The sequence below is a fragment of the Chenopodium album genome, chromosome 24, assembly GCF_948465745.1.
Source record: "Chenopodium album chromosome 24, dcCheAlbu1.1, whole genome shotgun sequence".
NCBI classification, from domain to species: Eukaryota; Viridiplantae; Streptophyta; class Magnoliopsida; order Caryophyllales; family Amaranthaceae; genus Chenopodium; species Chenopodium album.
This window is the reverse complement of record NC_137857.1, coordinates 34240512-34352921: the sequence shown is the minus strand read 5'-3', so window position 1 is coordinate 34352921 and position 112410 is coordinate 34240512. Positions and strand designations below refer to the sequence as shown.

The window sequence follows — 112410 nt, the reverse complement described above, 5'->3', positions numbered from 1 at the left end:
GAAAAGGAAAATAATAAAAGAATCAATTACACTCAATAAGGAAACGAGGAAGCATACATGGTCAAAGATATCAAAGAATAATAATCAAGGATTTAATTAGTCCAATTAAGAAGTCAATAATTAATCAAAGATCTTATGAAGACTATGGAATCAATCAAATAAAGCTAAATCGGGAAATGAATAACTTGATTGATGGAATATTATCCCCGCAGTGGTCCCTACTGAATACGGACAGTACGGACAGCACGGACTCAATGCACCTTACTGAGTAAATCGACCGCCTTACTGAACCTTTCTGAGAAAGCCAACTTCCCTGCAAAGCTTGGACCATTTGAAGACACGTAATGAATGCTTGGGCAACAAGCACAATCAAGTCCCATGATTGAAGGAGCGAATCAAGGAAATATCAATTACCAAGTCAACATTTCCTAAGATAAGAAGATTACAATCAATATTGTCAACATTACCATAATAGCAAGGATTCTTCAATATTTACCTTTATTAGACTTGTAAATCATTATAAATAGGATGCTCATTGTAATTCACACATTCATACATTGTCTAATATAATTTGGAGGTTGTGTTTATTTCTTTTGGAAGATTTGATTACTAAAACCCCATAAAACCTTTAACAAATTCCTAGAAACCCCTTTTCTAAGATTTGTCCCAAACAGACATGGCTTATCACCTAGGTTCAAGTGATGGACCCGGGAATATTGAATTACCTAGTGCACAATCTAAGGCTGCTCAAAGGGTTAAAATTGGAATTTACTTTGCAACATGGTGGGCTTTAAATGTGGTTTTCAATATCTACAATAAGAAAGTGTTGAATGCTTTTCCTTACCCTTGGTTAACTTCTACACTTTCTCTTGCTGCTGGCTCTTTCATGATGTTGATTTCATGGGCTACCCGGGTTGCTGACCCGCCCAAGACTGATATGGAGTTTTGGAAGACTTTGCTTCCTGTAAGTTTCATTTTTTTCTTGTATTTATATTTTATTTTTGATGTTTTTGGATACTGAATTTCAATGGGTTTTGGTTGTGGTGTTGAATTCAGTGGTTTTTATGTGGTTATTGACTGTTAATATTGATGGGCTGATGAAGGTTACAATAAAAATTTGTCTTTTTTTCTTTTGTTTTATATTTTGATTGTTTTTTTTAGTGTTGTTGAATTAAGGATTTTGATGAGTTTTTGGTTAAGTTTTGATGGCTCCACGAGATTTAGTTGAACAATTTGATGTTTTGGGTTTCAGTGCTTAATTGTATGGTATATTAATAAATGAGCTTTATGTCCGTAAAGTGTCGCTTTTTAATGGAGTACGGAGTACTTTCAATGCTAATTTAGGCGAGTTTTTTGGTTGTTTTTTTTAATGGGTCAAATAAATACCGTATAGTGTTTGGGTCTTGTGGGGTCATGTTTACTCGAGTCATGAGTCTCCTTATGGATCATCTTGGAATCTTGGATAGGGTCAGTTTTTAATGCTCTAGGTTGATGGATGATTTCTTTGTTATTTAGAGTATGATGGATTTTTGGTTGATTTATGTGCCTTTATGAAGGTTTTATTGAATGAATTTGCATGTGTTATTAATTGATGAATTTGCATGTGTTATAAATTGATGGAGTTGCATGTGTTACTAATTGATGGACTCTATCCTAAATTTTGATGTGTTCTTGGTTGGTGATGTGTATTATTGAAGAGTTATGTTAACAATTTGTATAGTGTAAATTGTCAATTTGAGTGTGCAGTTTGATTTCAGTTTGGGTTTAGATTGGGTATAGTTGGGCTTGGGTCGGATCATTTTGGATCTAGGTCATACTAAATTTTTGTGTCCATGTGAGTCAAATTAGCTTCGGATCAATTAATCAGGTCCTTTCGGGTCTGGTCAGTTTTTGACCGTTTTGATTTTGGGTTATGCAGGTTGCAGTGGCTCATACAATTGGCCATGTAGCAGCAACTGTTAGTATGTCTAAAGTTGCAGTTTCCTTCACCCACATCATCAAAAGTGGTGAACCAGCTTTCAGTGTGTTGGTTTCAAGGTTCTTGTTAGGAGAAACATTTCCTTTGCCAGTTTACTTGTCACTTCTTCCCATCATCGGTGGCTGCGCCCTTTCAGCTGTCACTGAGCTCAATTTCAACATGACTGGTGAGTTTAAAATTTCTTATTTCTGATTTTGGTTATATATTGTGTATTACTGTGAACTAGTTTGTTAATGTCTCATTGTTCATTTACTAAGTCAAATTCTGAGGTTTCTTGTTATATTGGTGATAGGGTTTATGGGTGCTATGATCTCGAATCTGGCATTCGTTTTTCGGAACATTTTCTCAAAGAAAGGGATGACTGGCAAGTCTGTTAGTGGGATGAATTACTATGCATGCCTTTCAATGTTGTCTCTTTTGCTCCTTACACCCTTAGCACTTGCTGTTGAGGGACCTCAAGTATGGGCTGTTGGTTGGCAGAATGCAGTTGCACAGATTGGACCTAACTTCGTATGGTATGTACAAAAATTCCAGCTTTCATGAATTGATTTGTACTGCATCATATGCATTTGTTCTCATTTGATGGTAAAATTCCAGATTGGACCATTGGTCATATATTCGTGTTGCTTACCGAAGTCTCCATTTGTTTTCTGAATAGGTGGGTAGCAGCTCAAAGCATATTCTACCATTTGTACAATCAAGTGTCATACATGTCTTTGGACCAAATCTCTCCCCTTACTTTCAGTGTCGGGAATACGTTAAAGAGGATATCGGTTATAGTCTCTTCCATAATCATTTTCCACACTCCTATTCAACCTGTTAATGCTCTAGGAGCTGCCATTGCAATTCTTGGAACTTTTATCTACTCACAGGTAATAAAAAACTCTCTTCTAAAAATTTGAGATTATTGTTGCAAGCTTGAATGTTTTCCTATAATCTCAATCAGAGATTAAAATTCTCACTCAGCATAATTTGACATAAAATCGTATCAATATTATTTCGTGGCAGGCAAAACTGTAAGGCAATGAAGGCACTTTACTGAGAGTAGAATGTAAAGTGGTGAAAGTTGGATGAAGAGTTGGGAAAGGGTGAAGAACACATGCAGTAACAGAACGGCCTGGTAATCAAACTCTGATGAGTCTTTCATGTGGTGTGATGCGATGCAGAAACTGTTTTTTAACCATGTCTAATTAAAGTAGAAGCAATCCTTGAAGGGCGGTACGCGCACAAAGGGTAATCTTTTGCATAGAAATACATCTGATCAATAAATGTTCATCTCTTTGCTTCATAACTAAGTTTCCAGAAATGCTTTGTGTACATGTAGCACTTGAAGCTGAGCATCTTTGTAACTTGTGGAAATGCAAATCACCTATAAAATGGCTCTAATCAATTTTGTTAAATTATGAATAAAGTAGAGCTTTACATGATGAGTTATATACTAATTCCTATCTTCCGTTCAAGAACACAAATTCTAGAATTTCTCCTAGTCATATATATATATATATTTATATATATTGTTTTTCTGTATCTCTAAGTACCATTTTGTAGGGTTTTATAGGTACTATGCAGCGGAAATAAACATGAATCATATTCATACAGTACCTAATCCAAGGATCTAATGCATAACACATAAAGAACAAATAATTGTACCTTTGAAGCGTGATTCCATGTGCGATCGAGATAAAGAACCCCAAGCGTGATTCCTCTACTTAGTCCACGGGCACAAGTTAAACCTCCACTAATGCTAGTTAGTCGTGATTGAACGCTTCAATCAACCTTCAACGGAGAAGAGAGACACGAGCTAACCACAAACCACCACGACGAACACCACGAGCCACCATGAGGGGCGCCGCACGTACGGACGTGAAGGGGAGAGAAGAGGGCCGTGAGTGAGGAGAGTGTTTTATGGTTTTGGGATTGGTTGCCTTGATGTCAAAATTCACAGTGTGTGAATTATGACTTCTTTTTATCAAACCCTAGGCATGGATCTTATTTATAGATCACATCTCTAAATAAGAGCCCATGTCAAAAGCCCAAAACCCTTATCCTAAACACACTACTCTAGCCCAACACTCTACATGGTATGTCATAATCTCATGAGGCCCATTAATGGGCCTTTTACTTGTTTAACCCAATACCCTTGTTGTGTGACCTCATAGGATCCATTCTATAAGGCTTTGGGCTATTTAACTAACCCAAAGATCAATTATCATATCTAGCACCAGATATTGACGACCCTATAGAATGAACTTATTATCTCCATAATAGTGATCCTTGATATATCTAGTAATTGCACTTATCGAAGACATAATTCCTTCAATCTCCCACTTGTCTGAGACAAGTGCGCAATATTCAAATTCCTTAAGTCATTTTGTGTCGATTTGATAATATGATTGCATCTTATGCAATCTATATTAATCTACAAATCGTTTCTTGAAATCCGAGTTAGAATTACAAAACAAATGGTTACTATGTAACACATTTGAGCACGGCCATGCATTTTTTGAATTCTCCCTCTTCAAGAGGCCAAAACATGACACATTCCTAATAGGTAGACTCTATCCAATCTTGTGGCAACCAAAGCTCCCACTCAACTTCTGAAATAACCGGGAAACACCCTTTATAATCTCCAATTACGGGAAGACGTTTGAATGTACCACAGTTATAACATCCATTGAATGAGATCAATGTTCCACTCATGTCAAAGGAATCCACTAATATATCCGGAAGCTCTATGCTTGAACTTCAAAGTAGGTCAATAGTTCGATCATGCATCATTCATGCATATCCATGTGATTGACCGAGCATCACTACGCTCCTATAGCCCATGAAACTGCGCTATCCAATCAATCTTAACATGCTAGTCCATTATTGGAAATCATTTATGTCCAGTTTAATGATTCCGAACTAGGAACTTAAATAATATATGAATTTAGTTCACCTGTGGGGTTTCATTCAAAAGGTCATTAACCTAGTGAGCCCATCAATTCATAATTATTTTGGACATTTTATTTAATATTGAAACCACGATTAAATAAGATTGAAACTTTGTTTCAATTGATAAACATAATTCTGCAAGCTAATGTATTTACTTTTGTAATATGCTTTCTCAAAACATACACAACCAAAATTACATAACTTGCTTCAATCCAAAAACCTTAGTATGACTCTTATACCTTGGTCATGGAAGGGGTTTAGAAAGTAGAGTTCATGAGACATTCTCATAAACATGAATTTTGCAATTTCTAAGTCTTATAATCATTTTTATCTCCATACACTAAGAATTTTCCTTCGCCCTTTCGCAGGGAACTTTGTAATTTCTAATTTGTATTCCAACGTTACATTGGATTCCGATTGAAATCTATCATCACTTGTTCTAAAACACATGAATCAAATAGACGAGTATAGTCCATGACATGCATGATGCATCCTTTGCAAATTGCATAAGGATCATCACTCAAAATCTTAATTTCATCAACCTTTCTCAAGGTATTGAATCATTAAGCAACGTGCCATGTCACATGGGATTGAAACTCCTTTCAATATAATGTTGAACCTTATAAGAATCTTATCAATATAAGCTTCTTAACCAAAACTCAAACATCCTTCGAGACCTATCCATATAGATCTTGAATCCCAAATGTACTCATCTTCTTCTTCAAGGTTTTCATATAAAATACATTACCCACCACTTGACTCTTCAAGCAATGAATAATTGCTCTTTATACTAGACCAAGAAGACTTCATAGCTCCCACTAAACATCTTGTACACATAAGACTTTTTCTTCATTTTACGAGAACATCAAACGATTTGATTAGCTCACAAAATTAAGAACATTGACTCCCTGATGCTAACTTCAATCCATTATTGATCTTATATGCATCCCTAGGATTATTGGATCTCCAAACTTTTGATTGTATCATATACAAATCTTCTTTCATGAACAATTTCAAGAAAGGTTTTTGAAATCCATCTACCAAATCTCATAAGGTAGAAATCACTAAATATCTTTAATAGATCTTTGCAACATGTAAAGGTTTCATCATAATCATAGTCATACTATGAATTAGTTGAATCCTTTAACAAGTCTTTGCTTTAGTTAGAAAACATTTTTCTTTCTTGTCTGCTCTGCTTATATGGGTTTCACCCAACTTAGGCAAATTATTCAAGTGTCATACACTTGCTTACAGATTTAGAATCTATTTCAGATTTCCTGGTTTTAAACCACTTGGAGTTATAACTTGTCAAATCATCTTTATTACTTGCATAATCATAATGTCCCAAAATAAATATTTTAGAACTCTTAGTCAATATGAAATCATATTTCTTTGGCTAAGTTTTACATATGCCAGTCATCATTGTGGGTTTGAATGCAACAATTGAAACTCATACAACAACTTTGTTTAGCTTTCAATGAGAAACGACAATTAAGGATGTGCACTTGGAATGTACTACCTTCGACACATGGTTATTAATCCCATTACACTTAATGAGACCACGTGTTGTCATTTGTAACATGAGGTGAATCATGCTCATATTGTTGCTGTTATTCGATAACTTCTCAAATTTCTTCGAGATTTTCGAAATCACTTTTCTTGAACTCTTTCAAGGCTCTCGAACTTTTCAAGATTCTTATACTCCCACTTGCCTTTTGAGGAGGCATATTTAGCATAGGGTGAACCAATCATGGTTTGAACCACGTTTGTTTGTTGCTTTTCTCAAACTCTTTTGAGATTTATACTACTCCCACTTGACCTTTTGAAACAATTTCCATAAGGGCACCTACTTGAGCAACAAACATTTTGTGCTAAGTATGGTTGTGTAGTAGTACCCTGTGCTCTATATAGGAATCGAACGTGCATCAAACGGTTTAATACATGTTTTTCCTTGCTTTATAGAAAGACTTAATAAGAACTTTTCTTATCCATATCACATATGAAGCCTTTGCTACATTCTGATTTGACCTATGTATCTTTGTTTAGTTTTGTAGCTTATCTTAAAAGTATATCCCTTGAACAATGGTTGGAATATAGGTAATTTACATCCATTATCAAAGTATATCTCATATAGGTTGATAGCTCCCTTCATAAACACTTCACAAGGTTTTCTTTTGGATTTTGTTGTAAAACGATTTCACAACTCTTGGATGTTTATCAATGTGTTGGCTTAAATTCTCATTGTTACGATCATATCACAATATTTCGAATGTGTTTCCAAGTACATGTCTTGACTTAAATTTTCACAATTACAATCATATTGTAATGTAATCATTTTCTTGTCAAGTTGATACTGAACTTCATACTGAACATTTTGAACTTTTCAAAATTTTCACTTCCATGCTTCAACTAAGCATAAGTAGTGATCGTATCACAAATGAAGTTTTGTTGTCGTCTCTAACCTTTGAACCTTTGGTTTTCTTACATCGATATGTATTCAACCTTAAGTTCTCATCATCATTTCTCTAAATGGTGACTTAGTCATAATTTCAAATTAGAATGATAATTACATATATCAATGGATTCATAATCCAATGATATTGAAAGTCCATCCATTTGGATCTTCCGCATGCAATTTTCATTTTCATTCGAATTAATTGACATGTTAGAGACAACTTATATATATAGAAATGGTTTAACTATTTCTATCATATAGAACTTTAAACCTATTTAGCAATTCAAAACACATTATGACTCAATGAAGCATAGAATAACATTTATTCCATGTTTTTGAATCTTCGATGCTTAGTCATTACTAACATTGAATGGTGTTTTGATAATGGCAAGAATAAATAACATTTATTTAACTCTAGCCAATCATTAGTGGTGAAATACTGGTTCTACTTGTAAAGTTGCAACTTTTGCTTCCAAACTTGTAGATTCTACTTGTAAAGTAGCAACATTTGCTTCTAAACTTGTAGATATATTTCTCCTTTAGCAATAACTCCTTCCTTTAGTTCAATCACATTGTGCAATGAGTGATCTAAACAAGACATCATATGTCCAAGAAGTAGCAATATGCTAAATCAATTTCTATAATATAATTCTTAAATTGGAACATTTCCATTCTTTTACCTTCCAACTATATGAGGTAGTATCTAATCAATTGGAATAGATCCATTTAATTAGAAACATTTGTTGTTCATAACAACTTTTAGCATGTAAGTAGTTCTAGGTTTGAGAAGTAGCAACTTGTTTGCAATTCTTGGCCTATAACTTCTTAATGCAATCCTCATATATTCCTAAACCCTTCCATTTGAGCCACTTAGAACATTTCTCTTAGGTTCAAAATGATACCTTGCTCAACTACTTTAAGCATTTTTCATGATTTTGCTAAGTCTATTCTATCATTATTTATATTTGAGTTTAATCAAGTATTAAACTCTATATAAAATAGATGAAGAATATTGTCATTTGATCAACTTTTGATCATAGATATTTCCAATCACTTTCTCATATTCAATCATATTGAAGATAAGAGATTTTATTGGATTTCTATACTTGTCTTTTGGAGGATTTGTACCTCCCATCTCATTATATCCCTTGAAACATTTTTCAAAATGAAGATGTGTTGGTATTTTACTCAAACATTTTGAATAAAACCAACCTTAGACTTGTGACATGAATTTCTAAAACTTGCCTTTTAGAACAATCTTAGCAAAATTGGACTATAGGTTTATGGATTATCTTTTAAACTTTTGAGAACGTTTCTCAACTTTATTTTCAATCGAGGAAATTATATATAATAATAAAATTAGAACGACATGTTACTAATAAGTAAACGCAAAATTCAATTAAGTTTATTAAAATTTAAAGTACCATAAGCGAATTAAATTGGTAACTTTAAAACATTTATTCAATATTAATTGATCCCTATTGAATAAAATGATTCCAAGATCCTTTATTTGTGCAATAATTAACCAGAGTGATTCCCTGCAATCAACCATTACATTTTCAAGGTGAGTAAACTCTTTACAGATTACAACTCTTGTAATTCTTGGTTGAATAATTAACCATCACATGTTTAATTATTACTCTTAGCTTCAAGGTTCTAAACGATTTAGGTAACCTTGTTGAATATAACCAATTAAAAGTGTAGATATGCGGTTCTACCCCCACTTCCCCAAGATATATTATGATGCTCTGCTGAGTGCTGACCCATCACAAACGATCAAGGTTTTCGTCGGGTTTTTAATTGGAAAAGCTGCATCAATATTACTGGGATCTAGATTTATTATGTTGTGATTAAATAGTGAACTCTAGCGCATCATCACAAAACATCAATAAAATCTAACATGCATAAAATACTGAATGCATAAATAAGACATAGCATGGCCCTTAATCCTAAGAAAACTAATAAAGTAAATGCTCCCACTTGAATCATCATGGATCTCATCCATCTTGCTCCATTGGGCCTTCACTTCATTGGTTTTTGGATCAACTGCAACCTGTAATTTTATTCTATTCTATCTACTACTTAAATAAAATAAAATAAATTACAAAAATACTCAACGGTACGCAGACCGTATTTAGATTACAAAAATACATCACGATGCGCAGATCGTATTTTAGAATCTATGGGCCATACTAGTCTATATATATAGCAATAAACAATATCATATATTATAAAGTGCCATATAATAAATCACTCATCATGCTTTCCTAAACTATAACATCTGATGATCATAATGAAGGAAACATGGCTATAAATATCTCATATTTTAATTAATTACTGTAATTAGATAATATCATATATTAATCATAACCAATTATAAAACATCATATATTTTAATTTAGGTATGAGATAGAATCAAATCTTATTTGAAATTATGGAATATAAATCATATTTATATTCCATGATTATCCTAAATAATTTAGGAATTCTATCCTAATTACTTGCCAATCACATATTTTAAATCAATTATATCCAAAAATAATTATGGGATAATCACATTATTTAAATCAATCTTTATCTTTTTTGGAACATGCTCAGAATATTCTAACAAATCCTATCCAAAATTAACAACCTTAATTAAGGATAATTATCAAAAACCAACTTTTGAAATTTGATTTTATCCCAAAATAAAATCAGATTTTATTTTGAAATTATCTTTAAAATAAAATAATTTTAATAAAAAAAACCTTTTTTTTTAAATTAATCTGCTGCCACGTCAGCTAGGAAGATCCCAGCCAACGCAGCAACAAAGAAGTAGCGTGCGTCAGTCAAGGAGATCCCCAACCAACGCACGAACACAGCCAGGGGCAAAGCCCAGCCATGGCGCCACCAGCACTCTAGCTGGAACTGTTCCAGTCGAGAGCTAGTGCTGCTGACTGGTGCTGTCGCGCGTCGCCGCAGCTAGGCCGGAGCACAGCCACTTGCGCCTGTTGGCTGCAGCAAGTCGCTGGCAGCAGCTAGCGGCAGTGCAACTGTTGCACTTGCTGCTGCCCCTCGTTGATGTGACTCGCCGCCGCCACTTGTCCTCCAGCCTGCGCCCTCCTTCCCCTTCTCTTCGACCTCCTGGGCAGCCGCCGTGGCCACCTTACGGTGGTTCAACCACCCAGCCACGGCTGCCCTTCCCAAATTTCAATCTTTCCTTTTTTTTTTTTTTTTTGAGAGTTTTAATTAAATTATACAACATTTGTACAATTAAATTAGATTGGGTCTATTGAATTAAAACACAACATTTATGCCCAATTCAATTTTGAAATTAAATTCACAATCTAATTTCAATTCTAGGGTTCTTCACAAAATTAATTAAAATTTAATTTAACTTTTAAATTAAAATATTGATTATACAACAATCATATTTTATGTATAAAATCAATTCAATTAAATTTATGAAGCATGAAATTTTCAAAATTCATCAAAACTAAGCACAAAAATCAAAATTTTAGGGCTTTATTCCAATTAAAATTTTCGAAAATACTAGGGCTTATTTCATATTCCAAAAATTAAATCTCCATTTAATATAAAGATTGAACCATAATTAATTATTCTCCCTCCTAATTGAATTAAAATTGTGGATTATCAAAGAATTATTGGCAATATGCGTAAATGCAATAGGCTAACTGATACCACTGTAGGGTTTTATAGGTACTATGCAGCGGAAATAAACATGAATCATATTCATACAGTACCTAATCCAAGAATCTAATGCATAACACATAAAGAACAAATAATTGTACCTTTGAAGCGTGATTCCACGTGCGATCGAGCAAGAACAAAAGGAGATAAAGAACCCCAAGCGTGATTCCTCTACTTAGTCCACGGGCACAAGTTAAACCTCCACTAATGCTAGTTAGTCGTGATTGAACGCTTCAATCAACCTTCAACGGAGAAGAGAGACACGAGCTAACCACAAACCACCACGACGAACACCACGAGCCACCATGAGGGGCGCCGCACGTACGGACGTGAAGGGGAGAGAAGAGGGCCGTGAGTGAGGAGAGTGTTTTAGGGTTTTGGGATTGGTTGCCTTGATGTCAAAATTCACAGTGTGTGAATTATGACTTCTTTTTATCAAACCCTAGGCATGGATCTTATTTATAGATCACATCTCTAAATAAGAGCCCATGTCAAAAGCCCAAAACCCTTATCCTAAACACACTACTCTAGCCCAACACTCTACATGGTATGTCATAATCTCATGAGGCCCATTAATGGGCCTTTTACTTGTTTAACCCAATACCCTTGTTGTGTGACCTCATAGGATCCATTCTATAAGGCTTTGGGCTATTTAACTAACCCAAAGATCAATTATCATATCTAGCACTAGATATTGACGACCCTATAGAATGAACTTATTATCTCCATAATAGTGATCCTTGATATATCTAGTAATTGCACTTATCGAAGACATAATTCCTTCACATTTCGATGTAGGATATACCAATCTCGCGTCGTCCTTTATTAGAAACCTGATTTGGTAACAGACTAATGGAATAACTGATAAAAAGAGCAAAACTCCTGAATTCCTGATTGATAGCCAGAAAAGTGGTTTAATAGCAAAGGATGAGTTTGTATTTGTGCTTGTGCAATCTCAAAACCTTTACTATGTAAAATATACCATATAATATTCCATATGACATGCTCTTATTCCAAATCTTAGGAAATCAAACCGAAATGCAAGTTGGAAAGTCACTACTCAAAGGCTGTCATTTTCACAAGTTCACCCAATTTATTCTCATAAATATAAATGATGCAGATACTGGGAGTAAAAGTCCTTTTCCAATAGATTTATTTCATCGTTTGCCTCCAATGATCCAATCTAGCAATTCTTTTGTTGGTGTGATTGTTACAGAACTATATCTCTGAAGGCCTCCTAGATGAAAAATAGACTGTATGTAATGCTGTAAGTCTAATACTTCAACTAAACAGGGTACGAGTCAAGTTTGTTAAATTCATATACGATAATAAATGTTTCCTCGTCAAGCACAATCTTTATTGAACAAATCCAACATTATATAGATAAGTAAGGACCAAAAGAGTAAAACACAATCAACTAGAGATTTATAAAAGCACACAGTGACTGATGCAGACGATTGGCTGATAAAAGCAGCCCTGTGAAACGATACCTAGAGACTTGACCAGCACAGCTTTAGTCCATAGTTGATGAAATGCCTCTGTTGTGATTGTTACTGAACCTGCACCTTTCTTGGTTGCTGCCATAAGTTTTTAGTCGTGACTGATTAATTTATAAACAGCACCCCGATGCGTCTCTGTGCCATCCTGACCAAACTAGCATAATTATCCAAGCGGCGTACTATGTAGCCAGGGCTCTGAGGAGGGAATAAAGCTTCTTCATTCTCTGATATAATAGCCGCAACTCCTGCACATATTTTTCGTGTGTTTTCCATTGGGGTGATGGCATTAGTCTATAGATATCTTTGTTAACAAACTAAAATAGTGAAGATTATCCTAATTTTAGTTCAAATCTGTCAGTGATACTTACTATTTCTCTCTGTTGCCTTCCTTCTGTAATAATTTGATTGATCATTGTTGGGAAGAAATTGTGAACCCGATTCTTGTTTCTTTGTGCTGCATGAGAAAGTATGTCAGCTATTTATTATTAAGATTCTTAGCACAAGTTCTGAAGATAAAAATGGTTCTGGCAGTACCTGACAAAAGAAACTATGTCTTCAGGTACATCAGCTTCTTCAATTTCAAGATTACTAGTGTCATCCAAATTGGAGTTTCCTTTAAGCTTTATTATTCTAGGATTTTCCCCAGCTCTATATACGACCGATGGCAAACTCTTGAGCTTGTCACAGTTCCAAACAGAGAATCTGCGGAAGGCAGGCCACTCGAGTGCCTGTCTGTCAGCATATATGCTCTGCAATTGTGGCAAGTCGATCAGGACTAGTTCTTGTATCTCTGGAAGACAGCAGGAAACAATTGTGTGTGAATCGGTACTTGAGTTTGCAGTAGGCTTTATGATCCCCAGAAGTGACCAACATTGCCTTACAAATATCTTTTCAAGGCTTCGGAGACACTGCATCATCTCTATAGAGAAAAGATAGTTCAAGCCACTACAATCAAACAGATTCAGGACCTTCAAGTTCTGAAAGTCGATGCCTGTTTTCTCGAGTGTGTTGCTGGGAGTTAAGCTGCCAGACCTGCATGCACTCAGGTATAGCTCCAAGGTTCCTTCTGGAAGTTGCTGACCAACAGGGTAGCCGTCAATGAATGCTATACTGTTTTCACTTAAGTTTCCATTAATGTTGAATCCACCAACACAGAACTTAAAACGAGGTGCACGTAGGCATGGCCTTGTTCCAGGAATAGCTTTCATGTATTCACTGAACACCTCTTTGTTAAAGAAATTGAGTTGTAGAATCCTCAAGTCATTTATATAAGCAAGCTCCTCAACATAAGCTTCCCTTGAGTTTGACCTTGTTTGTTTCGATTTCCAACTATAAGCCTCAGCATCATTCATCATGAGAAGCAATTCTTGCAAACTTTCTAATGCACTCACTAATCCAGCTTGGAGTTTGGTCAGTTTGGAGTGGGAAAGATCTAGACGCCTAAGCTTTTTCAAATTTTCCATTCCTAATGGTAATTCTTCTAGAGGTGTTCCGAAAAGGTCTAGTACAATCAGTTCTTCAAGGTTGGACAAGCAAGGTAGGGATCTCAAGTTGAGGCAGTGGCGTAAATGAAGCACTTGAAGGAATCTCAGGCTACAAAATGATGATGGGAGGTTATAAATATTGGTGCAAGATAAATCTAGTATTTTGAGATTTGGGGTTCCAATGAAAAAGTAATCTGAAAATAGATCAAGTGGGTTATTCTGGAGTAGCAATGTGGACAATTTTGGACAATTGGGTTGATTTTTAAGTACTCCTAGTTTATTGTACATGAAAGAAGCTCTTAGTATCTCACCATTCGGATCATCGATTAATGGAAAGTCTGTGAGATCGTTCCCTGAATCGATTAGCACCCCTGATCCTTGTATCAAATTCACTGCCATATCGTGTAATGAGCTAAGCATCTTGACTGTCTCTCTGGTGCCATTGGAGTCTGCTTTCTCTAGAAGACGCGCAGTTTTGAGTAATGTCAGTATATTCCTCCCTTTCTTTCTCTTCTCTTGCAGTGATACAATATACACATCTAGCAAACCTTCCCATATCCAATTGTCTATCAACTGTTCTATGTCGATAGGACAACCTTTTGGATACAAGGCACAATACAGAAAGCAATTTTTATAGGTAGTATTTTCTAGCTTCCTGTAGCTGTATTCCAATCTCTTAAACTGTGTATCAGCTGAAGATGCAGGCTTAGTTCGGCTACTCAACATTTCCTTGAGCGCGAGTATAGAAGAAATCTCACTCAAGCTCTGACAATGTATTCCTCTCATATGATATGCCAACATGATGATTTCTGATGGCAATCCCTGACAGTTTTCTACTGCTTTCTTCATCAGATCCACTGCCTCGCCTTTTAAATTAGGAAGGGGACGGCCAAGACTACTCTCGAAAAATTCCCATCCATCAGAGAGAGGTTTTATTTCAAAATATTCGTCTTTAGCAATCTTATTACATGTAAGTTGTGACCTGGAAATCAATACAACCTTGCAAACAACTCCGTCTTCCTCTGGAATTCCAATATCGCGAAGGGTGAAATTCTCCCATAAGAAATCAATAAATACTAAACACTTCTGCCTTCGAACAAACTCATCACGAATCTTTGTAGCCCTGTCTCTATTATCATCAGTAGCAATGATGTCAATGTTAAGACTCTTCATAATCTTCTCTTGGAAAGCCTTGAGTTCAATTCCGTAGTCAGCTTCCACCCATATAACATAAGCAAACGTTTCGTGGTCATCGGTCATAGCCTTGTTACAAACAGCTTGTGCAACAGCAGTCTTGCCAACACCGGCGATTCCATGTATGCAGACGACTTTGACATCATTCCTCTGGCTGATGCACTCCCATACCTTTTGTACATCATCGCCTCTCGTCTTCAACACAATATCGCTATGAGACCACTTATATCCTTTCACCACAGGCTTATGTCTTTCTATCAACTTATCAACCTTCTCAATTTCTTGTTGAATTGATTTTCTTGCAGCACGCCTGCGACAGCAGTTAGGCAAGCAGCCACTCGTACATGTGGCTTCTATGTTGTTTTCTAGCTGTTTAATCTTTTCTTCTACGACTTTGAGGGTGTCATTTGCTTCTTTCTTCCATTTTATCGCGTCATCATTGGGGATTGCAATCCCATTTACTTGTCGTTCGAATGTATCTAGCTTATCTTTGCCTGTTTCTAGCTTCTCCTTCAACTGATTCAATTTCGCTTCTAGTACTTCAAAAGTGTACGGAGCATATGCCTCTCGAATGCAAGGAGATATTAACCCACTAACTAGACCAGCAAGTGTTTTTGTTGCAGCTACTGTATAGCATAATGTTTACATACCATGGAAAATTTGAAGCAAAGTTAGTAATCACATACTTCAGAGTTCAAACTGATATCAATACACAAATTTTACAACCCAAATGAATAACTTGTAACAATTAAAATCCAAATAACAAATAACAGACTTAATAAGCTAATCATACATGCAAAAGTGTAGGGATTTTGGCCTGGGTTGCCTACCCTCCCTCCCCTCTGATTAATCACAAATTCACCATGTAAGACTTTTGGAAATTATGTTTGTACCCCTGGCTTCTCCTCTTCTATTAATTATTTTCTTGGTGTCGTTACACCCGGTTCACCCTTTGGGCTAATCCGGATTTAGGATCAATTTTAGGTGATTAGGTTCCAGTTCTCTCCCAATTGTTGTTGCGGGGGATCGAAAACGGATCCTCCCTACCAAATATAGTCCTAATCACCACTACACCAACATTCAATTAAATACTATATTTAATAACAACACAAAAGTTTGAATTTTATACATGTTTGTCAATGCACAACTTTGATAATTAATATATTAATCACCTTGTAGTTAAAAAAATCAAAAGAATACTACTCTATATATTAATATTAAAAAACAACGTTGCCCATTAGAGCTCTTTCTATTAGGCCAAAATGCAGATACTACGGAGTAGTATGCAGCAGCAACAACATCGTTTTGACTATTTGAGAAGAGCTTAGCTTCCTAATAATTTTTTGATTTTTTTTTTTTTAAAAAAAAAAAAAAAAAACCGTTACAAAAATTACAAGAAATGAATTAATTTGACCTATTTAGATTGTGCACCTGTGCTCCAGTAGTCCAGTGCTCCACCCTTTAGGGCCTGTTCATATTTACTTAATTTCAGTTCACTTCAGCTTCAATCAGTTCAGTTCAGTTCAGTTCCAATCAGTTCAGTTCAGTTCAGTTCAGCTCTTAATTTCCCTCTCACATAAAATATTCATTTCAGCTCAATTCAGTTTAGTTCAGTTCAGTTCAGTTCCAATCAGTTCAATTCAGTTCAGTTTAGCTCCAATCAGTTCAGTTCAGCTCAGTTCAGTAAATATGAACAGGCCCTTAGTCGTGACAAATAGTTGTCACAACGATCTAAAAGTCAACACTAAGCTTTTTTTATTTTTATTTTATTTTATTTTATTTGGACAAGCTCTAAATAAGCTTTTTAATACTTCGTATGTAATTTTTCATACTCTGTATATACGTAGTAGTTGTTTTATGTGCGATCAGAAAATAATTTTGTAAAGAAAAAATTACGGAGTATGGAAAATACATACTTGTATTAAAAAAACTATTCATTAAATGCAATTCTAATATGATCCAATTTAAAATGTTTTTTCCACCTAGATAGTGTATATATTAAGTAAAAGTTTGGTCTAATCAGACAATCAGATTAGATGTGATTAAATTTGCTAAAGCCTATTGTAGTTCCAAAAGAGGGTGATATATAGTTATTCCATTTTATAAGGTAGACAATTAAGTATCACCAATTGCTTTTAGTATGAAACTTTCTCGAATCTTGTAATTAGACTGAATCACTGAATTCTCTTCCTCCCTATTTGGTCAAATTCATTTCATATTATTTAAAAATTAAATTTAACATTGGTGTAAAAAAAGAAAAAAAATAAACAAATGAAATTATTTGGGTGCTACAACATGCACTTATCGACCAGCTACACGTTATTCAGTAATCACCAATCAAGTTCCTTACATGTGAGTTTATTGTGTTGGGATTATTGCCCCATATTGATTTAAATGGGTGTATAACTAACTTATAAGTAGGTAATAATCCTGAATAATTCTTAATATGCTATTATGCTACTTCACTTGTGTGTAATTTAGGCTTGTGTAGTATGTGCAAAAACAAATATTTCGTAGGACTTAAAAGAAAAGAAAAGAAAATGTACCTGGTTCTGGCATTTTTTGGTGCAACGGATCAGAAATTATAAAATTTTAACTCGCCACTGTTGTTCTTGATCATAGTTGTATTCCGTGAAAAAGCCAAGTTGACTTGGATAAAATCTTAGTTTTTACGCACCTATATAGTTATATACAAATAATACTCATCAGTTTCTCATCAAAAATATACGAAATATACGTATTCATGGGGTCGAATTTTAAATAACTATCATATGAGACGAGTTCAGTACAGAGAAGTTTAATTTAAAGTAATTGATGATGAAAAGATTGAAAAGATTAATTTGTCTAACTCTTATGTAGTTATTATATTTACTTTAAACAAACAAATCAATGCAAGTGACTACATTTATAGGGTCTTGACTCTTGACAAAGTGTGTAATGATAAATGTGTACAATAATTTTTTTTTTTTTTTTTTTTTTGATGCGAAGGAGGGATAAAACCCGTACAATGTGTACAATAAATTTGATATGAACAAGAAAAGCATACCTTAAGAAGATGCAGCAATAACCTCCATAAAGCTATACAGATTATAATAGACCGGTGAGAGCTTAATTATATTGCTATTTATAGAACCATCATTAAGGCTTAAGAGTTAACTTTATTTTAATAGATTAGAGATGTGTTTTTTTTTATATTTAAGCAACCCAACTTGTTTTCTTCTCTTCAAAATCATCTTTGTAGAAATTTGATATGATAACAGTGGTATTCCACCTTGTATGTTATTTTTTTTTTTTAAAAAAAAAAAAGTTATTTAATCATCCAGCAATTATGGAGAGCTCATCCAGCAATTATGGAGTACAGTTATATTTTGATTTTTTTTTTTTTTTTTTAAATTTTTTTAATGGAAGGTACATCCTAATGGCCTAACCTATTAAGAGTAATAAAAGATTTATCATTCTCTAGTTGTGTCAACAAACTTAACATTATTTTAGATAACCGTAGAATGTATAATACTTTATTACATAAATTTAGGTTTTGTTTGGTTTGGATGTAGGAAGTAGAAATTCCCATGAAATCTCAATTCTTATGAAATTTTAATTCCTAGGCATTCTCAAATAATATTTAATTAGACAAGGATTATCCAAGTTAAATTTATAAATATAGTACTTGTATGTTTTAATAAGTGAAAATTTCCGACAATTTATTGTTTACATGCAATAATATGCAAGGGTATAAATCATGTGAAAAAAATACCAAAATTGAATTACATTATTATCACTATAAATACTCTGTAACAGTTCACTTATATGGACTACAACTCGAGTAGCATAGACGTATAGTTTTGCAACGTTGTTAACCAAATTGTCAAACTATAAACTCCGTTTTTGTGATTTGGTTTTGATAATGTCAACTCTCATTTGTTAACTCGTTCGTCGCTATCAAACCTTGTAAATGTCAATACCTAATTTCAAATAATTACTCCGTAATTTATAAATATGCAAATGATAATGCCAATGATATATAATGTATTTTTTTTTCCCTCTATCATGCATGTTCTGCCATGGTTGACTTGGGAGAAAAAAAATAAATAAATAAAAATAATGAGATGAGAAAGATAACTTAATTTTTTTTTTTTTTTTTTTTTTTTTTTGAAAGATATCAAAATATTTTCTCTGTTTTAATTAGTTAAAAACACTACTCGGGAATAAATTTCAATAATGCTTAGTGTACAACTTGTGGTTGAATCATTGTAGCACTAATTTTAAGAAATTATGAATATAGATGAGCTTGATAGTTAATATGATGGGTTCAGTCCCACTTTCTTTTTCTTAGAGTCAAGAATTAGCGACAAAGCATTTTCTGATTAGTAACAAAGCAAGCTCAATTTCAAGTTAGTACTAAACATGCTAGGCTACTACGGAGTAACCGAGTAAGTACTAAGTAGATAATTAGTCACAAAACTAATAACTAAACAATAACATTCCCATGTCTAATTACCATCTTACTAAGCATAATTCGTTTACGAGTCAAACTAATAACCACTCCACAAGCCGAAGCAACCACTTCACAAGCCTCATCAGGAAAAAAAGGTCCAACGCGCAATATCACACCATCATGCAAGCTGCATATAGCATGGAATTGAAACAAAATAGGCAAATCAAACATTAGCATAACAGAGGAATTAACACTACATAAACAACACACAATGATCATTCAAAGACTTTATGCTGTAAAATCCATCTCACATAACAGATTTCCACAGGAATCTCACATAACAGATTTTCATAAGCTGAATAATGTTCATTCATGATTAAGCATACATGTGTTATAATATGCAAATATTATACACAATCGACACACACAATGATCATTCACAGACTTTATGCTGTAAAATCCATCTCACATAACCGATTTCCACAGGAATATCAAATAACAGATTTCCACAGGAATCTCACATAACATATTTTCCAGCATACATGTGTTATAAAATGCAAAAATTAATTACACAATCGACAAAGTTGGCTTTGTGACTCTTTGTGGTAGTAGTGGTCAATCGATATATGGTCAAAAGAAAAAAAATCTATATTTCTTCCTATACCTATGAATTCCATTGGACCCAGAAATGATACATTGGAAAAATCCTTTGGGTCTTCCAATATTAATAGGTTGATTGCTTCGCTCCCCTATCTTCCAAAAGGAAAAAAGATTTCTGAGAGTTATTTCCTGGATCTGAAAGAGAGTACAGAGTACTTGGTTTCTAATGTAGAGATAAAGGATTAATGTTCCATGGAAAAAAAGATGTCACGTTGTCAACCATGAGCTACTATATTCACTTGGATTAGACACATGAACATGAAGTTATCTAGGCACGCACAAAGCTTAATTCACATAGTTTAGTTGTCACTTAGCTGTCTACTATCCGACAAATGCAATGTTAGAAGAATCTTCATTATGATAAAAAATAATAATAGAAAAAGATATCATTAAGATGTTTCAGCTTTCAATTCTGAATCAATACACTTGGTAGAAATAGTAATTTAGCATCACAAACCTGAAAGCATATCTAGAATTCACGACGAAACTTTATCATTTGATTGCACATTACAAAAGCCTTTCCCATGCGTCTACAAAGAACCACAACAAAATTAGTATCAGTCAAAGAGCATCAGGTGACAAACGCATTAAAATCAACAGATGATTTGAAAAGTATGCTTACAGCACTTCTAGGGTACGGTAGACCAAAGGTATATATAGGTTAAGATTTTGTGTCTTGGGGTGCCTTATATACAATTTAGGGGTTACTCGGGTTAGAGTGACTTTCTGATTGTCATTGAGTTTACAATATAATCCAGATTCTCAGTTGTAAGGCCAGAGGTAACCTTGAACATGTCTTATACTATACACTTGTCTTATCCTACAATGTGTGTGCAACCAAGGAATAGGTACATGCTCGGACTGAAGCAAATTAGTAAGGTGAATTTAAGGTTTTAATCATATATGTTATACATTATGACACTTAACATGCACGCTAGTCAGGTTGGTGAACATAATAAGCTGTGTTTTTCTTCCAAATTCACAGAAATAAAAAGTCAGACACCAATATGAATGTAATGCATTGACTAATGTAGAACAAGACTGTCAAACATCCCAAGTACTACCTTTCTACAAGAAAAGGAAACAATTTAGGACAATCCTTAAGGAAATTTGTGTAGATAGAGGTATCTTACACTCTGATAGTATCTAGAGATGAAATATTCTCATCTTCATTGCACACAGTATCATCTTCCTCCAAACGCACAGTCCTGTAACCACAATTAACATTCCTCATAACGCAACATAAAATCGTACAAGAGACTAAATCATATTTTCATCCATTGCTTCACAAATGACACAGTGAAACAGGTTAATAGCTCTTATATCAGCTGAACATTTCTTTTCGACATGAAAAGTTCCAATCATAGAAAACTATCATCAGTCAAATACTTCAGACTCAATATCTTTAACTTATGATTAGTTTCTGCATTAGGAATCAAGTAATTAAGAAACAACCAACTCAATTGAGACCAACCAATGAAGCAAGGCTACGTGAAGAGCCATGAAAGACATGAAGTTAATGATAATAGAGATATCTTTAGCATAAGCATTAGGAATATAGAGTAAAGCATAATACAAGGGTCTGAACTTTGGCCAAATGTAAGTATAGGGGACTCACCTTTCAAATGTTTGAAAGAGGGGACTAAGGCTACTTTTCCGGCCAAGCTTACCTACAGCAACCGGTTTCCTTCTTAAAAGGTAAATTTGGAGTTTTTTTTTTTCTTTTTTTTTTTTCCACTGACAGTATTGCAGAGCATTGGGAAACTTCATAGTAGTTGAGTAATAAAAAATAGCCGTTACAAGCAGTTTGTGAGCTATTGAAATGCTTGTCTTTGGAACAAAAAAAACCAGTTGAATTAATCCAACAAAATTCTTTTAAGTTTTTCCAAAATCCAACAAAAACAAAGGTAATCCATTCATTGCTGCCAGAATTCCATATTTAAGCTACCCTGCAAGATAGTTTTGTATAAGTATGTCAATATAATGCTTTAATTTATAATTGTATAGCTTAGTAGTAACTAGTTTTTGGCCCCGTGCAATGCACAGATTTATAAAGTAAGATTTATTAATAATTATAGTCGATTGAAATTATAGAGTTAATTGAAATTAAATGACTTATGTAACATTTTTTATTTTATGTTTTTCAAAAATGTCTATTTTTTAAATTCTTAATTATGTATCACATAAATAAAATTTGATAAAAGAAATTGAATTTATTAATAGAATTTTTTTTTAAAAAAAAAAAAAAATAAATAGCATTTTGGAGGGAAAAATTTTCACAAAATTATGCCAAGGGTCCCTTTTGGTGATTACTTTAGTATATAAGTATAGATTTAATTTGTGGTGGTTTTTTTAATTTTGTTTTGCAGAAAAATGTCGAGGATGAGTGCAACTCCAAGAAGGTGTCACTGTGGGATGATGGAGCTTTCTGAAAATGGAGGTATGAGTAATAAAGAAGGGAGAAGATGCTTCTCTTTTAGAAAAAGTAAGAGTAACAAAGCTTGTAAGAGAAGCTAAGAGTAGAAGCTTCAGGATGCCCCTTAGATTCCCGCTCAAATTATCCAACGGCTGAGATTTCACACGGAACACGAAGTGCTCTGCAAATTCAGACGCAATTAATTTTTTTTTGGGAAATTCTCAATGGTAGCCATACACAATTGTGGATTCTCAATGGTAGCCAAATTTTTTCAATAATCTCCTTAATAGCATTAGTATTAATATTTTTCTCTATTATAGCTATATTTACGTAAATCAGACCAAATTAACCTAAAATCAATAACCATAGATAGCTAAATTTCCCTCCTAAACTGTAAACACAATTTCCCTCCTAATATACTGGGCTATGTGAAGTTTATTGAAAATTCTGTCCAAGATCTATAATTTCCCACATAACTTCACAAGAAAATCTTTTGAAAAATCATTAAAAAAAATGGGTAGCTAAGCAATGAATGATTACAAAGTTTCCGGAGCTCCATATACACCTATTATTTAAAGTGAAATTATAAATCTCCGTTGATAGCTATAATTAAGGATACACTGACACTCAATTCATAAGTTAAAAATTGAAGAACAGGACATATCATATAAGCCAATGTTGAAATTAAGATTACATCCTATTTCATTTTGATTTACATTCTAAAGAGAAGATTTTGCACAATAAATCATGATATTAATTGAATAAAAAACAGGGAAAACAAGCTTTTAATCCATTAAATTTGGGGGAAAAAAACTGAAAAAATCAGGGTAAAGTTGGGATGAATTACTTTGCCAGTGTTACAATTTAGCATGCACCTTTGGCAGATTTTAATTAATGGTTTTAATTTTCAATCAGTTGAGCGTCCCTTGCAATTCAATGTAGAAGAGTTTCGAACATCTTCACTGAATGATTAGTGAGGGTAATTGGGTTTGCATTTACTCGATTAAAAGGGGGTAACTTAGTATATTACAACTTTATTTAATTATGGTTAATGATTTTAGTTTAATTTGGACAGATTTACTTACATATAGCTATATTAGAGACTAATTAGAATACTAATGCTATTTAGGAGATTATTGAAAATAGTTGGCTACCATTGAGAATCCGCAATTGTATATAGTTACCATTGAGAATTTCCCTTTTTTTTTTTCTTTTAAACTTGGGCAACTTGTAATAACGGGTAATCTCACCGGCAAAAACTGGTCGAACCGGTTTCAGTCCCCTCTTTCAAACATTTGAAAGGTGAGTCCCCTATACTTACATTTGGCCAAAGTTGAGACCCTTGTATTATGCTTTACTCTAGGAATATAAGAAAATATACGAACAATTAAATCAGGTTCACTAAGACCACATTGGCCACTCAATCATAAGAAAGCATAGGTAACTAAGGCTTAATTTCTTACTCAATAGCATAGAAAAATTAATTTATTCACACAATGAAAATAAAATTGTTCATACCTCTTGCCCTCACAATCTTTTTCCAGGAAAACCAGGCTCTCTGTGAATGTACAAGCATAAAAGGCAGCAAACATGCCATCATCGCGAATAGTTACCATGTTTTTGGTGCCAGGATCATAAGACACCAGCTCTCCTTCAAAGGTTTGTGCTAGTAACTCTCCATTCTGCTTCCACCTTAGAACCTTCAGCAATTTCGGCTCCTCGAAATCAACTCTCAGAACCTTACTCCAGGAATCAATCACATCATACTCCTTCTGAATCCACATCTCAAAACCATCTCCATACCTATTATACTGAATCATTGACAGCAAACCCTTGAACTCGGAAACCTCGAGAACAATAGGGCAGACCTCAAGCAATGCCAAAGGCAATTCCATCTTCCTAAACCTCTCTTCCTCAACATCAAACACCAACAGACAATTATTCTTAAACGATGAATCCGACTCGTCTTTCCTATCAAATCCAACCCAATGAACACACCCTTGCAGAAAACACTGAGACCAGATATCCTCAGCAATGCAAGTAGTAACATCATCAGCAAAAACCCACCTCCAAACCCCCAATTTAGCACTATAAACCTCAGCTTTTGGAGGAATCTCATCTAACCCAGAACTAAGCTGAATGTAAGAAACCCTAACAACCTTCAAATCCTGAGTTTTGGAATCATACCCAAATCCAAAAACATGCATATAAGGCCCAACAACATCAAACACAATTCTGGGTTTTGGTAACTTAATATGCTTCTTAATCAAAGGATTCCACAAATAGAAAGTATATTTGTTCCCAAATTGAGTATCAGCAAGAAAAACAATACCATTAACGCACCCAACAACACGAAAATTCAAACCCACCCCAGTTTTAAAAGGAAGAACAGAACTCTTGTTAAAAACCCCAGAAATTTCTTCAGAATCAGAGGAAAAATGGTAAGATTCAACACCATTTTCAGTAAGGGAAGCTTTAGTGAAGCTTCTAAGGAGGAAATTGAGATGGATTTGATGAAATTTTGTGTGTGAAGTTATGAACTGAGGAGATAAAATGAGAGAATACCATGTTTTGCAGACACAAATGCATTTTCCTAACTCTTTTGCTGGGATTCTCTTCAGAATTTCCGACCATAATTCTCGCCAATTTTCAGCCATTTCTGACATTGTTGATGAATCTGAATCTCCCATTTTTCTGAATAAGGAAAACCCTTGAAAATGTGAAAATTTTGAAGAAGAAAAACCTTGAAAAATTACAGTACAATTGAAGTAATTTGTGGTAGATGAAGAAGGTGAAGATGAGTGCTGAAGAAGGAAAGGGTGGCAGTGGTTTTTTTTGTAAAGTTTGCAGAGTTTAATTCAAACAAAAAGGAAATATATTTTGCAGCATTTTTGTGCACAAAAAGACAAATTGTTGTACGGAATATGTACTTCAAGCAAAAAAAAAAAAAAACTTGAAATTGGAGAAGTCCAATTTAAAATTGGGCAACACTTCCTTTGGGCTGAAAATTTCTAAAGGCTACTCAATTATGGCAGAGAACTTGTCCAATGGGCTCATCTCATTTCCTTGGACCTTGGGAGCTTGAGTTCTTCCTAAAGCTGTCAAATTAGGCCTACGATCAATTCTAATTACGAACTAGGTCTAATCGGTTCAAGCCGTATTGAATATTGGTTTATGCGGGGTTTGTACAACGCTTAATGGCTAAGATCAACCTCAGCCAAAAATTGGTGAGGTCGCTCAAAACGACGTAATTTTGTACCAATTGAAAACAAATCAAATAACATATACACCCAGTTATGAGAATAAAATTGCGAAAGAAAATAAAATGTGACAGCTTAGAAGAACGGCGTCGTTTAGAGAAGGAAGAAAAATACAGTTGGGATATACCCCAAGTAAAACTTTGTTGTTTTTTGGCAACCTCAGCGAGCTTTGGCTGAAATCAACCTCAGCTAATAATTTGCGAGGTTTGTATATCCATTGGATTGATGCATGATTACACAATTATGGTAGACCGTCCAATGGGATCTCATTACATATGGCCTTGTAGGTTGAGTTCTTCAAATTATTCCCAACTCCAAGGAATGCACTATGCACCCTAGGATTAAAGACGAAAAGACTACTTTCGTGTTGATTTATTTTAGCTAGTCTCCTATAAAACCGTCCTATAGTTAATCTCTAGACCATTATTCTTTAAAAATAAAAAAAGTAAAAAAATCCGAAAATGGTGAATCAACAAAGTTGTTTAAACAAATGTAAAGTAGTACAAGGGCAAGGGTACAACATAGGATAGCAAATAGCAATTTGGGAAATTAGAGGTTCATTTCTATCTTTCACGGCTTCAATTCCGAGATGGAACGTGTTCCCTACTTTTAATATTCGTTTCTCAAATTTAGTGTCAACTTCCTAGCTTGCTTTAAATTGATGGAACTTCTATGAGAGCAAGTCTAATCCAACTTCAAAGTATCCTCATTAGTGACTTTTTCAAATTGACGCTAGTATGACACGTGTCTTTGTTAAACCCTCAGGGCTTAAGTCAAGAATGCCAACTATGCATTGAATTTGTAGCACATATAGTTCTAGCAAGTGAAATTTCACTGATGCACTATTAAAACATTGATTGTATGAAAAAATTTCATAGGTTTAAAGCATGACACCAAAAAGAAAAGAATACAAACTCACAGAATAGCTCTTTTCTAAGAGACCAATCTTTATAAGGCATGGGGGCCAAATAATTTATAACCACATATATTTAATTTACGCTGATAGCTAATTACACTCTATCATCATGATCATCGTGTAAATTTCATTTGCATTCAAGCAAGTTTCAATCAATCAATCATAAGCAACGCCCTTTGTTAATTGCTTTTCATGCTTTTTTAAAATTCACAATAACAGCTAAAATAAAAATAAGCAAATAATTTTATAACAACCAATAACTACTGTTGAACTTATACATCACATTGATAAATGTAACTTCCTTAATAGCATTGCTAAGTGATTAGACTAAGGGCCTGCTCACATTTACTGAACTGAGCTGAACTAAACTGATTGGAGCTGAACTGAACTGAACTGATTGGAACTGAACTGAACTGAATTGAGCTGAAATGAATATTTTATGAGAGAGGGAAATTAAGAGCTGAACTGAATTGAACTGATTGGAGCTGAACTGAACTAAACTGTTTGGAGCTGAACTGAACTGAAATTAAGTAAATGTGAACAGACCCTAATTAGTACATAAGAAGAAAACTTTAATTCAATTGTATAATCAAGTAGACATAGAAGATAGAATCATTGAACTACTTTATTTTCTTTTTGAGTTTGAAAACATTTTCATGATGATATTTTTATTTATTGGATATATAAGAGATAATCTTGATTCTTGAATGCAAATTAAATAATTAACTTCTATTGGAGTTGTAAAATTGATATATTATCCCATATCAAAAAGATGGTTAAAACCTTTTTTTTTTTTTTTTTTTTTTTATTTTTTTTTTTTACTTTAAGCTTTATAAGTTGCCTCTCTTATAAACCAATTACAATTTGTGTTAGTTATTTATCAAACGTTTAAGATAATGATGCATTGAAGTCTAAACTAACTCTATGTAATCTTTAGTTGGATGTAAAATCCCCCTTCCCAACTACAACTTTTTGTTCTTCCTATTTGAAATCTTGACATATTCATAAGATGGTAGAATTTTCATAATTACTCTTTATTTATACAGCATAACATAGTCAAGTTGGGTCTTATTTGAGTCGGTTCAATGAGTAATTTATTAACATTATTAAATTAATAGATTTATACTAATGTGCAACTAATGGTCACTGTAAAAAACTAAAAACAATTTCAGGTTTGGCTTTACACGCAGAAGCATTAGCTTGTTTCTAAGGGCTACAAGCCTACAATGGGCTTTATATTATTCTAACATAAAGTTCATTATTATGTTTACTTATTCTTATAATCTAGTTACTCATTTTCAAGGTGATGGTCATAAAATCAATTAGGCTCATACGTAGTACAACAAATCCAATTATTTGATCTACGTTTCAACATTAAATTATATACAAGGCTGATAAACAGTGTGTTCAGCACCACGCCAAATTGTAAAAAAGACTACAATATAGAGTAGACACAATAATTTAGCATAACTTAAGTTTAAAAATTGACTTGATCTAAACCAATCCGATTTCATTGTACCTAATTTAGACACCTCTTGAGTCTCGTACAACATACAAGTGTAACAAGTCCTACTATATTTGTTTGACGAAGCGGCGGTTGTTGTCAACTAGCATTGTCATACATAAGGAAATAAGACTTTGATATACTTTTATTATGGATAACTAATTTCCTTGGTATTACTCCATGCATGCAACAAGTTCCTTGTTAAAATGTTAGATTTATGAGAATAACTTTCACGTATCATTTTTGTTTGGTTTACCAACAACTTTCCTGGAAGTGTGTATTTACGTAAGGCTTATATATGTTTTTCTTTGTTTGTTTGCTTTTTATTTTTTATTTTATTGAGATGGTTGCTTTTTATTTCACAATAACTAATTAATGCATATTATTATACGTCATTTTAATTATTTCAAAATAATAGACCACCTTTATCGATCTTAAGTAAAAAATTGTATGAGATTAATTTTAAGAAAGATTAAGATATTTTTCTATTATTGCTAGGCTAATTATTACGTGTCTCACTTATACGGAGTAAACAGGATAGAAAGACAAATATTATTCCAGGGTGACCAAAAATAAATGTATGTATAAATGTTAATTTGTAAATAAAGTTATAACTTTTAACGTTACATCTATTAATTCGTATAAAACAGAGGTTGTATATTACGTCGACCGTGCTATTAAATTTGGAAATATTTGAAACATAAGAAGTTGATAAATAAGAGTGGTATAGTAAGTGAGTGGTGACAACCTTGACGAGGAGTAGAGCACCCGTTATTTTGTCCCACCGTCCAACACTCCAACCCCACAAATGTTCCCTTCCCCTTTATAAAAGCCCAAAACAATATGCGTTGTCCAAAAACTCACAACGCATTCCAAAATGTTGTGCAACAAACTACCAATTACAACAACTATAATCCTCTTAATTATAGTTATTTTTCCTAATTATAACTTTGCTAATTGTTTAGGCAAATCTCAACAAGGACATATGAGAATCTGCTAGGTTTGAGGGGTAATAACAATCATACTACCAAAGGCATATAAAATAACAATAGAACAATGATAAAGTAACAAATAAGCAATGAAATAACAATAAGTAAACGGAATGAATTCAATAACGAGAAGAGTAAGAAATACAATACTGAATAAGGACTAGCCTCCTTCCTCAGTAGGGATGAAGCTCCGTAGATAAATGATGAATAATTCTATTGTATTTAGAGTATTAATGCGTACATGAATGCTGAAAATGTCTAATTACACTTATTTATACCTAGGGATCTCTAGGGTTTACAAATATCTTCAGAATATATTCAAAACGAAGAAGATCTTCTTGATTTATCTTCTTCCCTGTTCTGTAGGTGTATCTTTGGCAAGTATCCTCTTGATTGATACGTATGATGGTGCTTTCCTTGTTTACTTCAGTCAAGCCGTTTTGCCTATTTTTGCTGAACCATTGATCTTGGACTGATGCCCTAAATGTTATGGGTCGTATTGCAATACGGGCCCAACAATTGCCCCTAATTTTTATTTCCAAGTATTTGGAAGTGAAAATTACTTAAAGAAAATTCTGGAACCTATTTTGAATTTCAGAAATTGCTTCAACGGTTAACAAAATAGAAAGTGGTGGCGGTTTTAAGGCAACTTCCTCGATAACTGTGAAGGACGGTTTTATTTCCGTCTTTGGTATTTATTGGGTGTGCAGGCTGTTGTCTAATCACTTCAATTGTTTGCCCCTAATTTCAATTTCGTCAGGTATTTTCTCTCTCCTCTCTGTTTGCTCTGTTTTGCTTTGTATTTTCTTTTTCTTGTTTTTGTAATGGATGATCGTGTGAGAGTGGTGTTTGCTGGGGCGGATGAGGGTGTGAAAAAGCCGAACTTGGTGGCGCAGAACGTCTTTCCTGTCAAGGATACTTATCCTTCCACTGTCACGAAGGAGGAGGTCCAGAATATTGCTACACTTGCGCGTTTTCCTGATGGGGTTGTGGTGAAAATTCCATCAGCTAGGGAGAGGGCTGACTGGATTGCTCCTGGTTGGGTGTGTTTCTTCGAGTATCCCTTTGTAATTGGGCATACGTTTCCTTTTTCTGCTCTTGTTCGTCAATTTCTTTCTAGAGTTAGGGTTTCGCCCTGTCAGTTATTGCCCCAAACTTGGAGGGTATTGAGAATTTTGGATTTGCTGAGTGCGAAATTGGGGATAGAACTTGATGTGAGGGATTTGTGTTACCCTTACACTATCAGGACCAGTGGTAAAGGTCGGGTTGGTCTTCGCCTGAAGGATGGTGTTAGTCCTTTGGTGACTGATCTGGAGAAGGCGTTTGACAAAAAGTGGTATCACAAATTCTTTTTTGTGAGGATTGATTCGTTGGGTGATGATTGTGATTTTTTGATTGACACTGTTGAGGCTGAAGGTATTTTGTTTCCTATTCTTTTACATTTTTCTTTCCTTCTTTGTTGATTTGGGCTTATTTGCCTGTTGATTGCAGTGAGTAAATTGAAGCAGCGCTCTCAGTCTCCATCCTTGATAGACAAGTTATACGAGTTGAGTGCAGACGAGAGGTCTTTCATCAAGTTGACACAGCCTGAGGTTGTTGTTCAAATTAAGTCTCTGGACGAATCTGATTCTGAGCAAAAAGGTGCTCCTGCCATGTCTCAAGGTTTGTTTTCTTTCTCCCTTGTGAATTTTGATGTTGTATTGTGCTTATGCTTTTGTGAACACGTGGTTGGTTTGCTTTGGTGTTTTTAGTTTTGAATTTGGCGTTTTCTTTATTGAACACATCTGCACGTATTTGTACTTATTCTTAGTTGTTTGTTATTGACATCCTTGCTGTATGTGTCTAATGTGATCCTTGTTGTGTACATTTGTTGTATTCCTAGTTGTATGTTTATTGACCCGACTGTATTCCCCGTAGATACAACAAGGTCACTGAGGTCTCATGATCTCCTTAGCTCATCTTCCATCCTGGGTCGTCTTAAATCTCGCTCGTCCCCCCAGACTTCTGAGGCTGTTCCCATCAAAATGGTTGCTCCTAGGGGTGCTGCACCTCCGCCTCCGCCTCGTGCTGGTCTCAAGAGGAAATTGGAGATTCCCATTGATGTTGACGCTGCTGAATTTTCCTTTGACTCTCTTGCTCCACATGTGGATACCTTGTTGTTTCCCTCCTTCAAGGATCGCCAGTCTTCGATGACTTTTGCTGATCTTTCCCAAGAAGCGACTGTTCAGTCCTTCCAGGTATGGTGTACTCCAAAAAAATTTTGCATAAAAATCGACCTTATTGAAATATGCTTCCTAACCCTTCGTCTTTGCTGTGCAGAGTCTCCAGTCCTGCCTTGGTGTTTTAGGCAAGGTGTCAGAATTTTCTCGGGTGTATGAAGCTATGAAGAAGGAACGTGATGCTTTGTCTGATAAGTACAAGGCTGCTACTGAAGCTTTGAAGTCTGAACGGGCTAAGCATCGGGACAGCATTTCTAAGCGGGATGGGTTGAAAAGTACCCTGAAGGAAGCTGCTAATGAAGCCATTGATGCTGCTACGTACTACTATGGGAAAGCACGTCTTGAGATGATGGAGGAGTTTCAGCAAAGAAAGCATGAGGCTTGGGATTATGATGGTGATAAGGCTTCTTTTGAGAGGACGTTTCCTGAAGGGACTGCTGCTCCTGGTACCCTATTGTTGAGCTTTGCTGATGAGGAGGTGAATTCTCCTCACAACGAAGAAGTCAAGGATGCCCCAGAGGTTATGAGGCCTGTAGCTGAAGAGGTGGTCCCTGCTGACAATATGGGAGAGAATTAGTTTAGCTGGTGCTGCGTCACCTTCTTTTTTAAAAAAAATGTACAACTTTGGATGCTGTTTTTGTTTACTGCCTTAGTGCAGTTTGGATAATTTGTTCTTCTTTTGTGCTACGTGTTTGTAGCTGGATGCTTTGTTTAACTTTGTTGAAATGCAATTTAAGTATTTCTGTCTTTCTTGTTGTGCGATTCTTGTTTCTGCGTAGTGTGGTATGTTTACAATTGTATCACGAATGCATTACTGTTGTATTACAGTTGTATTGCACTTACATGTGTTTGTAAGTTCTATGAGGGTGATATGTCTGTTCCTTGCAGGAATGCCTTGTCTTTGTAGTGAAGGGACTTGTTGTATCCTTGCAAAATAGAAGAAGGTGAGGGGTGGCCGTGGGTTTCCCCAACGGCCCTCCGATGCCAAAGTCAGTACTCGTAATGATCATAAAGTAAATTGACAAAAGATAAGGATAGATGAATACCTTTCGTGCTGAATCTGGCTGTTGGAGATTTTTGTGTTTTTCTGTTTTCTGATTTTTTTTGTGTTTTCTCTTTTTTTTGTAATTTAAAAGACAAAATAGGGGTAGTGATTGCGTACCTTCTTCAGAAATGATATAGTTTTAAATGTGTTGCATTCCAGCTTCGTTGTACTTCTTTCCCTTCTGCATTCCTGAGTCTGTATGCTCCATTTCCTACTACCTTAGTGATTTCGTAAGGTCCTTCCCAGTTGGGTGCTAGCTTTCCTGCGTTGACTTCCTTGGTGTTTTCGTATACCTTTCTGAGGACCCAATCTCCTAGCTTGAAGGTTTTGACTCTAACGTTCTTGTTGAAGGATCTTGCTACTTCCTGTTGGTATGCTGCCATTCTCATTTGTGCATCTCCCCTTAGCTCCTCTACTGTGTCTAAATTGTGAATCAGTTCTGCTTGATTTCTTTCTTCTGTCATCAGCCCGTACCTTGCTGTTGGTACTTCTACCTCTGTCGGGATCACTGCTTCACATCCGTATACCAGTGAGAAAGGGGTATGTCCTGTAGCGCCTTTAGGGGTTGTTCTGTCTGCCCACAGTATGTTGGGTAGTTCGTCTGCCCACTTCCCTTTGGCTCCTTCCAGCCTTTTCTTCATGTTGGCTATGAGGACTTTGTTGCTTGACTCTGCTTGCCCATTCGCTTGTGGGTATCTTGGTGTAGATGTGATAAGAGAGATGTTCCATTCCTTACAGAACTTGGTGGTTTCACTAGTAGAAAAATGTAAAAGGGCACCGACAAATGCGCACCGGTTATTAAAAACCCGTGCCAAAAATAAAAGCGTAGACCACAAAAATAAAACAGGTTTAATAGGCCACCGGTTAACCGGTGGCCTTTTCCCAATATTCCCTAAAATTATAACACGCTCTCTCTCCTCACTCTTCCCTCTCTATCTCAAACTCACACGCTCTCTCTCCTCTCGAACTCTCCGTCTCCTCTCTCTTCTTGCTCCACCGCAGCCACCACCAGCGTAACCCTCCTCTCTCTCTATCCTAGCTTCCCACCGCAGTCACCACCAACGCAACCCTCCTCTCTCTTCCTCCTAGCTTTCCGCCACCACCACCGCAGCCGTCACTAATGGCATAAGCCCTTAAAAAACCAGGAGAACGATGCCTAGATCTCTAATGGCGACGCTGCTCCTCACAAGGTTTAACCCTCCTTTGTTTTGTTAATTTTGTATAATTTAGGTTAGGGTTTCGATTTTTTTGAGTTTTTGGGTTTTAATTTTTGATTGTATGATTTGGTCGTTGTTTTTGAGTTTAGATTTGTATGTGATGTTTGATTTTGAATTTGATTTTGTCCCTCTTGTTTTGATAATTATTGTAATTTATATGTATGGGAATTGAATTCGAATGAATGGGAAGTGAAAGAACTCTTGATTCGAATTTTCAGCTATGAATTTGTCGAATCATCAATCGGAATGTACAAACCCTAATATTAGAAATGATGATGATGACTGGTTTGATCAGGCTTCAATTTACTGAAATTCTGATTTTTTTTTTGTTTGAATTGATTTGGAATTGACTAGGTTGTTGTGTTAATGTGTGACAGACATGTTTCGATTTTTTATAGCATTTTTCTGGGTGTTTTTGATTGTTTAGTGGGTTTTTTTTGGGGGTATTTACAGCTGATAATATGAATTTTGATTTTGATTTCGATTTCATTGAGTTATAAGGTTATATTTTGGATTTTGTGATATGGTTGCTGTGTTTGGGTTTGAGTTTGTATGTGATGTTTGATTTTGAGTTCGATTTTGTCCATCTTGTTAGCTAATAATAGTAAGTTACATGAATGGGATTAAATTGGAATCGGAATTAAAGGGGATTATGGGTTTGATTGGGTTTTAGTTGTTGGATCTGATCCAGGAGGAGTTATGGTCTACTATGTTTTGAGATCAAAGATTGGGTTTGTGGATGTTGTTTAACTGTTTGTAGTTTAATCTTTGATGGGTTTTGATGCTTATATGTTTTTTATTTCTGGGTGATTGTAGAAAACGGAGGGAAAGATGAAAGTGTGTCTCAACCGAGTTCAAATTGGACGAGATAAGAGCTGCTGCTTCTGGGTTTATTTTCTTATTAATTACTGCTCATATATTTAAGGTCTTATTTCTTGTCCACACCATATACATAAAGGGTTCAAATGTTCAAATTGGTGTTAAGGTTATAAATTACTGCTCTTGTTAATTTTATTTTAGATGGATTTTCGTAAAGGATTGAATTAGAATTAGATTTTGCTTTTTTTTTTTTTTATTTATTTTTTTTTTTTTATTATTGTTATTATGATTGAGTATCTGTTAAATTATTGAATGGTTGGTGTTTTAAGGTTGGAATTTGCGAGTTTCCATTTCATCCAATTAGTTCGGAGGTTATTGGAGGACTTGGTGGAATGTAAGTTTTTATTTAACCTTTTAATGTAATTTCATTTTTAAATATGTGATATCTGATATGATTTAGATTATTGTTGCTTTTTGTTTAGCTTTTGATTTGGTGCAACTGTGATCGTGTTTGTTGAAATTGTAATACTTTTGGTTTTTCGAATTGGAAGTGCTTATTTGATAACTATCATTTATGTTTGTATTGTGATATTTGTAAGTGCATATTTTGTGAATTCTGAGTGCAGTTCTTTTATTATTGCCTGATCTGTTTTTCTTTTTTCTTTCTTTCTTTTTTTTTTTTTTTTTTTTTTTTGTGATTTGTTTCATAAGTGTATATCTATGCTTCACCTATTGTGGATTGATTCCATAGTAATCAAAAATATCAGTGTTTTTTTATTCAATTAGTTGTTGAAGAGTTTAAGTAGAGAAAGAAAATAGATTCTATCACTAATCTTACATTTTATTTGGTGCTATTCTTATTGGTCTCTTTTTTTGTGTTTTTCTTCTTTGCAGGAAAAGTAATTTCTGAGGCGTGTGCTTAATAAGGACAGGTTTAGTTTCAATTTTGTTTCTTAATTTTATTTCATTGTTAATTTGTGATTGCAATGTCTGATTGTTCTGGTGCATCTGCTGCTGCAGGCCTGCAGCTGCTGCTGCCTCGCAGGGTGCTGCTTCTGTGTTGCTGCTGTATATGTGCTACCATGTTGCTGCTGCTTCTGTCTTGTGCTTGTAATGTATCAATGATTCTTTTCCAATAGCATCTATAGAGTTTCTAACTTTGCTATAGTCAGGTGATAAGATATTTCCTTGTTTATTGTGATTGAAGGTTGGTAGTATAATAACTATGTACACAGTCAACACGTTATGCTGTATCGATGTCTCTGATCTGTCTGTCACATTCCTCTTTGCCTTGTCATACTAGGTAATGACAAGGCAAAACATGGTTTATATCTTCTAATAGGCATAATGGAAGTGAGTTACTCTAGGTTTCATAGTGTAGAGCTTGATCACACTCCTGTTTTGACATGGAATATGTGTGAACAGTTCAACTTAAGGTGTGCTTGATCATATTAATGGGGAATTAATTATCTTGCTAACCCATGTTGCTTATTGTTTCACAACTATCGAAATATATCTGTATGGTGGTATGACGGTATGACCACATGCTTTTAATACAAATGTAATGGTTTATATATGAAACATGGTCCAGCAAATGTTATGATGTGGACATTATTGGATTGATTAGTAGACATTTGTTGAAGAGTATTAGTTCTTGTTGCCATCTCTGATTAGCTAATTTAAAGATTATTATCTTGGTCCCATCCCACATTATTTCTCAAGAATATTACAGGTTTAGTTTCAATTTTGTTTTTTATTCATTGTTAATTTCTAATTGCAATTTCTGATTGTTCTGGTGCAGCTACAGCCTAGTAAGGCTGCTGCTGCTGATGTAAATCTGTCATGCCGTGTTGCTGCTGAATCTGTGTTGCTGCTGCTTCTTTACTGCCGTGTAACTTTGTATTTTATTTATTTTATTTTTTGGACGAAAATTGTAATATTACAGCAGCTTATTTATAAAAATATGTAAGTATATATATATTAGTGTTTATACATCAATTTAAGTGAAAAAAATGCAAAAAAAAAAATTTTTTTTTTTTATTTTTTTTGGCCATTAAAGGCACCGGTTTTGAGCAGGAACCGGTGCCAATAACCATTACAAAAAAAAAACCGGGAAGGGTTTTGCCATCGGTTAACCGGTGGCAATACTAGTTTTTGCCACCGGTTTTGAACCGGTGGCCTTTTGTGCTAGGTTTTGCCAACCCCCCACTGGCCAGCGGTTCAAAACCGGTGGCAAAGGGGGGTTTTGAACCGGTGGCCAACCCTATTTTTCGCCTAGTGTTTTGTTGCTGATGAATTGAGACCCGTTGTCTGTAATGATCTCTGCTGGCACTCCGAATCTGCTTAGAATGTTCCTCTTTATAAACGAAATGACGTGTTTATCTTTGATCTCTTTGTACGCTTCTGCTTCAATCCATTTGGAAAAGTAGTCTGTCATTGCTAAGAAGTACACTCTCTGTCCTGATGATGGTGGTAATTTTACTATATCCATTCCCCACTTCATAAATGGCCATGGTGTCAATGTTGGATGTAACTCTTCTAATGGCTTGTGTGTCAAAGGCGCATGTTTTTGGCATGCTAAGCATTTCCTGGAGAACTCAACTGCGTCCTTTCTCATACTGGGCCAGTAATATCCCATTCTGAGTGCCCTGTTGGCCAAATTTCTCCCTCCGGAGTGGTTTCCACATTCTCCGCTGTGTAAAGATTGTAAGACTTGTTGAGCTTCTTTTCTCTCTAGACATCTTAAAAAAGGTCCTGCTGTAGATTTCTTGAAGAGTACATTGCTGATTAGACAGTACTTGGAAGCTTTCTGGGCGAATGCTTGAGCTGCGACCTTCCCTGTTGGTTTCGTGTTGCCTAGGAGATATTCTTTCAGGGGTGTTATCCAATTATTGTCTTCTTCTTCTGTAGGGCCTATTTGAGTTTCGCAGACACTCATAGTTGATCCTTTCTCTATGGCTGGTGAGAGGACATGTACTAATGGGATTGTTCCAAATTCTTCTGGATTGATGTTTGACCCTAGATTTTCCAATGCATCTGCTTCGGTGTTCAAGTTTCGGGGTACTTGTTCTATCTTGAACTCCTTGAATTCCTTGATGAGTTTCTTCGTGACTTCTAGGTAAGCAATCATTCTGGCGTCTTTTGCTGCATACTGTCCGTTGATTTGGTTCACCATGAGTAAGGAATCGGAAATTACTTCCAAGTGTTGTACCTTCATGTCTCTTGCGACGGTTAATCCTGTAATGAGTGCTTCATATTCGGCTTCATTATTGGTAGCCTTGAAGTTACACCTTATCGCCTGTGCTATCTTGTCTCCTTGGGGTGATGTCAGTACTACTCCCAAGCCCACTCCTCGTATGTTTGCTGCACCATCTGTATGGAGTATCCATTTTTGTGTAGCTTTTGGTTCCTGTAAGGCTAGTACTTCTTTTTGTGCTTCTTCTTCAAGTGTAGGACTGAAGTCTGCTACAAAATCTGCTAAAGCTTGAGACTTGACCGCCGTCCTGGGCTCGTACTGTATATCATACCTGCTCAGATGTAGGGCCCATTTTTCCATTCTTCCTGACATTTCTGGTTTTCTCATGATGGCTCTGATAGGATAGTTGGTCCGTACTTGTATGGTATGGCTTTCGAAGTATGGACGTAACTTTACTGAAGCAATGAACAAGGCTAGAATGATATTCTCCAGTGAGGCGTATCTTGTTTCCGCACTGAGTGGGGTCTTACTGATGTAGTAGATTGGAAATTGTTCCTTTTCTTCCTCTCTTGTAAGGACTGCGCTGATCGTCCCTTCAGATACTGCAAGGTATAGTTGGAGCGGTTCTCCTTCTTTGGGTTTGGAGAGAATCAGCGGGTTGGCTAAGTATTCTTTGAGTTTCTGGAATGCTTCATCGTGCTCTTGTTCCCATTTGAACTCCTTGTTCTTTTTCAATACCTCGTAGAAGGCTCTGTTCTTTTCTGAGGACTTTGAGATGAACCTATTTAGTGCCGCGATTTTTCCTGTTAGGCTCTGTACATCCTTTTTGGACTTTGGTCGTTCTAAGTCTAGAATAGCTTTGACTTGTTCTGGACTGGCTTCTATTCCTCTTTGCGTAACCATGTATCCTAAAAATTTTCCTGACTGTACTCCGAATGTGCACTTTGTGGGGTTTAACTTCATACCGTATTGCTTTAGGATGGTGAATGCTTCTCTGAGGTCTCTAACGTGATCTTCTGCCTTCTTGGATTTCACTACCATGTCATCTATGTAGACTTCCATCGTGCTCCCGATTTGCTTTTCAAACATCTTATTTACCAACCTTTGGTACGTCGCTCCTGCGTTCTTCAATCCGAAAGGCATTACCTTGTAGCAATATATTCCTTGACTTGTGATGAAGGCTGTCTTTTCTTGGTCGTCCCTATGCATGAGGATCTGGTTGTAACCACTGTAGGCGTCCATAAAGGATAACAACTCGTGTCCTGCTGTAGCATCCACCATGGCATCAATATGAGGTAACGGGAATGGGTCCTTTGGGCAAGCCTTGTTTATGTCTGTGAAGTCTATGCAGATTCGCCATTTCCCATTCTTTTTCCTTACTACTACCACGTTGGCAAGCCACTCTGGATACTTTACTTCTCTGATTTTTCCTGTCTTCAATAAGTTTTGAATTTCTTCGTTGATAATCTTGTTTCTTTCTGGCGCGAATTTTCTCCTTTTTTGTTTCACTAGTGTGTGCATTGGGTCTACGTTTAGCTTGTGAGTGATGACCTCTAGGGGAATACCTTTCATGTCTTCGTGTGTCCAAGCAAACACGTCCTTCTCTTCTTCTAGGAAGTCGTAAATTTGTTGTTTGAGTTCCGTTCTGAGCTTTGATCCTATTCTGACTTTCTGATCTGGATGTAAGGGATTCAGCTGGACTTCAGTAGCTTCTTGTTCTTCTGATATGCTCAACTTTTCTTGGCCCAGCTGATTCTCTGATTGCTATGCTGAACTCTTTTCTGCAGATGTTGCTTTTAGTGCTATCTTGTAGCATTCTTTAGCTTCCCTGGGGTCTCCTCTGATTTCTTGAATTCCCCACCTAGTAGGAAACTTGATGACCTGATGGTACGTAGAAGGGATGGCTTTCATCTCGTGTATCCAAGGTCTCCCCAAAATCATATTGTATGAGGACAAGGTGTCGATCACTAAGAATTTGACTTGTAGGTTGATCCCTTTTGCGTACGTTGCCAATGTAATCTCTCCACTTGTCTTCTTGGTTTCCCCACTGAATCCCACTAACATTGTTGACTTGTTAACGATGTTCTTCTCATCTATGTTCATGTGCTTCAGGGTATCCAGCATGATGATGTTTGCAGAACTTCCATTATCAATTAGGATTCGCTTGATCATGCAGTTTCCAACCGGGAGTGAGATTACTAAGCCGTCATGATGACCTTCCACTGCGTCACTTTCTTCAAACATGATAGGGATGTCTATCTTCGATTTTTCCCTCTTGTCTGGTTGCTTTCTTTTGCGTGTCGTTTCCCTGCTGAATATGTTAGGCCGCATACTTCTGACCCTCCTGATATGAAACAGATGGTTTTGACAATTGGAGGTGGGGGTGGAGGTCCTCCTTGCTTGGATTCTCTATCCTTCCCTGCAGCTTTAGATCTATCTGACAGGAGTTCTTTGAGGTAGCCTTTCTTTAATAGGTATGCAACTTCCTTTCTGAGCGCGACACATTCGTCAGTAGTGTGACCTATATCTGAGTGAAAATCACACCATCTTGATGGATCCTTTTTCTCTCCAGGCCTATCACTCCTTCTTGGCCACTGAACAGTATCTCCCATCTTGTTCAAGGTTCTTATTACTCCTGCAGGGTTGACGTTGAAGCAATACTCGTGCAACTTTGGTGGGAGCTCAGGATCTTCTCTCCAATCAGAGAATTCTCCTTCAACAGCATTGATTGATCCTTCATCAAAACGGGGACGTTGATACGGCTTGAATCGATGATCTCTCCTGGGGAAGTTGTTATTCCTTCTTGAGGGACGATCCTCATCCTTTCTGAGCTCTGGAGTCTTTCTTGCATATGCATCTTCTTCGAATCTGACTTGAGCCATTGCCTTAGCTTGTACATCTTCAAAGGTTGTGCATGGGTATTTGGTCAGTTCCTTGTAGAGCTCACTGTGATCTAGCAATCCTCTTCTGAATGCTTCAATAGTTGTGGGAGCATCGCACTTGTGTATTCCAATCTTTTCCCTGTTGAACCTGTTAAGGTAATCTCTCAAGGATTCACCGCGTCTTTGCACAATACGGTACAGATCTGACGACTGTTTTTCTATCTTCCTGCTGCTAGCGAACTGGATCTTGAATAAGTTCACCATTCCTGCAAAAGATCGAATTGTCCCATTATCTAAATTAATGAACCAAGTTAAAGCTGGACCTGATAATGTGGCTCCAAAGCCTTTGCACATGATGGCCTCTCTGATGTCTCTAGGGATTGAACTGGTCATCATCTTCTGTTTGTACAAGGACACGTGCTCATCAGGGTCTGTTGTTCCATCGTACATGGCCATATTGGGTGTGCTGAACCTCTTTGGCACTTCCACCATGGCGATTTCTTCTGAGAAAGGGGATTCTATATAGCCGTCTGATGCTTCTTCCTCCATGGGTTTTGGCATTCCAGGGATCTTGGCGATCTTGGCTTCAATTGCTTTGAGATACTCCTTGACCACCTTTTCTATCTTTCCTTCCTCAGATCCTTCTTGACTACCCTGCTTTTGGGTTCCTGCATTCATACAGTCCAGATCTAGGATTGTTTCCCTAGAGTTATATCCTTTTTCTCCGTTAGGGGTATGAAAGACACCTGACATGTCAAGCTGCATGGCTACACTTTCTGTGTTCTTCCTGGTATTAATGGTTTTGGAAGCGACTGATTGTATTTGGTTGCGGAGGGCTTCATTTTGCTTGGTGAGGCTGGTAAGCTTGGCTTCAGTTTGGACTTTTTGGGCTAACAGTGTTTCAATTTGGCTTTTTTGTTGGTCAAGGGTTTGACGGAATGCGTTCATTCCCTCATTGATTTCAGCTATTGTAAAGGGTACTTGGTGCCCAGACATGGTGTCTGTATGGGTTTTGGTTTCTTTTTGATGAATTGGTAGGTTGATTGATTATCAGCCCCACGGTGGGCGCCAAATTGTTTAGGCAAATCTCAACAAGGACATATGAGAATCTGCTAGGTTTGAGGGGTAATAACAATCATACTACCAAAGGCATATAAAATAACAATAGAACAATGATAAAGTAACAAATAAGCAATGAAATAACAATAAGTAAACGGAATGAATTCAATAACGAGAAGAGTAAGAAATACAATACTGAATAAGGACTAGCCTCCTTCCTCAGTAGGGATGAAGCTCCGTAGATAAATGATGAATAATTCTATTGTATTTAGAGTATTAATGCGTACATGAATGCTGAAAATGTCTAATTACACTTATTTATACCTAGGGATCTCTAGGGTTTACAAATATCTTCAGAATATATTCAAAACGAAGAAGATCTTCTTGATTTATCTTCTTCCCTGTTCTGTAGGTGTATCTTTGGCAAGTATCCTCTTGATTGATACGTATGATGGTGCTTTCCTTGTTTACTTCAGTCAAGCCGTTTTGCCTATTTTTGCTGAACCATTGATCTTGAACTGATGCCCTAAATGTTATGGGTCGTATTGCAATACGGGCCCAACACTAATTATCCCACTTTCCTTAATAATCTTCCAAAGAATGATAATGATGGTGGATCACCTTCTTCATTTACACTTCCTTCAAACTTTCTCTTTGGTACTGCTTCTTCTGCATATCAGGTTTGTATTTCATTTCTCAAAATTTATTATTGCCTTTTCAAGATTTTTCCTTTTATTTTGGTTTGATTCAAATTGCTTGGTTAGCTCGACTCGAGTTCAGTTACCTTTGACTGGTCACCTTGAATATATTATATATATATGAGTACGAGTACTCTTTAAGGGTTCGATTCTCATTAAACTCATTTCCCGAAGTAATACTTAACATGCATGCCCTTATTATTGATGCATGAATATTATATTTCACCGTCTTTTCAAGATAAATATAATGTTTACTTTTTCCATTCAATTTCAGTATGAAGGTGCATACTTAGTTGATGGTAAAGGGCTCAACAATTGGGATACTTTCACTCACAAGTCAGGTAAATAATATTGTATACAAATTACTTGAGAATGTTTCTTAATATTTTTTTTAAAGTAAAGAGAACGAACTTGTAATTGCAAACTAGACACTTGAAATAGAGGAAAAGGGTAGAGATCATTACTTTTAAGTACCACAGTTGGGTGGGTTTGAGTCCGCTTAACCTTGTAATTATATCTTGTTATAAGGTGAATCTCCAACCGATTACATCTTATTTGGTCTCGTCAAAAAAATAAAAATACTGGCCGAGGCAATCTCTGACCGAGTAACCCTAGCCACTAAGTATGGCCAGTCACATATATAACTTAATAAAATCTTTGTAAAAACAAAAAAATAAAAAAATTGTGAAATTAAAGTAGTATTTTATTTAGAATTGTGATGCATAGGAAAAATAAAGATTTATTTCTAAGATATCTTTTCTTTAGGTACTCGTATAATACTTTATGGGCCCAGGTTGGGCCCTTATAGTACTGGCCTTACGAAGTTACGAGTATGATCTTGTATAAGGTGAATTTCCAACCAATTATACCTTATTTGGTCTCGTCAAAAAAAAAAAAAAAAAAAAAAAAAAAAAAAAAAAACTGGCCGAACAATCTCTGACCGAGTAACCTTGGTCACTATGTATAGCCAGCCATATATAAATCTTAAATGAAATCATGAAATCTTTGTAAAAACAAAAGAAAAAAAAATGTGAAATAAAAGTTGTATTTTATTTAGAATTGTGATGCATAGGAAAATTAAAGATTTATTTTTATATCTTTTTCTTCTGGTGCTTCATGGGCCCAGGTTGGGCCCTCATAGTACTGGCCTTACGAGTATGATTGCCCGAACAATCTAGTTTCACTTTATTTGGTGGTGCCTTCGACATATTGAAAGTTTGAAAGAATTGAAACATAATTTGTGACTAGAAATATCATTTGAGGATTTCTTATATTTTGATTAAGAGAACGACATATACTTGTACTGATGGGACTCGTAACATAAAATATGGAAAATGAGCTGATATTAATTATTTCATGCTTTGACAATAATATTTGGATAAGCAATTTCCAAATCTATGCTAATTAAAATTTTGAATAAAGCCCTAGATTTTGACATTAATTGTACAATTTTTTTACATTGACATGGATGCAACCAAAGACCGTCTTCGTTGGTTTGAATTACTAATAGTATTAGCGTTTTTGTAAAAGCGTGTGTAAAATGGTCGATAAGGACATTAAAATAAATTTTTGGTACTAGTATTGAATTTGACAGTAAATCAATGTTTCTTACAATCCTCTTCTTATAAAACCTACTCTTGTTTCTTTGTTTTACAAAAAGATTTTCTCATAAACGTTGCATTTATTCGTCTCTTGGACAGGAGGGATATTAGACAAGAGCAATGGAGATGTTGCAACTGATCACTACCACCGATATCTGGTAAAACATCGCTAAGGTCATGTTTTGATTGACTGAACCGAGATGGACTGAACCGAGATGAACTGAACTGACCTGAGTTAAACTGAACTAAATGTTTTATGAGAGAAAGAAATTAAGATAAGAATTGAACTGAACTTATTAGAGCTGAAGTGAATTGACAATAATATAAAGAGAACAGGCCCTAGATCAATAAAAATAACTTCATTTTATTAATTCATACAAGCCAAGAGACGTACCATTATTGATGTGTAAGATAAGATTATAATAAGTTTGTTTTCAAAAAATTAAAAAAATAATACAATCGTACATAAAATTATTTACTAAAAATTCTCAATGTGAGTAATATTTACTAAAAAAATAATATAATCGTACATACAATTATTTTGGGGTCACAACATCAAAGTAATTAAACCAATTAAATTCATATTCAAAATTTATAACAAAGTAGCAAGTAACCCCTATAACACTGACTGAGTAACCCCTATAACACTAACCAAGTTACCCTATAACACTGACCAAGTAACCCCTATTAAACTAATGAAGTAACCCCTGCCACTTGGTATGACCAGCTACATATAAGACTTTGTGAATAAACCAACTAAATTCGTGAGGTTATATTATTTGACTCAAATTTTCTAGGTTTTTTTAATTTATTTTTATTTTTTATGTGAGTGAGTTATCTTTAGTATTATTCAAAGAAAATGTGTATAATACTCTTGTTAAAAGAAGAAAGCGAAAGTGTATGCATGAAACGTGTGCTTCTTTGCCCTTTTGTCTAACAATATAAGAAGTATAAATTGACTTTTATATTGGACAGTCGACACCCCAGATAAACGTACATAAGCATGCTGCCAAATTTAGTTAGTTTTGGGACCATACTTTCATCATCTCATGCTTGGTCCATCCACAAAAAAGGCACCAAAATAAACAACAAACTATACTAATTACGAGTACATGATGAAAATGTTGATGTCAAGAAAAAAAAAATGGTAATCAATGTCGCTTTAAAATAAATATCACTTTTAGAAAACAAAGGGGGAGTATATGAGCTAGGAATGTTCATATGGAGCAATGCAAACATCTATCCACTAATACACTATAAAAATATTATTAATCATATCGAGTTGGATTCCACTATCAGTATTTATAGTGGGTAGTTTATCTGGTAAGTAGACAAAGTTTTTTTCGATAGTATGGTCCTTTGATTTCTAGCATGGTTATTAGACATAATACTCCCTCGTCTCAAATTAGTTTTTGCACATTCTTTATTCATTTCAATGTTGACAATAACAATAGTATCTAGCTAATCAATATTCACCTTGGTGAAACAGGAAGATGTAGAGCTGATGGCTGATCTTGGACTCAACAGTTATCGTTTCTCGATATCATGGGCTAGAATTTTAGCAAGTAAGCTCATGTTTACAATAGCCATTACACTATAAAAAAGAACACAAAGTTCGTTCAGTTTATCCTCTATACATAAAACAGCTAACAGGTAGTTCTAATTTTCTAAATCTGCTCACTGTCACTCAATTTACGTAACAGAAGGAAGATATGGAGTCATCAATTTAGCAGGCATCAGATTTTATAACCTGCTCATTGACACTCTACTTGCTAAAGGTTTGTTCTAAGTTACGAAAACAGAACATGCTTTCAGCCTTTGAGATTCAACAGAAAAAATTATCTGTCTTACTGTAACAAACATTTTAAGTAAACTCATCGAAGTTTTATTTTTTTTAATTTCTATATGAGCAGGGATTCAGCCTTTTGTGACACTGAGCCACTATGACATCCCTCAAGAGCTCGAGGACAGATATGGCGGATTGCTTAGCTCTGAAATACAGTAAGCACATATGAAGCATGAAACCAATTATGCATAAGTTCAGAATAAGTTCAGTGTTTTTAAATTATAGTGAAATCAGTTTTCACTATAATTTAAAAACACTGAATAAGTTCAGAATCCACAAGTGCTTTGAAATGAGAAGAGTACTGAAGAATTGATACTTGCAGGAAGGATTTTGCATATTATGCAGATATCTGCTTCAAATACTTTGGGGACAGGGTAAAATACTGGGTCACCTTCAATGAGCCGAATGTTAATATTATATTTGGGTACCGTACTGGTGCATACCCACCAAACCGGTGTTCAGGCTTATTTGGAAACTGTTCAAAAGGAGATTCCGAGAAGGAACCCTTCATCGCAGCTCACAATGTTATCCTTGCTCATGCGGCTGCTGTAAGCCTGTACAGAACCAAATACCAGGTAGTATGCACAAGAATCTGTACCTGCTTTATCAGTATATGAACTTGTTGTAATTGAACTGCTGAGTACTACTAGGAGGATTGGTACAAGTAACTTTCAATGTTTTGGTTCTCAGATTTTAACAGTCGAACACATACTAGCTGCATATTGAACTTAAAATCAACGATACATATACTGGTCAGGTTAAGCATGAATTTAACATCAGAAAACAGGAAAGTATTCCTATAACTTAATACTCAAAAAGTTACAAGAAAGCTAACAAACCTGCTATGGAGTATGATGTATTATTTGCTTTAGTTTGAAAAAAAAAAAATTTACGAAAATGTGATTGATAATGATAATTGTAAAACAAGCAGGAAAAACAAGGAGGTATCATTGGGCTTGTTGTTAGTGCCATATGGTTTGAACCTATCAGCAACTCGCCATTGGACAAGTTTGCAGCTGAAAGAGCTCAGTCTTTCTTCATGAATTGGTATTGTAATCACCTCCTCTCTGTCATAGATCAAATTACTCTTACATATATTGAGAAAAAGGACTAAATGGTAAGTGCTATTTTGTGCAGGTTTTTAGATCCAATGATGTTTGGAGAATACCCAGCAGAGATGAGAAAGATTCTAGGACCAAATTTACCAAAATTTTCAAAGAACGAGAAGAGGATACTATATAAAGCACTTGATTTCATTGGCATCAATCACTACACTAGTTTTTACGCCCAGGACTGCATCTTCACAAGCTGTAAACCTGGATCAGGAGTTACCTGGACAGAAGGTGCATACCTGAGAACTCCATATAAAGAAGGCATTCCCATCGGCGAACCAGTAAGCAATCTTTGCAAATCAAAACCTTTTTTTTTTTTTTTTCTACTTAGATTGGATTGCAGATAAGAGCCAACAGATTGTCATAAGCTCACATAAGGGTAACAAATTCAATTCAAAACAAAGAGCCGATAGGTTGTAGATCTTAACATACTATGTATCTTATTCTCTCGGGTGACTATATCATTGTGTTTTCATGATACAGACAGCAATGGATTGGCTGTACATCCACCCACAAGGAATGGAAAAAATGGTTACCTATGTGAAGGATAGATACAATAATACACCCATGTTCATAACAGAAAACGGTAAGCTGGTGAAGATCGTAGGAGTTTGAAGAGCCATTCCAGTGCATTTTTGTGTCTTAATCAATTCCTTACTAATGCATAACAAAATTCCATCTGACAGGGTTTGTTCAAGAAAGCAATTCAAGTACTAATGTCACAGAGCTACTCAATGATTCCAAGAGAGTGGAGCTACTAATACGTTAATTCCGACAAAACATCCTCGTAAAAAGTGACAATCTCCGCCATAGAAGGCGGCGGAATACAAACGAGTTCATCTTCATCATCTTCGGAAACCCTAAATTGGGCTTCTCTTTCACTGAGAAGAAACCGAAATCGATCAAGAATCGGCGACGGAGCTGCCGGCTTCGGAACGACGTCGCTCGGCATGAGGTTTAAGCTGCGGTGGTGGAACGAATTTGTCGATGAGAAAAAACCCCAAATTGAGAAATTAATTGAGAAAATTTAGGGTTAGGGTTAGGGTTTTGGTTCAAACTCTCATCATCTTACATTGATGAGGTTTCTTGCTCGCCATCGAACCACCATTGTGACAGGAGAGAGAAAGAAGGGAAGTGTAAGATAGAGAGAGTATGAATGAATGAAAGGGGGGAAAAGGAAAACCAAGATTCTACTTTTCTCGAATATTTTTTTTTAATTATTTTTACTTCAAAAAATATAATATGGAAAGTATATTTCAAACCAATAATAGTATAATACGGAATACGGAGTAAAATACAATTGATGAAACATTGATAAGGATTTATTAAATGTTCGTTTCTTATTTATTAAATGTTCGTTTCTTATTTATTGTTTGCAATATGAAATACGAGTATACAATAAGAAATGGAGGATAGGATGTCATACTTTAGGCAGTATTACAAATTTGATCAAATTTATAACCTAATCTTTTGAGTATACAAAGCGAAAAGTTTAAAACTCTCTTTACATTTAATATTTTTCTAGTGCAATCTATACTACACTGTATTGATTTACAGAATTAGGGTCTGTTCTCATCAACTGAACTGAACTGAACTCAACTCAACTGAACTGAACTGAATTGAACTCAGCTGAACTGAATTGAACTTAGCTGAACTGAACTAAACTGAAATGAATATTTTATAAGAGAAGAAAATTAGGAGCTGAACTGAACTGAATTGAGCTGAACTGAACTGAATTTCAACATAAGAGAACAGGCCCTAAGTGGTGAGAGTTTAGCAAATGTTTTTAACAATCTGATGTATATTTTGCACAATTTGTAATATGGACAAGTTATCTTAAAACATTGATAATATGTATTATCGTAAATTGTGACGATCCAAACTTGCATTTATCGATTTGCATAAAGCATGCTCATTTGATGACAAATTGTCAATTTATAGAAGAGTGCTTAAGAGAAACTACATAAATAAGAGGAAAGCTAAGAGAAGTCTAAAGGGAATTTTATTTTCTTCCAATACTTGAGTTTCTTGTGTCTATGAACATATATGAACATTTATCTTTTCTTTTCTTTTCTTTATTTTTTTTCTTTTTATTTTATTTTATTTTATTTATTTATTTATTTATTTTTTCTTTTTTTTCTTTTTTTATGATCCTTTGTCTCTTTGCCTTACTGAATATCAATTGCTTTTTAGTTTTTGGTTAGATAGAGTGACGACTGATGAGAGAAAATTAGTTTACCCAAATGTCTTTTTTTTTTTTTTTTTTTTTTTTTTTTTTTTTGAAGAGATTTACCCAAATGTCTTATTCAACAACGAAGCCAATTTCTCATCATTATTTTTTATTTATTAAAAAGAAAAGACACTCAGCCCAAGCCCAGGGATATAGGTATCTTGGTTTTGTGCAAAAAGATGGCCCAATAATCCTAGGAAAAGCCATACAAAAAAAAAAAAGATAGTTCATGGCCCGATAAAATCACATAATGCAAATAGCTCTGCTAATTTTGGGAAAGTGTCGTTTGGTTATATTTTATAGGTAATGATATATGTAATTCTTATGGGTATGTATAAGCATTTAATATACTTTTCAAAATAAAACTAAATCAAAAATTCATGACAAAATCATGCGCAAGTTAGTGTTTCACTTTTTTGTGTCAACCAAACAAGAGGGAGAAAATGAAATTCATGGGAATTTTGACTTCCCACAAAACATGGGAATTCACTTACCTTCCCCCCTTGGTAAGTTGAAATTCCCATGGGACTTTACTTCCTCCATTATTAACCAAACAAATTTGTTGAATTCCCATGATTTTGATGATGGAATTTATTTCCCGTAAATTGAAATTTCATGGGAATTTACACTTTCCTAATGAACCAAACGACCCCTTATTATCTTATACATAGCCCTAAGGATTATGTTTATCATTTTCCATATTTTATAAAGGAAATTCTTTATTCTTACTGTTCAAAAAATTTAAAACTAGTGATCTTTGATGCGGCTTCAGAGGATCTTCATACTATTTTATTGGAGGAAATGGGTGGTATTGCTTTGGCTAGGAAGATACCGTTGCTTCTGAGCTGCCAAGTGCCAACATAGTACTATAGCTACTTTGCTAGCTTTGGTAGTATGTAGTTAGCTGTTTTTCCTTTTCTTTCTTGCATTTTGTTCTGCTCTTCTATTTCTCTTTGGGGATTTGTCTTTCTCTTGCACCACCAAAAAGGAAAAAAACCCCTACTTTAACATATCAAATCTATATTCGGACTATATACATACATTAACTATATGGATATGTAAGGTACAAAATGTCTAATTGAATCGCTTGAATTGAATTTGAGATGAGTCATTTTATAGCTAGTAATTTAGTGTTGACAAAATTATACCAATTGATGTAAAATATAACTCAATTATCATCATATAGACGTGTACTTATTTGCATAATTAAATCAATAAGTAATTAACATTACATACAATGATACAATACACTCATTGACATGAAGTAGACAAATAAAGCTTATTAACTACATCATCAGAATGGTCTTTAAAGACATGTATAGTTCATTTAATGATCAAGTTCATGTTAAAATTGCTAATTGCAGCCCAAAAGGTTTCATAAATTGTAAATTGCAGCCCGATTCAATTTTTTTATCGGTTTACGTGTCAAAAAAATATTCGATTAAGGGTTTAGGGGCCATTTTTGTCCAAAAGATCGAAAGGAACATAATTGAGTTCGGAATTAGCAAAAAAATAACTTAAGTGCCTCATTCAACAAATCGGTATATTTTTATTACGCAAAACGAGGCACTTACGTTAGTTTTTTGCTAATTCCGAGCTTAATTCGGATCCTTAAGATCTTAAATGGCCCCTAAAACTTAAATCGAATATTTTTGACACGATAACTGATGAAAAAGTTAATCAGGTTGCAATTTACAATTTATAAGAGCTTTTGGGTTGCAATTTGCAAAAAAAATTTTTAAATGACTGCAATTTGCAAAATACAAACTTTAAATGGTTGTAATTGGCAAATTTTCCTAAAGAATTAAATACAATTACATGTCAAATATCTTAGAATTTTAGATAGTACGAAGTACATAAGTTACTATTGACCGAACTTTGCGGTAATTCTGAGACAAGGAGAATTTGAATTCTAGTAGTTTTTTTTTAGATAGGGGGAGTATTAGTACTCGTGTACCTTTCTAAAACAATTTTGACCGACAATTTAAGACATTTGAGGTGTGAATATTGAATATGAACCGACTAAACGATTATTAGTATCAATAAAAGCGTTCTCAAGTAATGCGCGGTTGGTGCACCATGCAAAAAGAACATTAATTAAGTATATTTTAAAGAATACGGGCGAAAAAAAAGAACATTATAAACAATTATAAAGAATGCGAGCATAGTATATATGTTCTTTTAGTTTGATTAATTATTATGTTCTTTTAAGTTTGAAGTATATGTTCTTTACATTACACAATATATTCTTTAATCTATGTACATACAAAAAATATTAAATTCAACAACCTAAGTAACCATGAAAGAGAATATGTTCTTAATAAATTATCATGTTCTTTTCTAAAGACTTTATAAACCGATCATACTTAGCCCGGTTTGACCCGACCGATTTTGGACGGGTTTAGGATAGATTTGTTCGGCCCAAATTCGGGTCGGGCCCGATCCGGCCTGAATTTCATTTATTAACGGGTTTGGGAATGTGTTTTTATGCACTTTTTTTAGATGCTTTTATTGGCCCGGCCCGAAAAACCCGCACAACCCGGCCATTTTGGGTGGGTTTGGGTACCAAAAATCTAGCCCAAATCTTTGCTCGACCCGGTTCGGCCCGAGAAATGAACCTTTTGCTCTCGGTCTGCTCAATGATCACCTCTAACACTTTATGTTATTTGTAATGCCATGATGTTCTTTGTCAAACACAAACATGTTCTTTTGTCAAACATTGGGTTTTTTTCAAATACATTCAATCACCTGAGTAACCACGAAAAAGAACATGTTCATTTTCTATAGACTTTATGTTCTTTGTAATACCATGTTCTTTATCAAACACAATCATGTTCTTTTGTTAAACACTAGTATGTTCTTTTGTCAATACTAATACTACCTCCGGTCCAATTTACTCGCAACAAAGGAATATTTTATATCTCACAAATAATACCCCTTTGTTGCGAGTAAATTGGACCGGAGGTAGTATGTTCTTTGTAATGTCATGCTCTTTGTCAAAAACAAACATGTTCTTTTATCAACAATAGCTAGTATATTCTGTTTCAAACACTAACATGTCCTTTTTTTTTTGTCCATATTCTTTAAAATATTTCTAATATTTTTTTCCGGGACTACTTTCATTCCCAAGCTCATCTATATATGCATCTCCGTTAATCATAACCAACAAATTGAAAGATCGTTATCAAACAAATATCGTTGCTAGGATTCCCCACTTCAATGGTACACATTTTATAACCGTGAAATATTCAATTGCACATTTTTGTACATCGTTTTTTTTAATCAATTAAAGCAACTGCCTACCACAAGAAACACAAGACTTAATTTTGGACCGTTATTTGCATTTTAAGTGGGGTTTACAATTCAATTATAAAGTGTGATAGTTACTCGTACGTTGCTAGGAAACTCCTGCAGTCCTGTGCTCAACATATACCTAATGTACTTGACATGCTGATGAATGCTAATATTATTTGTAACCTTTTTCACGAACGAGGTGAATGCACGAGTCTATTCTTTGCCTTTGGCCGGATTAGCGAAGGTTTCTCTTATACTTGCAACAGGCTTAGGCAAAGGTTGCTTATTGCGTTAAATTATTGCAGGACAACATGGAATTCAGTTAGCTTAGTTGGTGAAGGTTTAAAAGTAGTACTTATTTTAAACTTAAAATGCATAGACTTTTGTTGAAATCCAGCCATAATGTAATCCACTTGTGAGATTTCCTACATTAGAGACAAAAGAAGAGATTGTACCACTTTAAAATTAAGGCATATGAGTTACTCCTATTTTTACCAATTGAGTTTAGTATAGAACCGTCTTGAGCTTTGTTTGTAAATCAAAATCTTCTCCTCCTATGTATAATTTTCAATAATTAATCATTAAGGTTAATTAAACGACTCTTTAACACCTATTTTTTATTTTGATTTTCCTCGAGATCTTTAGGACATAAAGAATAAATTTACGGTTCAAAACATGCACCCGATGTTCATGCATGGGCAGCATGGTACTGCAATAATTGAAGAGATATACGTTTTAATAATCCTAAAAAACCATGAACAGAAAACCAAGGCATACCATATGAATCTAACATCAATAATTTTACATACTTTGGCCTTTCTTGATCAACCTGGCTACGCAGTATGGGCTAAGGCAGAGGTGGATTTGGACCATTTGTTGTTCTTCTCAAAAATGTTGTCATTTCTCTGCTTATTTTTATATTTGCTATGCAAATCTCAAACATTGCACGATATTGTACCAGTATTTATATGCAGATTATCATTAGCATAAAACACTTAAACACCACCTATTCACCTAATGTATGACCATTAGTGTGACAAACCTCCAAACCTATGTCATCACATTTAGAACAATTTTCGGAGTCCATCCACTACTAGATCGACAATATTATACGTACCCTGTAATCTATACTCCCTCTATTTTTCTTTTAAGTGACAATATAAGCGTCTTTGTGATCGATAGGACATAGGAGTTTAAATCCGAGCTATTAATCTTGCTATTGTAAAAAGCCATTAGTGAAATAATGCCTAATAAATCATTTCTTTGTAGCTTCCAAATAAAAAGAAAACAAAAAAATATTAAACTTTTGTAACAAACTTGGCCATTTGGGTTCTTGTAGGACCCAAAACTTAATGCATGCTGAGCTAATGAAAATGACTTTAGCACTTCAATATTGAATTGAAGCCGTCAATTTGTAATGGGTATGTACGGTCCATCGTTCAACTACGAGTGCATTCTTAGGAGAAATAGAGGAGAAATAGAGGGAAGAGATCGAAGGACAGGGGATGTAGGTAGCTTAGAGGGTCTAGTTGGTACGCTCGTGTAGTTTAAGGTGTTGTCTATCTACTAGCAAATCGCGATATTGCCGATATAGTTCATGTTTTTCTATTTTAGAGATCCAAAATGTTGTTCCTGTATCCTGTTTTCATTTTTGGATAGTATGTAAAGACCATTATACTCTCACCTTTTGAACTTTATTCATTGTATCTCTTAAATTACTCTTGAATTTTGCACATGTCTGACACTTTGTTCCACTTTCTCTCAATAACTTTTGTCTATAATTGTACTTTTTACTTTTTATATTGTACTTTATCCACTTTTTCCTCATATTTCTTAAATACTGTGAAAAAACATAAACAACAACTATATTATGGGATGGAGGGAGTAGTAAACTAGGTAGAGAAATTCTTATTCGCAATCAAACATCTAAGTGCACATAAAAATAGTGAATATATGCACCTAAGGCCGAATGATTTTATGCTCATATAAGGAATTAAAAATGAAAATTATATGAGTGTATATAACTTAAGAATACAATTTGAGTAATCTGTCCGTTTTTTTTTTATTTACATCACTTTCTTTTTATGGGTGTGTTTAGATACGTCACTACTATATTTGATAACTTTATTCTATAGTTTATCAATTCTCTCTCTTACTTTAAACCTCACCCAAATTATTTTATCATTTCTCTCTCTTCCATGGTTCATACTTAAATAATAAAAATATATATCCTCTCTCTCATATATTCTCTTTCATGGTCCCAATCTTATTTTTATAATAATTTATTCACCCACTCCTAATATTATATTTCTCTCCTAAAACTCCGTGCAATCCCAAGTAATGCAAATAAAAAAAAAAATCGAGGGAGTATTTAGGGCCTGTTCACATTTACTTATTTTCAGTTCAGTTTAGTTCAGCTCCAATCAGTTCAGTTTAGTTCAGCTCCAATCAGTTCAATTCAATTCAGCTCCAATCAGTTCAATTCAGTTCAGTAAATGTGAACAGACCCTTATTTGTGTACTTGTGTGATTTGATATATTCCCTCTATATATCTGAATAAGTGCAATATTTAGTCTGGTATACGTTTCAATGCATAAGTTTGACTTAAAATTTCTTAATGGTACGTTTTTGGAAAAAAAAAAATACTCAAGTAAATACTTCAATTCATAGTTATTATGGAAATATACATGGTATAATTTGTGACAAATTTAGCAAAATTTACATAATAACATTTATCCTTTTCATAATAGCATAAACAAAGTCAAAGTTATTATGTGAATAGTGCAAAAGTTAAACAGATATACATCAAGTGACACTTACACTACTGTATTCTACTAATGTATCACAAGTATTAACCGTCCTTGATGCTATCTCTCCATATATACTCAATAGTCAATTCCCATGTCCAACTTAAGGAAATCCTATCATCATTCATCAAAAGTTTTTAGAAGCAATTCTACGAGTAAACCAACACGAAATTATATTCAATCATATCAATTAAAACGATGATCATATGTCTGTATTCATTCAACTCAGTATACTTTTACACAACCCCGTATTCGTGTAATCTTTCATTCCGTCCACCAAGTAAATCCAACACATTTAAATCACAAAACTAAACACAACGCAACTAACAAGAAATAGCACAAATGAACTCTCTAACCCCCCAAAAAATCAACTAAACGTGTTAACATGAGTCATACATACGCACATACGTACATAGGTACATTACCAAAGACTTTAGAGAATGTGACCTTAGATTTGGCTCAACAGCTGTTCGATTTGTCGACCTTTTCGAACCTTCGATGAGCCGACTTAAACCCCCCATAATATACATCATGACTATATAAAAACAAAAATACATGTATACTACTGTAGTATTTCCCTAATTTTCCACATTTCACAATATTTACCACTACTTTTCAAACTAAAAAAAAACCCAAATTCCCATTTTTCCATAGTCAAAATTAACACTTACCGTCTTACCCCCATAATTCCATCTATATAAACCCGCTTCCCAAAATTATTTCTCATCAAAACTATTCTCAAAAACCAATCTTTTTTAAGCCCCATCTCAAATTTGTAGAAAATCTCAAGAACCCACAAAAATTAACCCATTAATTAACCAAATTTTGAAACTTTATAGTTTATATTGCTCAATTCTTTGATTCAAACTTAATTTTTGCATAAAATTAGCTTAATTTTACTTCAAATTTAGATTGCACACAAGATGTTTGCTACATTGCGTCAACCAACTACACAATCTTCACTAATCACTTACTCTCTCCCAAAACCAGCATTTCCTAAAACAGAGCAACTCCACTTTCTTCCATGTTTACCTTCTACAAAAAACCCAGAAATTCCCACCATTTTTTCAATCAAAAAACCTTTGCATGTTTCTTCAATTTCACAAAGAAAATCACTAGGAGTTGAATGCAAAGCATACGAAGCTAACCAATCTCAACCATTAGAGATTAATATTGAATTACCTAGTGCACAATCTGAGGCTGCTCAAAGGGTTAAAATTGGAATTTACTTTGCAACATGGTGGGCTTTAAATGTGGTTTTCAATATCTACAATAAGAAAGTGTTGAATGCTTTTCCTTACCCTTGGTTAACTTCTACACTTTCTCTTGCTGCTGGCTCTTTCATGATGTTGATTTCATGGGCTACCCGGGTTGCTGACCCGCCCAAGACTGATATGGAGTTTTGGAAGACTTTGCTTCCTGTAAGTTTCATTTTTGTCTTGTATTTATATTTCATTTTTGATGTTTTTGGATACTGAATTTCAATGGGTTTTGGTTGTGGTGTTGAATTCAGTGGTTTTTATGTGGTTATTGACTGTTAATATTGATGGGTTGATGAAGGTTACAATAAAAAAGTTGTCTTTTTTTCTTTTTTTTTTTGGGTTTAGTGCTAATATTGATATTTTGATTGTTTTTTTTAGTGTTGTTGAATTAAGGATTTTGATGAGTTTTTGGTTAAGTTTTGATGGCTCAATGAGATTTAGTTGAACAATTTGATATTTGGGTTTCAGCGCTTAATTGTATGGTATATTAATAAATGAACTTTATGCCCGTAAAGTGTCGCTTTTTAATGGAGTACGGAGTACTTTCAATGCTAATTTAGGCGGGTTTTTTGGTTGTTTTTTTAATGGGTCAAATAAATACTGTATAGTGTTTGGGTCTTGTGGGGTCATGTTTACTCGAGTCATGAGTCTCCTTATGGATCATCTTGGAATCTTGGATAGGGTCAGTTTTTAATGCTCTAGGTTGATGGATGATTTCTATGTTATTTAGAGTTTGATGGGTGGTTTTATTGAATGAATTTGCATGTGTTATTAATTGATGAATTTGCATGTGTTACTAATTGATGGACTCTATCCTAAATTTTGATGTGTTCTTGGTTGGTGATGTGTATTATTGAAGAGTTATGTTAACAATTTGTATATTGTGTAAATTGTCAATTTGAGTGTGCAGTTTGATTTCAGTTTGGGTTTAGATTGGGTATAGTTGGGCTTGGGTCGGATCATTTTGGATCTAGGTCATACTAAATTTTTGTGTCCATGTGAGTCAAATTAGCTTCGGATCAATTAATCAGGTCCTTTCGGGTCTGGTCAGTTTTTGACCGTTTTGATTTGGGTTATGCAGGTTGCAGTGGCTCACACAATTGGGCATGTTGCAGCAACTGTTAGTATGTCTAAAGTTGCAGTTTCCTTCACCCACATCATCAAAAGTGGTGAACCAGCTTTCAGTGTGTTGGTTTCAAGGTTCTTGTTAGGAGAAACATTTCCTTTGCCAGTTTACTTGTCACTTCTTCCCATCATCGGTGGCTGCGCCCTTTCAGCTGTCACTGAGCTCAATTTCAACATGACTGGTGAGTTTAAAATTTCTTATTTCTGATTTTGGTTATATATTGTGTATTACTGTGAACTAGTTTGTTAATGTCTCATTGTTCATTTACTAAGTCAAATTCTGAGGTTTCTTGTTATATTGGTGATAGGGTTTATGGGTGCTATGATCTCGAATCTGGCATTCGTTTTTCGGAACATTTTCTCAAAGAAAGGGATGACTGGCAAGTCTGTTAGTGGGATGAATTACTATGCATGCCTTTCAATGTTGTCTCTTTTGCTCCTTACACCCTTTGCACTTGCTGTTGAGGGACCTCAAGTATGGGCTGTTGGTTGGCAGAATGCAGTTGCACAGATTGGACCTAACTTCGTATGGTATGTACAAAAATTCCAGCTTTCATGAATTGATTTGTACTGCATCATATGCATTTGTTCTCATTTGATGGTAAAATTCCAGATTGGACCATTGGTCATATATTCGTGTTGCTTACCGAAGTCTCCATTTGTTTTCTGAATAGGTGGGTAGCAGCTCAAAGCATATTCTACCATTTGTACAATCAAGTGTCATACATGTCTCTGGACCAAATCTCTCCCCTTACTTTCAGTGTCGGGAATACGTTAAAGAGGATATCGGTTATAGTCTCTTCCATAATCATTTTCCACACTCCTATTCAACCTGTTAATGCTCTAGGAGCTGCCATTGCAATTCTTGGAACTTTTATCTACTCACAGGTAATAAGAAACTCTCTTCTAAAAATTTGAGATTATTGTTGCAAGCTTGAATGTTTTCCTATAATCTCAATCAGAGATTAAAATTCTCACTCAGCATAATTTGACATAAAATCGTATCAATATTATTTCGTGGCAGGCAAAACTGTAAGGCAATGAAGGCACTTTACTGAGAGTAGAATGTAAAGTGGTGAAAGTTGGATGAAGAGTTGGGAAAGGGTGAAGAACACATGCAGTAACAGAACTGCCTGGTAATCAAACTCTGATGAGTCTTTCATGTGGTGTGATGCGATGCAGAAACTGTTTTTTAACCATGTCTAATTAAAGTAGAAGCAATCCTTGAAGGGTGGTACGCGCGCAAAGGGTAATCTTTTGCATAGAAATACATCTGATCAATAAATGTTCATCTCTTTGCTTCATAACTAAGTTTCCAGAAATGCTTTGTGTACATGTAGCACTTGAAGCTGAGCATCTTTGTAACTTGTGGAAATGCAAATCACTTATAAAATGGCTCTAATCAATTTTGTTAAATTATGAATAAAGTAGAGCTATACATGATGAGTTATATACTAATTCCTATCTTCCGTTCAAGAACACAAATTCTAGCATTTCTCCTATTCCTATATATATATATATATATATATATATATATATATATATATATATATATTTTGTTTTTCTGTATCTCTTAGTACCATTTCGATGTAGGATATACCAATCTCGCGTCTTCCTTTATTAGAAACCTGATTTGGTAACAGACTAATGGAATAACTGATAAAAAGAGCAAAACTCCTGATTGATAGCCAGAAAAATGGTTTAATAGCAAAGGATGAGTTTGTATTTGTGCAATCTCAAAACCTTTACTATGTGAAATATACCATATAATATTCCATATGATATGCTCTTATTCCAAATCTTAGGAAATCAAACCGAAATGCAAGTTGGAAAGTCACTACTCAAAGGCTGTCATTTTCACAAGTTCACCCAATTTATTCTCATAAATATAAATGATGCAGATACTGGGAGTAAAAGTCCTTTTCCAATAGATTTATTTCATCGTTTGCCTCCAATGATCCAATCTAGCAATTCTTTTGTTGGTGTGATTGTTACAGAACTATATCTCTGAAGGCCTCCTAGATGAAAAATAGACTGTATGTAATGCTGTAAGTCTAATACTTCAACTAAACAGGGTACGAGTCAAGTTTGTTAAATTCATATACGATAATAAATGTTTCCTCGTCAAGCACAATCTTTATTGAACAAATCCAACATTATATAGATAAGTAAGGACCAAAAGAGTAAAACACAATCAACTAGAGATTTATAAAAGCACACAGTGACTGATGCAGACGATTGGCTGATAAAAGCAGCCCTGTGAAACGATACCTAGAGACTTGACCAGCACAGCTTTAGTCCATAGTTGATGAAATGCCTCTGTTGTGATTGTTACTGAACCTGCACCTTTCTTGGTTGCTGCCATAAGTTTTTAGTCGTGACTGATTAATTTATAAACAGCACCCCGATGCGTCTCTGTGCCATCCTGACCAAACTAGCATAATTATCCAAGCGGCGTACTATGTAGCCAGGGCTCTGAGGAGGGAATAAAGCTTCTTCATTCTCTGATATAATAGCCGCAACTCCTGCACATATTTTTCGTGTGTTTTCCATTGGGGTGATGGCATTAGTCTATAGATATCTTTGTTAACAAACTAAAATAGTGAAGATTATCCTAATTTTAGTTCAAATCTGTCAGTGATACTTACTATTTCTCTCTGTTGCCTTCCTTCTGTAATAATTTGATTGATCATTGTTGGGAAGAAATTGTGAACCCGATTCTTGTTTCTTTGTGCTGCATGAGAAAGTATGTCAGCTATTTATTATTAAGATTCTTAGCACAAGTTCTGAAGATAAAAATGGTTCTGGCAGTACCTGACAAAAGAAACTATGTCTTCAGGTACATCAGCTTCTTCAATTTCAAGATTACTAGTGTCATCCAAATTGGAGTTTCCTTTAAGCTTTATTATTCTAGGATTTTCCCCAGCTCTATATACGACCGATGGCAAACTCTTGAGCTTGTCACAGTTCCAAACAGAGAATCTGCGGAAGGCAGGCCACTCAAGTGCCTGTCTGTCAGCATATATGCTCTGCAATTGTGGCAAGTCAATCAGGACTAGTTCTTGTATTTCTGGAAGACAGCAGGAAACAATTGTGTGTGAATCGGTACTTGAGTTTGCAGTAGGCTTTATGAAGTTTCCTTTTACTTATCTCAGACTCTCAGTTGAGATCTTTTTCTTACATCATCAAGCATATACTAATATTATTACAGTAACTATGCTTTTACCTTACTTTCTCCATTGGTGTAAGGTGATGAAGTGACTAGAGAAATTGAATTCGGATTGGATACAGATTACAGATTATCACAGTTTCATAATAGGATCTTTATCGAACTCTTATTGTTGTTGATTTGTTATCTTAAATGACAATTTAGTCTGAATCTGATGAAAGCACATCCCCACCAGATTGTACATGATCCAAATCCAATTAATAATATAGAATCCGATTATAATGGCTTAAGTCCGAATAGAAGTGGATAAGATAGATACGATTCATACGATACATGACGAGACTAACCTGAAACCTGCTTCTTGTTTCTGATCATCTTATCATAAAAGACTGAAAATTGCAAACTCTGAAAGATCTATCACCAAATTGATTCATTACAGGCATCCTTTTGATCACAAGAAATGGTCACAAGACAACTAAGGATTATCTAAAGCTTTGTGCTACAAACAACTGAAAGATCATCTAAGGTTTCGGATACTAAAAAGATACTGCTACTTACAAAGTTACAAATAGAAAATCTATATACTGATATAAGAAAAGAAAGAAAGCAAACCTTGTGCCTAGAATAATAGCGAGCCTTAAACAAAAGAAAAGTTTAAGGATCAATACCAACATCTGTTTTGAGGCTCCTATAACTAAACCCGCCAAACCTCTTGCTTTCTGAGACATCCACAGCAGAACACATACTAGGCAGAAAACTACTGCTATTATTATTACTACTGCTGTTGCTGCTGCTGTTATTATTGCTTCTTCTCTTCTTTCTCCAGCTCATGCTCAGCAACGATCCTAACGAAGCTGTCTTCACTCGACTAGTTGGTAAACTGGTAGTCTTCCTAGAGACTCCTACATAAGTTTTTGCCTCAAGTTTCTTAGATGCATCACCACAGTCTCTCTCAAGCCTACGAAAATACTCAATCTCTCGTCTGACAAGTGATCCAACTGTCCCTCTGGTGCCTATTGCAATAGGAGCTGTTGTGCCCATTTTTTCTTTGATGAGTATGTTTGTTGAGGTACTTGCCTTATATAACATTTTTAAGATAAGTTGTTATTTTTTTTTTATACAAAATATTTGTGTGTTTGAAAGAGAGGCTTGGAAATAAAGCACAGTATGATGGATCTCTGAGTCTTTGTCTATTTAGGAGGATTGCTTTGGGATTTAGGCATCTCTAATCTTTTGCTTTATAGAGTTGTATATGTCTGCTTTATGTAAAGGGGGCAAGCAGCATGAGAATTTCTTTTTCATATGATAAGGACTTTGGATTACCATAAATTTCATCATAGTATTATTAAAAGTAAAGCATAAATCAAGGGACATTAAAGTAAGGTTTTCATGGCCATCTAAGGCTATATGCAATCATACAACACCCCGGAAATTTTAGGGTATTAATTAAAAAATGTTCGAGATATTAACAATACAAATTTGTATGATTTTTAACTTTTTTTTAGAGGTATATGTTAACAATTCACAAATATCATGATAATTAGTTTCATAAATATTGAGTTTCTTTATTAAAAATTACGTCACTAAGCATCTTGTTCTATTCGCAATAATTAATACTCCATAAAATTTGTCTTCGTTATAAAATACTTTAATGTAACTTTATAGATTTAAGGGGCTTTTGGTTTGCAAATTGGTATGAGGTTAAAATCAGAAATGAAATCATAGCAATATGGGTTTTAAACTTGTTTCTTAATACCATATATTCGATATGATTATTTAATGCAGTTTTTTTTTCCTATTATTTGATACCTAAAAGTATGGGAAGGCCTCAAAATGTTTTTTACATTCATATTATAATCATAACAATTTAGAGCCGAAAGTCACGCATCTTTCATCAAGTAATTCGATCAATCAAGCCTCATCTAACCAGACAAAGGTACACAATATATAAAAGTGATTAATTTTGGATTTTTGGTGAATAATTTATAAGGGTAAAAGTCAAAGTCAATGATTAAGAATGTGTAATATAAAATATAAAATGTAACAAACGTGATTGGCTTCGAGTGCGTTGGCCCTAAGGCATGACTTTAATGGTCGGCCTTCTTAATCTTTTGTTTGCCTATTGTCCAATATCAATAGTGGAAACAAGGTTAGCTATAATTTATTAGGTATCACCTTATTATCAAGGACCATCATAAAGTTACACATCTATTATTGTAATTGATTGTGCACATTCCTAGTGCTCACTCTAATCATTTCATCACATTTCTTTTTCCATTTACGAAGTACTAGTAAAGTTTTGAAGAGTCGTATTTAAGACATTGGTTCGAAATTATTTTTTGATTTGTTGGTGTGGTGACTACTGATATACTGTAGTTAAAACGAGGGCGAAACTTATTCTAAGAGATGTACGGTACTACATCAGAATTAATTTCATTGTAACTAGATCATTTGAAATTTAAAGACATGTTTTGAGCTTTCTAATATTTCCTTCCTTAATTCTTATTATACATAATCCTACGCTATGGATCGAAACCTTGTGAGAGGGGTTCGATTCTTACTCCTTGCAAGAAGGATAAGTACACGACTACACGTACACCGTATCTTTGAAGAACCATGTGATGTTACAATTTCTCCATTGGATCTAAGTTAAAAGGTGATAAGAGATGGAGAGCAAAAAAAATACTGTAATTCCACTCAGGGCATCAGAGAAGAACAACACTTGTGTATCAATATGTGTATAAGAATTCAAAATTGATTTCTCTATAAATTTACATTCATCAACAATTTTCCAAGGTTCCGATATGACAGACACAATACACAGTTATGACTCCCAAAAAAACAGCGGGGGTGGGGGTGGGTTGTACAGACTAGCCTAATCAATTATTACTAGTTTCCGACACCCCTGTATTACTTTTATTGCCTTCCCTAGTCCCCTTATAAGTAATGGCATTCAGTATAATCACGTTCGAATATTAACAAATCATTTGTGTGTACTAATTAAACAACTAGGACGTACTTGGTAGATGGCATGAATACCTCAACTTCCGATGTGAAGCAAGCGCATTTTGCAGTGCAGCATGCACATTTGCTCCTTCCCGAAACACTGAATCGTATAAATGACATACAAATTGAGACAATTCCTCTTCCTCGTGGTCCCAGAAAGCCTTTGATGTATTTTCTGTGCTTTTCTCAAGGTCACTATCTTCCCAGTCACTGATAGGACTACCTGGTTCTGCTGGTTCTTCATCTTCTGCTTCATCCTCCCCAAGCTCAAATTTGCCATTCTCCAAATCATCAAAATCGCCTGATCCATGGAATGACGCTAATTGCATTTGAGGAGGTTCACTGGATGGACATATAACAGCCTTTGCACCAGAATCTAGAATGGCCTTAATTAAGGGCTTAACCATCCCGTATCTTCCGGTGCTGATTACAATTCTGTCCCTCCAGGCTCCAACCTGAGAGACGACATGGTACATAAAATTAGTCCAGGATGCATAATGTTGAACTTATTCAAGGATATAAAAGTAGAAGAAGTCCTATATACAAGGTGCTCATATTGAACGAGGACCTCCAACAGTAACAGATACTTTGATCTAATACTATGAGAACCAAAGGTTTATTTTATTGATCAGAAAGACACAAAACCAAGTTTAGCACAAATAATCGAAGAATCGTATGTGCACATACCATCCAGCGAATATCATCAGCCACTAGATGCATGGATGGGACAGTTCTCCGAAACATAAATGCCCCAATTTCACGGTCATCTTCCATAACCTTCATAAAGTTAAATGCTTGATAAGCCTGTGATTATGGAATAGACAAATCTGCAGCAGAGAAGAAACTAAAAACATACCTGGGTTTGGCGTCCTATATACCGATGGACAACACAACCAATTTGAAAATAAGGCCTATATGCCACCAGGTCAGCTATGGTTGAGATGGAGTTAAGTTTTGACATCTCCTTTCTACCCCGAACAGTTGACAACAAACTAAAACGAACACTCTGTACAAACTTGTCTGCAAGCTCCCCAGGTTCAGCAACCACAAATACATCATTCTGCCAGCTACAGAACATTTTACCAGAGTCAAGCTCTGCTCAAAAGCAAAAATTTTAACATCTAATGCCTATCTACACAAACTGGGACAAGATAGAAGCCATGGAGAAAGCAAAAACTAAAATGTAGCAGGACAAAGACATTGACCTCAAAATTGCTCCAGTAGTGTCATTTTGGAGCGCTAAATGAATAATCCCGACTTGCGGTGAACTCTTCAGCTTATTTAACAATGATTGCACAGGCAAACACAGCTGCCTGGGTCCTGAAGGAGACTTTGGAGGTGACGAAGTTGATCTTGGAGCCTGATGGCCATCCAAGCTCAAAGGAGGAACTAAGTCAATACGGCCAATCCTCTGAGCAACTTCTGGACTGTACAGTAATGGGCTTGATGGAAAGCTTCCGGTAAACATAGGTGATGCAAATGGTGAGTTAATTGAAGTACCAGTCACTGGCTTAGGAGAATTTGACATTCCTGTTACAGTAGACAATCTTACTCCACTATGGGAACAAAATGTTTCAAGTGATCTTGTATGATGAGTGATTCTTCCAGAATCTGGACTATTAGAAGCTTCGACAAGGAGTACGTTCCGCCTCCATCCCAAGGAAGGACTACCATCATCTGGCAATGTAAAAACAACAAAATAAGATTGATATGCTATATACTGAGGCCTTTTAGATTCAGACCTACAGCAGAATTAAATGTACGTGAAGAGTGGAGAACCAAAAGACGGGGGAAAAAAGATAAAAATTGTGTTACCAGCTGAAAAAATTTAATCATAAAATACCAGGATTAGATTAGTACCATTCTCTGACTTTGATTTTGACAGATTTTGAGATTTCACACCATCTGAAAATCTTTCGTCCTGTTGGTATGGCAACGTTAGCCTCTGACAAACACTTTTGAATGCTTCTGAGTTATTTTTGGCGTAGTCCTCTGCGGCTGTTTCCAACCTCAGCCAACCAGCAGGATCGGTTTCGTCCAGCTCCATATCGCATCGGTCATCAACTAAGCACACGAATGAAAAAGTTCAATGAGATCCATTTCTCATTATAATCTAAAGAAAGGAAGGGGATTGATAAATGTGATGTTAATACAACCACAAACTGCTCAAACAACAACAAAAGTTTCCCACAATATTGTGAAATACAGACAGGAAAGAAACATTGCTAGCAACAGTAGGCATATATTGTAAAAGCAAGGCATTCGAGTTCTAACCAGGATTGAACCGAAAGTATTGTATATCAGGAAGCATCGGTAGAAGTGTACTTAAAGCTTCCTCAACCCGTTCCACTGAACATGCACTCTCAATTAACACTGGCACCGTATCCCAAATAAGCCAACCAGCCTTCCGTGCCTGCAAAATTATATGATTAATAAAATTCTCTTCAACTTATTCCTTTATTACTTGTTTTACTTCTATTTTTATGAAAGATTAAGACTATGATGATATTGATGTTGAGATCTTAGCCTTATTAACCTTAGTTGGAACAGAGCCACATCCAATAGAAACCAAACAATCAATTTTAGTGTCAGGCCACAAAAGTTGAGCTTCCCGTATAGCAAAAATGGTAGGGTTGTTTGCCACTATAGCACCATCTTGCCAGCGATTGACATCTGCTAGGAGACAAGAAAGATCAGAAGGGAGAGAGAAATGGGAAAAACAAAACTAAGTGAGGGCATTAAATGAAACAGCACACTAAATTACCATCTGAAAAATCATCTAAATAATATGGTGCGGCAGATGAAGCTCTTATAGCTTGCCAGACCTTGTGTTTACAACTCCCAATGAAAGCATTATGTTTATATCCAACTTCCGCATTTGCGTTGTCTCCACCTGACATACTGATTGCTGAGCTTTCAGAGGGTGACAGGTACATCTCAGGAGTTCCAGATGGATACTGAAATATAGTTTTAATGAAATTTTCCTATTAGACTGATGGGCAAGTGGTAACAACGTCATGAAAAGCTAAAACAAAAGTTAAAAATAACTAAAAACCTGGTAATTTCGAAATACAAAAGGCTGTGCAGGAACCACGCTAACTAGAGTTGATACAACAAACACTTTAGGTATTCTTTTCACAGCAGAATCTATCAAAAGGTCTCCATCTTCATCATCACACATCTCTTTCAACAATCTCTCAAATTGATCTGCACTGTGCTGCAAGAAACAAGTAATTGCATCTTATTTTCAACACACGATAAAGTTGCCATTTTACAACAACAATAGTTGGGAGAGGGGAAAATAAAAGCAATCTTTACTTTTGCTCCATGTACAGCAACTCTGAACCTCTGAGATGAGCTTTTGTACAATTGATCCAACTTCTCTCTCCAAGTTGCTGCCTCGCTGTCTTTAGAAACAGGTTCAGCAAAAACCAGTTTGCCTGATCAAGCACGCCAGAAAAAAAAAAAAAAAAACAAGATTCAAAACCAATATTTATGCAATCTAAAGGAAGAAAAAGGATAGCATTTATAACCAGTGCATGCCACTCACCAAGTTTCTTGTATATTTCCTCACACTCATCTAAAGTCATTGATTTGATCCCAAGAGCCACAGCTAGCATACCACCAGTTGATGTGCCACATATGAGGTCAAACATTTCATGTATCGGTTTCCCTGTCCCCTTTTCCAATTCTTTCAGGATTTTCACAGTTGCGAGACCTTTCATTCCACCCCCATCCATCGTGAGTATCCGAAGCCCTTGCCTTGCAACTGGTCTCCCCTTTATGGCACGTCGTAGTATCTCATTCTCTCCTGCATCAAATATAAGATAATCACTACACTAAACCTAAGCAACAGAAGAAGATTTTTAGGTCTGAGAACAAACCAAGAATTGCCAAGGCTCGAGCAGCAGCTTTATTGACCCGTGGCTCAGCTGTGGATGTCAAGCGCATAAGAAGTTCCCGCAGACTTTCAGAAGTAACCATCTTTTTCCGATTCTCCAAACAGAAAGCCAAATTTCCAATCACCCACAGAGCTAATCTTTGGACCTAAGATGGGCATTCATATGTTTCATTAAATGCCTTCAGGATGAATCAATTAAACTAACACACTGCTAGAGATTAGTAGATTACCTCTGGATTCTTATGGGCACATAAGAATTTCAATGATTTCATAACATCCTTGGAGAATATTTTCTGAGCTACAGCATCAGAAGCAAAAGCAAGGCGTTCCACGACTTGTAACACAGAAATTAATTCCTTCTCAACAGCAGATCTGAGAACAGCTTCAATAGGTTTCATGATATCACACTTCATTAGTAGCATTGCAACAGATACATCTGCAGCAAGAGATGAAAGAGCAAAGCATGCTTGCTCAACCTACAAAAAAAATAATAATAGTACTTCAGCTACTATCTAAGAATGGTAGGAAATAGAAAATATCACAACTGCCTGACATACCACATGATGGTTGTCAGTGCTGATCATACTAATGAGCTGCCGGACTGCATTTTCATCTTTACCAACAACAACACGATTATCTTGGTCTTGCATGATTTTTCCCAGAGCAGATGCCAGTAGGGGATGCCGGCAAGAAGAAAATCGGAATATCAGGGAGAAAAAGGCACTCAGCTTGTGTCTTGATGCACCAAAATAGGAAGTTGCCTCTGTCTGTATTCATCAAGTTCCATTTGGAGGAAAAAGTTACACTCAAACAGCATCAAGTGGAACTTAGTATAAAAATTAGCACATACTTCGTAATTCTTTAGTACCTCTATTTGCACATTCACTGATTTCAAATGTTCATCAGCTACAATTCTGACATTTGCAAGAGATAAGTGACGCAGTTTTTGTAGCGGCAAGATTTCAGGAAGGAACTCAAGTGGATTTCCAAACAATCTTAAAACACGCAATTCAGCCACAGCCCTGTCATGAACAGAAAAATAAAATAACATTAGGTCTCTTGCAAAAATTTCTTTGTAAGCTTCAACCAAGAAAATGAATAAGGGTGTGATCACAGAAGATACAACCTGAAGTCTAGTAATGGACGAATCAGCTTGTTATGTTCCAGTGAAAGCTCCACAAGTCCAACACACTGTCTTAGCTCCACTGCTTCCAAAGTCAAAGTCAGGATGATGAGTATATTGTAGAAAGTTTCACTATCTAAAAGCTCTCCCACTCTTAAGTTTTTAGCAAGATCGTTCCTATGCATGTGAATTAACGAACAAAATAGATATAATGCTTGCCTGGAACAGAGACTAGAGCATTATCATCAGCTCTTAGAACTTTTAAGTTTTTGAGTTGACCAACTTCAGGAGGCAGAACTGATAGCTTGTTGTTATTAAGGTATAGCTTCTCAAGTAAAGGAAGTTTTGTCACTTCCACAGGCAACACCTGTTGAATGCACAGAAAGATTGCATCATACAACTGCCAAAACTCAGTCATGACCAGTTATAAGAGAATCTAAATCACAATTTATCTAACACGTGAAAGCTTTTATAGTTCCAAATACAAACATTTAAGTTTCAAGCTTCTTGCTAACAAGTGAAATTGGGGAAGAATCAGAATAATGTTAGTGGAAAACAAGCATTATCAACCACGGAGTACTAATTATTGTCCTACTCCCTTCCGTTTCCAAGGCAGATGCGCTACTTAACTTTTTGGAATGTTTCAACAGACGGTCATAATTCTTCAGAAACTCTCTGTGTATAGTTACATTGTTCCACTATAACAAATCATAACAAGTCCTTGATCAATGTTGTCAACTTGCATGTTTTGTCAATTAAGTCAGTTAAACTGGAACCATAGCAGATACTCCGTATTATTCTGTGCCTCATAAACAATGCCAGGGCAAAATTACAGCGATATCCACATTTATAATGGTGTGTCAGTGTGTGTATAGTCTAATGATATTCATACATCTATTCAGGAACTAGATAAATGTTTACAGCTTCAAAGTTCCACCTTTCTTCCTGTACCTCTGAGAGGTCTCTAAAACTTCAATCAGTTTAGCAGTGACCATATTTCAGGATAACAACTTTGACACCTACTAGGCTTAAATCAATGTGAGAGGCTTAATTTGATCAATTCAAACATAATCATATCAAATCTTCGATATGTTTATGGCAGAAACTTTATAACTTATACTAATTCTATCAACACTGCCAATTCCCCTAATATTACACCTTAGGTAGCATACACAACATGCATCAATCCGGACTCTTCATTTCACCTCAAGTACCCTCGTAAACATAAAACCATAGGTCCATAACATAAAAATCTTTATAGGCAAGACCCTATCATCCAATTATCACAAAGATTCCGATCAAATTCAAACAATCACAATACATTATTAACTAAAAATTTAACAATCCAACAAAAACACATTCAATACAAGATAATTAGAAGCATACTTACAGAAATACCACAACCACAAAGACTCAAAGCAGTAACAGTATTCCAATGCTCAGAAAAATTCACGCAACCATCACCAACACCAGTAGCCACCGCTGTCGCGGCAACCTTAGACCTTAACAACCTCGTCAAAACCCCAATGCCATCACTCTGCTGACCAGAACCAACAGTTTTCCCCATTGTAATCGCTCTCAATGGCTCCCGTCTCCTCACAACCTTCATCTCCACTGCAACTCCGCCATCATTCTCTCTCTCCTCCAATTCAACAACAACCGTATCCTCCGGTGGCGGCATCTCCACCATTAACTTCGACTGCAACCTCAACGCCACTTGATCCTCATCGTCTCCTGCTGTCCAATCCATCTCCACCGTTTTCTTCGAGAAATCGCCGCCATTGTCGACCACAACAATTGAATCTCTCTCCTCTTCATCTTCATCATCCTCCGCTTCTTCGCCGAAATGGAGCGTCAAATGGAATGCTTCCGACGGTCTTTTCCAACCTAATCCCCATGACATTTCGCTTTTGATCACAAAAATTAGCTCAAAATTGATGATAATTCACCGATTTCCAGAAATTAATCGATAACTTAGGGTTTAAGGTAATGTGCCAAATTGAGAGAATTCTGGAAAATTCCCCAAATCAATTTGATCGAAAAATAATGAATGAATGAAAAAATGGAAATTGAACGATGTATTAATAGTAGTTTCAACGATAAAGACGAGGAAGAAAGACGTATCAGAAATGTCAAATCGAAGCAACTTTAAATTTGATTTGTAATTTTTTTTTTTTTAACGAAAAATTGAAGCTTTTTTCAATTTATTCGTGTGTTCTTGAATCTTGACGATGAAGATGATGAGTACTTTTCTTTGTTTTTCAGTTTCTCCCGCTAAAACGACGACGTCGTTGCATCAAAGTCAGTGTTTTATTAGAAGAGACTGATTTTATGGGTTTTCTCCCTCTTGAAAAAGGTCCATTATACTATTCCCTCTGTCCCCTTTCGAAAGTCCTTAGCAAATTTTAGTCCCAAACTATTCACCCATTTGTTTTTTTCAACAACTATTATATAAAGACTAGAATAGAGCCGGTTTACAATAACTTATTGTAAACCCAACCTTCTAGTATACCATACGAATGTGATTATATCATACAAAATATGATTATATTATTACAAAAGTGATTATATCATTCTAAAATTATTATGTAAATATATCACTCAAAAAGTGAATTTATCATTATAAAAAGTATCAAATAATAAGTTACATCATTCAAAAAAGATGATTTTTAAATTTTATTATCCTAAAGATAATTATATAATCTCATTAAATGGTTTAATATGAGATTATATAATTCAAAATATGACTCACAAAAAGATAATTATATCATCTAAAAAAGTGATTATATCATCCAGAATGTGATTATATTTTTTAAAAGTGTCAAATTTTGGGTCTACAATAATTTATTGTAGATCGGGTCCATACAAGACCATTGCAGCTATTAATATTAATTTTTTTTACCAAAATTCCCTCGAATTTGCAACAATACTTGTGCATATTTAAATTTCCCATATAAATTTTGTTTTCCCATGTACTTTTATTACTTTCTCTCTATACTTTTTTCCATACCCAATGTCAATTTACTTTTTCAATGTACTATAACTATTCTTATTTGTGTTTATTAATTCCCGTGAAAAATGCCCATAAGGGACTATCAAAAGGGACGGAGGGGGTAATACAAGATGATCCAAAATTAATGGGCTCATAGTTTACTCCATATGAAATAAAAATGAGTAGAATAAAGTTGACGAGAGCGAGAACTGATAGTAAAAATATTACTACCTCCGTCCCCTTTTGATAGTCCCTTATGAGCAAATTTTAGTTCCAAAATGTTCACCCTATTTGTTTTTTCCAACAACCATTAATATTAAATTTTTACCAAAATTCCCTCCAATTTGCAACAATAAAGTTTAAATTTAAATTTCCCATGTAAATTTTGTTTTCCCATGTACTTTTATTATCTCTCTCTATTTTTTTGTATACCTAATGTGAATTTACTTTCAATGTACTTTTACTATTCATATATGTGTTTATTAATTCCCGTGAAAAATTCCCATAAGGGACTATCAAAAGGGGACGGAGGGTATAAAATAATGTAATACTACCTCCATCCCCGAAAGAACGAGCCATTTGACCTAATTTTAGTCCCAAAAAGAATGATCTTTGCATTAAAACACCCACTTATTTACAACAATATTTGTGCAAAATTAGCTTCCCCATATAAAAATTTGCTTTTCCATGTAATTTTATTACTTTTTCTCTTTATTTTTTTTTTTTACAAACCCCATGTAAATTTATATTTTCAATATACTTTTACTTCTTTTTATTTAACTTTCTTAATACCCGCGTAATCAACCCAAATGAGTCGCTCTTTCGGAGACGGAGGGAGTATTAGTCTTTAGTATTTATTACTCACATAATAAAGACAAAAAGACTTTTAATTTAGGAACAAAGAGAGTATTAATTATACTAATTGACGCGTTAGGTTAAATATTAGGTTCTAATATTTTGTGCCTTTGTGGCGCTAGCTAGCGAGATTCTAAGAAATGTTCGCCAAGTAAGTTTAGCATGTAAAGTATTAAAAAGTGTTGGATCAAAGCTTACCCTCAGCATTTTCAAGTTATAATTTTGTTTAATTAAAATAGTTTTTAAGTAATTTGAGGTTGTATAATTAGAAATTCTAAAGGCTTCTTATTGACTGTTGACAATTTTCATGCTTCTTAAAAAAAAATGCCATTGGTGTAAAGTGTTAATATTGGCATATAAAATAAGTTCCACCACATCATTTTAGACATCTACTTGGATTTGAAAACTTTTGCTTTAATAAATATTTTTATAGGCCAATGATTATTTTTTTAAAATCAATAAATATCATTGAACAAAAAATGACTTGATTAAAACATCTAAAATAAAGTTCGATAGTCTATAATATCACCTTATTACAATCTTTGAATTTGTCATTTTTATGCAAGTTTATTAGATCCGAAGTAATAAGACTTCTTAAGAGACCTTCAAAGGTATTTTTTTTTTTTATATATAGGAAAGACGAAGGCACGCTTTAAGGCCTTAAGAAAAGATCTCACAAAGTGTATTCTATTCGCCTGCGTTGTGCCACCTAAAAGTCAAAATACTAATCCAACTAACTCAATCTCCCTTCCAAAAGATAATTAGAAAGTGGAATGGCATTATTTATGGCATATTTCCATTAAACGATTGACCTAACCCATTAGATGGAGTACTTTATACCAAATTATCAGCTAGTCAACCACTCAAAAATTAATGCAAGGGTCAATCCAAACAACCACCAAATCAAGATGCCTTAATTTTAGTTCCTTTTAGTTTAGTTGAACATTCTACAAGTTCATTAAAAGACAAATTAATCATCAAGTTTCCAGCTTAAAAAGATGCAATAAACCATCTTTAATAATGATATCCTTCGTACATGAGCAGATCAAAGTCAACAATTCTTGTACATTTTGAGAACAGCATTATATGCAATGTAAGCTAAGTTATACTCTATACTACTATGTATATAAGATAAATGATTGAACATTTGAAGTAGAACATCTGAACTCATACTTCAAAAATGTGACAATTTATTCCCTCTCGGTACCACCAATCCTTACAAAATACTCCATACATGTAAACACGTTACCATTAATACACAACACAACCATTAATACACAGCATAACCTCTCCTATGATTCCTACAAATAGTGCTCCTTTAGTATGTTCACTTATGTTCGGTCAGCTTTGTTAGATTAATTAGTTTGTATGGCGCGAAAGTTATGTCAACAATAAGGCAAATAGATGTAGAGTTGTAAATCAAACAACTTGTAAGAAATGCCAAATGCAATTGCACAATTGCTAGCCATTGTTGCTACTTGCTAGTTTGGTGTCCTTGAAAACCTGCCTGGGATTAAGATAACCACTTAAGGCTGTTTGTTTCAATCCTGATAAATCTGCTTCACTGTTGAGGTCGAAGCTAGTACATTAAAAAAATAAGAACATAGATTTTGGGAAAAGACCGGTAAGCCATACCTAATGTAGTTGCAACACATCAATCATTGTAAGCTAAACTCTTATCTACCAGATCAAACAAATCTTTCAATTTACTTGCAACTTGTTCCTCGACAAATGAATATTCAACCGCGGTCCTTGCTAGCTGGAACATTTCCTTCTTCCCAAGACCTTTCACAGATAAAAGAGATAAGATAATTGAAACAAGCAGCAATAATCAGTTTAGTTGAATATACTCCTAGGTTTAGTGTGCTTGTACACTAAGAAAAGAAACCCTACCAAAAGCAGTAGCAGCAATGGCGTATTCTTTAGATAAACTAGTAGAGAACACCCCGGTGTCATCAGTGCATAGAATAAGTGGATGTTTTGTATTGTATAAATCAGCTGTCAAACAAACAAATGTATCATGTTCTCAAAGAGCTTATGCTCACTGAAGTAGTAGAGTGTAGACTAATTCCATTAGATTTAACTTGAGAATTTAACTAGAAAGGAACCGAACCAAAATGATGAACATCAATGGAGGAAATTGTATTAGTTCGGATGTTAGATGTCAAACATATTTCAACCTGCAAATTTGAAAATCATGCTTAGCAACAATCCAGTTTTGCCCATTTACCTCATTAATAGGCATAAAGAAACAGAGAAAAGCCAGAGTATATCTAGCATGCACCCTCCTTCTGGAATATTCAATGGGTTAAGATTGGAAGTCATAAGACACCACTACTTAAATGGTGGGGAGAGCAAAAAAAAAAAAAAAAAAAAAAAAAAACAACCATTATGAAGAGCATTTTGTGAGATCATGTAAATCCTTGATCACTAGTCAAGACAATGCCACAGCTAATTCCTGACAGAGGGGGTAGTATGGTGGCATTTTACTTAACGATAAACAGAAAAAGGACTGAGCATCAAACATTAGGAGGGGATGATACTACACAGACTCACAGAGGCATAGACAGCCTGAAACATAAAAAAACTAACCAGCCCAAGATTGTTGCAACTTGCAAGAGTCGATATCTGGGGTGATGAGTGAGCCTAGGCCAAAGGCACACACCACATATGACTCCCCTGACCATGAGGTTAGGTTACATAGCACTTGAGCCTCCAAGGACAAGAGTGATGTACGAATATGTTATAACTACAAAGGCACCATCCTTAGATAATGACATGGATTCATAGCTCGGTTTCACAAAGATTTTAAAATAAGGCACTTGGCATAAATTATTAACTATTTAGGGACAGTGACTATGTTAACTTTATAATCGTATAAGGGCACAAACCGGGATCTTGGAAATTTTTAATTTTCTCCATGCATCCTCTTCCAAGCAGCAAGCATGACCAATCCTCTCAGGAAGAAAGTCCAGCATTGCATGTATTTCCTCCTGATTAGGGACCTAGACAACACTAGGTTTACAGACAAATCAGAGCATTCCAAATTAATTAAAATGAAGAAAATGAAAGGTACTTGCACTAAGGACATATGGCATAATTCCAACATATACCTCTCCACAATGCAGAGTTACACGAAGACCTTGTTCTCTGGCAAATCTCAAAGCTGGCAAAAATGTCACCCTACAACAAAATCGAAACATGCCCCGATGCATTACACTTTCAAATGGACTGAAGCACATTGATTGTGTAACTATATGGAAAAATCTTTTAGCATATACCATTCTCCCACTTTAGGATTCCCAGATAGATCAATACCTACCACTCCGAGATCTTTCATTTCCAATGCTAGCTTAACCTACATAATCTTTGCAGGTTGAGGTTCCATGAGTAAATTTAAACAATGAGAGGATTTTACTAGTGTCCCATAAAAAAGGACAAAACAGAATGAACTTTTCAATTTCTTTGCTCAGGAAACCAGGAAAAAAAAACCTGAGCCTCATTATACATTAGAAAAAGCAAGATACGTACAGTATCCATCGCAGCTGCAAGTGTCTCACGGCGATCAATGCTGAGGAGAAGTCTAACATACATCTTTGTCCTAGAAATGCCAACACAGTCATCATACATTTGACCTGACTTCCCTTTTTCCTCCAATCCAACTTCAGTAGAAGCAAAATCAATGTCGATGACATCAACTCTTCTTAAACCCTCAATCACAGCTTCCATGTAAGAACGTTTGGACATTCCTCTAGAATCATTCCTCTGCATCAAATTACTCCTGATTTAGTTTCAATTAACTCAAATATTCATATTGGATGAATTACAATTTTAGCCAAAAACCCGACTTTAATACCTTAGGGGTAGTTCTCAATTCCAAATAGACAACATTCTCAGCAGCAAAATCTTCAACAACCTACAAAAGCAATATTAACTATAAGAACAGACAAGTTTGCGCAGTCTTCCTAATGTGATCCCAACTACAAGTAATTCTACTAAACTTCCACATTTGAAGACCCTCCCCTAACATAATAAAGTTGGAATAATCAATCTTCCTAATCACCTCTCTTGTTAAATTTAACTTAGGCTACTACAACAACCAAAAAAAAAAAAAAACAAAAACAAAAACTACAGCTTTTTTACCAACATGATAGGGTTGGTAACATGAACCAAGAATCTAACCTCCCACATTCGCGTCTATTTTTTGCTACATGTTCTTGCAAACCCATTTCCTTCATGTCTCCCTTCATCCAAGTCAACTTTGGCTAATGTTGAAGAAATCCCTAATCAAATTTCTACCTACATCATGGTAGAGATCGTTTCACGAAAAGGACACTAAACCTAGGGATTCTTTGGGAATTGGGATAATCCAATGTTGAAATTAAATTTTGGAAGGTTGAGCCAACTTGGAGTCATTCCTGTCATATTTTATTATTTTCACTTAACATCAAACTATCAAAGTGATCAAACTACCATGGGGCATGAATTATAGCTAATTCAACAAAATCGAAGTGGAAAAAGAACCAAAATTACACCAAGATAAAGGAAAATCCATCATACTTCTTTGGTGATTCTGGTGACAGTAGCATGATCAGTGGTAAGAATGTGAATCAAATCAAACAGCTTGAACACTTCAGTCAAAGATCTATCATCTGCATAACACAATCATAACAACTTACAAACCCACAAAATTTTTTGGCAATTTAAAACTATCTTTAACAAAAACAACCATACATACTTTTGAGAATAACATGCTCAACTTCAGAAAAGACAATTATTCCCTTTTCACCCAAGTCTTTAGCAAGTTCTCTGTAATTCAACTCATATATGGTCAGAATTTCACACAATTCAAATGCCAGAAGATAAAAATGCAGGAAATTAGAACTGGGTATAAGAATTATGCTACAAAAATTAATAAAAATTTGATTAATGAAGATGAAAATGAAATTAAAAAGAGGGCTGAGAGAATTATACAGTAGAGTGGAATTTCGGACAGAACCATTGAGATGGGCATGGAGCTCGACTTTAGGCATGGAGACCCACCAATCCATATTTTCCATCTTGAATGATTTACGGATTATTGCAGAATTCAAGCAGCCCTGTTTGAAGTGGGACTGTTTCTACAGATAAATTCAGTTTATCCGACGAGGGCCAATGATCTTTGGAGTCACGAAATTGGATGTTTTGACCTAAACATTTTTTATTTTACCAAAAAAAAAAAAATTTAATTCTATTACTTGAGATTTTTTTTAAATTTTTTTTTTTTTTTTTATTTGTGGACAATTTTGTCAAAAATTATGTTAAATCAAGCTCTGTCTAATGGCGGATATAGATTCTTTTTTTTTTTTTTTTTTTTTTTTTTTTTTTTTTTTTTTTTTGGTTAACGGGAACAAAATACATTTATAACTAATAAATTTTAATGGGGTTATTTGATAAAAATACAAGTAATTTACATAGGTAAAAATTTAATTTTATAGGAAAATTCTCCTTTTTTCATGTTCAAATAGGGTCAAGGGACTCCATTCAAATACATGCACAATTGCACATCCACCCTCTGTCAAAGTTATTACGGAGTAAGCTTTGGGGTAAAGAGTTATGAACACGTTTTGAGTTACCGTTAGTATCCCATCTCACAATTAAATGGCAACGGTATTTCCAGCTCTTTTCACATGAAAAAAACACAAAAAGAGAAAACAAATTAGATAACTTTCTATTATGGGGCTTGCCCCTCCCTTGCACCCAAAAAAAAAGAAAAAGAAAAAAAAAAGATAACTTTCTAATATTTATGTTTTTAAGTTACACACATTTTTATGGGTAACTGGTCACATGGTATGTCCAACCATCATGGGATTTACTTCATTAGTTTTACTCCCTTCGTTTTTAAATATTTGATTCATTTATCCATGCACGGAGTTTTAGGATAAATTGGAGATAGTAATAAAATATGGAGATAACGGGGTTGTTGGTTAAATAAAAAATTGTAAAAAGTAAAAGTAGTGGGGATAATTGGAGGAGAGTGAATATGAAATTAATAAATACTCCGTACTTCGTATGATTTATGTAAGGTCCACTAGGTGAGAGAAATTAATTGAATATTTTAAAATATTTTTTTTTAAAAAAATGGATCAAGTATTTAAAAATGGTCTAAAATGGAAAGTGAAACAAGTATATAAAAAAAGGAGGGAGTATAACGTTATTCGGTTAGTGCTACAAGGATTACTCAGTTAGTGTTATATACTTCCTCCGTTTTTATTTAGTTGCAACACACCCTTTCGTCACGTATTTTAAGGAAGATATTAGACTAGGTAAACGGATAAATTAATTTACAAAATTTTACCACCTATAAGAAGAAATGGATAAGTTGCTACGGTTAAATTTCATAGCTTAATTCATTCGTTTAGCAAGTATAAAAAAACAGAGGAAGTATGTGATCGTTCTTTTACAAGCGACCACATAGTGTGACTAGCCGCACACAAACTGTGCAACTTATTTTAATTTATTCACCTTGTCGAAAAAGAATACTAATTTAAAATTATTTTTATGGAGTACTCCGTATTAAACATAATTAATGTAACTTGGGCAGTTTATAAAGTACAACCGGTCTATGTAGTGAAAATGATTTCATTTACATCAATCAATTTAGGTAAAGTTGTTTTTGTGTAAGACTCGTTCAGGTAGATTTCAGTTCAAATCGATTGGAGACAAATTTAATCAAGTGAGTTCGGATTGAGCTCAATACATGACTACCCGATATTCAAACTTGGATTTGTAGTGTGTGAGTTGTGTCTTTCATTGTATTTGTGATAGGTCCAGTGTGTCCACTTTGACCATTCATCATGCTTGGGCCAAGAAGAAGCCAAGACAAAGGCCCGTACCACTATAGAAGCAAGTTTCTCAAAGGCACAAAGTGAAGCTAGTAAACTACTAATCCTGATTAAAGCTCTTTGCGACTTTGCCTCTTTGCCGTCTTTGGTGTCAAAGACGTCAATTTGTAGCTAATATTGATTGATCTTGCTTTTAAGGTTGTATTGTCAAGTGAGATCGTATATTCGTATTTAAGGATTCCTCTTTTAAGTAATTTATATATGTTGATTTGTCATCTTCGGTCAAGTTTAAATAGAATATACTTTTTATAAACGGAATAAAAATATTTTAAACCGATATATTCTTCATAATTTTTTTTAAGGTAAGATGAAACCATTCTAAACAAACACCGCTCACCTCACATATTACATCAGTCCAGTTCTGCAGGTCAACACTCGAGAAAAGAGGCGGGTAAGGAAACCCTCTTACTCTCAATAAAATGTAATTGGTATAACTCGAGCTTGTAACCTCCACGGCTCCACCTAAACAGAATCTTCAAGGAGTCTTCTCAATACGAGTTAATATTAATTGTACTGCAATTTCACACAGCTCTGATTTTCAAGGGGTCGGGAACTTAAATCCCTAACAAAAACATAGGCCATTGATTTTCGAGGGGGCGGCTACCTCAACAACATTGCCCATTCCTTATTGAATATCCAACCAAAAAACTTAGTTGTCAAGATTGTATACTAACTCCTCCTGGCCTGGCCTGGGTACTGAGCACCCTGATCTGAGTTACCGAAAACATAGTCAATCTTTCTCCATAATGCAGCATCGTGTCACAACTCACAACATGTAATTATACGTAGTACGAGTAGTACAGTTACGAGTAAATAAAGATATCAAAATATAAGACGAATTTTGCCAAGTGTTACATGTAGTATAAATGACATACTCACATACCGGTATATATAAGAATTTATTTATGTTTATACTTGTATATAATTGTATATTGTTGAAAAATAAACCTCCCAAGTATCACCACATGTAAGTGTCTCACATTGGTTGAAAAAGAGAGAGTCAAACACTTTATACGGCTAAGGGGTTACTTCTCCTATTGCTATACGGTTTTGAGATGAAACCTCATTTGGACTTGTGAAATGAACTCTCTTTCTTGATTTACAGGTGTGGCCCAAGCCTGTATTTAACATATATAAGTTTGAATTTCCGAGAAGAAATTAAGAGGCTTGTACACCAAATGCGAAACCTTTATACTGCCTACAATCTGTGACATTGACATCTCGAATCTTGACCAATTCTCACTCCATACTTGCATTATTTGCTCCTAATAAAATTCAATACGATGTACTATGAGTCCATAACTACAGCCTTTTAGTTTTCCCTTAAATGAGTATTGATATCTATTGTATATGGAGTACTTCGTATAGAATTTGTTAAGTGAATAATCCACACGTGAGTTAAGAAAACTTGGTACATGTAAACACGTTCAAGGATAATGGAAGGTTCGTGATTATTAAGTAGAACTAAACTATACATACTTGTAATTTTTTTCTATTACTTGTATTTAGTTGAGTCACTACAGATTAGCAACAATAAAATCTCATATAATCATATACCGTATATGAGTAACTATATGAATAACCTCCTTTAATGTTTGAACTTGTCAAAATTATGGGTCACTTTTAATATAGTAGTATAGTACACTAATGTAAATCGGATTTTATACGCCATAGTCCCATATGCAACTTTCACGTTTAGTCGTCTACACCCTTAAATCTCTTTTTTTTTTTTTTTTTTTTTTTTTGAGGGAAAACACCCCTAAATCTCTTGATATTCAACAAAACATTTCATTCATAACAAGTCGAGTGAAAATTGATTGTTAGTACCTTCATTCTTTCTTTTTTTTTTTTTTTTTTTTTTTTTTTTTTTTTTTTTTTTTTTGAGAAGATTGATTGTTAGTGATTCACTCACCACAACCTTTTTTTTTTAGCTTTTTTTTTTAGTGAATTGACGGTGTCGCACCAAACTTTTAAATAATTAAAACGGATGTTCAGTAAATTACTGAATAACCGTTAAAAAGTGACAATAAAATACGCAAAAGTTATACTAAAACGCACAAAAGTTACTCGACATATATAAGAGTTATTTATGTTTCACTGATAAATTTGACAAAAGTGACACTAAATTTGACAAAAGTGACACTAAATATGACAAAAGTGCACCCGATGTTCAGTAAATTACTGAAAACCGGGTGTATACAAAAGTTTTACCAATATATTTTATACGTAATATGATGTAATTGTTGTACAATAAATTGTCTAGTCATGACTCTAAGCATTGTAACAAGTTATCACCATACATCAAACCATTTATTTAACTGACTCAATAACCCTTTTGGTGAAATAAACCCTATTGCTATAATTGAATGCAATAAAAGGCTGCAAAATTAAACTACATTTTTACTTTGGTTTATATGGTCTATATGTATGCTTCTATAGGAGTAAAATGGCACTATTGACATCCTATAGTAAATGCTCTGTGACTTTGATTCTGAGCACCTAGATTATATATGGTAAGTTAGTAATAGTCTAGCTATATGTAGATAAGTTGAGCTGTAAATTTTGTACTAGGAGAATTAATATCATTGTACTTAAAAATATTATGATGAATTGATAAGCAAACTAGTTCGATGTACTTGCATATTCATAACTGATTAAATTTATTTATCAATATGTAGTTAGGACTTAGGAAACTATTCTTCAATATTGTGAGGCTAACTTGCTATTGTTTTTTTAGTTTTTAGTTTTCGGGTTTTTTTGGATGCTTAAAAAATGAGCTTTCACTCATCTATTATTGCCAATTATTTAAGATGGCATGCATAAGATTAGTACAAGTGAAACTTATGTTAAGGTTCTTTTTTATTGTCACATGAATGTTGAGATCTAAAAATAAAATATTCTGTACTTTGTACAAGCAAGGAATATTTATACCTGAGAGTGAATGAGCACATAGCTAATTAAGAGGAAAATTGACATGAGATGAAATCAAGAAATTAATTAAAGGTGATTTTGGGTAATAAATTGACTGAGCATTTTCATGAGCAAATTGAAAAGTACATATATATATAGGAATTGAAATGTCACATGATCACTTATTGTGAAACATACGGAACATACACAGTAACTTATTTTAGGCGGAGTACTATTTATTTCTCTCTATTCTCGATAGTTACTTTTACTTTACTGTTATATTCAATTAGAAGTCAAGTAGTCAAGTCGATCTAGCCCCTTTAATGCCGCTACGTCCAATAATTCAAGTTCTTCTTAACAAGTTAACACCTAAGGGTACGACAACACATGAGGATATTTCAAAAATAATAATACGAGTACTTGATCATAAAATAATAATTGTATAGGATAACTGGATAAGTATGTATATGTATTGCGTGCATATGTTATGATAAATGAACTTTACAATAAAATACCCGTATTACATATAGAGTAATTATATCATGCTGTTATTATATGAATATACGTAGTACAACTAAATAATTTAAATTAAAAAGAGTATGGGGCTCAAGAGAAAAATATATCAACTGTTTCTAGACTCTTATTACTATAGATCTAATCTGTTCTAAAAATCAAGAAATATTAATGAGGCATATATGGAAAAATTTAATGCCTTCACTGGCATTACATAATTGAAGACAGTCCATTAAGACATTAAGGTTTATGTTATAACGTGCCACCGCCTGAGTATTTGCATACGAACGTACTACGTAGTACTGTACATGATACGTTGAAATATTTGGAACATCATTATCGAAAGAAGTAGGAATGTAATTTAGGGACGGAGCGAGGGAGTAGTAAAGCTTGAGAGTTGACTTTCTCAACTTATATTTATATATCCTTTGCGTATTGTATATCTTAGGTACTTCCATATTTGGATGTAATTTCTAAATGTAGAGTCTCTTACCTTATATTTTACAGTAAGCTTAATTTTCTCTATACTCATAGAGCAAGAACGAATAAAGGTAAGGAAAATGGTTATTGAGACGAAACCATCCACTAAAAAAGTGAGGGAGAAGTACGTACGGGTTAATAAAGAATGTGCGGGAAATATAACCTATGTCTCTTAAATTGGGCGTTTATGGTGGGGAGAAGTGGTACGTGATAAAGTAAGAAACATATATCTGAACCTCAATCATCAGCTTTGATAGAGTATAAAATATATTCGGGGCCTAACCATAAGCTTAAGCTTTTGGTTGAGTTGATCCTTTAACAGTACGGAGCCATGAAAATGGTTTAGGTAATGAATATAATGCTGCAGTACTACTTGTAAATTTACAAGGATGTATTTATACTAATCCTACCAAACTATGTTGACTAGGATCAACCCATAACAAATTAAACTACATTAGCCCTTAACTAATTCTGCTATGTATTAAGACTAATAAGCTCAATTAAGGTTATAATCCAATTATCCAACTGTATACTCCAACAATGTTCCTAATGAGCCTCCTAGTTTGATTTGATCCAACAATTCATTTCATGCTTGCAAGATTCATATATTTTGACTTTGCGAAATCTAGCTTGCTCGTAGAATGATATGATGATCAATAACTAGTACTTTCTTTTCTACTTTTTCTTTTTTTTTTTTTTTTTCTTTTTTTTTTTTTTTTTTTTTTTTTTTTTTTTTTTTTTGAGGCAATAAATAACTAGTAATTCGTATTAAAAGGATATATATATATTCACCTCACAACAGATCGAAGACAATTTACTTATAAATTGAGAAGAAAACCAATTACATACGAAGTATATATTATCAAACATGCATGATGCATCAGCATTCTAGGATTATGTATTATCGTACTTGATCAATTTCATAAGCTACATACACCACCTAAATTAAATATACTTATATAAATTTATCCTATTATAGTTGGAAATATATGCTCCCGCACATTAATTAATATAGTACATACTTAAACCAATTTAAATAATTGTCATATATATATTAACCCGCCCTTAATATTCATTGTAGTTCCTGATCTCCATTTTTATCAACACCTAGGAAAAATAACAGCCTTGAGGGGGTTCTTCATCACCATAGTAAAAGCAAATGTTTCGGTCGGGTCGGGCGGGCTACCTGGATTAGGAACCCAACGAAAAGCATGCACCATCCTAGCAAGCATGAGACCCACATGCAACGTACCCAAACTCCAAGCCGGGCAGATCCGCCTGCCCGCCCCAAAGGGCAGCATCCGGACCCCCCGGTTACCTGTCCAATCCACTTCACACCCCTCTCCTCCGGGCATGAACCTCTCGGGCCGAAAAGCTTCCGGGTCGGGCCATAGGGCCGGGTCTTGGGTCACCCACGCCGTGTAAATCTCAAGATTTGCATCTTTTGGTATGGTGTAGCCGCCTAGGACGGCGTCCTCTCTCGCGGCATGAGAGAGGAGAAAATGGCTTGGTGGGTGTCGCCGCAATGTCTCCTTGATGAAGGCGTTGAGGTACACCATCTTCTCGAGATCATCCTCAGAAACAACTCCATTATGTCCTATCACATCTATAATTTCTTCGTACAATTTCTGTTGAACCTGTAAATATAAGTGGAATATGTATCATTAACAGTAGTAATTCTTTTAGGAGCTGACAATTGAAATAAATTCAACAAGTAGCAAGTACACAATCAATGAAATAAACTATTTAACATTCTAGTATTCTACCAACATTTATCTTAATTAACTAAGTACTCGTCCTGAGAGTGAGGGATAGCTCAAGTGGTTAGAGCTCCCTCCCGATTTCAGGAGATATTGGGATCGATTCTCACCCCGCCCTTGTGGCTCTCTAACACCAAAAAATAAAAAATAAAAAAAAATAAAACGAAGTACTCGTACTCGCCTAGGTATCTTAATAATAATATAATATGCAATCTAGCTAAGGATTTAGTACGGAATGTTAACTTAGATAATGATCTATCAATAAATTAACATTATTAATACTACTCCGTATAGTAAAATAATGTACATATGATTAGTGAGATACTTCATTTGCATTATAAAACTATAGAAGTTAAATATGATTTATTCCGTACACTTAGATTTAATAGTGACAAAATTTACTTTAAGCCAAAGTTGTACAATATTGTTTAAAATAATTTGAATTACATACTATATGTAGTAAACTTTTGTCAAGGTTGAACGGACAATGCAAAATATTATCTTAAAAATAAACGAACTAATACTGATAATTAATAATTTGAAACCATTTTATCATCATTAAAACAACTTGTACTTCATATTAGTACTAGGTAGGTTTAAAGCAATAATGATTATAAGATCTCTTACCTTCTGGTCCAACACAAGGTGTAGGAGGGCCCATTCGATGACGGTGGCACTAGTGTCGGTTCCGGCATTGATCACCTCCGAGCACAACGTCACCAGCTCTTCCTCCCCAAGCCCGCCGGGCCTTCCCGGTGGATCAAGGCTTAAGAGAGAATCCACATAGGCCGCACCAACCGGGCTCGCCATGTCGAAAGAGCTACTCTTAGGGTTCCCACCGCTCTCGACAAAACCCTTTCGGGCCTGGACTAGCGGGCCGAGGATCTCCATTTGCTTCTTCCTTAGCGCCTTCGCCCGCCTCAACTGCCCCCGGGCAACCAACGGGGTCAGAACGGGCAGAAAGTCTGGAAGCTTCGGTAAAGTCATAAGCATAACTTCCTTAAGAACACTTTCAATGTTTTTTATCAACTCTTCAGATAACTTGGCTCCAAAGCAAAGGCAGATTATTATGCTACATATTGTTAGCCTACATTGGCTCATAACCTCTACGTAGCCCTTTTCTTGGGCCTCCTCTTTGATCCGGCCCATGTGGTTCTCCATGGCCCACTTCCTAACCCACCCGCATTGCTTCACCCGGGCCGAGCCCACCACCTCGGTGGCAAAGTTCTTGCGTAGGGCCCGCCATAGCGGGCCATACTCCGCCGAGTTGATGGCGCATTTCCCGAGGCTAAAGACCAAGCGGGTGGGGGACTCTGCGGGGCGGCTCGCAAAGAGTGCGCCCCGCTGAACGAGGGCTTCATGGATTAGGTTTGCATCCGTGAGGATGATCAAGGTTCGTTGGCCCATTTGCATCGTGAAGATGGGCCCGTACTCCTTTCGTAGGTCTCGGACCACGTACATGAAAGGCCTACGTTGGAGGATGACTTGAAAGAGGTTTCCAACGATAGGCCACCCTGGTGGGCCCGGGGGAAGGTTATTCCTTGGGCTCTTACCGATGGTGGATGACATTCGTCGCCACCATAAAGGGAGAAAGATTATTACTAGAAGGAATAAGAGTATGTCTAAGAGTTCCATGTTTTTAGAGTGGAAAATTTGACAATGACAATATGATAGTGTATGTAGTATGTTAAAGTTGAATAAGGAGGGTTTAATATATAGAGCTATTATTGTGTGAGAGTATACATAAATTTGCATCTACCAACCATTTAATTAAGAGAATTGAATACTTTTGAGTTTTGACCAGTTGTGAGTTGTATATGTATTTACTGTTATTACTAACTTTGTTCTCTAGGACAATTGACATGACTAGGAAGGTACATATATATAAACATGAAACAAAAAACTTGAAAGTGATTGATTTTGTATAATTAATGTTTTTTACGAGATCTTTCCTTAATTTATTCCCAATTTATAGGCAATTATAGTTTCAATTCATCATCATGTAATTCTATAATTAATTAGATGATCACTACTTCATTAACTTTGCCAAATGTAATCGGAATCAAAGTCTTAGAGTCTAGACAAGGGAGTAGAAACATTATTGAAACTTGAAAGATTAACCAAATTAAAGTCCATGAAAGTACAATAGTTGTTTTATAATTTAATTTAAGAGGTTGGCAACATTATTTTTATGGAAATGATCACTGCCAAAACACAGAGTTGCAATAAATTGTGGAGTTATCTTATGCATTTGGCAAAACAACCTTTTTAAGACCTTGAAAATTTTAAGTTACCCGTTGGGTAATAGATACAAAAAGTTGCTAAAATTATGGAATTCAGCTTGGACAATGATGTTGTCAAAAAAAAAAAACTTCAACTGTACAATGATTTTTTAATTGTCTAATTCTGATTGTAGATTGTCTATTGGATATTTACATATAAAGCTGTCAATTTGTGTATTAGGGCCAGGTTAGGTGTGATCCATTCGGGTCTATTTCAAACTAAGTTATGATAAATTAAAGTGTCTAGACGAGTCGAAATCTGAATTGGGTTTTCTTTCGAGTTAGTTTCGAGTCGGGTCAGTTTGGTTAGGTTTTGACACTTCTATTTACATGTATGTATAAATCTATCCATCTCATAGTTTGTACTAAGAGTAAAAGTTTTGCCTCATTCTCAATAAATTATAATAGAGTAGCTTAATTTCTAACCTTTAATTTGATGAGATGGCATATTTGATTTTTTAATCATAGACCATTAATAAAGAGAAACTAACCAATTGGTTGTTGGTGTAGTGGTGATTGAAATTGCACTTGATAAGAATGACTGCATGTTCGATCCCCACAATAATAATTGAAAGGGCGGTAAAACCTAACCACCTATAATCGAGCCCGAATCGGAATTAGCCCAAATAGTGAACCAAGAGAAACACCCAAAAAAAGGAGAGATAATAACACATACTTTAAAAATAATACAAGCATCTTTGGAGCTATATTAAAACCGACTAACCTACCATGGTTTGAAGAAAACCTAAAATTAAGGGCTTGGTAGGATTTTTCAACCCGTTGAATTGTATGGGCTCACCGGATATACCCTTATATTAAAAGGATTAAAATAGGGATGGATTTTCCGAATCTATCAAATAAGTGTTCTAAAAAATTTATATACACTTGGATGTAAAGTGCATCGCTACCAAGTGTATATCAAATGAGAAAAAAAAGCCCTTGAATGCACCACCTACTTGTAAAGATGGGCACGGGCCGTGTCAGCACGCGAGCGGTACGGGCCCGACACAAATGTTAAAAATTGGCACGACACGGCATGGGCACAATCGTCGGCACGGCCCGCCAGCACGTTATTTTTATAATATATATCGATATTTTATAATATATGTATTTTTTTATAAAAATAAATAAATAAACCGTGGTGACCCGCAGCTCGGCGCGGCACAGCCCGCCAGGCACGTTGGCCGTGCCGTGGGGTGTGCCAAAACTTGGCATAGCATGGCCCAGCCCGCGCCAAGCCGACACTGCACGAGCCCACCCCGCAACGGCACGACACGGCACAATGCCCATCTTTACCTTTTTTTTTTTAGGAGAACCATACGGTGTAATCATTAATCAGTGGACAAAGTATCCGAGAGTACATATGGAGCAACTTCCGGGGGACAATGATTCACCCAAACTTGCTCTACACCGAAAGGCATTAATTTAGCTAAATGATGCCCATCTGATAGAGAATATCCATAGAATATTCTCATCCTAGGCTTAGGATATATTTTGTATAAGATTATCTTTGATATCTGTACATATCTTATGGTTATCTAATATGATTAGGTTTCTCATTGTAACCCTATAAATATTGATCAATGGAAATCACTCTAATCAAGGAGTTTATATTATCTGACATGGTATCACAGCTTAGGTGAGATCTTGGGATCATATATAAAAATTTTCACCCTGCCGGTGGGTTGGAAAATTAAACCCACCGGCGGGATATACACAAATTTTTTATGCTTCCGCAAACACACATACACATATAGATTTTTTTTTCCTTTTCTCAAAGTTTTTTTTTTAGAATCTTTATGTAACCTTGCGCCTCCCACCGACAGTAGCAACCGCGAAAGCCGCCTCCATCATTGGTGGCAATCGCATACACTACCGCCTCCCACTACTGGAAGTAACCACATCTGCCAACCTTCTCCATGTGCCGCACTCTATTTCCACCTCCTCATGACCAACAATGATTCTTACATTGCCCCATTGGTTTTTCTACACATAATCACATAGATTTTGTTTTGGTGGTGGTATATCAGAATAAGGTCAACTACTTTTGCACATCTCTTTTGCTATCAAGTTGGCTCCTCTTATTGTTGCAGCACTTGGAATCTTTGTGGAGTATTGATTCTTGCTACATGGGTTTCTCTTTTGAGATTAATTTCAAGCGGTGGAATTTAATCTTTTTTTGCGCTATTTTATTTGTTTTTATTCAACTGTAATTTCACGTAGTAGTGTAGTGTCTTATCCCGATGATGGTTTGATTCCTTAGCTTCTTCTTCTATGGATCTGCAACTTAGCCCAAGTCTGTGTGCGGCTCTTCTCCTTCTCCTCCGGCTTAGCAGTGCTTATCTCTACTCTACGTAGGTCTTGGCTGTTGCTTCTCATCATTGTCATCACCGGCACATGTCTACTACTTCTCTTTTGATCATGGGTTATCATACTATCCTTACCGTCCGATGCGTGATTCAGATCCAGTCTGAGCATCCGATTTTCTCCCGCTCTGACTGCGGGGGTGTGATAGAGAATATCCACAGAATATTCTCATCCTAGGCTTAGGATATATTTTGTATAAGATTATCTTTGATATCTGTACATATCTTATGGTTATCTAATATGATTAAATCACTCTAATCAAGGAGTTTATATTATCTGACACCATCTTTACCTACTTGGCTACTTCTATGTTCATCCAAATGTATGTATGTGCGAGTAAAAATGTTTTGAATAAGTACCGATAAAAAAGTGTCCAGGTCCATTTTGAATTGGGCCAACATTGATAAGACATAAGACTTCGTTATGATTATCCCCTTCCCAATCAATTACTCTGTTAGAATTTTGGTAGTATACGTTTGTGCTAAATTATGGTGGGAAACCCGATTACAATTGGGGCAGGAAATTTCAGGCCAATTTTAACGAATTATGCAACCCCGTTTCACAGAATCCGGACCCTTTTAGTCGGAGCTCCGGCAACTCTCCGGCGGCGCACCCCCACCAAGAAAGCCAACTGGGTTGTTAATTGTGTTGCTTCTGCTACCTTTCCTAATGGGTAATCCAACTTTCATTACTCTCTTATTTCAATTTCTTATTATTAGTTTAATATGGATTAATATGTAAATGGGTTTCTCATATTTGGCTCCAATGTGATTTATTCAGTCAAGAATTTCAATTTTATTGCCTTAATTCTGTATAAATTTCATTGTTTTTTAAACTTGTGGATTTGGACAATGCAGTTTAAAAAATGGTATGTGCTGGCATTTTAATGCCAGTTATCTACCCCAAATTGAAACCTTTAATAAGAGAATTAAACAATTACCCAATTAAAATTATACCGTAATTTGTAACTATGAACCTTTAATTGCACATTAATGGATATAGTCTAGATATATTAGCATTATATTTTAACATCTGTTCTATGAGGTTTATAAGGTTAAAGTAGATGATAGTTTGAACATTTCATGAATAGCATTTAACATGTTACTCCATTATTTAGCATGAACTCATGAAGTATTGGGAAGCCAGTACTAGCAGGTAGTTTCATCAACACTTTAGTGACAAAGGAATCTATGATCTGCTCTAGAGATGCTTGCACATTTAACCATCATATAATTCAGGTAGTTTCATCAATTAAACCATCAATTTTTTTTTTTTTTTGGGAGTTACAGAATAAAGCTGACAGTAACGCGCCATAGGATTGTACGTACAACGTACTACCTTATTGGTGTTTGCCAATTTTTAAGACCATTAGACTACTAGTATTACCAATGCTAAATGTTTGAAGGCATGTTTAGTTCCTCCTAAGTGATTGTATATATCGGTTGGGAATTCCTTATCAACTTTTAATTTGTACTTCGGAACTTGCAAAACAAGAACTTATGCTAAAACAGTTTTCTCATGGGACTTCTCAAACGACAATTAAAACGATGAGTTTATTTTTTTTAGCTATTGTGGGAGGGAATGTTGGAACTCATTATAAGAATATTTTTTTAAGCTGCTTATCCTTTGATGAAAGTGAGTTAAAGGACACCTTCAACTATTTGGGTACAAATCTTCTACACAGGGCGTGTGCATATAAGGGCACATTAGAAACAACTAGGTTCATGTTTCTTCCATTGGGAAATATGTGCAAGTTGGTGTGGTTTCTTCCATTCCCTCTACTAGGTTCATGTTGTCTCTCTATTCACTTCCTGGTTTATAAAGGACATTTTTGCGTGAGTTTTTAGAGCTCTCTTAAGATTCTGCAAGTTTCCATGTCTGTAAATCATGAGTTTTCAGCAGACAGTAATCAACTTAGACATATATAGCTACAAGCTTTGTTTTTCTGACGTCACACCTGACTTTCAATGCTAATTTTCAGCTATCCAGAATATGATCGCCTATTACCCTGCCCTTCCTCAAATCACAGCAATCACCCACCTAGAGTTGAACACTTGGTGGTTTTAGAAGAAGGCCCTGTTTGTGATTACATTAGCAGAACTTTAAATCTCCCACCTCTGTAAGTGTTGTTATACTGTTTCATCTTGCCCCCCCCCCCCCCCCCCCCCTAAGGAGTTCATTCCTTTGATGATGAAGTGGGATGAAGTCCTTAATTGAGTTAATGATTGTGAAGGTATGTTGCCGATCTTATCCATTTTGGAGCTGTATATTATGCACTTGTGCATCCTAAGCCTCCAGCAACTGCAACTCCAGAACAAGTTCATTTATACGAAAAGTTCACTTCACCCCATCTTCTAAAACAGAGGCAGTCACTTGAAGGGAAAACTGTTTCAGAAGCACAAAAGACTTTCCGTATAACTCACGTTGATGAACATGTTGAAGTAGGAACTTACTTGCGTGTTTATGTACATCCAAGACGCTTCCCAAGGTTTTCCAGAATAATGTTACTTTTGGTGCTTGCTATTTTTATTGTATGTAATACAGGCATTGAATTCTTTTCAGGTGCTATGAAATTGATTGGAAGTCGAGGATAATAGCTATTACTGAAGATTATGTGATTCTGGACAAGCCTGCTGGTACCTCTGTATGTAAATCTTGGGATTTCTAATTACATATGTTCAATAGCATCTTCTGATGAAAAGATGTATGTGTGTTTTTGAATGGATAAATGAGAATAGATGTCACTCTGTCAGGAGAAATAAACTTAAATATATGATTATCTTCTGATGCAATCCTGCGGAATGCCTATTGTCAATCTCCAAGCTAATATCTTTTTGTGATGCTTCTATCTTTGACTAGGTAGGAGGTACTTCCAACAATATTGAAGAAAGTTGTGCAAATTTTTCTACTCGTGCTTTGGGACTGACTAGTCCGCTCTTGACTACACATCAGATTGATAATTGTACTGAAGGATGGTAATATGTGTTGACAGTTGTAAAAATATATTTTACCGAACTTTATTGCTGCCTAAATTAGTATGTGACCTCTCTAAACTGATTGCAGTGTTGTGATGGCCAGAACTGAGGAATATAGCTCTATTTTTCATGAAAAATTCAGAGTAAGTTTATTGTATTCCATATAGATAGGTTCCTATGCGATATAAGCAAAAGTCCGTGTAACATAGCTTCTGACCAATTAATCTTTCTATGTTGGGTGCAGTTAAACATCCAACACTGCAATACGTCTTTGAAACTTTCAGCTGATACCCTGTAATTAATCTTATTGTACTTGTTGCTTTACATAAGGAAAAGAAGGTCAAGAAACTCTATTTTGCCCTCATTGCAGCTCCAATATCTTGTGGGATTATCACCCATTACATGAAGCCGGCAAAGCTTGCTCCACGTATAGTTTCGGAAGGTAAACATGTCAACACATTAGGCCTATTATTCCCATTTGATTTTATATGTCTCATTTAGACATTGTTACATGTGTAGCATGGGCATCAAACTAGTTTTAAATGTGATTAAGAGTAATGAAAGTTCAATAAATTGTAGTCCTTTAGAGTTTCTTTCCTGTCAACAAGAAACATCAGACTTCTTCCCTCTTGATAAAATCTATAAATGCAGCAGCATAAATAACTGTGGATGTGGAGTTCAGATGCTAGATAGGACTAATTAATTTTTTTTTTATACATTGTGTCGGATTAATAGGACTAGTGTTTTAAGTTCTGCATAACACCTTGTATTAAGTGAAGCTAGGCTCTATATCAATGAAGGTAACTTTTGCATATAGCTGAGAGTATTCATTCAATGCAGAATATGAGAAAGGGTGGCAATTATGTCAGCTTGAAGTTTTGGAGTGCAAAGAAGTTCCTTGGCCAAACTCTACCATTGAAGAAAAGTATCAAATCAAAGACTGCGGATGGTCTGTCAAGACTTTTGCTTATGAATGTAAAATTAATCTTTTGACTGGACGAACTCATCAGGTATTGCTACCGCTCAATTTCATATTACTTTAAGTCTTCATTTCAACTTCAAGACACAACATTTCAGACCAAAAACATGAATTAGTATGTAGATTAGCTAGTCTAAAACTTGGATACATGCATGTATTTCACGAGTATCCAATTCTGATGTCAATATCCTAGTTCGACTTCCCTTCTTGTGTTAATCTCCTTTGAGAATTGAGATGTGAGGGGGAATCATCCTCATTGTGCTTAAAATGTGCACTGAAAGAAACTTGTGGACTTACTTGTGCCCCTATTTTTGGGACAGATACGAGCACAACTTGCTGCTTGTGGAGCTCCTCTAATTGGTGATTCAATGTATATGCCAGCTGCGCTTGCTGAGCTGACCAAACCTGGAGTATCTCCCTTTGGTAAATACAAGAGAGAATACTCATGTGAGGATGAAAGAAGAATTGCTATTGAAAATTGGACTTCTCTGCATGGAAAGGAGCCAAGTTTAGCCATTGGTCTTCAAGCATGTCAAATTTCATGGGATGATGGTGAACATGTCTATGAAGCTGGATCACCCTGGTGGAGATAAGGATATTTTCTGGGATCTGGTGCAATGATGCGCTCTAAAAATGTATAATCTCTAGATTGATGAAACGTGGGTTGGCTGATGTCCGCTACTCTAGTCTTCATGATTAGGCCTTTGCTAGGTGATTGGGTGTTTTTCGTTAGGAAGGAGGCAGCAGTCTCTGATATATATGGCATAGATAGTGTTGGGATTGTTCTCAGATATGATTTGCAGGGTTGTGGGAATTTCGACTGCGTTCAGTGATTTACATCAGGAAAATCTCCAAAGCTGAAAGCTATTGTGGAATGGTCTGCTCTTGCATCTTAAACATGACTTCAGGGAGGATTTTCGACAATACCTGCATTTTGTGTTTGTCAGAGCCTCAGAGGATGAGGTGAAGCTTGTAATCTTTTAAGGAAGAAAATAAATGTGTTGTTGGAAGTTAATTGCAATGGGTGAACAGTGAGATGTACATTTTTATTAAATTTGATTTTTAATGTAAATATCAATTTTAATTAGTTATTGAGTGTTCTTTTATAATGCAAATGGACAATGTCACTTTGCCAAAACTTGTTTGTACTTGTCACAATCTCAAATATTTTATCTCTTTTGTATTGAACAATTAAACCCTGATTAAAAATATGACAATACATTATTGACAAAATTGTTGGTTGTACAATATCACCCTTGAACTTCTCTAGCATTGTCAACTTTGTGTCCGTGACAAATGCTTTGCTCCGACTTGACACTTTACCTTTGATTCATCCAATGCTAAATTCAGTGTTCACGCTTTGCCCTAATTTCATTTGGGTGCTCACATGATGATTAGTAAGTACTCTTAAGAAATCTTGTCAACAAACTCACATTGAAGTCAATCTCTTCCACACATCTCTTACTCCTTTGTCCTTAGTGACAATTCTGGAGCATTAAGTGTCAACAAGCTAACATGTGTTTATATTAGTCCGTGTAGGAGAAAGTAACCCAACACCAACTTCGCTTGTTATAAGAGTTTTTCATCCTCTTATGATCTGACTTACTCAAATTCAGATTAGTCGGAGTCTAATAGACTCTGGATTATCAAATAAAATACCTTAAAAATGATCTCAAATGATCAACACAAGAGACCCATACACCTTTTTTTATCCCTAGATGAATTAATCCCCAATATTTCAACCCCACCCCAAAAAAAAAAAAAAAAAAAAATAATAATAATAATAAAAAATAAAGTTCAATGTTAAATTGGATTACTTCATCTTTCTTTTGTTGTTGAAAGAAAGGAGCAAAACAAACCCACAAAAAATGCCCGGGAACCCAATGTCACTCGGACCCTCAAATTTGGGGCCAAACTTTATCAACACTTTGTTGTCCTCTTTCCGGGGAACCCATTTCCGGTTAATCGGAGCTCCGACTACCCTCCGGCGCACGTTAGCTGCTACCCATTCTAATAGCTATGATAAGCTTGTGAGAGCCAATATCAATAGCCCAGTTTCAATCTCTAAGAGTGAGACTGTTGCTTCTTCTACCACTTCCTCTGTTAATGGGTAATTAGCAAAAAAAATTCAATCTTTTTGTTTTTAGGGTTCTCGTGAATTTGGTAGAAGATTTAATATACTGCACATTTATATTGGGTGTTTGATTTTGTTTATATTTATTTGTGTATAGTATTTTGTTTGAATTTTTAGTTTTGAGTATGATTGAATTTGGTAGGAGATGCAATGTGTTCAATTTGGCAATTTTAGTTTAGCATGAACTTTTAATTGTGTGTTTAGGTAGCCATATAGTGCAATTATGATGTAGATGGGATTCAATCGAGGTCTTGAGTACAACCCTGCAAGGTTTAGTACTGATTAAGCTAATTGGTATTCATTAGTGTTATCATTTTGTTGATTAATTAATTTTCTTATATCCAAGTAATGGCAATTGTACTTGAGGCTAAAATTAAGGATAACTGGTAAATAGAAGCATAAAGATGGAATCTTGATTACTAGTTTTAAATTTTGTTGATTGATATATTTCTTGGTATATATTAGAAAGATTGCTGCATAGTAGCCTACTTAAGGATTGAAGGATGGAATCATGGAATCCCAATAGTTTTCCTTCTGGGTTTAATACATCTCAGTGCAGGTTTAAGTGTTATTATCATTAGTTATTTGGTATACATAAAGGAAATGAATCCCTTGTATGAGTTGTTTTGAACTGGGGATTGAGGAGGGAAACATTTTTATTACCATATCCTTAGGGAATGGTAACAAATAGGTGGTTATGGACTTATGGTTACCCTAAGGAAATGAAATGTGTTACTCCACCACTCATACCAAACAATAGGTGATGGAAACTGTTGAGCGATTGCATTTTCACTATATTAATACTGTGAATTGTTTAGCATTTAGCTGAATATTAATGAAAATGCAACTTGAAGTCCCATAATGATGAATTTTTGTATTGAAGTGTTCTTTTGTAAAAATTGTACTTGGATGTTTAGTTAATGTAATAACTAGGGAGAAATTAGACTAGCATATTTGGCTTGGTAGAAGATTGGTTTCATTTATGACCTCATGAATTATCCTTTTTACCATACCAGAACTTTTAATCCTCCATTTCTAAAGGTGTTGATGCATCTGATAGGCTTTTGTAGGGTGCAGCGACTACAGCCTACATTTTCGACTATGACATACTATATTGCATACTCTAATCTTAGTATTTAACTATGAAATTTGATTTTTTTTTTCTAGATACCCAGAATATAGCCGCTTACTACCCTGTCCATCAACAAGTCTTCGACCAAGAATAGAGCACTTGGTTGTCTTGGAAAAAGGCCCTGTTTGTGAATACATTAGCAAAAGTTTGGATCTTCCACCATTGTGAGTGATGCTACTATCTTCTGATCTTTGTTTTTCTTTTGATGGCCTATTTCAACTTCTCAAGTTTCAACGAATGGATAGGGTGACATAAGTATGAAAGTGAACTGTTTGTTTAGGTACGTTGCAGATCTCATCCATTTCGGAGCTGTATATTATGCACTTATATGTCCAGAGCCTCCTGTAACAGCTACTCCTGAACAAGTTCAACTGTATCAACAATTTACATCTCCTGAACTTCTATTACATAGACGTTCAATCAAGGGGAAAACTTTCCGAGAAGCTCAAAAAACATTCCGAGTAACTTGCATAGAGGAATCCTTTGAAGTAGGAACTTACTTGCGCATTCATGTACACCCAAAACGCTTCCCAAGGTGATTGAGGTGTGATTACTGTTATCTACTTACTTAATTTTCACTGTTATATGCTATTGAACCTTGTATTCTCATCAGGTGCTACGAAATTGATTGGAAGTCAAGGATTTTAGCTGTTACTGAATCCTATGTAGTTCTAGACAAACCTGCTGGCACCTCAGTAAGTAAATAACTGAAGAATTACTCATTGCCCCCTTGTTAACATTTGTATGATTACGGGAAGCCTCACTTCAAATGGAAGCATTTTTCTTGTAACCTTTTCTTAATTTCTTATATGGCTTCAAAAGGTCGCATGTCGCATGTCGCATTGTCGCATGTATCCTTGCATAAACAATAGCTCTTTTCATATATCAGTTCTATTGAAACACCTGATATTAGATTTATTATTGTGTTTTATTTTGTGGTTGATATCTTGTTTAATAACCTTTAGTTCTTAATTAAAGCTTCTTAGTGACAGCTTGGAGTTCCTTAAAATTATACAATGTATCTTCTCTACTTGTTTTCATCTTGTTATATGTGTCTGCTTCAAACTTTCAACTTTTTGAATTGGTATTTGATTAATTTTTCCTTATGTGTTTCTGAACACAGAAGAAATGCGAACTTAAAGGCATGTTTTATTACTTTTATGATCCATGTGGAATATATGCCACTTGCTAACTATCTTTGCTCAATTTTCTCATTACATAGGCAAATAGTCTTGAAGTAATGATTTCTTCTAAAGTGCTAATTTTTCTTTGTTTAGGTTGGAGGGTCTTCAGATAACATTGAAGAATGCTGTGCGACTTTTGCCACTCGTGCCCTAGGGTTGACTTATCCACTCCTTACTACACATCAAATAGATAATTGTACTGAAGGATGGTAATGTTTGCAATTTTCTGAAACTTGTTTATGTTAAGGTAGTTCTGTATTAATTGTAGCTCATTTGCAGTGTTGTGCTGGCCAGAAATAAGAAGTATTGCTCAACTTTTCACAAAAAGATTAGAGTAAGTCTATGATATCCTCTAGATGATGAGATTATACAAATTATCCTGGATGACACACACTTTAGTAATAAGAAAGTGGTTTAAGCTTCCAGTCCAGCAAATCCCCAACAACTGTATGCCCATGCTACTGGAGCGCCAGGACAATCATCTTTATTTGCTCTGAAGTATTACTGTATTATTATCTTTATACATGATTTATATTAATATAACCCTTTGTGTATCAGGATAAGATGGTTAAGAAGCTCTACCTTGCACTTGCTGCAGCACCAGTACCTCGTGGAATTTATACCCATTACATGCGTCCTTTTAATTTTGCTCCACGACTTATTTCAGAAGGTAATTATTCTTGAAAATATGGCAAGTTGGTTGTAATTAATGGTTGCAAATTGGCAGTAGTAATGAAAGTCTTATGGTTATGTTTTTAAAACTGCAATTACATCCCCAAGTATTGTTCTTTGTAAACTTTTGTCACTACTCATCACAATTTAGAGAGGTGGACCAGGTAATATTGAGTGGTAGTGGAAGTTATGAATTTAATTAGATATATAATAAGAAAAGTGGCCGGGGCTCTTTCCATGGACCCCACGATACCTAGGGAATCAATTTGGGTGATTGGAGCCATCCACTTTGCCTTTAAACTGTCAATTTAGTCATTTCTAAACATGCATCTCTTAATTAATTAAAGGCTACCACGGGCCTTTATGTGACCGACTAATGATCATATATGTACCAAAACAACATTATATGACCCGGGATGCATCCCCTACAACTCTTGAGATTTTTTTATATCGGGTCCTCGAAACCTCCAAAATTGTTCCAATAGTATGGATTATAGCCTTCATTATTGGACAATTTTAAACTTTTTCAAATTTGAAAAGGAAAGAGGTCGAGGTGTTTCCCATAGACCCTACAACACATCAGGAGGCCATTTGAGTGGTTGGAGCTGTCCACTTTGCCTTTAAACAATCAATTTTGTTGTTTTTGTGTAAGACTGTACACCTCCTTCCATTGGCTATTGCCCACCACGAGCCTTTATGTGTGACTGAATAATGGCCATATATGGTTCAAAACAACATTATATGACCTCCAGATGCGTCCCTACAATTCTGTAAATTTTCGATGTTGGGTCCCAAAACCTCCTTAATTTGTTCGATTTCATGTATAATACATCGAGGTGCTTCTTAGTATTCCCAAAGGGCCCCGAGAGTCCTACTTGATGTTCGAAACCATTTCATTTATGCCTTGGTCCATCCTTAATCATCTTGTCTTAAGATGCCTTCCCATGTCTTCCCTTGGCCTTGTTACCTTGTCTTGGTATCATTACCATGGACATTTCCATGCAAAATTAAGCTATAAACTCATTACTGTTACTAGCTACTCCACAATTAAGCTAACATTTTCCATTTTTGGATGTTCGGTGTCCTACTATTTAATCAATGTCATTAAATGTAAATTATTTTTCTTTATTTGTAATTTTGTAAAGCTGGGTCACATAGCCAACCACCCACTTTTTCCACCACTATTTTACCCTCCTTAAATTCCGCACATAAAGTAGATGGTAACTTAATTGTGGGACAAAGGGAGTATTAGATAGATGGGATCCTTGGTGGATACTTTGGGGTAGCTTTGTACCTCAGTCTTAGGAAATATTCCAAATTTCCAGCGAGTAGCAAACAACTGTTTTTCGTTGCATATGATAAGTTGTTTGACACGTCCTAACTATCATGTTGGAGGGGGGGGGGGGGAATAGTATTTGGGTTTCTGTGCATCTTTTGTACTCAACTGCAGAGAGGACCTCTTACACTTGTCATAGTAACTGTCCTGAGCTTTTCTGTTGCAGAGTATGTTGATAGATGGCTCTTATGCCAGCTGGAAGTTTTGGATTGTAAGGAAGTTCCTTGGCCGAATTCTTCCATCAGAGAAAAATATCAAATTGAAGACTGTGGATGGCCTGTAGAGAATTTGGCTTACGAGTGTACTGTTGACCTTTTGACTGGTCGGACTCACCAGGTGCTGTTTTACATTTATTGTATGTTGTTAATCCTAAAGTGATTCAAGTGCGTGTTAAATTATCTGAAGTAGATGGAAGCTTCTATTCCCAGTTTGCACTTGTGAAGTTGCAACAAATTTAGTGTACATATATAGTGTTGGGAATTCAGATTTGCATTTAATCTCTCAAGTACACTGAGCTTGAGTTTGGATCTGCCTCTTAGCTCCATGCCAACTCAAAATCTTGCATTCTCATGTCTTAGCATATTTTCTCACCTAATTAAGAAAAGTTATATAATCGTAGATCGCCATACAGTATATGCTAATTTACCTATTACTTTTGACTTGCTATCAGAAAAATAATATTGATTTGGTACATTTTGTTTTCCTCATTAATTCTAGCCTTTTCAAATGCTTACCTCTCAAATACTCGGGCTATCATTGTTGCAACTTTTGCTTGTGAAATATTGAACTTTATTGACCGTTTCTTGTTTAATGCAATGTTGAACTTCTAGTCACTGTGTTGGAAGTTAAAAATATAAAAGTGATGCCAAATTGCCAATTGAAGCTTAGGCAAAAGTGTTATTATTCAGTTATTAGTGGGTTGAAGAAGAAGATAATGGGTATAAATAAATCAAATCAGTGGGAGAGAAAGGAAGTTGAAAATTAATTAGCTTATAGATTGTTCATTGTGAGAAAATCAAGCCTCTCGAAAGCCAGACTACCCTCTGTAATTCCAAATGTTTAATCTTATTTATTCTCTTTTTCCCTTATATTTCCATTTATCTTGTCTAAGTTTTATTGATTCATAGCAATCTTTCTCATCAGTTGGCCGTTGGTGAAGAATTTAGTTGTAACATATTCATATTACTGATCCATTAAGCGGTGAAATTTTTCCAAAATGTTATCATTTTGGTTCCTTTGTTTGAAAAATGGTTACAACATAATCTTCCTTTGGGAAGGTTTGGAGATTTGAGATGTATGTAGAATTGTAGCTGAACCCATAACATGTGGAGAGGCTTTATCTTTTTACAGAGAACATATATTCATGTTACTCTTATATAATTTTGCTTTTTTCTGTCTGTTTACTTGCCCTTCTATATCCCATTGTTTAGTACATGTGATTTCGTGTCATTTTTATTGTCTCACTTCCCCTTTCCAATCTTTCCCGTTCTCTCCTTGCCCTACTGTCATTCTTTATCTAGTTTGTTCAAGCGTAGGTTGTGGTTAGTAGGTGATAGCCTTGTAAAACTTGATAAAGATCACCTGGCTGGATCTGAGAAGCTAATCGAGGATAGGAAATTTCATGTTTGTGACCTGCCTCAGCTTATGGATAAAGGCCTGAGCTGTCAATCTTCTGTCCTTGGAAATTGTCAGTGGTGACGCGATTCCTGAAATTAAAATGTGTTGGTAAAAGAGTTAAAGCTGTCACATTACATTCTAAATTTCGCCAAATTAAAGATGATGTAGTAATAATGTGAGAACACTTACCCGGGGAACTGTTGTATTATTATTGAATTTCTCATGCAATTGTTTCTGTTCCTTTTGCTCTTGCTCTTGCTCTTGTTTTTGCTTCTTTTCTGGGTAACTTCATTAGATGTGTGGTATAGTATAAGTGGCAAGAACCTTGTAGTTAACAATTTGGTTATATTCCTGCGCAGATTCGAGCACAATTTGCTGCTTGTGGGGCACCTATAATTGGTGATTCCATGTACATGCCAGCTTCTCTTGCAGAAAAAGCCACTCCAAACATTAATCCACTTGGAAAATGTACAGAAGAATATACTAGTGAGGATGAAAAAAGAATTGCTATTGATAATTGGATTGCCTTGCATGGAAAGGAACCCACTGTTGCTATTGGTCTTCAAGCTTGTCAAATCTCTTGGGACAACGGTGAGCATATATACAATGCTGGGTCGCCGTGGTGGAGATGAGATTATTTTAATGACTCATGTGCCCTCTGTAGTCAAGAGGAAAGAATTCTAATACAGAGCTGTAATCCAGGTTAGTCTATTTCTTATGTACACTTTAGCTTTCTCCTCTGATCAGTATGTTTGCTGTAGAACCTTAATTGTGTCCTATATTTTTATTATGCAGAGCTATTTTTAGCAAACTTCTTTAGCTTTGGTACGAGATATTTTCTTCAGTTCCTTAATGAGTCTGTTAAGATTTTTTTTTCCACCTTCCGCTCAGATCTAGCCTGTCAATTAGCTTATGATATGTTGAGGCAATCCATCCTGGTCAAATTTAAACTGAACGGATTCACTTCATTAGCCAAAATTTGCCCAAGTGTTTTTCTCATTGATACGAGATATTTTCTCTGGTACAGATTCATAGCAGCTCCATTAATGGATAGTTCATTGAGTGCCATAAGGTCCATAACAAAGGGCTCCTTTCAAATCACATTTTCGACATCCAAAAAAACCTGAAGCATAGCGATGCAGGCAATTAACTACTGAAGTATCCATCAACCTTTATGATACAGTACGGGACCAGGTACTTCACCTTTCCTCTGAAGATTGTGAAGCACAAATCAGAAAAATTCTGAGTTATTTCTGAATGATTTGGAGTTTCTGAAGATCTGTATTCAAGAGTGCTTCTGGATTAAGGTCTGATTTCCAAACTTATAAGCTTTATTAATGTTCTATTTAGCAAAGAGATTGAGAAATATTTCTCTGATTGCACTTTCAGATGAAATTGTAGTTCCTCTGTCCATTTTTGAGTAGGAACAGTAGGCTTGTAACATGAAACTGATGCAACCTTATACATTACAAATTTGGATTCCTGGTGATTATAGGAGTGACCAATAACCGTGTAGCATTTACCAGTTTATTGTAAGCTTGTGATGATAAGATCCATGTTATCATGCATCTGTGGATGTATCAGGCTTTTTGTGCTGAGCAACTAGATCTTGTAATGGATACATTGCAGTAGTTCTGCAAATTGCAATATAGTGTACAGTTTTCGGTATAAATTGAAATTATTAGCGTAAAAAATATGGACACATGATGCATGTGAAACCTGCATCACCTTATGCACGTATGTCTTCAACATTATGAGGTCATCCTATGTCTATATATTATCTTGGTATGCTGCTGGTGTATAATTGTGTGGTGAGTAATTTCATGTATTCCTTGATGTAATCTCGACAATGATTTGTTTTTGTCTTTTATGGAGTCCTTTTCATTGCTTGATAGTGAACTTGATAGGCCAATGATTGTTTTTTTCGCCATTTTCGGTGTTTAGGATAATCATTAAATGGACTAGATCAACCTGTGAAGATATGAGTTGAAACAGAAAACCAATGGTAGTTGTGAACTGCTGATGACTTACAACTACCAGTCCAGTCCTACTCTTTTCATCTTATCGCCTATTATTCACAATGTGAATTTCATCGTTGCCGTCTGCTACAGGGTTTTGTGGAAGGGGGACCCCAAAATCTGTTACAGTATGGCAGTGTTAAAAAAAAAACAAAAGCTTAGTGGTATGGGGTATTGTGGTGGTTTTCTGAATGAGTAAAGATTCTAGCTATAAGTCTAAATAGACGAGTTTCCTTGTGGCTTGGCATCCCCTTATCTTTCCCCGTCACCTCGGGAAATTCTCTTCTTGGCCGGAAAATGGCCGGTAAATGGCCTGATAAAATCAAATTTAAGCCCCACCCATCTCCCATCAATCCTACTGCTACCGGATTCCATGTAATTGTGCTACTTTTCCCTAAATTTAGACACCTGTATGTCATTTGTGGACTAAATTAAGGCAAAGAATCCATGGTTTATGTTTTAGTTGTACTAGGTGGACTGAGACATCATGTTGTCTCTTCAAACCCATCAAACATCCAATTAAAACTTACTATATTCAAGCTTGGAAAAGTCGAATTATTTTTAGCTAAATTAAACCACTTTACTTTGATGTTATTAGCTAAATGTGGTGGTTGCTTGCTTCATGATTAAACACCTGTACCATAAAATTTTGTATGGTCCTAAAATATTTGTCCCCTACGCCATGAAAAGGGCAGGTCTTTTTAGAAAGATTCATCTTGTCAGTTTTCTTGTCTTGTTTGTTCATATTGTAAGGACCATCTCATTGGACACCAATGACATTTTAATTTGTGGATGAGTAATTTAAAGTCTCAAAAGGGAATAAACCTATGTTTCTCAAATTGAATATAACATGGGTATGTGTCCAAATGTCCGAATTAACTGTTTTACCAAAAAGAAAAAGAAAAAAGAAAGGTCCTAGTGTTAAGTTAGAATGCAGAATTTAAGTAACATAAGATAGAAGGAAAGAAATTATTAGCCATACAGGGTAAGACTTTTTCAGATTTATAATATTTACTGTTACTTTCATATAGACGTCTATGACATAATAGCATTGGTGTAGCACTGGATACAACCTATCACCATATCTTGGTAACCCTTGACTAGTAACAGACCTGCGACCTTGTAGGTAGAAGATGGAAAGGCTTATCAGTTACAACCTTTCTGCTTCTTAATTCTCTGTCCTTTATTATTGGTACGACATAGGCACGAGGAGTCTGAGTACTAAGATTATTCTTTATGATGTTCTTATGTATTCCTCTGCTAGAAGTCTTAAGATGATTGTAACACATCTTCACTTCTACCCTGCTTCGTTATTGTTTGTGTTCGATGCTTGGCAATGAAGTTTCTGTACCAAGCAACTGATAATTTTGGACTTCGCTTCAATGTATTATAATCAACATGATATAGCCCAAATCTTCTGGTGTATCCATATAACCACTCAAAGTTGTCAAGCAATGACCATGCAAAGTATCCTCTAACGTCCGCTCCTTTCCTGTTCATGAGGAGTATGAGATAAAATCTTAGTTGCTTTCCATCCAAAAATAATAGTCACCTATGTTAAGATATCATGGAATGTCAGAAAAAAAAAATTGTCACAGTTTCTAAAATATAAACTATTTTTTAAGCTCGGGCTATGCTCCGAGTCACTGCATTAATTCCATGATTGAAATCTTTATCAACATTTAATTTTGGTAGAATGACATCTAATGTGGTGATAGTTTAGTGGCAAACACTTAATTTATTAAAGTAAAGGTTGTTGGGTTCAAACCTTGTACAATTCACATTTTTAAGTACGCTACGTGACATGTAGGCTTGCTTAGGAACTGAGGAGGGTGCCACGTGGCGTGAAAGCTTGTTTAGTAACGTCTTTTAATATATAGTATAGATAAATAGATTATGGTGATTTTAGTGTAATCGTTATGAGGGTTAAGGACAATGTGGCCTTTAATTCCGAATGGAGTAATGAGAAGAATCAGAAGGTTTTAAATTCAATATTTCTAGAAAACTTACTTAATAGAACTTAGGAGTAAATCCAGGTAACCAGCCATGTATTCCACTCTCTTGGAATCATTGAGTAGCTCTGTGACATTAGTACTTGAATTGCTTTCTTGAACAAACCCTGTCAGATAGAATTTTGTTATGTGTTAGTAAGGAATTGATTAAGACACAAAAATGCACTGGAATGGCTCTTCAAACTCCTACGATCTTCACCAGCTTACCGTTTTCTGTTATGAACATGGGTGTATTATTGTATCTATCCTTCACATAGGTAACCATTTTTTCCATTCCTTGTGGGTGGATGTACAGCCAATCCATTGCTGTCTGTATCATGAAAACACAATGATATAGTCACCCGAGAGAATAAGATACATAGTATGTTAAGATCTACAACCTATCGGCTCTTTGTTTTGAATTGAATTTGTTACCCTTATGTGAGCTTATGACAATCTGTTGGCTCTTATCTGCAATCCAATCTAAGTAGAAAAAAAAAAAAAAAAGGTTTTGATTTGCAAAGATTGCTTACTGGTTCGCCGATGGGAATGCCTTCTTTATATGGAGTTCTCAGGTATGCACCTTCTGTCCAGGTAACTCCTGATCCAGGTTTACAGCTTGTGAAGATGCAGTCCTGGGCGTAAAAACTAGTGTAGTGATTGATGCCAATGAAATCAAGTGCTTTATATAGTATCCTCTTCTCGTTCTTTGAAAATTTTGGTAAATTTGGTCCTAGAATCTTTCTCATCTCTGCTGGGTATTCTCCAAACATCATTGGATCTAAAAACCTGCACAAAATAGCACTTACCATTTAGTCCTTTTTCTCAATATATGTAAGAGTAATTTGATCTATGACAGAGAGGAGGTGATTACAATACCAATTCATGAAGAAAGACTGAGCTCTTTCAGCTGCAAACTTGTCCAATGGCGAGTTGCTGATAGGTTCAAACCATATGGCACTAACAACAAGCCCAATGATACCTCCTTGTTTTTCCTGCTTGTTTTACAATTATCATTATCAATCACATTTTCGTAAATTTTTTTTTTTTCAAACTAAAGCAAATAATACATCATACTCCATAGCAGGTTTGTTAGCTTTCTTGTAACTTTTTGAGTATTAAGTTATAGGAATACTTTCCTGTTTTCTGATGTTAAATTCATGCTTAACCTGACCAGTATATGTATCGTTGATTTTAAGTTCAATATGCAGCTAGTATGTGTTCGACTGTTAAAATCTGAGAACCAAAACATTGAAAGTTACTTGTACCAATCCTCCTAGTAGTACTCAGCAGTTCAATTACAACAAGTTCATATACTGATAAAGCAGGTACAGATTCTTGTGCATACTACCTGGTATTTGGTTCTGTACAGGCTTACAGCAGCCGCATGAGCAAGGATAACATTGTGAGCTGCGATGAAGGGTTCCTTCTCGGAATCTCCTTTTGAACAGTTTCCAAATAAGCCTGAACACCGGTTTGGTGGGTATGCACCAGTACGGTACCCAAATATAATATTAACATTCGGCTCATTGAAGGTGACCCAGTATTTTACCCTGTCCCCAAAGTATTTGAAGCAGATATCTGCATAATATGCAAAATCCTTCCTGCAAGTATCAATTCTTCAGTACTCTTCTCATTTCAAAGCACTTGTGGATTCTGAACTTATTCAGTGTTTTTAAATTATAGTGAAAACTGATTTCACTATAATTTAAAAACACTGAACTTATTCTGAACTTATGCATAATTGGTTTCATGCTTCATATGTGCTTACTGTATTTCAGAGCTAAGCAATCCGCCATATCTGTCCTCGAGCTCTTGAGGGATGTCATAGTGGCTCAGTGTCACAAAAGGCTGAATCCCTGCTCATATAGAAATTAAAAAAAATAAAACTTCGATGAGTTTACTTAAAATGTTTGTTACAGTAAGACAGATAATTTTTTCTGTTGAATCTCAAAGGCTGAAAGCATGTTCTGTTTTCGTAACTTAGAACAAACCTTTAGCAAGTAGAGTGTCAATGAGCAGGTTATAAAATCTGATGCCTGCTAAATTGATGACTCCATATCTTCCTTCTGTTACGTAAATTGAGTGACAGTGAGCAGATTTAGAAAATTAGAACTACCTGTTAGCTGTTTTATGTATAGAGGATAAACTGAACGAACTTTGTGTTCTTTTTTATAGTGTAATGGCTATTGTAAACATGAGCTTACTTGCTAAAATTCTAGCCCATGATATCGAGAAACGATAACTGTTGAGTCCAAGATCAGCCATCAGCTCTACATCTTCCTGTTTCACCAAGGTGAATATTGATTAGCTAGATACTATTGTTATTGTCAACATTGAAATGAATAAAGAATGTGCAAAAACTAATTTGAGACGAGGGAGTATTATGTCTAATAACCATGCTAGAAATCAAAGGACCATACTATCGAAAAAAACTTTGTCTACTTACCAGATAAACTACCCACTATAAATACTGATAGTGGAATCCAACTCGATATGATTAATAATATTTTTATAGTGTATTAGTGGATAGATGTTTGCATTGCTCCATATGAACATTCCTAGCTCATATACTCCCCCTTTGTTTTCTAAAAGTGATATTTATTTTAAAGCGACATTGATTACCATTTTTTTTTTCTTGACATCAACATTTTCATCATGTACTCGTAATTAGTATAGTTTGTTGTTTATTTTGGTGCCTTTTTTGTGGATGGACCAAGCATGAGATGATGAAAGTATGGTCCCAAAACTAACTAAATTTGGCAGCATGCTTATGTACGTTTATCTGGGGTGTCGACTGTCCAATATAAAAGTCAATTTATACTTCTTATATTGTTAGACAAAAGGGCAAAGAAGCACACGTTTCATGCATACACTTTCGCTTTCTTCTTTTAACAAGAGTATTATACACATTTTCTTTGAATAATACTAAAGATAACTCACTCACATAAAAAATAAAAATAAATTAAAAAAACCTAGAAAATTTGAGTCAAATAATATAACCTCACGAATTTAGTTGGTTTATTCACAAAGTCTTATATGTAGCTGGTCATACCAAGTGGCAGGGGTTACTTCATTAGTTTAATAGGGGTTACTTGGTCAGTGTTATAGGGTAACTTGGTTAGTGTTATAGGGGTTACTCAGTCAGTGTTATAGGGGTTACTTGCTACTTTGTTATAAATTTTGAATATGAATTTAATTGGTTTAATTACTTTGATGTTGTGACCCCAAAATAATTGTATGTACGATTATATTATTTTTTTAGTAAATATTACTCACATTGAGAATTTTTAGTAAATAATTTTATGTACGATTGTATTATTTTTTTAATTTTTTGAAAACAAACTTATTATAATCTTATCTTACACATCAATAATGGTACGTCTCTTGGCTTGTATGAATTAATAAAATGAAGTTATTTTTATTGATCTAGGGCCTGTTCTCTTTATATTATTGTCAATTCACTTCAGCTCTAATAAGTTCAGTTCAATTCTTATCTTAATTTCTTTCTCTCATAAAACATTTAGTTCAGTTTAACTCAGGTCAGTTCAGTTCATCTCGGTTCAGTCCATCTCGGTTCAGTCAATCAAAACATGACCTTAGCGATGTTTTACCAGATATCGGTGGTAGTGATCAGTTGCAACATCTCCATTGCTCTTGTCTAATATCCCTCCTGTCCAAGAGACGAATAAATGCAACGTTTATGAGAAAATCTTTTTGTAAAACAAAGAAACAAGAGTAGGTTTTATAAGAAGAGGATTGTAAGAAACATTGATTTACTGTCAAATTCAATACTAGTACCAAAAATTTATTTTAATGTCCTTATCGACCATTTTACACACGCTTTTACAAAAACGCTAATACTATTAGTAATTCAAACCAACGAAGACGGTCTTTGGTTGCATCCATGTCAATGTAAAAAAATTGTACAATTAATGTCAAAATCTAGGGCTTTATTCAAAATTTTAATTAGCATAGATTTGGAAATTGCTTATCCAAATATTATTGTCAAAGCATGAAATAATTAATATCAGCTCATTTTCCATATTTTATGTTACGAGTCCCATCAGTACAAGTATATGTCGTTCTCTTAATCAAAATATAAGAAATCCTCAAATGATATTTCTAGTCACAAATTATGTTTCAATTCTTTCAAACTTTCAATATGTCAAAGGCACCACCAAATAAAGTGAAACTAGATTGTTCGGGCAATCATACTCGTAAGGCCAGTACTATGAGGGCCCAACCTGGGCCCATGAAGCACCAGAAGAAAAAGATATAAAAATAAATCTTTAATTTTCCTATGCATCACAATTCTAAATAAAATACAACTTTTACTTCACATTTTTTTTTTCTTTTGTTTTTACAAAGATTTCATGATTTCATTTAAGATTTATATATGGCTGGCCATACATAGTGACCAAGGTTACTCGGTCAGAAATTGTTCGGCCAGTTTTTTTTTTTTTTTTTTTTTTTTTTTTTTTTTTTGACGAGACCAAATAAGGTATAATTGGTTGGAAATTCACCTTATACAAGATCATACTCGTAAGGCCAGTACTATAAGGGCCCAACCTGAGCCATAAAGTATTATACGAGTACCTAAAGAAAAGATATCTTAGAAATAAATCTTTATTTTTCCTATGCATCACAATTCTAAATAAAATACTACTTTAATTTCACAATTTTTTTTTATTTTTTTGTTTTTACAAAGATTTTATTAAGTTATATATGTGACTGGCCATACTTAGTGGCTAGGGACACTAGGGTTACTCGGTCAGAGATTGCCCCGGCCAGTATTTTTATTTTTTTGACGAGACCAAATAAGATGTAATCGGTTGGAGATTCACCTTATAACAAGATATAATTACAAGGTTAAGCGGACTCAAACCCACCCAACTGTGGTACTTAAAAGTAATGATCTCTACCCTTTTCCTCTATTTCAAGTGTCTAGTTTGCAATTACAAGTTCGTTCTCTTTACTTTAAAAAAAATATTAAGAAACATTCTCAAGTAATTTGTATACAATATTATTTACCTGACTTGTGAGTGAAAGTATCCCAATTGTTGAGCCCTTTACCATCAACTAAGTATGCACCTTCATACTGAAATTGAATGGAAAAAGTAAACATTATATTTATCTTGAAAAGACGGTGAAATATAATACTCATGCATCAATAATAAGGGCATGCATGTTAAGTATTACTTCGGGAAATGAGTTTAATGAGAATCGAACCCTTAAAGAGTACTCGTACTCATATATATATAATATATTCAAGGTGACCAGTCAAAGGTAACTGAACTCGAGTCCAGCTAACCAAGCAATATGAATCAAACCAAAATAAAAGGAAAAATCTTGAAAAGGCAATAATAAATTTTGAGAAATGAAATACAAACCTGATATGCAGAAGAAGCAGTACCAAAGAGAAAGTTTGAAGGAAGTGTAAATGAAGAAGGTGATCCACCGTCATTATCATTCTTTGGAAGATTATTAAGGAAAGTGGGATAATTAGCAAAGTTATAATTAGGAAAAATAAATATAATTAAGAGGATTATAGTTGTTGTAATTGGTAGTTTGTTGCACAACATTTTGGAATGCGTTGTGAGTTTTTGGACAACGCATATTGTTTTGGGCTTTTATAAAGGGGAAGGGAACATTTGTGGGGTTGGAGTGTTGGACGGTGGGACAAAATAACGGGTGCTCTACTCCTCGCAAGGTTGTCACCACTCGCTTACTATACCACTCTTATTTATCAACTTCTTATGTTTCAAATATTTCCAAATTTAATAGCACGATCGACGTAATATACAACCTCTATTTTATACGAAATAAATCAAATAATAGATGTAACGTTATACTACGTAAGTTATAACTTTATATACAAATTAACTTTATGTACATAAAAAAAAAACTTTATGTACAAATTAACATTTGTACATATATTTATTTTTGGTCACCCTTGGATAATATTTGTCAACCTATCCTGTTTAATTAGCCTAGCAATAATAGAAAAATATCTTAATCTTCCTTAAAATTAATCTCATAAAATTTTTTACTTAAGATCGATAAAGGTGGTCTATTATTTTGAAATAAAAATGACGTATAATATGCATTAATTAGTTATTGTGAAATAAAAAGCAACCATCTCAATAAAATATAAAATAAAAAACAAACAAACAAAGAAAGAAAAACTTATATAAGCCTTACGTAAATACACACTTCCAGGAAAGTTGTTGGTAAACCAAACAAAAATGATACGTGAAAGTTATTCTCATAAATCTAACATTTTAACAAGGAACTTGTT

General features: G+C 35.1%; 13 protein-coding genes across 17 annotated transcripts; 5 read left to right on the top strand and 8 right to left on the bottom strand.

Moving 5' to 3' along the window:
* Nucleotides 1-676: 676 nt before the first annotated feature.
* Nucleotides 677-3110, top strand: LOC145610909 (glucose-6-phosphate/phosphate translocator 2, chloroplastic). The gene is made up of 5 exons (XM_081666170.1): nt 677-964; nt 1919-2144; nt 2271-2493; nt 2637-2850; nt 2987-3110. Exons 1-5 carry the CDS (start codon nt 677-679, stop codon nt 2996-2998), a joined length of 963 nt encoding a protein of 320 aa, XP_081522296.1. The 3' UTR covers nt 2999-3110.
* Nucleotides 3111-12216: 9106 nt separating this feature from the next.
* LOC145610907 (putative disease resistance protein At1g61300) lies at nt 12217-17796 on the bottom strand. Its single transcript, XM_081666169.1, has 4 exons — nt 17784-17796; nt 13094-15863; nt 12928-13013; nt 12217-12804 (listed from the first exon to the last, which is right to left on the bottom strand). The coding sequence occupies exons 1-4, from the start codon at nt 17794-17796 to the stop codon at nt 12665-12667; spliced, it is 3009 nt and encodes a 1002-aa protein (XP_081522295.1). The 3' UTR covers nt 12217-12664.
* A 1742-nt stretch (nt 17797-19538) lies between these two features.
* LOC145612226 (F-box/kelch-repeat protein At3g23880-like) lies at nt 19539-25579 on the bottom strand. The gene is made up of 4 exons (XM_081667605.1): nt 24267-25579; nt 21466-21540; nt 20790-20862; nt 19539-19859 (listed from the first exon to the last, which is right to left on the bottom strand). Exons 1-3 carry the CDS (start codon nt 25436-25438, stop codon nt 20802-20804), a joined length of 1308 nt encoding a protein of 435 aa, XP_081523731.1. The 5' UTR covers nt 25439-25579; the 3' UTR covers nt 19539-19859; nt 20790-20801.
* Nucleotides 25580-39677: 14098 nt separating this feature from the next.
* On the bottom strand, nt 39678-40157 carry LOC145610906 (uncharacterized). Its single transcript, XM_081666168.1, has one exon. The coding sequence runs from the start codon at nt 40155-40157 to the stop codon at nt 39678-39680; it is 480 nt and encodes a 159-aa protein (XP_081522294.1).
* Nucleotides 40158-44255: 4098 nt separating this feature from the next.
* On the top strand, nt 44256-48365 carry LOC145611467 (beta-glucosidase 46-like). Of its 2 annotated transcripts, none has more exons than XM_081666799.1 (9): nt 44256-44311; nt 45643-45718; nt 45857-45931; nt 46067-46154; nt 46322-46574; nt 46931-47046; nt 47137-47392; nt 47595-47697; nt 47798-48365. In XM_081666799.1, exons 2-9 carry the CDS (start codon nt 45658-45660, stop codon nt 47878-47880), a joined length of 1035 nt encoding a protein of 344 aa, XP_081522925.1. In that variant the 5' UTR covers nt 44256-44311; nt 45643-45657; the 3' UTR covers nt 47881-48365. The 2 variants fall into 2 exon arrangements, with proteins under 2 accessions (XP_081522925.1, XP_081522924.1); XM_081666798.1 differs by lacking the exon at nt 44256-44311 and adding an exon at nt 45362-45476.
* A 7769-nt stretch (nt 48366-56134) lies between these two features.
* Nucleotides 56135-59245, top strand: LOC145611199 (glucose-6-phosphate/phosphate translocator 2, chloroplastic-like). Its single transcript, XM_081666492.1, has 5 exons — nt 56135-56863; nt 57786-58011; nt 58138-58360; nt 58504-58717; nt 58854-59245. Exons 1-5 carry the CDS (start codon nt 56366-56368, stop codon nt 58863-58865), a joined length of 1173 nt encoding a protein of 390 aa, XP_081522618.1. The 5' UTR covers nt 56135-56365; the 3' UTR covers nt 58866-59245.
* Nucleotides 59246-61413: 2168 nt separating this feature from the next.
* LOC145611614 (uncharacterized) lies at nt 61414-62182 on the bottom strand. Its single transcript, XM_081666954.1, has one exon. The coding sequence runs from the start codon at nt 62085-62087 to the stop codon at nt 61653-61655; it is 435 nt and encodes a 144-aa protein (XP_081523080.1). The 5' UTR covers nt 62088-62182; the 3' UTR covers nt 61414-61652.
* A 1580-nt stretch (nt 62183-63762) lies between these two features.
* LOC145610164 (phospholipase A I-like) lies at nt 63763-71386 on the bottom strand. The gene is made up of 18 exons (XM_081665435.1): nt 70419-71386; nt 69248-69395; nt 69032-69110; nt 68774-68927; nt 68463-68672; nt 68136-68381; nt 67889-68051; nt 67555-67815; nt 67323-67444; nt 67060-67221; nt 66769-66961; nt 66541-66677; nt 66279-66417; nt 65865-66068; nt 65210-65681; nt 64861-65071; nt 64692-64781; nt 63763-64459 (listed from the first exon to the last, which is right to left on the bottom strand). The coding sequence occupies exons 1-18, from the start codon at nt 70929-70931 to the stop codon at nt 64007-64009; spliced, it is 3957 nt and encodes a 1318-aa protein (XP_081521561.1). The 5' UTR covers nt 70932-71386; the 3' UTR covers nt 63763-64006.
* Nucleotides 71387-73949: 2563 nt separating this feature from the next.
* On the bottom strand, nt 73950-78020 carry LOC145611316 (N6-mAMP deaminase-like). 3 transcript variants are annotated; one of them, XM_081666639.1, is made up of 12 exons: nt 77850-78020; nt 77614-77684; nt 77436-77527; nt 76732-76791; nt 76407-76640; nt 76157-76233; nt 75989-76058; nt 75767-75880; nt 74989-75055; nt 74769-74873; nt 74511-74660; nt 73950-74378 (listed from the first exon to the last, which is right to left on the bottom strand). In XM_081666639.1, exons 1-11 carry the CDS (start codon nt 77933-77935, stop codon nt 74530-74532), a joined length of 1107 nt encoding a protein of 368 aa, XP_081522765.1. In that variant the 5' UTR covers nt 77936-78020; the 3' UTR covers nt 73950-74378; nt 74511-74529. The 3 variants fall into 3 exon arrangements, with proteins under 3 accessions (XP_081522765.1, XP_081522764.1, XP_081522762.1); XM_081666638.1 differs by having other exon boundaries at nt 73952-74382; XM_081666636.1 differs by lacking the exon at nt 73950-74378 and having other exon boundaries at nt 74384-74660.
* Nucleotides 78021-84762: 6742 nt separating this feature from the next.
* On the bottom strand, nt 84763-87057 carry LOC145612435 (cytochrome P450 77A4-like). The gene is made up of 2 exons (XM_081667806.1): nt 86050-87057; nt 84763-85299 (listed from the first exon to the last, which is right to left on the bottom strand). Exons 1-2 carry the CDS (start codon nt 87055-87057, stop codon nt 84763-84765), a joined length of 1545 nt encoding a protein of 514 aa, XP_081523932.1.
* Nucleotides 87058-90535: 3478 nt separating this feature from the next.
* On the top strand, nt 90536-95208 carry LOC145611546 (RNA pseudouridine synthase 6, chloroplastic-like). Its single transcript, XM_081666889.1, has 9 exons — nt 90536-90744; nt 92053-92190; nt 92305-92559; nt 92634-92715; nt 92931-93046; nt 93135-93189; nt 93377-93488; nt 93887-94056; nt 94346-95208. The coding sequence occupies exons 1-9, from the start codon at nt 90560-90562 to the stop codon at nt 94616-94618; spliced, it is 1386 nt and encodes a 461-aa protein (XP_081523015.1). The 5' UTR covers nt 90536-90559; the 3' UTR covers nt 94619-95208.
* Nucleotides 95209-95853: 645 nt separating this feature from the next.
* LOC145611433 (RNA pseudouridine synthase 6, chloroplastic-like) lies at nt 95854-103759 on the top strand. Its single transcript, XM_081666763.1, has 10 exons — nt 95854-96135; nt 97327-97455; nt 97572-97826; nt 97905-97986; nt 98569-98684; nt 98755-98809; nt 99034-99145; nt 100650-100819; nt 102460-102802; nt 103128-103759. Exons 1-9 carry the CDS (start codon nt 95894-95896, stop codon nt 102730-102732), a joined length of 1434 nt encoding a protein of 477 aa, XP_081522889.1. The 5' UTR covers nt 95854-95893; the 3' UTR covers nt 102733-102802; nt 103128-103759.
* Nucleotides 103760-105115: 1356 nt separating this feature from the next.
* LOC145610065 (beta-glucosidase 46-like) lies at nt 105116-111691 on the bottom strand. 2 transcript variants are annotated; one of them, XM_081665320.1, is made up of 12 exons: nt 111503-111691; nt 111144-111210; nt 109724-109782; nt 108317-108392; nt 108104-108178; nt 107881-107968; nt 107461-107713; nt 106989-107104; nt 106643-106898; nt 106338-106440; nt 106129-106237; nt 105116-105610 (listed from the first exon to the last, which is right to left on the bottom strand). In XM_081665320.1, exons 4-12 carry the CDS (start codon nt 108375-108377, stop codon nt 105388-105390), a joined length of 1284 nt encoding a protein of 427 aa, XP_081521446.1. In that variant the 5' UTR covers nt 108378-108392; nt 109724-109782; nt 111144-111210; nt 111503-111691; the 3' UTR covers nt 105116-105387. The 2 variants fall into 2 exon arrangements, with proteins under 2 accessions (XP_081521446.1, XP_081521445.1); XM_081665319.1 differs by lacking the exons at nt 109724-109782; nt 111144-111210; nt 111503-111691 and adding an exon at nt 108559-108673.
* Nucleotides 111692-112410: the final 719 nt, after the last annotated feature.

Bases quoted from the DNA above. Each gene is read 5' to 3' on its own strand.
- LOC145611546 (XM_081666889.1), top strand. From the start codon at position 90,560: ATGGTGGGAAACCCGATTACAATTGGGGCAGGAAATTTCAGGCCAATT. The intron at 92,191-92,304 runs GTAAGTGTTGTT...ATGATTGTGAAG, and splicing joins ACTTTAAATCTCCCACCTCT to GTATGTTGCCGATCTTATCC. The intron at 93,047-93,134 runs GTAATATGTGTT...AACTGATTGCAG, and splicing joins GATAATTGTACTGAAGGATG to TGTTGTGATGGCCAGAACTG.
- LOC145611433 (XM_081666763.1), top strand. From the start codon at position 95,894: ATGCCCGGGAACCCAATGTCACTCGGACCCTCAAATTTGGGGCCAAAC. The intron at 98,685-98,754 runs GTAATGTTTGCA...GCTCATTTGCAG, and splicing joins GATAATTGTACTGAAGGATG to TGTTGTGCTGGCCAGAAATA. The intron at 100,820-102,459 runs GTGCTGTTTTAC...ATTCCTGCGCAG, and splicing joins TGACTGGTCGGACTCACCAG to ATTCGAGCACAATTTGCTGC.
- LOC145610906 (XM_081666168.1), bottom strand. From the start codon at position 40,157: ATGTTTGAAGAAAGTGACGCAGTGGAAGGTCATCATGACGGCTTAGTA.
- LOC145612226 (XM_081667605.1), bottom strand. From the start codon at position 25,438: ATGGGAGATTCAGATTCATCAACAATGTCAGAAATGGCTGAAAATTGG. The intron at 21,541-24,266 runs GTATGAACAATT...TTGTGGTTACAG, and splicing joins AAAGATTGTGAGGGCAAGAG to GACTGTGCGTTTGGAGGAAG. The intron at 20,863-21,465 runs GTAAGATACCTC...GGTTCTTTGTAG, and splicing joins TCTCTAGATACTATCAGAGT to ACGCATGGGAAAGGCTTTTG.
- LOC145610907 (XM_081666169.1), bottom strand. The intron at 13,014-13,093 runs GTACTGCCAGAA...TTTCTCATGCAG, and splicing joins GACATAGTTTCTTTTGTCAG to CACAAAGAAACAAGAATCGG. The intron at 12,805-12,927 runs GTAAGTATCACT...AAATATGTGCAG, and splicing joins GAAGGCAACAGAGAGAAATA to GAGTTGCGGCTATTATATCA.
- LOC145610909 (XM_081666170.1), top strand. From the start codon at position 677: ATGGCTTATCACCTAGGTTCAAGTGATGGACCCGGGAATATTGAATTA. The intron at 2,145-2,270 runs GTGAGTTTAAAA...TATTGGTGATAG, and splicing joins GCTCAATTTCAACATGACTG to GGTTTATGGGTGCTATGATC. The intron at 2,494-2,636 runs GTATGTACAAAA...TTTTCTGAATAG, and splicing joins ATTGGACCTAACTTCGTATG to GTGGGTAGCAGCTCAAAGCA.
- LOC145611467 (XM_081666799.1), top strand. From the start codon at position 45,658: ATGGCTGATCTTGGACTCAACAGTTATCGTTTCTCGATATCATGGGCT. The intron at 46,155-46,321 runs GTAAGCACATAT...TGATACTTGCAG, and splicing joins TTGCTTAGCTCTGAAATACA to GAAGGATTTTGCATATTATG. The intron at 47,393-47,594 runs GTAAGCAATCTT...TTCATGATACAG, and splicing joins GCATTCCCATCGGCGAACCA to ACAGCAATGGATTGGCTGTA.
- LOC145612435 (XM_081667806.1), bottom strand. From the start codon at position 87,057: ATGGAACTCTTAGACATACTCTTATTCCTTCTAGTAATAATCTTTCTC. The intron at 85,300-86,049 runs GTAAGAGATCTT...TTATATTTACAG, and splicing joins ACCTTGTGTTGGACCAGAAG to GTTCAACAGAAATTGTACGA.
- LOC145610164 (XM_081665435.1), bottom strand. From the start codon at position 70,931: ATGTCATGGGGATTAGGTTGGAAAAGACCGTCGGAAGCATTCCATTTG. The intron at 67,816-67,888 runs GTTTGTTCTCAG...TATTTGATGCAG, and splicing joins TCGAGCCTTGGCAATTCTTG to GAGAGAATGAGATACTACGA. The intron at 65,072-65,209 runs GTCAATGTCTTT...AATGTTCTGTAG, and splicing joins ACTACTGGAGCAATTTTGAG to CTGGCAGAATGATGTATTTG.
- LOC145611316 (XM_081666639.1), bottom strand. From the start codon at position 77,935: ATGGAAAATATGGATTGGTGGGTCTCCATGCCTAAAGTCGAGCTCCAT. The intron at 77,685-77,849 runs GTATAATTCTCT...GTTGAATTACAG, and splicing joins GTCCGAAATTCCACTCTACT to AGAACTTGCTAAAGACTTGG. The intron at 77,528-77,613 runs GTATGTATGGTT...TGTGTTATGCAG, and splicing joins TGAGCATGTTATTCTCAAAA to ATGATAGATCTTTGACTGAA.
- LOC145610065 (XM_081665320.1), bottom strand. From the start codon at position 108,377: ATGGCTGATCTTGGACTCAACAGTTATCGTTTCTCGATATCATGGGCT. The intron at 107,714-107,880 runs GTAAGCACATAT...TGATACTTGCAG, and splicing joins TTGCTTAGCTCTGAAATACA to GAAGGATTTTGCATATTATG. The intron at 106,441-106,642 runs GTAAGCAATCTT...TTCATGATACAG, and splicing joins GCATTCCCATCGGCGAACCA to ACAGCAATGGATTGGCTGTA.
- LOC145611614 (XM_081666954.1), bottom strand. From the start codon at position 62,087: ATGTTATATAAGGCAAGTACCTCAACAAACATACTCATCAAAGAAAAA.
- LOC145611199 (XM_081666492.1), top strand. From the start codon at position 56,366: ATGTTTGCTACATTGCGTCAACCAACTACACAATCTTCACTAATCACT. The intron at 56,864-57,785 runs GTAAGTTTCATT...TGGGTTATGCAG, and splicing joins TTTGGAAGACTTTGCTTCCT to GTTGCAGTGGCTCACACAAT. The intron at 58,012-58,137 runs GTGAGTTTAAAA...TATTGGTGATAG, and splicing joins GCTCAATTTCAACATGACTG to GGTTTATGGGTGCTATGATC.